The sequence below is a fragment of the Salmo salar genome, chromosome ssa04, assembly GCF_905237065.1.
Source record: "Salmo salar chromosome ssa04, Ssal_v3.1, whole genome shotgun sequence".
Classification (NCBI taxonomy): Eukaryota; Metazoa; Chordata; class Actinopteri; order Salmoniformes; family Salmonidae; genus Salmo; species Salmo salar.
This window is the reverse complement of record NC_059445.1, coordinates 84,100,898-84,245,076: the sequence shown is the minus strand read 5'-3', so window position 1 is coordinate 84,245,076 and position 144,179 is coordinate 84,100,898. Positions and strand designations below refer to the sequence as shown.

General features: G+C 43.9%; 1 protein-coding gene, 1 non-coding gene and 1 pseudogene across 2 annotated transcripts; 1 reads left to right on the top strand and 2 right to left on the bottom strand.

Annotated features, from left to right (window-relative positions):
• Positions 1-12,741: 12,741 nt before the first annotated feature.
• Positions 12,742-46,704, bottom strand: LOC106594115 (von Willebrand factor A domain-containing protein 7). The gene is made up of 17 exons (XM_045716273.1): positions 46,563-46,704; positions 32,068-32,207; positions 28,597-28,737; positions 28,046-28,318; positions 27,777-27,873; positions 24,713-24,847; positions 23,977-24,163; positions 20,132-20,307; positions 19,200-19,312; positions 18,902-19,018; positions 18,508-18,720; positions 18,018-18,150; positions 17,151-17,297; positions 16,773-16,865; positions 15,886-16,157; positions 14,522-14,815; positions 12,742-14,180 (listed from the first exon to the last, which is right to left on the bottom strand). The coding sequence occupies exons 1-17, from the start codon at positions 46,702-46,704 to the stop codon at positions 13,701-13,703; spliced, it is 3,153 nt and encodes a 1,050-aa protein (XP_045572229.1). The 3' UTR covers positions 12,742-13,700.
• Positions 46,705-70,886: 24,182 nt separating this feature from the next.
• On the bottom strand, positions 70,887-132,926 carry LOC123742367 (protein phosphatase Slingshot homolog 2-like; annotated as a pseudogene).
• On the top strand, positions 131,433-131,506 carry trnat-ugu (transfer RNA threonine (anticodon UGU)). The gene has a single exon. It is a non-coding gene; the product is annotated as a tRNA-Thr (tRNA).
• Positions 132,927-144,179: the final 11,253 nt, after the last annotated feature.

Here is a 144,179-nt window from a genome sequence, read left to right as displayed (position 1 = left end):
GCGCGACCCTTCTTTACCATTCGGATAGTGTCTGGGACGCACAAACAAAACGCCGCTATTCGGATATAACGATGGATTATTTTGGACCAAACCAACATTTGTTATTGAAGTAGCAGTCCTGGGAGTGCATTCTGACGAATACAACAAAAGGTAATCAAACTTTTATAATAGTAAATCTGATATTAAAAAAAAAAAAAAAAAATGTATGAAATGTATGCATTCACTACTGTAAGTCGCTCTGGATAAGAGCGTCTGCTAAATGACTAAAATGTATATTAATGAGTGCTAAACTTGCCGGGTGTCTAAATAGCTAGCCCGTGATGGCTGGGCTATGTACTTAGAATATTGCAAAATGTGCTTTCACCAAAAAGCTATTTTAAAATCGGACATATCGAGTGCATAGAGGAGTTCTGTATCTATAATTCTTAAAAGAATTGTTATGCTTTTTGTGAACGTTTATCGTGAGTAATTTAGTAAATTGTTAGCAAATTCCCCGGAAGTTTGCTAGTTCTGAACGTCACATGCTAATGTAAATAGCTGTTTTTTGATATAAATATGAACTTGATTGAACAAAACATGCATGTATTGTATAACATAATGTCCTAGGTGTGTCATCTGATAAAGATCATCAAAGGTTAGTGCTGCATTTAGCTGTCTTCTGGGTTTTTGTGACATTATATGCTAGCTTGAAAAATGGGTGTCTGATTATTTCTGGCTTGGTACTCTGCTGACATAATCTAATGTTTTGCTTTCGCTGTAAAGCCTTTTTGAAATCGGACAGTGTGGTTAGATAAAGGAGAGTCTTGTCTTTAAAATGCTGTGAAATAGTCATATGTTTGAAAAATTTTAGTTTTTGTATTTTTGAGGAATTTGTAATTCGCGCCACGTCTATCATTGGATATTGGAGCAGGTGTTCCGCTAGCGGAACGTCTAGATGTAAGAGGATAACAAATACTATGTGCTGCACATGTGAGAAATACATCTGCAAAGTCCATGCACACACACTTGCATACTGTCCTACATGTGCTAATTAGAGTTGATTGATTTATGTTCTTCACATTTTTGTTTTGTATCTATTATCTTATTCTTATTTATTGTTGTTGTTTATACACCTTGGGGTGGGGGCAATGGTTAAAAAAATGGGAGAAGACTAGTATTTTGCATTTGAATTTCTCATTGTACAGTATATAAGAATATATCACTATGCTGCCAAAAAAGTTCAAGACTGTTATTGTTTCCCTTCAATAAAATGCATTCAAAACTACTTTCTGCACATTTCTGCTACTTTCTTAGTGCTATCTCTTGCTACAAAAATGTATGTTTACACCTATGCAGTACCTTTAGCAATAGGGTTCCTCAGTCGAGCAGTGAGTTTCAAACACAGATTCAACCTAACTCAGTGACTAAAAATCTCAATATAATCAATTTTAAATGCAGGCTGTAACACAATAACATTTCTAAAAAGTCAAGAGGTTTGAATACTTTCTGAAAGCACTAATTCATCTGGTCCTAATGTTGACAGTGAACATGCTGACTCCAGTAACCTGTCTGGTCTATTTTCACGGCCGGTGGCCGGTGGCCGGTGGCCGATTCACGGCTGGTGGCCGGTGGCCGATTGGTTGCTGGTTCGGGTCCTTGTTTTGACTTGGTGGGAGATCTGTTGTTGTACCTTTGGGCAGGGCATTGACCCTGGCTGCTTCTGTGGGTCGCTCTGGATGAGAGTCTGTTTGATGACTGAATGTAATGTAATGGAAATGTTGAGCGGTTCACTGCAGGTAGATTGTTTTAATATTCAAGATATATATATTTTTTTATTATGCATGCAGCTTTTAAAAATAAATATTCAGGTGGACAAGGACTGCCATTCCCTTGCGGACCTGATGGTTTGTGACCGATAGAGCAGGAGATGCATGGTGCAGAGAAGTGATAAATGCCCTGGTGTAACGGAGGTCAGACGACACTTAGCACAACAGATTGAACACTTTGAAGAACCTTACGAAAAAATGGAAGAGACTGAAAATGAGATTGACATTGAAGAATTAGTAACATGTACATTGCCCATGTGTGGTTTTCTTACATTGTAGTTGGAGAAGTTGGAGTCCCTCACTGCCCATTCCTACATTGTTTCCTCACCATCTTAAATAAGAATGCCCATTTAAAAAAATGTAGAACTAAGAACAGATATAGCCCTTGGTTTACTCAACCCCTGACTGCCCTCGACCAGCACAAAAATATACTGTGGCGGACTGCACTTGCATCGAATAGTCCCTGCGATATGCAACTTTTCAGGGAAGTCAGGAACCAATATAAGCAGTCAGTTACGAAAGTAAAGGCTCACTTTTCCAAACAGAAATTTGCACCCTGCAGCTCTAACTCCAAAAAGTTTTGGGACACTGTAAAGTCCATGGAGAATAAGAGCACCTCCTCCCAGCTGCCCACTGCACTGAGGCTAGGAAACATTGTCACCACCGATAAATCCACGATAATCGAGAATTTCAATAAGCATTTCTCTACGGCTGGCCATGCTTTCCTCCTGGCTACCCCAACCCTGGCCAACAGCTCCGCAACTCCACAGCTGCTTGCCCAAGCCTCCCAACTTCTCCTTGACCCAAATCACGATAGCAGATGTTCTGAAAGAGCTGCAAATCCTGGACCCATACAAATCAGCTGGGCTAGACAATCTTGACCGTCTCTTTCTAAAATTACCCGCCGCCATTGTTGCAACCCCTATTACCAGTCTGTTCAACATCTCTTTCATATCGTCTGAGATCCCCAAAGATTGGAAAGCTGCCGCGGTCCTCCCCCTCTTCAAAGGGGGGGACACTCTAGACCCAAACTGTTATAGACCTATATCCTTCCTGCCGTGCCTTTCTAAAGTCTTCGAAAGCAAAGTTAACAAACAGTTCACTGACCATTTCGAATCCCACCGTACCTTCTCCGTTGTGCAATCCGGGTTCCGAGCTGGTCACGGGTGCACCTCAGCCACGCTCAAGGTCCTAAACGATATCATAACCGCCATCAATAAAAGACAGCACTGTGCAGCCGTCTTCGTCGACCTGGCCAAGGCTTTCGACTCTGTCAATAACGGTATTCTTATCGGCAGACTCAACAGTCTTGGTTTCTCAAATGACTGCCTCGTCTGGATCAGCAACTACTTCTCAGATAGAGTTCAGTGTGTTAAATCAAAGGGCCTATTGTCTGGACCTCTGGCAGTCTCTATGGGGGTACCACAGGGTTCAATTCTCAGGCCGATTCTTTTCTCTGTATATTTCAACAATGTTGCTCTTGCTGCGGGTGATTCCCTGATCCACCTCTACGCAGATGACACCATTCTGTATATATCTGGCCCTTCTTTGGACACTGTTTTAACAAACCTCCAAACGAGCTTCAATGCCATACAACACTCCTTCTGTGGCCTCCAACTGCTCTTAAACACAAGTAAAACTAAAATGCTAAACTAAACTAAACTAAACAAAAACTAAACTAAAACTAAATGCATGCTTTTCAACCGATCACTGCCCGCACCTGCCCGCCTGACTAGCATCACAACTCTGGACTGTTCTGACTTAGAATATGTGGACAACTACAAATACCTAGGGTTAGGGTTAGACTGTAAACTCTCCTTCCAGACTCACATTAAGCATCTCCAATTCAAAATTAAGTCTAGAATCAGCTTCCTATTTCGCAACAAATCCTCCTTCACGATCGCTGCCAAACATACTCTCGTAAAACTGACTATCCTACAGATCCTCAACTTCGGCGATGCCATTTGCAAAATTGCCTCCAAATATACCACCAAATCAAATCAAATGTATTTATATAGCCCTTCTACATCAGCTGATATCTCAAAGTGCTGTACAGAAACCCAGCCTAAAACCCCAAACAGCAAGCAATGCAGGTGTAGAAGCACGGTGGCTAGGAAAAACTCCCTAGAAGGGCCAAAACATAGGAAGAAACCTAGAGAGGAAGCAGGCTATGATGGATGGCCAGTCCTCTTCTGGCTTTGCCGGGTGGAGATTATAACAGAACATGGCCAAGATGTTTAAATGTTCATAAATTACCAGCATGGTCAAATAATAATAATCACAGCAGTTGTTGAGGGTACAACAAGTCAGCACCTCAAGAATAAATGTCAGTTGGCTTTTCATAGCCGATCATTGAGAGTATCTCTACCGCTCCTGCTGTCTCAAGAGAGTTGAAAACAGCAGGTCTGGGGCAGGTAGCACGTCCGTTGAACAGGTCAGGGTTCCATAGCCGCAGGCAGAACAGTTGAAACTGGAGCAGCAGTACGGCCAGATAGACTGGGGACAGCAAGGAGTCATCAGGCCAGGTAGTCCTGAGGCATGGTCCTAGGGCTCAGGTCCTCCGAGAGAGAGAAAGAAAGAAAGAGAGAAAGAAAGAGAGAATAAGAGAGAGCATACTTAAATTCACACAGGACACCGGATAAGACAGGAGAAATACTCCAGATATAACAGAATGACCCGAGCCCCGACACATAAACTACTGCAGCATGAATAATGGAGGCTGAGACTGGAGGGGTCAGGGGACACTGTGGCCCCATCCGATGATACCCCCGGACAGGGCCAAACAGGCAGGATATAACCCCACCCACTTTGCCAAAGCACAGCCCCCACACCACTAGAGGGATATCTTCATCCACCAACTTACCATCCTGAGACCAGGCCGAGTATAGCCCACAAAGATCTCCGCCACGGCACATCCCAAGGGGGTCGCCAACCCAGACAGGAAGACCACGTCAGTGACTCAACCCACTCAAGTGACGCACCCCTCCTAGGGACGGCATGGAAGAGCAGCAGTAAGCCAGTGACTCAGCCCCTGTAATAGGGTTAGAGGCAGAGAATCCCAGTGGAGAGAGGGGAACCGGCCAGGCGGAGACCGCAAGGGTGGTTCATTGCTCCAGAGCCTTTCCGTTCACCTTCACACTCCTGGGCCAGACTACACTCAATCATATGACCCACTGAAGAGATGAGTCTTCAGTAAAGACTTAAAGGTTGAGACCGAGTCTGCGTCTCTCACATGGGTAGGCAGACCATTCCATAAAAATGGAGCTCTATAGGAGAAAGCCCTGCCTCAAGCTGTTTGCTTAGAAATTCTAGGGACAATTAGGAGGCCTGCGTCTTGTAACCGTAGCGTATGTGTAGGTATGTACGGCAGGACCAAATCAGAAAGATAAGTAGGAGCAAGCCCATGTAATGCTTTGTAGGTTAGCAATAAAACCTTGAAATCAGCCCTTGCCTTAACAGGAATCCAGTCTAGGGAGGCTTGCACTGGAGTAATATGATCACATTTTTTGGTTCTAGTCAGGATTCTAGCAGCCGTATTTAGCACTAACTGAAGATTATTTAGTGCTTTATCCGGGTAGCCGGAAAGTAGAGCATTGCAGTAGTCTAACCTAGAAGTAACAAAAGCATGGATACATTTTTCTGCATCATTTTTGGACAGAAAGTTTCTGATTTTTATAATGTTACGTAGATGGAAAAAAGCTGTCCTTGAAACAGTCTTGATATGTTCGTCAAAAGAGAGATCAGGGTCCAGAGTAACGCCGAGGTCCTTCACAGTTTTATTTGAGACGACTGTACAACCACCTAGAACAAGCGTCTCTGTTTTGTCCGAGTTTAAAAGTAGAAAGTTTGCAGCCATCCTTATGTCTGAAACACAGGCTTCTAGCGAGGGCAATTTTGGGGCTTCACCACGTTTCATTGAAATGTACAGCTGTGTGTCATCCGCATAGCAGTGAAATTTAACATTATGTTTTCGAATGACATCCCCAAGAGGTAACATATATAGTGAAAACAATAGTGGTCCTAAAACGGAACCTTGAGGAACACACACAATTTACAGTTGATTTGTCTGAAGACAAACCATTTACAGAGACAAACTGATATCTTTCTGACAGATAAGATCTAAACCAGGCCAGAACTTGTCCGTGTAGACCAATTTGGGTTTCCAATCTCTCCAAAAGAATGTGGTGATCGATGGTATCAAAAGCAGCACTAAGGTCTAGGAGCACGAGGACAGATGCAGAGCCTCGATCTTATGCCATTAAAAGGTCACTTACCACCTTCACAAGTGCAGTCTCAGTGCGATGATGGGGTCTAAAACCAGACTGAAGCATTTTGTATACATTGTTTGTCTTCAGGAAGGCAATCAGTTGCTGCGCCATAGCTTTTTCAATTTTTTTTGAGAGGAATGGAAGATTCGATATAGGCCGATATTTTTTAAATATTTTCTGGGTCAAGATTTGGCTTTTTCAAGAGAGGCTTTATTACTGCCACTTTTAGTGAGTTTGGTACACATCCGGTGGATAGAGAGCCATTTATTATGTTCAACATAGGAGGGCCAAGCACAGGAAGCAGCTCTTTCAGTAGTTTAGTTAGAATAGGGTCCAGTATGCAGCTTGAAGGTTTAGAGGCCATGATTATTTTCATCATTGTGTCAAGAGATATAGTACTAAAACACTTGAGTGTCTCCCTTGATCCTAGGTCCTAGCAGAGTTGTGCAGACTCAGGACAACTGGGCTTTGGAGGAATACGCAGATTTAAAGAGGAGTCCGTAATTTGCTTTCTAATGATCATGATCTTTTCCTCAAAGAAGTTCATGAATTTTTTACTGCTGAAGTGAAAGCCACCACTGTGACCTGTATGCTCTCGTCGGCTGGCCCTCGCTACATATTCGTCGCCAGACCCACTGGCTCCTGGTCATCTGTAAGTCTTTGCTAGGTAAAGCTCCGCTTTATCTCAGCTCACTGGTCACCATAACAACACCCACCCGTAGCACGCACTCCAGCAGGTATATCTCACTGGTTATCCCCAAAGCCAACACCTGCTTTGGCTGCCTTTCCGTCCAGTTCTCTGCTGCCAATGACTGAAACGAATTGCAAAAATCACTGAAGTTGGAGACTTATATCTCCCTCACTAACTTTAAGCATCAGCTATCTGAGCAGATTACCGATTGTTGCAGCTGTACACTGCCCATCTGTAAATTACCCACCCAATATACCTACCTCATCCCCATAATGTTTTTATTTACGTTTTGCTTTTTTGCACACCAGTATTTCTACTTGCACATCATCATCTGCACATCTATCACTCCAGTGTTAATTTGTTAAATTGTAATTACTTCGCTACTATGGCATATTTATTACCTTACCTCCTCACAACATTTGCACACACTGTATATATACTTTGTCTATTGTGTTATTGACTGCATGTTTGTTTATTCCATGTGTAACTCTGTGTTGTTGTTTTTTGTCACAGTGCTTTGCTTTATCTTGGCCAGGACGCACTTGTAAATGAGAACTTGTTCTCAACTGGCCTACCTGGTTAAATAAAGGTAAAATAAAAATAAATAAATAATTGAATATAGTATGAATCCTATAAATTTAAATGGCCAGTTTGAGTGCAATCAGTTAGTTTAGTTTCTCTGAGTTCAAATTGTCTTTCAACTTAATGCGTCAGGAATGCTTATCTTATCTGTTCCTGACTACAGAAACCATTTAGAACAATCAGATGTGGGTGTCATGGCTTGCTGAAATGGAACGACCCAGATGGCTTCACCTCTGGTGTTCTTCTGAACCACCTGACATAGTCTGTTGTTAAGGCATATTTCATGGACATTGAGGGGGTTGAAGTCTCCAAGAATTGCAAGTCCAAAGTCTGGATCATCTACTGCGTCTTGCCTTTGTCGTTCGGCCATCACTCATTCATATATTTTTGTACATATTCATATTCATTCCTTTACACTTGTGTGTATTAGGTAGTTGTTGTGGAATTGTTAGGTTAGATTACTTGTTAGATATTACTGCATGGTGTCACGTCCTGACCAGTAAAAACGGTAATTTGCCATAGTAGTATGGTCAGGGCGTGGCAGGGGGGTTGTTTTGTGTGTTTTGTTTTTTTTTGGTTCAAGGGGAATTTGTTGTAGTTTTCATTTTTTATGCTTCGTTTTCCACGTTTGGCCGAGTATTGTTTCCAATCAGAGGCAGGTGTCTTTCGTTGTCTCTGATTGGAAGCCATACTTAGGCAGCCTGTTTTCCTTTGGGTTTTGTGGGTGGTTATTTTTCGTTTAGTTATTGTACCTGACGGAACTGTTTTGTCGTTTGGTTATTTTGTTTAAGTGTTCTCTAAAATAAATGAAGGTGAGCACTATACACGCTGCGCCTTGGTCTGTTCGCTACGACGCCTGTGACACACGGTCGGAACTAGAAGCACAAGCATTTCGCTACACTCGCATTAACATCTGCTAACCATGTGTATGTGACCAATAAAATGTGATTTGATTTTGATTTGAAGAGATCATCCTGCAAACAATTTAAATACAACATGTTTGATGCTCATTGGCAGGTTGGCAAGTTCTGTTCAAATCAGATTCAGGTTTATTTAACACCATTATTTAGCTAAAATAACATAAAATGTAGGATGTCATCTTACATTTGATGATGATTATATGACAACAACAATGAAGATGATGATCATAAATAGTTGCTCTCACTCAGTTTTCCCTATAAATTAGATGTTACCTTATAGATAACAGTTTATGGTTGAGGACCAGCAAATGTTGAAACATTCGTATAATTGAAGGTTAAATAGTACCAATTATTAATAAAAACATTGCACCAGAAATACAATTTGACACATCATACAAAAGCACAAGAATGGGAGGACCCTCTCCACACTGCATGTAATGGTGTAACGCCCTGGCCATAGAGAGGGGTTTTGTTCTTTATTTTGGTTAGGCCAGGGTGTTACATTGGGTGGGCGTTCTATGTTCATTTTTCTATGTTTTTGTATTTCTTTGTTTTGGGCCGTGTGTGGTTCCCAATCAGGCACAGCTGTAGTTCGTTGTTGCTGATTGGGAGTCACACATAAGTAGTCTGTTTTTCCTTTGGGTTTTTGTGGGTGATTGTTTTCTGTGTTGAGAGTTTTTCCTGACAGGACTGTTTTGCTGTCTTTGGTTTATTTTTGTATAGTGTTCTCCTTTTTTCATTAAATATCAAGATGAACACACATCCTCCGCTGCACCTTGGTTTTATTACGACGACAGCCCTTACAAATGGGAAGGTATCAGAGATATGAAATGTGAAATATATGAAATATAAAATCACATACATTTTAATTATGCACCACCTATCTACATTGAGTGAGACTTTTTCCAGAGTCAGAGCACTGGAAAATGGAAAGGTGTTAAGGCTCAGTCACACTGTGATGACTAACAGCTTAAAGCAGCAGGTGGCTGTCCTATCGCTTGTTGTCACCTAGCGACCACCTGCTGGGTGGCTGTTTGGGTCGATTCAACATGAAGAATCGTCAGGATATAAACGTAAAATTACGGCCAATATTCTGGTCAGAAGCAGTCAGTCTGTCCACCAATTTCTCTCTTAGCCAGTGTGCATGCTGCGCTGATGTTGCTTCAGGTTCCTTGACCTTGCGAAACATCTTCTTTCACACTTTCCAGTGTGAATCCGCATGTGTTTTATCATATCCAGTGAAGTGATGCCTCTCTTCCAACGTTGAAGGAATTTGTATGGTTTCTCTCCAGTGTGAATTCTCTGGTGAATCATGAAGTCTCTTGACAAAGAGAAGCTTTTCCCTCAGTCTGAGCAGTAGTGTGGTTTCTCCCCAGTGTGTATGTCACGGGCTTCGTAAGGATTGGACCAAGGTGCAGCGGGAATATGTATACTCATCTTCTTTTCATGAGGTAGAAAGAAGGAAAACAAAAACAAAAACACACGTATACAAAAAACAACGACGACGAACAGTCCTGTAAGGCTTACAGCTATACAAAGAACAACTACCCACAAATCCCATGGAAAAAACACCCCTCTTAAATAAGACCTTCAATTAGAAGCAACGAGGAGCAGCTGCTTCCAATTGAAGGTCAACCCCATGAACTAAACATAGAAATAGAAAGACTAGAACTAACATAGAAATAAACTAACAGGAACATAGCCCAACAAACCCCGAAACACTCTAAACAAACACCCCTCTTACATAGGAACATAGCCCAACAAACCCCAAACCACATAAAACAAACACCCCCTGCCACGTCCTGCCCAAACTGCAATAACAAATAACCCCTTATACTGGTCAGGACGTGACAGTGTACCCACTGGTGTTTCTTCATGCAACTTAAATGTGAGAAATTCTTCCCACAGTCAAAACAGTAATTAGGCTTCTCTCCTGTATGTAGTTTTACATGTAGTTTTAGGTTTTCAGATTGAGATAAGCTCTTCCACATTGTGTGCAAGGATAGGATTTCTCTCCTGTATGTACAGTATTCTTTGGTGCGTTTCCAATTTTCCAGATGACGTAAAGTGTTTGCCACAGTCAAAGCAGGTTTTTCTCCAGTATGTATCCGCTGGTTTTGTTTCATGCTGCCAAACTGTGAGAAACTCTTACCACAGTCAGGGCATTATAAGGTTTCTCTCCTGTATGAATGCTTTCATGTAGTTTCAGGCTTCAAAATTGAGAGAAGGCCTTTCTGCATTTTGTGCAACGATAGAGTTTCTCTCCTGTATTAATTCTTAGTTGTGTTTTCAAGACTCCAGGTGTGGTAAAGTCTCTGCCGCAGTCAGAACAATGGTAGAGTTTCTCTCCTGTATGAATTCTCTCATGAGATTTCAGGGATGTTGCACATGATTAACTCTTCCCACACTGTACACAGGCATGAGTCCTTTCTCCAGAATGATTTCTAAGATGTATTTTCAAGTTTGACAGTTCAGGAAAATCCTTTTCCACACTGAGAGCAGTTGTATGGTTTCTCTGGTTTGGCCGCCTGATGGTCTGGCTCCCAAGATGCAGAATTGATTCTAACAAATACACAGGTCCAAATTAAATACATTGTCACACAATTTAAAGCAGGTATAAAAGGTACAGTGAAATGCTTGTGTGCTGGTTCCCTTAACAACTTCAGTAAAATAAACAATATCATTAGAGCCAAATCAAGTCACAAAAGGTAATAGAAAAGGTACTATGATAGTAATAGAAAAGGTACTATGATAGTAATAGAAAAGGTACTATGATAGTAATAGAAGAGGTACTATCATAGTAATAGAAGAGGTACTATCATAGAAATAGAAAAGGTACTATCATAGAAATAGAAAAGGTACTATCATAGAAATAGAAGAGGTACTATCATAGTAATAGAAGAGGTACTATCATAGAAATAGAAAAGGTACCATGATAGTAATAGAAGAGGTACTATCATAGTAATAGAAGAGGTACTATCATAGTAATAGAAGAGGTAATATCATAGTAATAGAAGAGGTACTATCATAGTAATAGAAGAGGTACTATCATAGTAATAGAAGAGGTACTATCATAGAAATAGAAAAGGTACTATCATAGAAATAGAAAAGGTACTATCATAGAAATAGAAGAGGTACTATCATAGTAATAGAAGAGGTACTATCATAGAAATAGAAAAGGTACCATGATAGTAATAGAAGAGGTACTATCATAGTAATAGAAGAGGTACTATCACAGTAACAGAAGAGGTACTATCATAGTAATAGAAGAGGTACTATCATAGTAATAGAAGAGGTACTATCATAGTAATAGAAGAGGTACTATCATAGAAATAGAAGAGGTACTATCATAGAAATAGAAAAGGTACCATGATAGTAATAGAAGAGGTACTAGCATAGTAATAGAAGAGGTACTATCATAGTAATAGAAGAGGTACTATCATAGTAATAGAAGAGGTACTATCATAGTAATAGAAGAGGTACTATCATAGTAATAGAAGAGGTACTATCACAGTAATAGAAGAGGTACTATCATAGTAATAGAAGAGGTACTAGCATAGTAATAGAAGAGGTACTATCATAGTAATAGAAGAGTGCACAGTCACAATCTAAGACTTTCCCAGCATTACTATGCACACACTGGCAATGCTGTAAAAGCTGTCCATTCAACTGCATCGACGATTATTAACGATATTAAAACACTGCTGCTTTGCGGCAAATTCACTGAGGCAACTCACCCAATCAGCTCGGTATTTGATGGGGATCGCCGTTGTCGTTTGCCCTCCGAATTCAAATTAGTTTGCCCTCCATTGGTAGTTTTCTGTTCTCAGTAACGCTCCCTGCTTTTTGGAGTGTTTTCTCTGGTTCTCTGTGGTCCAGTTTTGTACAGTCGGTTCCGGACTTAGCGGACTGGGAGCGAGGTACAACTACGACGCTCCTCAGCGGAGAGAGAAGGTCAGGTGGTCACGGGCCAGGCTTTTCTACTCAAGCACCTGAAGTGGGAGAGTTGGATAGTGGCTCACATTAAAAACGTAGATAACCTGCCGTGATTGTGAACTATATTCTACTATAAACCGTCAGATATGCCTAAATACTTTTTTTCCCTTTTTCAAACGGATAGCCCCATATGGACCAACACAATTGGCTTTCCTACAAGACTGCGGTCACAATTTGGTAGCCATTTCCTAAACTATCCTGGTTAAGGGTAACAGGCCGACAAAATCCATCTGCTACTCGGTCAGTCTATGGCACAACGGAAACTGCCACTCCGTCACAACCTATCTGTCGTCCTTCGGCTCGACGGCTGGGTGCTTCTCCAGACCAGTGTTGTGCTGAGATGTACTGCATGCACCTACACGTAGTGCCGGTAGAGGGCGACAAAACGCAACACTTGCCACTTGCTGCAATTACACTGAAGGGATAGTTCACACAAATTAGAAGGTCTATAAAGTTTAAGGTCCAATTAAAACGATTTGTTTACTTCTTCAGTTCACTTTATTGGCCTTTGGAGGAATATGTCTCACATTATCGAGGACTGACGTTACAAAAGACAATCAATATTTACAGACAACAGGTCATACAAGTGACATGAATAACTAAGCAGAGAACATCAGGAAGTAGAGTGTCTTATTGATACCTAATAATGCCAGCCTTTATTGCTATAGACCAATAAGAAATTACAGTGATATCAACATACATTATGATTATTTATGATTACTTATCAATACCATATGCATTTCGCTGCAGCTAGCGACTGGAACGAGCTGCAACTAACACTCAAACTGGACAGTTTTATCTCAATCTCTTCATTCAAAGACTTAATCATGGACACTCTTACTGACAGTTGTGGCTGCTTTGCCTGATGTATTGTTCTGTCTACCTTCTTGCCCTTTGTGCTGCTACCATGTTTTGCGGTTGCCATGTTGTGTTGCTACCATGTTGTGTTGTCATGTGTTGCTGCCTTGCTATGTTGTTGTCTTAGGTCTCTCTTATGTAGTGTTGTCTGTCTTGTCGTGATGTGTGTTTTGTCCTATATATATATATTGTCCTATATATATATATATATATATATATAAGCCCCCGTCCCTGCAGGATGCCTTTTAGAGACTGCCTTGGCACTTTGTTTTGGTACACTTCAGCACAGATGACATGAGGTCCATCGAAAAGACACTAAGCCGCATGGCCTTAGACCTCTGTAGCTCAGTTGGTAGAGCATGGCGCTTGCAATGCCAGGATAGTGGGTTCAATTCCCAGGGCCACCTTTACATAAAATGTATGCACGCATTAATGTCAGTCACTTTGGTTAAACACATCAGCTAAATGGCATGTATTATTGGACTTGACATAATAATGGGAACTTAACAGACAGTATTATAACAGAGAAACTATTGAATTTGATTAAACATCTTTCAAGACCAGAAGTGAAATGAGCTACCTAGCGGCTCAGAACGAGTGTGACAGAGACCAACATGATGGAACAGAGATACGAGGAGAGGGATAGAGGATGGCCCCTGCTCGCGGCGGTGGTGGTGGTAACTATAGGTGGAGTCACGGTGATGCTGTTCTCAGTGATGACATTGGTGACTGGTGGCTGGACAGTGGTATCCACTGTCACTCTGATGGACCTGAAACAGGTCCCCACGTTCCCTGCGCCATCCACCGCCACCAGCTCTACCTCCGGGGAACAGCAGGAGGCGCTGTAGGCTGCCAGAGTCACGGTCATATTCCCCGCACCCTCCACCGTGGTGGTGGTGTTGAGGGTTCCGTTGCCCTGGCGCAGGGTGACGCGCTCGATGCCCGTCCCATTGCCGTCCGTCAGGTTGGCAGAGAGCTCCCACATGGACAGGCTGCAGTCGTCAGAACAATTGGCTGTTACGCTGACCACATCGCACACCGGACGGCTGAAATCTGTCACCTGCAGGGGAGGGGAAAGAATTACATTTTTATTAGGATCCCCATTAGCTGACGCCATGACGTTAGCTAGTCTACCTGGGGTCTGATACATTTAAAAAGACACTAACCTTGGAGGAAAGACATGAGTTTTCCTTTTAATCCCTTATGTCATTCTAGCCTGGGTACCAGTCTGTTTGTGCCATCATTCCACTCCCTGCTACTGCATGTCATGACAAGGAATGGAATGTTGGCACAAAAAGATCTGGGACCAGGCTACTGTAATTCTACCTGTTCACCCAGAACAGAGAAAAAAGAAAAGCAGGCCAACACAGAAACTAAACACCCTGTGTTCCTCAGAGTTACCGGTGAAACAACGGAGAGGCGCAGGACGGCGTAGTTGGTGTCGGTGGCCCCGGGAGACTCAGCCTCGATGGTCAGGGTGACGTCCGTGCCCGACACGGTGTTGGCGGGGGCCGTGAGGGTCACTGTACCGTTGGCACTGACCCCGGTCACAAGCGTCAGGGTTGTAGGGGAAGAGGAGGGGAAGCCCCGGTCATTTGTGGCCCGGATGGTGAAGGATCCGCCTGTCCCGTTGGTTGTCACAGTGAACAGGACTGAAAAGGGTGTTCCAGGCTCCAGGTCACTTTCTGCCTTAGCCTGAAACCAGACAGAACACAACAGAACGTTCAGCCTCAGCCTGAAACCAGACAGAACACAACAGAACGTTCAGCCTCAGCCTGAAACCAGACAGAACACAACAGAACGTTCAGCCTCAGCCTGAAACCAGACAGAACACAACAGAAAGTTCAGCCTCAGCCTGAAACCAGACAGAACACAACAGAACGTTCAGCCTCAGCCTGAAACCAGACAGAACACAACAGAACGTTCAGCCTCAGCCTGAAACCAGACAGAACACAACAGAACGTTCAGCCTCAGCCTGAAACCAGACAGAACACAACAGAACGTTCTTCCTCAGCCTGAAGCCAGGCAGAACACAACAGAACGTTCAGCCTCAGCCTGAAAGCAGACAGGGAAAGGGGGATACCTAGTCAATTGTACAACTGAATGCATTCAACTGAAATGTGTCTTCCACATTTAAGCCAACCCCTCTGAACCAGAGAGGTGCGGGGGGGCTGCCATAATCGACATCCACGTCTTCGGCGCCCAGGGAACAGCGGGTTAACTGCCTTGCTCAGGGGGGAAAATGATTGATTTTTACCTTGGGGATTTAATCCACCAACCTTCCGGTTACTGGCCCAACACTCTAACCACTAGGCTACCTTCCTCCCACAGAACTTTCTGCCTTAGAACACAACAGAAAAGTCTGCCTTAGCCTGAAAACCAGACAGAACACAGCAAAACAGTCTGCCTCAGCTTGAAACTAGACAGAACCCAACAGAACGTTCAGCCTCAGCCTGAAACCAGACAGAAGACAACAGAATGTTCTGCCTCAGCCTGAAATCAGACATAACACAGCAGAACATTCTGCCTCAGCCTGAAACCAGACAGAAGACAACAGAATGTTCTGCCTCAGCCTGAAATCAGACATAACACAGCTAATAACATAGATTTTTGTGTACTCACTACCCAGTATTGGTAGGCTACAAGTTTCCCCAGGATACCTCCCAACACTAACCATCACAGGGTAAAATGAAAAAATTACCAGACCCAGTGTCAAGGAGCAACTTCAACAACTCTGATTCTTGACATTTGACCTTGGCACTCACCGTCACCATAACAGTGGAGGCTCTGAGGCGGGTGGAGGACTGTCTCTGGAAGCTGTCTGGTAATGCCCTGGTGGTGGCGCTGTTCTCTCCTCTCAGACGCACAACAAACTCCCCATCCGGGATTCTGTCCATGGTAACCAGGAAGTCTCCGCTGCCGACTGATTCCAAGGTTCCACTGACCTCCCCTGACCCCGAGGCCTCAACCAGGGCCACCTCCGTCAGACTCACAGATTCACTCCCCGTCACTGACACCAGCAGGGTGGCATTACCGCCTAGGGGCGGAGAAATGTGGAGTTTAGGAGGTAGCTAATGTATAAGTAGCAAATCACATTATACTTAAAGGCTGCGATAGAAACTTGTAAGTAAAGAACCAAAAAGTTAGGAGTGTTAAATCAACGTCAATGTTAGGAACCACGATGGAGGAACTGATCTACATAGACAGCATTTTGGTGCCCCTGTAAATATCCACCCTGCGTCACTGTGCTCTAACTGGTAACAAACTGTTTGTTTAAATCCTGACTCACTGTCACGCCCTGGCCATAGAGAGGGTTTTGTTCTCTATTTTGGTTAGGCCAGGGTGTGACTAGGGTGGGCGTTCTATGTTCCTTTTTCTATGTTTTTGTATTTCTTTGTTTTGGGCCGAGTATGGTTCCTAATCAGAGACAGCTGTCTATCGTTGTCTCTGATTAGGAATCATACTTAGGCAGCCTTTTCCCCCACCTGTGCTTTGTGGGATCTTGTGTTTGTGTAGCTGCCTGTGAGCAGCCCAGAAAGTCACGCTTCGTTTTCTTCTGTATTGTTTTGGTGAGTTTTCATATTTATTAAACATGTGGAACTCTAAGTACGCTGCGCCTTGGTCTACTCCTTTAGACGAACGTGACACTCACCAGCTTGAGGACGGGACTCTAAAACAGCAAAGGCTGGATGAGGTCCCTGGGACACCTCCACAAAGTCAAACAGGAAGTCGATGGCGCTCTGACCTGGAAAGAGAAAGTCAAAGAGCTCTTTGACCTCTGAACATGGAATAAAAGCATACGCTCAACAGTTGTTAATAAAGAATTATAGAGTTTATTTGAAAAATCTCTGAAATTGTGCAAGGCGCAAACAGTTGTAGGTACTCCGTAACAATGTGTTACCCACACACTTCACCTGCCAACCTAAATACAATGTTAACACACTGTTCAGCACACTATTACAAATGGTTGCTCACTTGCCTAATTTCTATGTAATATGCCCTCCAGAAAAGCCAACGTTGTCGCACTCACCTACGACCTTCAGTGAGTAGGGCACAGTTGACGACACACTGATTTCCCATAATCCCGCTTGGCTGTCCAGCCCCAGTGTGAGGAAGTTCCCCACGGTTTTAATCGTTGCCAGAGACCCATTTACCTCCCCGCTACTCTGGGACACACCTGTGGGATGACATCACCATAACCATAGCAACAGAGGTGGGAATTTGCCCCAAGCTACAACAGAAATAAATGTCTAATGATTTGAACAGAGTGCATGTTCGTGATTTCTTAATACCAGGAGGGTAGCTCTCCAGGAACAGGGTTGGAGTTAAAACCTACAGAAGGGTATCTCTCCAGGAACAGGGTTGGAGTTAAAACCTACTGGAGGGTAGCTCTCCAGGAACAGGGTTGGAGTTAAAACCTACAGAAGGGTATCTCTCCAGGAACAGGGTTGGAGTTAAAACCTACAGGAGGGTATCTCTCCAGGAACAGGGTTGGAGTTAAAACCGACAGGAGGGTATCTCTCCAGGAACAGGGTTGGAGTTAAAACCTACAGGAGGGTAGCTCTCCAGGAACAGGGTTGGAGTTAAAACCTACTGGAGGGTATCTCTCCAGGAACAGGGTTGGAGTTAAAACCTACTGGAGGGTATCTCAACAGGAACAGGGTTGGAGTTAAAACCTACTGGAGGGTAGCTCTCCAGGAAAAGGGTTGGATTTAAAACCTACAATAGGATGTCTCTCCAGGAAAAGGGTTGGAGAGACCCGGTTTACATATATCCAGGAAGTCCTATTGAAATCCGAAGACCAATTTTACAACAGAGACTTTGTGATGAGAGATTTTAATGTCAATGAGACTCCCCTGGTTAAATAAAAATGATAAATGATAAATCTGTGGAATACCTGAGGGGCTGGTGAGAGTGAAGGAGAGGGAGCTTCCTGTAACATAAGCAGTCAGGTTTCTCACAGACTCATCTACAGTGAAGGAGAAATTATCAGCCCTTCCTGGACTCCGGACAGCCTGTAGAATGGTCACCTGAAAGATAGAAGGAGAGGAATAGAGAGAGAGAGAGAGATGGTGGGTGAAAAATGGCAGATGCATCTTTCAGAAGCAACTCTCCCAGGGTGACATGTTGTTGCACTACAGAAGCCTCGTCTTGGAACATGGCCATTGGGGCTAGGCTCGGTCCAACATCACAAGGTTGGGACAACGTCTTAATAAACGAGTGAAAACTTTTGAAAATAAATAAAATCATTGGACCAGTGCTGATACCTTGTTTAGAATTGTTCCACATTTATGCAAAGAGTTATGGAATATTAGAACTCTCTTGTCCCAACCTTCACATTGTGGACCTAGCGTTACCCTAATGTTTACTATTGGTGTCAAGGTTACCAATGAAGAGCTGGAGGATTCCACAATGATGCTGGTGGCCTTGGGCAATTCTGTCTTGGTGACCTGTATGGCCTGGCCACCTGAGGCCTGGGACAGCTCCATGTAGAGCTGGGAGTCTGACTCTACCATCCGACTGTGCTGGACCTGTCCTTGGCCCTGGTCACTAGCCCTCCTACGACGGAGCCCCAAAGAGCCAGTTAGGAAGAAGGACACCTGGGGGGCGGGGCGGGGGAAGAGAGAGAGGATATATAGTGAAAAGTAAAGGAATTTGATGATCTCTCTACGATTGTGAAGGTCAATAAGTCCAAAGGCAATGGAAAAGACAGAGGAAAATGTAAATATTGCCGGTTAATGTTGCTTGTGACATAAAGTATAACAAGGCCCAGCTACTCACCACTGACTTAGTGCGTTCTATGAGAGCGATCACCGTGCCCATTAGGTTCAAGTCTTTTGCGGGGGCATCGGTGAAAAGGAAGATCTCTGAAGAGGGGGGTGCACCAGTTAAAGCCACCTGTAGAAAGCACAGGGGACACAGTCACACTAGCACACCACTAGAATGTATTGGGAATGCATTCTGTGTTGAACTGGCAGCTGGAAGGCAAATTCAAAAATACAAATTCATAACAGTTATATACAGTCTTATTTGGGTTGTACATGCCTGTCCAACACTACAGGTTTGTCAGTCACTGTACCTGAAGTCCTGATAGACTCATCTCTGGGAAATCCCCTCCTCCAGCAGCACTCAGTGCATTGATCTCTGCCTTAAAGACGTCTGGGTCCGTGGTCCGCATCAGGGGCCCAAAGTCTTGTGGCACAAAAATAATAGGATAGGACAAGGTCCATGTCATATGTGTTATCCATGTCATGCGCGTATAAGCCTTTTCAAACTATTTAACCTTATGTATTAGCAAACATATCATGACGTTAGCGATAGTCAAAATCTGTTACATTTGTGACCGTCTAAATCATTATTTGGCCCATTTAAGCAGCATGCGTCCCTCCTACAGACAAGGGGAGAAGGGCTAGGTAAAGGGCTCCATTTTGTTGTTCTGAACATATGCAATGTGTCTGCCTCTGATGTAAAACAAATGTTTGACTTCCACACAAAATTACTTCCTTACCTGTTTTAGGTTTAAGGAAGTGTGTAGGTCGCATTTTTTTATCATAGAGCTATGAGAGTTTAGATCCGCCTGCTTGAGACAAAAATCAGCGATTGCATTGTCATGTCCGTGCGATGAAGCAGTCCAGCTGGATAAATGTTTTTCGAAGGACCGCCCCTTTGACGTAACGTTGCAGTGAAGTGATATAAATGGATGTAATGATGCAGCCGAACCACCAGAGGGAGGCAAATACACATGAATTCAACAGAGGACATTTACACGGTCCTAGGAAGGTCTAGATGGCTGTCTTCTGATTTATAAAACAGTAGAAAATCAATAAAATAAGTCATGTAAACATTACCATATTTTTTTCTTATTCGAGTGTCCGATTCCAGGGACTGTCAGTCAGCCAGAATGCATCATGGCTGCACCGCAAATCACACCCTGCTCTCCACATTGTGCACTACTTTGGACCAGGGCCCATAGGGTACATGATACCATTCGGGACGCATCCCATCTCTCACCTGGGTCATTGAAGGGGACCAAGATGTAGGCTGAGGGTTCGTCTGGCGTTCCTCTCTTGCTGTCGATGATGAGCGACGTCGTCTCCCTTACCGCTGCGATGTCGTCCGACATGCTGCCGGTGGTGTCGATCACAAAACACAGAACTCTAGATCCATTCTTAGAGATCCCCATCATCCTGAGAGAGTGAGAGAAAGAAGGAGAGCGAGAAAGAAGGAATCTCTTTATGTTTTGTGCAGTGCAAAAGTTGTTGCAGATGTGCAGCAGGGGCAGAGGCAGATAAATGTGCTTGAAGAAAAGGACTAGGGCTAGGATGGACTGTAAGTTAGGTTCAGGACTTTTTGTTCGATGAGCCCTGGCTGTCCCATGGAAAATCAAGGGTGGAGGTTCCAGCGGAGGGCGGCATTCTCCAAAAGTCAGAGAAGGAGGAAGGCGAAGGGTTTGGGTTTGTCTTGCCGACCAGAAGGCATGGGGTTGGAATGCTGGCCACCAGGCGGCATCTTGGAGGTTGCACACTTGCCACAGGAGAGGTACCCGAAGGGCATGGCATGCTGGTCACACAAGAGGAAAGGCACGGGTGTGGTGCGCTGACCACTTGAGAGAGAAAGCCCGGAAGTTGCACACTGACCACTAGTGATGGAAGCCTATGGGGTGGAACGCTGACCACTGGAGGAGAAAGACCCTGGTGTGGCACAGTGGCCACTTTAGAGGGTAGACCTGGAGTTGGTGGCCCGCTTGCCACAGGAGAAGGGCCTGGAGGTTGTGGAATAACCAAAGGCTGATGCTGAACGTGATGGGAGCTTGATGGAGGTGATGTCTGCTGTACCAGCTGCTCCAGGAGGTCGCCACGGGATGGGAGCTTATGTTGTTTGTCTGTATTGTCTGGTTGGTTGTTGATGTCTTTTAACATCTCTAGGAGGAGCTGGTATTGAAAGGGGCTGAAGAGTTCTGCCTGTGTTCTGTGTGTGTTTTGAAGGCATTTGTGGATGACCCCTGCACCTTCTTCTGGTAGGTTGTCTGGTTTCATGGCAGCAGTCTTATCCGGCTCGAAGGGCCATGAAGAAAATAACTAGCCTAGGGTGGACTGTAAAGTTCGGTTTCGGGACTGTTAATACCGCTATGGTACATCGGTCAGGATGTTAGAGGAATGAGCAGGAATCAAATGCTTGATTTTATTGCACACACAGATAAATAGAGCACATTTGGTTGTTTGGAGGTTATGGAATCGCTGTGTACTATTTTACCTTTAACTTGTTATATCTCTTTTTATATCCATGTCCTCAGTTTGATAATAATGTCCCTTAGTTGTGTTTATCCTGGCAGTGACCTTAGTTTATACATGTTATATGTTAAGTCTATTCCCCATTGTCACCTGGCACTGCTTTGTCATGTCTGCACTTTTATGTGTTTCTAAAGTTTCCTTATTAAATCTCCAGACCACCACATCCTGAAGCACACACTTGTTATCCACATCAATCCTACACTACATGGCAAATGCATGTGGACACCCCTTCAAATGAGTGGATTCGACTATTTCAGCCTGTATAAAATCGATTACACAGCCACGCAATCTTCATAGACAAACATTGGCAATAGAATGGCTCGTACTGAAGAGCTCAGTGACTTTCAACATGGCACTGTCATAGGATGCCACCTTTCCAACAAGTCAATTAGTCACATTTCTGCCCTTCTAGAGCTGCCCTGGTCAACTGTAAGTGCTGTTATTGTGAAGTGGAAACATCTAGAAGCAACACTCACTACTGAGTTCCAAACGGCCTCTGGAAGCAACGTCAGCACAAGAACTGTTCGTCGGGAGCTTCATGAAATGGGTTTACATGGTCGAGCAGCCGCACAAAAGCCTAAGATAACCATGTGCAATGCCAAGCGTCGGCTGGAGTGGTGTAAAGCTCGCCGCCAATGGACTCTGAAGCAGTGTAAACGCATTCTCTGGAGTTATGAATCACGTTTCACCATCTGGCAGTCCGACAGACAAATCTGGATTTGGCGGATGTCAGGAAAACGCTACTTGCTCCAATGCATAATGCCAACTGTAAAGTTTTTCATGGTTCGGATTAAGCCCATTAGTTCCAGTGAAGGGAAATCGTAATGCTACAGCATACAATGACATTCAGAAATGGTTTGTCAAGATCGGTGTGGAAGAAATTGACTGGCCTGCAAAGAGCTCTGACCTCAACCCCATCGACCACCTTTGGGATTAATTGGAATGCCGACTGCAAGCCAGACTTAATGCCCAACATCAGTGCCCGACCTCACTAATGCTCTTGTGGCTGAATGGAAACAAGTCCCGCAGGCAATGTTACAAAATCTAGTGGAAAAGTAAAAGAGGAGTGGAGGCTAAAGAAGCAAAGGGGGGGACTAAGTCCATATTAATGTCCATGATTTTGGAATGAGATGTTTGACGATCAAGTGTCCACATAGTTTTGGCCATGTAGTGTATTTCCAAGGTCTTACAAGCAACAACTCAACACATCCATCCTAACTACCTACAGTGCACTTGGAAGTATTCAGACCCCTTCCAATTTTCCACATTTTGTAATGTTACAGCCGTATGCTAAAATTGATTAAATACATGTTTTCCCTCATCAATCTACATACAATACCCCATAATTACTGTGAAAACAGGTTTTTTACTCTTTTTTGCAAACGTATTCAAAATAAAAATCAGAAAACCTGATTTACATAAATATTCAGACCCTTTGCTATGTGACTCGAAATTGATCTCAGGTGCATCCGGTTTCCATTGATCATCCATGAGATGTTTCTACAACTTGATTGGAGTCCACCTGTGGTAAATTCAATTGATTGGACATGATTTGGAAAGGCACAAACCTGTCTATATAAGGTCCCACAGCTGACAATGCATGTCAGAGCAAAAACCAAGTCATGAGGTTAAGGAATTGTCCGTAGAGCTCCAAGACAGGATTGTATCGAGGCACAGATATGGGGGAAGGGTACCAAAAAATGTCTGCAGCACTCTAGGTCCCCAACAACACAATGGCCACCATCATTCAAAAGTAAGAAGTTTGAAATCACCAAGACTCTTCCTCGATCTGGCCGGCCGGCCAAACTGAGACATCGGGGGAGAAGAGCCTTGGTCAGGGAGGTGACCAAGAACCCAATGGTCACACCGACAGAGCTCAAGAGTTACTCTGTGGAGACGGGAGAAACTTCCAGAAGGACAACTATCCCTGCACCAGTCCACCAATCAGGCCTTTATGGTAGATTGGCCAGACGGAAGCCACTCCTCAGCAAAAGGCACATGACATCCTGCTTGAAGTTTGCCAAAAGGCACCTAAAGAACTCTGAGACCATGAGAAACAAGATGCTCTGGTCTGAGGAAACCAAAATTGAACTCTTTAGCCTGAATGTCATAAGTCACGTCTGGAGGAAACCTGCCACCATCCCTACGGTGAAGCATGGTGGTGGCAACATCATGCTGTGGGGAAGTTTTTCAGCAGCAGGGACTGGGAGACTAGTCAGGATCGAGGGAAAGATGAACAGAGCAAAGTAAAGAGAGATCCTTGATGAAAACCTGCTCAGGACCTCAGACTGGAGCGAAGGTTCACCTTCCAACAGTTCAACGACCCTAAGCACACAGCCAAGACAACGCAGGAGTGGCTTCGGGACAGGTCTCTGAATTTTAGAATAAAGCTGTAATGTAAGAAAATGTGGAAAAAGTAAATGGGTCTGAATACTTTCTGAATGCACTGTAAAGATCTTACACGCCACACCTTCTTCCAACCCTAGACCTTTTGTTCATGGTCCTTTGAGCCGGATGCCATGACCCTCCACAACAGTGCTTATATGATCAAGTACAATTCCCAACCGTAGGAAGTCTGTGTCCCCGGCAGCCCCTCTGATGTCCTCCAGCAGCTGGCTGGTTGCAGCCACGGCCACCTCTGCAGCTGCAGTGTGCCAGTTGCCATGGCTGGACTCAAGTGAGTCCTTGTTGATCCCACCTGTAGGCTCCTGCCTGCTTGTCTGGTCCGATAAGCCCCCATGGCTGCACTTCCCTGCCAACCGATAGAGATTATCAGGACAATACGATGGTGACTTACAACCGCCGTCAGGATCTTGTATGTTATTACATTGATGTTTCTTCTCTGCCAGTCAGTCAGTATGCTACTAGCCTGGTCCTACAGATGCCGAATCTTAATTTGATCATCTTGTTGTTGCAGGAATTTTCCATGCAAACTTGTAGAGATTTCAAGATTTAAAAAAGCTTCTAAAGTTTGTAATTTCCAGTTTAGACTTGATTTACCCCATCGTAACCACTTCAAAATAATTATATTCATTATAATCCACATAATAATTCACATTTCCTGTTTCTGCAGGATTATTTTCCTGCTGTGAGAAACCGGGTCAAATTAAGATAAGGCATCTTTAGGTCTATTCTGTATGTGTTTTAGCTAACTTCTCATTTTGCTGTTGAGGAGCTGTATAAAGCACATTTGACCAAAGCACATAGAGACATAAAACTAGGTTGGTATGCTATTGCTATGCTACCTCCGGTCAATTCACAGTGTAAATCTTATTAAATTCAGATTAGTGACTGACTCTACCTTTTGGTTTGATGGAAAAAAAAGGTTCAAGGCTAAAATATCCCGAGGTCAGCTTCTTGTCTCTGATGATGTCTTCTAGGATGTTGTTCTGGCAGTCTTTACCGACACAGCTCCGACATGTGGGTGTGTTCTTATCTGGTGGATAGAGGTTTCACAATATAAACTACATCCTGGTACTTTGCTACGCAACACTACTTGATCTAAAACAACTTTTGATGTAAAACACCACTACATCACCTTTATTAGGGCAATATGTTGTGACTGCATAAGGCATCATTACATCACCTTTACTAAGGCAATATGTTGTGACTGCATAAGGCATCATTACATCACCTTTACTAAGGCAGTATGTTGTGACTGCATAAGGCATCATTACATCACCTTTACTAAGGCAGTATGTTGTGACTGCATAAGGCATCATTACATCACCTTTACTAAGGCAGTATGTTGTGACTGCATAAGGCATCATTACATCACCTTTACTAAGGCAATATGTTGTGACTGCATAAGGCACCATTACATCACCTTTACTAAGGCAATATTGTCACGTTGGTATAAAGGGATCGGGAGACAGGCGCAGGAATGCGTAATAGGGGTTTTTAATTTCCCAAATTACACCGTGCCGTGTAAAGGCACGGGGACGAAGACCAAAAACACGTAACAAAAACACAGGGTTGAAACCCAATACAAAAAAGTGAGGAGTACCTCGAATAAATACCTCAATCACACAATGATCATCACACGGGACGAGACCCGTAATCATCTGTGCAGTACATGGGACACGAAAGCCAAAACAACGCAGCACAGGTACTCACACGCACCAACGGACATTGTAACAATAATCGACAGGACAATGGTGAACAAAGGGCACACTTGTACAATTAATAATCAAATGGGAATAGGGACCAGGTGTACGTAGTGACAGTTCCGGAGGGATCCGTGACAAATATGTTGTGACAACATACAGTGGGGGAAAAAAGTATTTGATCCCCTGCTGATTTTGTACGTTTGCCCACTGACAAAGAAATGATCAGTCTATAATTGTAATGGTAGGTTTATTTGAACAGTGAGAGACAGAATAACAAAAAAATCCAGAAAAACGCATGTCAAAAATGTTATAAAATGATTTGCATTTTAATGAGGGAAATAAGTATTTGACCTCTCTGCAAAACATAGTACTTGCTGGCAAACCCCTTGTTGGCAATCACAGAGGTCAGACGTTTCTTGTAGTGGGCCACAAGGTTTGCACACATCTCAGGAGGGATTTTGTCCCACTCCTCTTTGCAGATCTTCTCCAAGTCATTAAGGTTTCGAGGCTGACGTTTGGCAACTCGAACCTTCAGCTCCCTCCACAGATTTTCTATGGGATTAAGGTCTGGAGACTGGCTAGGCCACTCCAGGACCTCAATGTGCTTCTTCTTGAGCCACTCCTTTGTTGCCTTGGCCGTGTGTTTTGGGTCATTGTCATGCTGGAATACCCATCCATGACCCATTTTCAATGCCTTGGCTGAGGGAAGGAGGTTCTCACCCAAGATTTGACGGTACATGGCTCCGTCCATCGTCCCTTTGATGCGGTGAAGTTGTCCTGTCCCCTTAGCAAAAATCACCCCCAAAGCATAATGTTTCCACCTCCATGTTTGACGGTGGGGATGGTGTTCTTGGGGTCATAGGCAGCATTCCTCCTCCTCCAAACACGGCGAGTTGGGTTGATGCTAAAGAGCTCCATTTTGGTCTCATCTGACCACAACACTTTCACCCAGTTGTCCTCTGAATCATTCAGATGTTCACTGGCAAACTTTAGACGGGCATGTATATGTGCTTTCTTGAGCAGGGGGACCTTACGGGCGCTGCAGGATTTCAGTCCTTCACGGCGTAGTGTGTTACCAATTATTTTCTTGGTGACTATGGTCTCAGCTGCCTTGAGATCATTGACAAGATCCTTCCGTGTAGTTCTGGGCTGATTCCTCACCGTTCTCATGATCATTGCAACTCCATGAGGTGAGATCTTGCATGGAGCCCCAGGCCGAGAGGAGATTGAAAGTTCTTTTGTGTTTCTTCCATTTGCGAATAATCGCACCAGCTGTTGTCACCTTCTCACCAAGCTGCTTGGCGATGGTCTTGTAGCCCATTCCAGCCTTGTGTAGGTCTACAATCTGTCCCTGACATCCTTGGAGAGCTCTTTGGTCTTGGCCATGGTGGAGAGTTTGGAGTCTGATTGATTGATTGCTTCTATCGACAGGTGTCTTTTATACAGGTAACAAACTGAGATTAGGAGCACTCCCTTTAAGAGTGTGCTCCTAATCTCAGCTCGTTACCTGTATAAAAGACACCTGGGAGCCAGAAATCTTTCTGATTGAGAGGGGGTCAAATACTTATTTCCCTCATTAAAATGCAAATCAATTTATAACATTTTTTCCATGCGTTTTTCAGGATTTTTGTTGTTGTTATTATGTTCAAGTAAACCTACCATTAAATTATAGACTGATCCTTTCTTTGTCAGTGGGCAAATGTACAAAATCAGCAGGGGATCAAATACTTTTTTCCCTCACTGTATGGCATCATTACATCGCCTTTACTAAGGCAATATGTTGTGACTGCATAAGGCATCATTACATCACCTTTACTAAGGCAATATGTTGTGACTGCATAAGGCATCATTACATCACATTTACTAAGGCAATATGTTGTGACTGCATAAGGCAATATTTGACCCACATCCTGTTGTTTCTGTATAATGAGCAACAGACATAACATAACATGACCTCTGTTTTGTCAACCACCAATTCAGGACAAAGACACTATAACAATTGGCATGTGGCTGTTCTTTCAGCAGTATAGTGCAATGGACTGTATCAGATTGTTGTCCTGAGTTAATTAAACACTTTCTGCATGTATCTTGGCATCTTCTGATTGTTGGCGAACCTGAATGTTACACCTCTGGTTTCTTCAGAGGAACATCAACCTGCATGTTTCAGTTGGCAATTAGTCATCTTCAAACTCATTCAGCCATTTTCAAACTACTCCCCGTCTTTAACACACACCCAGACGCACACCCTCGTAATACCTGCAACAGGGCCGATGTCCGACACGTCTGATCTGATGAGATTGGAATGGGGAAATCTGTTGCCCAGTTCTATCCAGTTACTGTGACTGTAGAAGTCCTGAAAATATATGAATGACAAGTTGTTTAAAATAGTGTTATGACAAATGCCATGTTATTTGTTTATTAATGAGAAAACTGTTTTTAAATGCTTTTAAAAAACTAAATATTTCAGCAAAAGCAATGTCTCTTGTCTTGTGGAGTAAGGAGATAATGAAAACCATTTAAATCACCTGTAAGGTGTGTAAAATGTCTCCCAGCTTCTCTCTTGCTGCCTCAAAGTTCTCTTGCTTGATGCTGGCTTTGACAGAGCTCATTCCATCTGTGATGAGTTTCCGCCCCTCCACGAACCTCTCCCCATCAAAGTGGTACTCTACATCGGACGTGTGACGGAAGTCAACTCCAGCATTTCTCCAGCTGACGTCTGATATGGCACTCAGGAAACTCTTAGCAGACCCCGATGAGGAGCAGGCTAGAGCCAGAGACTCTACAGTCAGTGGTCCAGGCTACACACACACACACACACACACACACACACACACACACACACACACACACACACACACACACACACACACACACACACACACACACACACACACACACACACACACTCTTTAATACACATTGGTGTAAAAACAATTTATTTCACTATACTATATACTGTACTACATTAGAAAACATAACACCAATACTTTCTTTACTAAGACAAAGTATAAATATAAAACAGTGACTGTACATGAGTCTGATCTAGTCTTTAGTTTTGTGGCTTTAGTTTACTTACCGGCAGAGTGAAGTCTCTTCCCTCAGCAGAGGCTAGTTGCATGCACACCTTTGCCGTGGTCTGTAAGATGGCTTCCCTAGTGATCTCCAGGTGGTCCATGGAGCTGCCTGAGAGGAGTACCAGGAACCCCTGGACCCCTGTCTGTAGGAGGAGGAGAGAGACTACTGCCAGGACTGATGACATCATCAACCAGTCTTTGGGAGGGAGAGGACAATCAACATGATTTATCATAATATTATAGTTTAATCATACAGTTCCTTCAGAAAGTTTTCACAACCCATGACCACATTTTGTTTTCTTACAGCCTGAATATAAATGGAGAAAAATAGATGTTTTGCCACTGGCCTTCACAGACAATTCTCCATAATGTCAAAGTCGATTTTTTGAAACATATAATTATTCAAACCCTTTTTTATGGTCAAGCCTAAATAAGTTCAAGAATAAGAATGTGCTTAACAAGTCACATAAGTTGCAATAATAGTGTTTAACATGATTTATGAATGACTACCTCATCTCTGTACCCCACACATATAGATAATGGTAAGGTCCCACAGTCGAGCAGTGAGATTCAAACACAGATTCAAGCACAAAGGACCAGGGAGGTTTTCAAATGCTTCGCAAAGAAGGGCATCTATTGGTAGACGGGTATACATAAAAAAAAGTAGACTTTGAATATCCCTTTTAAGCATGGTGAAGTTATTAATTACACTTTGGATGGTGTATCAATACACCCAGTCACTACAAAGATACAGACATCCGTCCTAACTCAGTCGCCGGAGCGGAAGGAAACTGCTCAAGGATTTCACCATGAGACCAATTGTGACTTAAAAACAGTTACAGAGTTTAATGGCTGTGATAGGAGAAAATGGAGGATGGATCAACAACATTGTAGTTACTACACAATACTAACCTAATTGACAGAGTGAAAAGAAGGAAGCCTGTACAAAATAAAAATACTCCAAAACATGCATCCTGTTTGTAAAAAGGCACTAAAGTAATACTGCACAAAATGTGAGAAAGCAATTAACTTTTTGTTCTGAATACAGTGTTTGGTTTGGGGCAAATCCAATACAACACATGACTGAGTAATGCTTAGTGTGCTTGGGCACAGGGACTATGGTGGTCTGCTAGAAACATTACGGTACCATTCTCCATATTTTCAATTATAGTGGTGGCTGCATCATGTTATGGGTATGCTTGTAATCGTTAAGGATTGTGGAGGTTTTCTGGATGAAAAAGAAACAGAATGGAGCTACGCACAGACAAAATCCGAAAAGAAAACCTGGTTGAGTCTGCTTTCAACCAAACACTGATGAATTCAACTTCAACAGTACAATAACCTAAAACACAAGGCCAAATCTACATTGGAGTTGGTTACCAAGAAGACCGTGAATGTTCCTGAGTCACCGAGGTACAGTTTTGATTTAAATCTACTTGAAAATCTATGGCAAGACCTGAAAATGGTTGTCTAGCAATGATCAACAACCGATTTGACTGAGCTTTAAGAATTTTGAAAACAATAAATGGACAAATATTGCATAATCCAGGCATGGAAAGCTTTTAGAGATTTACCTAGAAAGACTCACAGCTGCTTTCACTGCCAAAGTTGTTCGTAACATGTAAATAGCAACATATACTTTCACAACAAATAACTGTCTGACAAATTCTAATTATTTTCTACATGGGATACAACAAATTCAATTATCCTCAATAGAATTTGAAATTGCACACATCATTAGAACATGAGCCCATTTAAACTCTAAATACATGTTAGAGGACTTATGTAATCAATATATATGTATTTTATTTACCATTATTTTAAAACAAATACTAGAATTTCTCTTCCACTTTGATACGGCAGAGTATTTTGTGTAGATCGTTGACAAAAATTGATGAATCCATTTTAATCCCACTTTGTCCCACTTTTGACTGCAAAGATTAACAAACAGACCAGTTCCTACCTTGTTATGCCAAGTGTGTCTCCTATGAAGTGATCTGATTCACACAGATGATGGGTCTCTTTATACAACACAACAAGGAAGTGCCGTGCCATCATGATCTACATGAAACCTTTCACTGTTGTCACCTGTTGCATTGACATGATATCTGTTTATGATCAATGGAAACAGGATGCACCTGAGCTCAATTTCGAGTCTCGTAACAAAGGTTCTGAAAACGTATTTAAATAAGGTATTTCTGTTTTTATTTTTAATACATTTGCAAAAAAAAAAAAAAAAAATGTTTTTGTTTTGTCATTATGGGGTGTTGTTGTGTAGATTGATGGGGGGGGGAATTTACTTAATCAATTTTAAATAAGGCTGTAATGTAACACAGTTGAAAAAAGTCAAGGGGTCTGAATATTTTCCGAATGCACTGTATTTTATTTTATTACCCTAACCCTACATCCCTCCCCTAATTGGAATAAACTAATGGAAAACTAGCCCATCAGTGTGAAGAAGAGTGACGTACAACTGCCATCAGGATCTTGTATATTATTACATTGATGTTTCTTCTCTGCCAGTCAGTATACTACTAGCCTGGTCCTACAGATGCTCGATCTTAATTTAATCATCCAGTTGTTGCAGGAATTTTTCTAAACAGTAGGAAATACGAAATGGTAGTGTATTCAAGGCTTCTAAAGTTTGTAATTTTAAATCTCAGACTTGATTTGCCCTTATGAAATATGTATCAACCCCTACAAACAAATGTAATTAATTATAATCCACATTTCCTGTTGCTGCAGGATTATTTTCATGCTGTGAGAAATTGGTTCAAATTAAGATACAATATCTTTAGGTCAGTTCTGACATAACATTACTTGTAATTTTCCTTACAGCATAACATGACTCTGTTTTGTCAACTGCCAATTCAGGACAAAGAAACTCTAACAATTGGCATGTGGCTGTTCTTTCAGCAGTATAGTGCACTGGTCTGTATCAGTTTGTTGTCCTGAGTTAATTAAACACTTTCTGCATCTATCTTTGCATCCTCTGCACCCTAGTCCCTTTGGTAATCTCCTATTGACAAAACGGTTGAATGTTTAAGGAATGTTGGCGAACCTGAATGTTACACCCCTGGTTTCTTCAGAGGAACATCAACCTGCATGTTTCAGTTGGCAATTAGTCATCTTCAAACTCATTCAGCCATTTTCAAACTACTCCCGTCTTTAACACACACCCAGACGCACACCCTCGTAATACCTGCAACAGGGCCGATGTCCGACACGTCTGATCTGATGAGATTGGAATTGGGAAATCTGTTGCCCAGTTCTATCCAATTACTGTCACTGTAGAAGTCCTGAAAATATAACAATGACAAGTTGTTTAAAATAGTGTTATGACAAATGCCATGTTATTAATTTATTAATGAGAATAAACAATTTTGAAATGCTTTTAGCAAAACTAATATTTCAACAAAAGCAATATCTCTTGTCTTGTGGAGTAAGGAGATAATGAAAATCATTTAAATCACCTGTAAGGTGTGTAAAATGTCTCCCAGCTTCTGTCTTGCTTCCTCAAAGTTCTCTTGCTTGATGCTGGCTTTGACAGAGCTCACACCATCTGTGATGAGTTTCCGCCCCTCCACGAACCTCTCCCCATCAAAGTGGTACTCTACATCGGACGTGTGACGGAAGTCAACTCTGGCATTTCTCCAGGAGACGTCTGACACACACACACACACACACACACACACACACACACACACACACACACACACACACACACACACACACACACACACACACACACACACACACACACACACACACACACATTAATAACTAATTCATTATTCTACTATATAGTGTACTACATTAGAAAACATAACACCAATACTTTCTTTACTATGACAAAGTATAAATATAAAACAGCGACTGTATATCAGTCTGATGTACTTCGTTTCGTGGCTTTAGTTTACTTACCGTCAGAGTGAAGTCTCTTCCCTGGATTGTGCAACATTTGCCCATTGTTCTTTTCTAAATTCTTCAGGCTCTGTCAAATCGGTTGTTGATCAATGCTAGACAACCATTTTCAGGTCCTGCCATACATTTTCAAGCAGATTTAACCCTTGTGTTGTCTTAAGGGCCAAAAATTACCCGCCACTAGGTTTAACAGCAGAGAAAACCCCCAAAATGATATTTTTTCAACTTGAAATTTGATGACTTTTCCTAGAGTGACCCCAACATTAGAAAAAGTGAAACATCGCCTTTGTTCATATTTCAATGAAAGCTGTACACCACCAGGGTACAAAGATGACACATTTGGAGGGTTTCCGTAAATATGGAGACAACTGGAAAAGGATGGATGAGATTGACCTGCGTGCCTACATAGGGCTGCTAATCTTAGTGGGTGTGTATAGGTCCCGAGGCGAGGCTACATGTAGTCTCTGGGATGCAGAGATTGAAGGGTGATTTTCCGTGCCACGATGCCACTGAACGTATTTCACACTTTCTCAAGAATGCTACGATTTGATAACCGCGAGTCAAGACCTGCAAGACGTGTGAGAGACAAACTGGTGGCCATAAAAGAGGTCTGGGAGAAGTGGGTGGAGCGTCTGCCACACCTCTACAACCCTGGGCCTGAAGTAACAGTGGATGAGCAACTGGTTCCATTCTGAGGTACATTTTGTTTTCTTCATATCTGCAATGTAAGTGATTTTCACTGTTAATTGTATTATGTATTGCTGTAATATTATTGATTTATGTGATACTAATTACTGATAGGAATCTCTTTTGTCAAAAGTTCGCTGTCCTTTCTGGCAGTATATGCCCAGCAAGCCAGCAAACTATGGAATCAAGATATTGGTGGCCTGTGACGCACAATCCAGCTATGCTTGGAAGATGCAAGTCTACACAGGGAAGCCGACCAGTGGAGGCCCGGAGAAGAACCAGGGGATGCGGGTTGTGCTTGATGTGACAGATGGACTGAGGGGGCACAATGTCACGTGTGACAATTTCTTCACCTCTTATGACCTCAGCCAGCAGCACCTGAAGAGGAAGATCACCATGGTTGGCACAGTTAGAAAGAACAAGCCTGAGCTCCCCCCTGTACTCCTTACAACAAGGGGGAGCGAGGCCTTCTCATCAAAGTTTGCTTTCACCCCACCACCACTCTAGCTTCTTACCTCCCAAAGAGGAACAATAATGTGGTCCTCCTGAGCACACTGCACAAAACGGCTGAGATCAGTGACCTTGAGGACAGGAAGCCAGCCATCATCCTGGACTACAACCACAGCAAAGGAGGCGTGGACAACCTGGGCAAGGTCATTGGAACTTACAGTTGCAGGTGGACGACTGCCCGCTGGCCCCTGGTCATCTTCCATAACATCATTGATGTGTGCTCTTACAATGCCTTCTTGATATGAACAAGATCAACTCTATCTGGATGCCTGATAAGCCGAACAAGAGGAGGGTGTTCCTGGAGCAGCTGGGAAAGGCACTTGTAACCCCATACATTCAAAGAAGGGAGCACCCCCCCCCACAGAAGCCTCTGCAGCGCTTGTGAAAGCTGTTAATGGGGCTGAATCTTGTCCTGATCCACCTGAGGCTGCAGCTGGGGCAGGCAAGAGGAGGAAGAGATGCCAAGTCTGCCCCCCAAAGAAGGACTGTATAACAAATACTATGTGCTGCACATGTGAGAAATACATCTCCAAAGTCCATGCACACACACTTGCATACTGCCATACATGTGCTAATTAGAGTTGATTGATTTATGTTCTTCACGTTATTGTTTTGTATCTATTATCTTATTCTTATTTATTGTTTTTGTTTATACACCTTGTGGGTGGGGGCAATGGTTAAAAAAATGGGAGAAGACTAGTATTTTGTATTTGAATTCCTCATTGTACAGTATATAAGAATATATCACTATGCTGCCAAAAAAGTTCAAGACTGTTATTGTTTCCCTTCAATAAAATGCATTCAAAACTACTTTCAACACATTTCTGCTACTTTCTTAGTGCTATCTCTTGCTACAAAAATGTATGTTTACACCTATGCAGTACCTTTAGCAATAGGGTTCCTCAGGCGAGCAGTGAGTTTCAAACACAGATTCAACCTAACTCAGTGACTAAAAATCTCAATATAATCAATTTTAAATACAGGCTGTAACACAATAACATTTTTAAAAAGTCAAGAGGTTTGAATACTTTCTGAAAGCACTAATTCATCTGGTCCTAATGTTTACAGTGAACATGCTGACTCCAGTAACCTGTCTGGTCTATTTTCACGGCCGGTGGCCGGTGGCCGATTCACGGCTGGTGGCCGGTGGCCGATTGGTTGCTGGTTCGGGTCCTTGTTTTGACTTGGTGGGAGATCTGTTGTTGTACCTTTGGGCAGGGCATTGACCCTGGCTGCTTCTGTGGGTCGCTCTGGATGAGAGTCTGTTTGATGACTGAATGTAATGTAATGGAAATGTTGAGTGGTTCACTGCAGGTAGATTGTTTTAATATTCAAGATATATATATTTTTTTATTATGCATGCAGCTTTTAAAAATAAATATTCAGAACATCAAATAGGCTTTTCCAAATTCTGCAGTCTACCTGCGAAGAAATGTGTCCACTCATCTGGGACACAGTGTGTAAGTACAATACAACAACATTCCACTCTAATGCTGAATTCAGTAAAGGTGGACAAGGACTGCCATTCCCTTGCGGACCTGATGGTTTGTGACCGATAGAGCAGGAGATGCATGGTGCAGAGAAGTGATAAATGCCCTGATGTAACGGAGGTCAGACGACACTTAGAACAACAGATTGAACACTTTGAAGAACCTTACGAAAAAATGGAAGAGACTGAAAATGAGATTGACATTGAAGAATTAGTAACATGTACATTGCCCATGTGTGGTTTTCTTACATTGTAGTTGGAGAAGTTGGAGTCCCTCACTGCCCATTCCTGCATTGTTTCCTCACCATCTTAAACGTCCATTTCAAAAAATGTAGAACTAAGAACAGATATAGCCCTTGGTTCACTCCAGACCTGACTGCATTCAACCAGCACAAAAATATCCTGTGGTGGACTGCACTAGCATCGAATAGCCCCCACGATATACAACTATTCAGGGAAGTCAGGAACCAATACACGCAGTCATTTAGGAAAGTAAAGGCTAGCTTTTCCAAACAGAAATTTGCATCCTGTAGCTCTAACTCCAAAAAGTTTTGGGACACTGTAAAGTCCATGGAGAATAAGAGTACCTCTTCCCAGCTGCCCACTGCACTGAGGCTAGGAAACACTGTCACCACCAATAAATCCATGATAATCGAGAATTTCAATAAACATTACTCTACGGCTGGCCATGCTTTCCTCCTGGCTACCCCAACCCCGGCCAACAACTCCGCACCTCCACAGCTACTTGCCCAAGCCTCCCAGCTTCTCCTTCAACCAAATCACGATAGCAGATGTTCTGAAAGAGCTGCAAATCCTGGACCCGTACAAATCAGCTGGGCTAGACAATCTGGACCGTCTCTTTCTAAAATTACCCGCCGCCATTGTTGCAACACCTATTACCAGTCTGTTCAACCTCTCTTTCGTATCGTCTGAGATCCCTAAAGATTGAAAAGCTGCCGCGGTCCTCCCCCTCTTCAAAGGGGGGGACACTCTAGACCCAAACTGTTATAGACCTATATCCATCCTGCCCTGCCTTTCTAATGTCTTCGAAAGCCAAGTTAACAAACAGTTCACTGACCATTTCGAATCCCACCGTACCTTCTCCGCTGTGCAATCCGGTTTCCGAGCTGGTCACAGGTGCTCCTCAGCCATGCTCAAGGTCCTAAACGATATCATAACCGCCATCAATAAAAGACAGTACTGTGCAGCCGTCTTCATCGACCTGGCCAAGGCTTTCAACTCTGTCAATCACCGTATTCTTATTGACAGACTCAACAGCCTTGGTTTCTCAAATGACTGCCTAGCCTGGTTCACCAACTACTTCTCAGATAGAGTTCAGTGTGTCAAATCAAAGGGCCTGTTTTCCGGACCTCTGGCAGTCTCTATGGGGGTACCACAGAGTTCAATTCTCTGGCCGACTCTTTTCTCTGTATATATAAACGATGTTGCTCTTGCTGCGGGTGATTCCCTGATCCACCTCTACGCAGATGACACCATTCTGTATATATCTGGCCCTTCTTTGGACACTGTTTTAACAAACCTCCAAACGAGCTTCAATGCCATACAACACTCCTTCTGTGGCCTCCAACTGCTCTTAAACACAAGTAAAACTAAAATGCTAAACTAAACTAAACTAAACAAAAACTAAACTAAAACTAAATGCATGCTTTTCAACCGATCACTGCCCGCACCTGCCCGCCCGACTAGCATCACTACTCTGGACGCTTCTGACTTAGAATATGTGGACAACTGCAAATACCTAGGTGTCTAGCTAGACTGTAAACTCTCCTTCCGGACTCATATTAAACATCTCCAATCCAAAATTACATCTAGAATCGGCTTCTTATTTCGCAACAAAGCCTCCTTCACTCACGCTGCTAAACATACCCTCGTAAAATTGACTATCCTACAGATCCCCAACTTCGGCGATGCCATTTACAAAATTCAAATCAAATCAAATGTATTTATATAGCCCTTCTTACATCAGCTGATATCTCAAAGTGCTGTACAGAAACCCAGCCTAAAACCCCAAACAGCAAGCAATGCAGGTGTAGAAGCACGGTGACTAGGAAAAACTCCCTAGAAAGGCCAAAACCTAGGAAGAAACCTAGAGAGGAACCAGGCTATGAGGGGTGGCCAGTCCTCTTCTGGCTGTGAAGGGTGGAGATTATAACAGCACATGGCCAAGATGTTTAAATGTTCATAAATGACCAGCATGGTCAAATAATAATATTCACAGTTGTCGAGGGTGTAACAAGTCAGCACCTCAAGAGTAAATGTCATTTGGCTTTTCATAGCCGATCATTGAGAGTATCTCTACCGCTCCTGCTGTCTCTAGAGAGTTGAAAACAGCAGGTCTGGGACAGGTTGCACGTCCGGTGAACAGGTCAGGGTTCCATAGCCGCAGGCAGAACAGTTGAAACTGGAGCAGCAGCGTGGCCAGGTGGACTGGAGACAGCAAGGAGTCATCATGTCAGGTAGTCCTGAGGCATGGTCCTAGGGCGCAGGTCCTCCGAGAGAGAGAAAGAGAGAAAGAGAGAAAGAGAGAATTAGAGAGAGCATACTTAAATTCACACAGGACACCGGATAAGACAGGAGAAATACTCCAGATATAACAGACTGACCCTAGCCCCCCGACACATAAACTACTGCAGCATAAATACTGGAGGCTGAGACAGGAGGGGTCAGGAGACACTGTGGCCCCATCCGACGATACCCTCAGACAGGGCCAAACAGGAAGGATATAACCCCACCCACTTTGCCAGAGCACAGCCCCCACACCACTAGAGGGATATCTTCAACCACCAACTTACCATCCTGAGACAAGGCCGAATATAGCCCACAAAGATCTCCCCCACGGCACGAACCCATGGTTGTGGCCAACCCAGTCTGGGTTGGCCACAACCATGGTGGCCAACCCAGACAGGAAGATCACATCAGTGACTCAACCCACTCAAGTGACGCACCCCTCCTAGGGACGGCATGGAAGAACAACAATAAGCCAGTGACTCAGCCCCTGTAATAGGGTTAGAGGCAGAGAATCCCAGTGGAGAGAGGGGAACTGGCCAGGCAGAGACAGCAAGGGCGGTTCGTTGCTCCAGTTCCTTTCCGTTCACCTTCACACTCCTGGGCCAGACTACACTCAATCATAGGACCCACTGAAGAGATGAGTCTTCAGTAAAGACTTAAAGGTTGAGACCGAGTCTGCATCTCTCACATGGATAGGCAGACTATTCCATAAAAATGGAGCTCTATAGGAGAAAGCCCTGCCTCCAGCTGTTTGCTTAGAAATTCTAGGGACAATTAGGAGGCCTGCGTCTTGTGACCGTAGCGTACGTGTAGGTATGTACGGCAGGACCAAATTGGAAAGATAGGTAGGAGCAAGCCCATGTAATGCTTTGTAGGTTAGCAGTAAAACCTTGAAATCAGCCCTTGCCTTAACAGGAAGCCACTGTAGGGAGGCTAACACTGGAGTAATATGATCAATTTTTTGGGTTCTAGTCAGGATTCTAGCAGCCGTATTTAGCACTAACTCAAGTTTATTTAGTGCTTTATCCGGGTAGCCGGAAAGTAGAGCATTGCAGTAGTCCAACCTAGAAGTAACAAAAGCATGGATTTATTTTTCTGCATCGTTTGTGGACAGAAAGTTTCTGATTTTTGCAATGTTACGTAGATGGAAAAAAGCTGCCCTTGAAACAGTCTTGATATGTTCTTCAAAAGAGAGATCAGGGTCCAGAGTAAAGCCGAGGTCCTTCACAGTTTTATTTGAGACGACTCTACAACCATCAAGATTAATTGTCAGATTTAACAGAAGATCTCTTTGTTTTTTGGGACCTAGAACAAGCATCTCTGTTTTGTCCAAGTTTAAAAGTAGAATTTGCAGCCATCCACTTCCTTATGTCTGAAACACAGGCTTCTAGCGAGGGCAATTTTGGAGCTTCACCATTGAAATGTACAGCTGTGTGTCATCCGCATAGCAGTGAAATTTAACATTATGTTTTTGAATGACATCACCAAGAGGTAAAATATATAGTGAAAACAATAGTGGTCCTAAAACGGAACCTTGAGGAACACCGAAATTTACAGTTGATTTGTCAGAGGACAAACCATTCACAGAGACAAACTGATATCTTCCCGACAGATAAGATCTAACCAGGCCAGAACTTGTCCGTGTAGACCAATTTGGGTTTCCAATCTCTCCAAAAGAATGTGGTGATCAATGGTATCAAAAGCAGCACTAAGATCTAGGAGCATGAGGACAGATGCAGAACCTCGGTCTCTAGAGAGTTGAAAACAGCAGGTCTGGGACAGGCAGGTCTGGGACAGGTAGGAAATGAGGTGAGATAAGGGAGGTAAAGGCAATAAATAGGCCATGGTGGCGAAGTAAATACAACATAGCAGCTTCTCAGGTTCCCAATTAAATGATTAACCAAGAAAATTAGTTAGAGATCCTTAATTAATCAAGTCTATTTCATAAACCCAGAGTAAAATGACATGCACTTGTATGACTATTTGATGACACAGGGTTTCAGAACAATTAATCAGATTTATTCAAAATTCCAGAAACAGGCATAAAAAAAACCCCAGATCAATCACAAATCAATATCACCAATCAATGAAAGGCAAACAACAACCGTGAATTTAATTGATAGACGCCTTCAGCACCCTTAACTAAACCCTTATTGGGGTGTCCAATACAATATTTTTGGTCTATTACAATTATGAGAAGCACAATATTAAATAACAAGAAAAATGGTTTCTTGTCTTATACAACTCTGTAAACAGTTTTTTTGGCACCAACCTCAGGATGACCAGTCCCTCAGATGGCGTCTAAAAACACTGAACTACTTTAACACACTTCTATCAATGGGGTAACCTTAAAGGGTTCCTTCTAGAATTGTACTTTAAGTGAGTATAATAAAAAATACATTTTAAAGCTAAAAAGCTACAGCAAAAATCTTCTTCCAGTAGTCGACATGGCTCTTTTATAATCTCCATTTTTCCTTTCTGCTAACTCATTGTGGTGAACACCTACCCCAATGACACATCCAGTGGTTAACACCTAATGTTAACAACCCTTGTTCAAAAAGGTGATTTTTCAGCCCCTTAACTTCCACTCCCCCCTCACCTAAGCAGGACGTCCGTCCATCCGCCCCCCCAATCATCTCTGACCTGGGGCTTTCCAGATCAAGCTAGCATCATTAAATGTACTTTATTAAACTTTAATGTTTAAAAATGTATGTTTTAAAAGTTATCTTACTCCAACTCAACTTATTACATCTTAAACATCCACAAACTTAACCATTTCATCATTACAAAGTTTCATTATCAACCTGCTAAGGCCTTGTTCCATTAAGCTTAACAAAAACTTTATGCATTGTACCTTAAAGCAAACACAACATTGTTAACCCTTTTACTGCATGACTCTAAATCACCCTTTAATAATATCTTCCACTGTATATTTCCCCGTTTCCAACCTTTAACATTCAACATACAGTACCAGTCAAGAGTTTGGACACACCTACTCATTCATGTTCTTTATTTTCTTACATTGCAGAATAACAGTGAGACATCAAAACTATGAAAGAAATTCCACAAATTAACTTTTAAGAAGGCACACCTGTTAATTGAAATGCATTCCAGGTGAAGCTGGTTGAGAGAATGCCAAGAGTGTGCAAAGCTGTCATCACGGCAAAGGGTGGCTACTTTGAAGAATATCAAATATAAAATATATTTGACACTCTTTTGGTTACTACATGATTCCATATGTGTTATTTTGATGTCTTCACTATTATTCTACAATGTAGAAAATAGTAAAAATAAAGAAAAACCCTGGAATGAGTAGGTGTGTTCAAACTTTTGACTGGTTGTGTATTTAACCATAAATGAATTGGAGATAATGATTTATTTTTCATTAAATCAATCCCCTCTCAATGTTCATTACTCTTTGTGCTCCGTGTGAAAGTGAAACTTCTTCATAAGTGTGTGCGTGGGCATTTGCACGCGTGTCTCTAAAATGTCACAGAACTGGGCCTTAACCTACAACTCTAGTCAGTGTGTTATAGTAGGAAACGGTCATCAAAGTTTTTAAAAGGTTTCTCACACTCATATTTCTGGTGTGTTCTGTCTTAGCCAGTGTGCATGCTGCGCAGATGTTGCTTTAGGGTGCTTGACTGTGCGAAACCAGGCCATACAAACGCTCCACACCGCGTGGCCGCTGCCACTCTAACCTGGTGGTCCCAGCGCGCACGACCCACGTGGAGTTCCAGGTCTCCGGCAGCCTCTGGAACTGCCGGTCTGCGGCCAACAAGGCTGAGTTCATCTCAGCCTATGCTACCCTCCAGTCCCTAGACTTCCTGGCGCTGACGGAAACATGGATTACCACAGATAACACTGCTACTCCTACTGCTCTCTCCTCGTCTGACTACGTGTTCTCGCATACCCCTAGAGCATCGAGCCAGCGGGGTGGTGGCACTGGAATCCTCATCTCTCCCAAGTGGACATTCTCTCTTTCTCCCCTGACCCATCTGTCTATCTCCTCATTTGAATTCCATGCTGTCACAGTTACCAGCCCTTTCAAGCTTAACATCCTTATCATTTATCGCCCTCCAGGTTCCCTTGGAGAGTTCATCAATGAGCTTGACGCCTTGATAAGTTCCTTTCCTGAGGATGGCTCACCTCTCACAGTTCTGGGTGACTTTAACCTCCCCACGTCTACCTTTGACTCATTCCTCTCTGCCTCCTTCTTTCCACTCCTCTCCTCTTTCGACCTCACCCTCTCACCTTCCCCCCTACTCACAAGGCAGGCAATACGCTTGACCTCATCTTTACTAGATGCTGTTCTTCCACTAATCTCATTGCAACTCCCCTCCAAGTCTCCGACCACTACCTTGTATCCTTTTCCCTCTCGCTCTCATCCAACACTTCTCACTCTGCCCCTACTCGGATGGTATAGCGCCGTTCCAACCTTCGCTCTCTCTCTCCCGCTACTCTCTCCTCTTCCATCCTATCATCTCTTCCCTCTGCTCAAACCTTCTCCAACCTATCTCCTGATTCTGCCTCCTCAACCCTCCTCTCCTCCCTCTCTGCATCCTTTGACTTCCTCTGTCCCCTATCCTCCAGGCTGGCTCGGTCCTCCCCTCCTGCTCCGTGGCTCGACGACTCACTGCGAGCTCACAGAACAGGGCTCCCGGGCAGCCGAGCGGAAATGGAGGAAAACTCGCCTCCCCTGCGGACCTGGCATCCTTTCACTCCCTCCTCTCTACATTTTCCTCTTCTGTCTCTGCTGCTAAAGCCACTTTCTACCACTCTAAACTCCAAGCATCTGCCTCTAACCCTAGGGAAGCTCTTTGCTACCTTCTCCTCCCTCCTGAATCCTCCTCCCCCTCCCCCCCTCCTCCCTCTCTGCGGATGACTTCGTCAACCATTTTGAAAAGAAGGTTGACGACATCCGAACCTCGTTTGCTAAGTCAAACGACACTGCTGGTCCTGCTCACACTGCCCTACCCTGTGCTTTGACCTCTTTCTCCCCTTTCTCTCCAGATGAAATCTTGCGTCTTGTGACGGCCGGCCGCCCAACAACCTGCCCACTTGACCCTATCCCCTCCTCTCTTCTCCAGACCATTTCCGGAGACCTTCTCCCCTACCTCACCTCGCTCATCAACTCATCCTTGACCGCTGGCTACGTCCCTTCCGTCTTCAAGAGAGCGAGAGTTGCACCCCTTCTGAAAAAACCTACACTCGATCCCTCCGATGTCAACAACTACAGACCAGTATCCCTTCTTTCATTTCTCTCCAAAACTCTTGAACGTGCCGTCCTTGGCCAGCTCTCTTGCTATCTCTCTCAGAATGACCTTCTTGATCCTAATCAGTCAGGTTTCAAGACTGGGCATTCAACTGAGACTGCTCTTCTCTGTGTCACGGAGGCTCTCCGCACTGCTAAAGCTAACTCTCTCTCCTCTGCTCTCATCCTTCTAGACCTATCTGCTGCCTTTGATACCGTGAACCATCAGATCCTCCTCTCCACCCTCTCCGAGCTGGGCATCTCCGGCGCGGCCCACGCTTGGATTGCGTCCTACCTGACAGGTCGCTTCCTACCAGGTGGCGTGGCGAGAATCTGTCTCCGCACCACATGCTCTCACCACTGGTGTCCCCCAGGGCTCTGTTCTAGGCCCACTCCTATTCTCGCTATACACCAAGTCACTTGGCTCTGTCATATCCTCACATGGTCTCTCATATCATTGCTATGCAGATGACACACAATTAATCTTCTCCTTTCCCCCTTCTGACAACCAGGTGGCGAATCGCATCTCTGCATGTCTGGCAGACATATCAGTGTGGATGACGGATCACCACCTCAAGCTGAACCTCGGCAAGACGGACCTGCTCTTCCTCCCGGGGAAGGACTGCCCGTTCCATGATCTCGCCATCACGGTTGACAACTCCCTTTTGTCCTCCTCCCAGAGTGCTAAGAGCCTCGGCGTGACCCTGGACAACACCCTGTCGTTCTCCACTAACATCAAGGCAGTGACCCGATCCTGTAGGTTCATGCTCTACAACATTCGCAGAGTACGACCCTGCCTCACACAGGAAGCGGCGCAGGTCCTAATCCAGGCACTTGTCATCTCCCGTCTGGATTACTGCAACTCGTTGTTGGCTGGGCTCCCTGCCTGTGCCATTAAACCCCTACAACTCATCCAGAACGCCGCAGCCCGTCTGGTGTTCAACCTTCCCAAGTTCTCTCACGTCACCCCGCTCCTCCGCTCTCTCCACTGGCTTCCAGTCGAAGCTCGCATCCGCTACAAGACCATGGTGCTTGCCTACGGAGCTGTGAGGGGAACGGCACCTCCGTACCTTCAGGCTCTGATCAGGCCCTACACCCAAACAAGGGCACTGCGTTCATCCACCTCTGGCCTGCTCGCCTCCCTACCTCTGAGGAAGCACAGTTCCCGCTCAGCCCAGTCAAAACTGTTCGCTGCTCTGGCACCCCAATGGTGGAACAAGCTCCCTCACGACGCCAGGACAGCGGAGTCAATCACCACCTTCCGGAGACACCGTAAACCCCACCTCTTTAAAGAACACTTGCAATAGGATTAAATTAATCCCTCTCTTCCTCCCTTATAAGATTTAGATGTACCATAATTAAAGTGGTTGTTCCACTGGATATTATAAAGTGAATGCCCCAATTTGTAAGTCGCTCTGGATAAGAGCGTCTGCTAAATGACTTAAATGTAAATGTAAACCACTCCCACACTTGGCGCAGTGGTAAGGCTTCTCTCCAGTGTGAACCCGTATGTGTTTTTTCATATCCGATGAAGTGGCACATCTCTTCCCACACTGAGGGCATTCGTAAAGTTTCTCTCCAATGTGACTCAGTCTCTGATGCCTTGCTAAACATTTATCTCTAAAGAAGGCCTTGCTACATTGGGAACAGCAGTGGCGCTTCACTGAGCTGTGTATAAACCATCTGCTCTTTTAAAGGCTCTTCCACACATAGAGCAAACATGGGGTTTCTGTTCACTGTGAGTTAACTGATGGGTTTTCATGTGGTTGGCATGATTGAAACGCTTCCCGCAGCCGGAGCAGTGGTACGGTTTGTCTCCAGTGTGCACCCGCTGGTGTTGCTTCATATGACTTACATGTGAGAAACTTTTCCCACAGTCAGGGCAGTTATAGGGCTTCTCTCCTGTATGTATCCTTTCATGTTGTTTCAGGTTTCCAGATTGAGAGAAGCGCTTTCCACATTAGGTGCAACAATAGGGTTTCTCTCCTGTATGTATTCTATGGTGAATTTCCAAGCTTGCAGGTGTGGTTAAGTGTTTACCACAGTCAGAACAATGGTAGGATTTTTCTCCTGTATGAATTCTCACAAGTACTTTCAGGGATGTTGCTTGGGAGAAACTCTTCTCACACTGAGCACAGGCATGATGTTTCTTTTCTGTATGAATTCTAAAATGTTTTTTTTAGGTTTGACTGTAGAGAAAATTGTTTTCCACACTGGGAGCAGTCCTATGGTTTCTCTGGTTTGGTCTGGTCCACATCTGGCTCTAATGTTGCAGAACAACTCTTCCCGCTTTTAGAGGAATAGGTTGGGTTCTCTCCTGCTAATGACAAACAGGTTATTTAGTTAACAAAAGACAGTTAAAAGCTGCATAAGGTTTAGTCCAACAAAATTCCAAGACCATAACTTGCTTGAAATGTTTGGATTGTAGAAATGTGTGCAATATGAACCAAGTCCGTTAGTTACCAGTAATATGCATACTACACCTGAAATGGTTGTGTCTTATTTTCATTTTGTACAGTAGTTATAATAATAATAATATGTGTAGGGCCTACACTCTACCTAGAACCTGTAAAGGGAAAATGTAAAGGGAAAATGTTATAGTCTGAAGAGATAGCCTTGAATTGTAAACAGTATGCGTCTTCTCTCACTCTAATCTTGGTCAATGCAGACACTGTGACCTCCTCAGACCAATTGGCAGAACGCCCAGAATATTTTCTGGAAGTTAAGATAAGAGACATTGCTCAGCCAGTCACCTGCAGGAACCAACCCATTGAACCATGCCTATGTAGCAGTATAAGAGAACTGAAGGGACCACCCTGGTGGAGCTTGTGGCAGAATTGTACTTTGTATGTGTGTTTGTTGTAACCTCTCCAGTTTGCTGATAATAAAGAGTGATTCATTTAATATTGACTTCAGGTGTCCCTGGTGGCGAATTTTCACCACAATCTTGGCGTCACGAAAAGGATCAGTGATTCCACCTCCGGAGCATCTCAGTGAAGATCTGCGAGGGAACACCGGTGGAGCATTCCGTGTGAAGGCGTGAGGGAAATTCCCGTCTGACCAAAGACGACGTGGACTTGCCCAGACCAGACTTTTACTGTGAGCTGCCCGGGGGAATACACCTAAACCGCGAACCTCTGAATTTCAGTAAGTCAATATAAATTAGTTTGCATTGAAAAAAACATTAATAAAAATAAAAATGAACAACAGGTACCATAGTCTTAGAAGAAGGGCAGTTGTCTACGTGGTCTGATGTGTTATGTGTATAGGAAGTAGCGGCAAGATGAAGATACATAAGGAGTAATAAGGGAGGTTACTGAGTGTGTTTGGGAATAGTACTAAGTGAATGTGATTATTGTGTGATTGACTGAACAGGGGTTTAGCCCCGGTGGGAGAGTTGTGTTAGTGTGAGATGACATGTTAACAGTGTTCTTAAGACTCTCCCCCTCTGGATGATGGTGTCTCTTCCGAACGTGGTAGATGGAGCTGAGCACTGTTTGAACCGAGGTGATTTTGTGGTTGTCAAAGACTTCAGGAGAAAGAGTTGGAAGGACCCCCGTTGGAGAGCGCTGTACCAAGTTTCTGACCACCCCCACTGCGGTGAAGGTTGCTGAGAGAGATACCTGGATCCACGTGTCGCACTGCAGATGAGTTCTTGATCCAGGAGAAGGTGGGGCATCGCCAGTTCCAGTGGTGCAGTGTGGCCCTCCTCTGCATTAGCACAGGAGTGCTAATAAAAACAGTAGGTTGTCCTCTTGTTGGAAACCTGACAGAGGGTGAGACAAGTGCTGAGCCAAAGGGACCAATGTAGGCCCAGAGTAGTGGCCCAGAAGTAGATGGTCATCAGAGAACGAGAACCCTGCTGGGCCCTCATAACCATGAGGACAATCTGTTCCTCTCTAGAGCAGAAATGGTTGCTAACCTTACATCTGGACAAAAATAGTGTTGGGTGTGTGGGTTGGGGTCAGTTATGGTAGGAGCAGGTTTACCACTTGCGGGAGTTCCCGTAGGGGTAAATTTGACAATGCAAATGGACTTACCATTCATAGCAGAGATAACCCTGACCCCATGACGCTCTTTGCATTATACAACCACACAGGCCTACCTACCGTCTTTTGCTAGGCAAGATAATACTTTACTCCAACCCATTTCAGTAGCAGGAGCGATGACAGCCCCTTGGTGTAACAGAGGAGGTGGTAATCATTTGGGTGAACTAGAATGTAAATGTACAATGAATTACAATGGACACAATACCTGTAAGTTAACCATTAACAATGCAGACACTGGGGAACCTAGTAATGTTATTTATGGTAATTCAGTCTATAATGTTATTATCTCATTGAGAGGAGCCCCAAATGTCACCTATTGGTTGTGTGGTAAGATGGCTTACTATAGCCTTCCCCTGAATTGGGAAGGTACTTGTACCTTTGGGTTTGTGGTGACAGTGTGGGTGTTTTCTGCTAAAGGGAGTAAACAAACTAAACAACGTCATTATATGTCATCCTGGGATTTAGTGTAACCAACTGTATAGTTTTATAATCATCTGTACCTATTATATTTTGGGACAGGCATAAAGGCACGCCACCAATATGATCCACACCTAGGAAATATATGAGACTGCATAGGGCGGGGAAACAAACCAGTAATGGGAGTGGAAACTGACAGATAGTGGCGAAATGCGAAAAAGGTGTTGGTCATTTGCATAAAGAGAAGTACTTTGTGTGACAAGTCTGAATGAAACTGTATAAAAAGACGATGCCGAGGCTGAGAGTCAAGCAGTTGTTCCGCGGACCAGCTCGGCTTTGTTACTTTGTAATAAAGTCTATTGAGATCACAAGCTCCTGAGAGGATACTTTGTTTAGTTAGCTGTTGTTGTAGAATTCTTGCTATGAGAACTGTTCCAAAACAATGATAAGAGTCTGAAGACGCTATTTAGAGACTACAAACCTTCTGCAATGAGGAGACATAAGAGGCAGCAGCCTCCAGGTTCTTTTGGTGTATTTTTCCCTGGGTATGAAGTTGCATGTGCCCTAGACAAAATTTGAGATATCTCTAAACACGTAGAGAAAATTAGCAATGCTACTCTAAATGCCCTGGAACAATTGAATGGGGAAATAAAATAATAGCATAATTTTGCTCTGCAAAACAGAGGCTCTTGACTATCTTTTGGCAGGTCAAGGGGGGCATTTGTGCAATAATTGGAAATGAGTGTTGCACCTTTGTCCCAGATCAGTACTCTAAATGTTACTGATCTTTCAGAATACATTGCCACTGTGGCTAAGAACAATTCCCCAAAGCCAGAGTGGACACTTGCAACTTGGTTGAAATCCCTGTTTGGAAGTTGGGGATCCCAAATTGCCCAATGGGCTGCAGTGTTTGTTGTTGTTGTTGTTGCTTAGTCTGCCTAATTGTATTACTAACATGCTGTAAGGCTATCTGTAGCTCCCTGGCTGATAAGGTCTCAGCAGCCATCATGTTTAATGCTCCTCCATAGGATTGTGAGACTGATGAGCTGCCGACGCTGGATGATAGTCCCTTCCCCCTGTAGATGAGTAATAATTGTATTCTACTGTATCTTAGCCTGTCGCTCTGACATTACTCGTCCATATATTTACAGTTGAAGTCGGAAGATTACATACACTTTAGCCAGATACATTTAAACTCAGCTTTTCACAATTTCTGACATTTAATCCTAATAACAATTCCCTGTTTTAGGTCAGTTAGGATCACCACTTTATTTTAAGAATGTGAAATGTCAGAATAATCGCAGAAAGAATGGTTTATTTCAGCTTTTATTTCTTTCATCACATTCCCAGTGGGTCAGAAGTTTACATACACTCAATTAGTATTTGGTAGCATTGCCTTTATATTGTTTAACTTGGGTCAAACGTTTTGGGTAGCCTTCCACAAGCTTCCCACAATAGGTTGGGTACATTTTGGCCCATTCCTCCTGACAGAGCTGGTGTAACTGAGTCAGGTTTGTAGGCCTCCTTGCTCGCACACGCTTTTTCAGTTCTGCCCACACATTTTCTATAGGATTGAGGTCAGGGCTTTGTGATGGCCACTCCAATACCTTGACTTTTTGTCCTTAAGCCATTTTTCCACAAATTTGGAAGTATGCTTGGGGTTATGGTCATTATGGCCAAACAGTCCTATTTTTGTTTCATCAGACCAGAGGACATTTCTCCAAAAAGTACAACCTTGTCCCCATGTGCAGTTGCAAACCGGCTTTTTTGATGGCGGTTTTGGAGCAGTGGCTTCTTCCTTGCTGAGCGGCCTTTCAGGTTATGTTGATATAGGACTCGTTTTACTGTGGATATAGGTAGCTTCGTACCCTTTTCCTCCAGGCGCTTCACAGGGTCCTTTGCTGTTGTTCTGGGATTGATTTGCACTTTTAGCACCAAAGTACGTTCATCTTTAGGAGGCAGAACGCGTCTCCTTCCTGAGCAGTATGATGGCTGCGTGGTCCCATGGTGTTTATACTTGCGTACTATTGTTTGTACAGATGAACGTGGTACATTCAGGTGTTTGGAAATTGCTCCCAAGGATGAACCAGACTTGTGGAGGTCTACAGTTTTTTTCTGAGGTCTTGGCTGATTTCTTTTGATTTTCCCATGATGTCAAGCAAAGATGCACTGAGTTTGAAGGTAGGCCTTGAAATACGTCCACAGGTACACCTCCTATTGACTGAAATTATGTCAATTAGCCTATCAGAAGCTTTAAAGCCATGACATAATTTTCTGGAATTTTCCAAGCTGCTTAAAGGCACAGTCAACTTAGTGTATGTAAACGTCTGACCCACTGGAATTGTGATACAGTGAATTATAAGTGAAATAATCTGTCTGTAAACAATTGTTGGAAAAATGACTTGTGTCATGCAAAGTAGATGTCCTAACCGACTTGCCAAAACTATAGTTTGTTAACAAGAAATGTGTGTAATGGTTGAAAAACAAGTTTTAATGACTCCAACCTAAGTGTATGCAAACTTCTGACTTCAACTGTATATATTCATAATTACATTCCTTTACTTAGATGTGTGTGTGTGTATTGTTAGATATTACTGCACTGTTGGAGCTAGAAACACCAGCATTTCACTACACCCGCAATAACATCTGCTAAACACATTGTTTTTGTTTTACAAGTTTAGAAGGTAACCCTCTAAGTCAGCACCAGTATTTTCACGGCCGGATGAAAAACGTACCCAATTTAAACAGGTTACTACTCTGGCCCAGAAAATGTAATATGCATATTATTAGTATTTGAATTTTCTAAACCTGTTTGAATGGTGTCTGTGAGTATAACAGAACTCATATGGCAGGCAAAAAAAACGGAGAAAAATTTAATCAGGAAGTGGGAGAATTTAGAAATGTAGTTTTTGTTAGGAATCCCTTGGAAAACTACAGTGACATAGGATTTACGTTACACCTCCTAACTCTTCCATTGGCTGTCAACAATCTTTATGAACAGGTTTCAATCGTCATCTGTTACCGGGCAGATCATTTTGGCTCAGTCAATCACAGGCCAGTCTGAGGAGAGGTGTCTTATGATGCGCGTGACGTCATCGTCTTTTATATTTTTCCTCTGGGATGAATAGCTATTGCCCGGTTGTAAAATTATCGCAATTTTACGTTAAAAAATAGCCTAAAGGATTGATTGTAAACATCGTTTGACGTGTTTCTACAAATGGTAATGGAACTTTGAACATTTCGTCTATGGATTTGCGTCCACGCCACATGGCATTGTAAGGTGTTCTGGATGGGTCAACAAAACGGACGTATTTGGACATAAATGATGGACTTTGCAGAACAAATTAACATTTCTTGTGGAAGTGGGTGCCCATCCGAGTGCATCCCGCCGAAGATCAGCAAAGGTAAGTAAATATTTCGAACATATTGTTAGAGATTTGTCGACGCCGTGGTTGTAGGCTAACTGTATAGCTTAGCATTGAAGGCTAACTGTATAGCTTAGCATTGAAGGCTAACTGTATAGCTTAGCATTGAAGGCTAACTGTATAGCTTAGCATTGTAGGCTAACTGTATAGCTTAGCATTGAAGGCTAAGTTCTGTACTCAGAATATTGAACAATGTTGCTTTTTCCGTAACGTTATTTTTTTAAATCTGACAAAGTGGTTGCATAAAGGAGTAGACTATCTCTAATTCTTTAAATAATTGTTGTAACATTTTTTCAACGTTTATGAGTTCTTCCGTAAATTAAATGTGCCTATTCACCGGGTGTTATGGGGGAGAAAACATTTTCTGAATGCCACGCGCCAATGTAAAAATTGGGTTTTTGGATATAAATAAAAACTTGATCGAAGAAAAAATGCATGTATTGTCTAACATGATGTTCTAGGAGTGTCATCTGATGAAGATTGTCAAAGGTTAGTGCTTAATTTTAGCTGTATATCTGGTTTTGTGATGGCTATCGTGCTTGGAAAATTGCTTTTTTTTTTTCTTTGCTGAGGTGCTATGCTAAAACAATCTCATGTTTTTCTTTTACCGTAAAGCCTTTTTGAAATAAGACAATGTGATTGGATTAACGAGTTGAGTATCTTTAAAATGCCGTATAATACTTGAATTTTAATTTTGAGATTATTTTGTTTTGAATATCCGTGCTATCTCACTGGTTGTTGTCCAACCAATCCCATTAGCGGGATTGTAGCCTCAAGACGTTTAAACAACAGGTTTTATATTTTGACTAGTTGATGTCCCAGGGACAGTTAGCCTCTATGGGCTAGGTGGGACGCTTGCGTCCCACCTACGTAACAGCCACTTGCAGCCTGTGGCGCGATTTTCAAAACCTTAAAAATCCTATTACTTCAATTTCTCAAACATATGACTATTTTACAGCTATTTAACCTGTCTGGGCTAGGTGGGACGATTTCGTCCCACTTGGCTAACATCCGGTGAAAATGCATAGCTTCACAATTCTAAATCCACTATCGTTATATTAAACATTTATGTAAATACATGTAGGTTACAGTTTTTAAAAGCTTAACATCTTGTTAATCCAGCCAGTATGTCAGATATCAAAAATGTTTTGCGGCGAAAGCATACATTATAATAATCCGAGGACAGCTCCCGCACACACAAGCATTACTGGCATTTTCCAACCAAGCATTAGTGTCACTAAAGTCAGAAATGGCAATAAAATAATCAATTACCTTTGAAGATCTTCTTCTGGTGGCAATGCCAAGTGTCCTAACTACTTAGTGAATGTCAATTATGTTTGATCAAATCCATTTTTATAGCCTAACACGAAACATTTGTAAACCGCTTGCGTCGTGATTTCCGTCTCCTTCAACTTTGGACGTGACATTCGTGGTAATTACACTCACAAAACAAACGTGTATCTAGTCAAGGTTGGCTTCAATGCAATCCTCTGATTGTTAGTGACACATCAACCTTGATGGTTTTTTTCCTGGGACGTATTGACCGAAAGAAGCCGATTTGAAGACAGCGATCAATGACAGCTTTACGCACCAGTGGAAGGAGCGGTCTATCGTTGATTGACTGTATTTTTGGCCCAATGACCACTGATCATCTTGAAATCTAGCTTGGAAGATAGCCAATGAGCTAAGGTAAATGACGGTGTATAATGGTTATAGGTTTGAAGACCAGCCTTCGTCGTAAACTCTGGCGTAAAAGAGGTTCTCCAGTCATTGCGAATTCTACTTGACGGAGCCACGAGTGTTACGCATAGCGGTACATAATCAATAGCGTTTTCAGCAAGTTTATTTTGTGAAATTATGGCGAATAAATCAGGAAAGTCTAAAACAAAGTCTAGGTATACAGATTTGACCGAGATTTTAGACGAAATTGATAGAGAAAGCGAGACAGAATTTCTAGAGGAAGATGATTCTTTCAGTGAAGATAGCTTTGACTCCAGGACTGAAGATATGTTTCTACATGGCGAAGACGCCGTGCTGGATAAGTAAGTGGTCATGTTATTGTTTGAAATGAATAATATGAAATATATATATTTTTTTATTGAGATTTTTTTATTTTATTTGCAATATATAAAAATTCCATCAGTAACGCAATGTCTTCCCTGTGGCTCAGTCGGTAGCGCATGGTGTGTATAATGCCATGGCTATGGGTTCAATTCTCACGGGGGACCAATACAAAAAAAAATAATAATGCGTGAAATGTATACATTCACTACTGTACGTCGCTCTGGATAAGCGCATCTGCTAAATGACTAAAATGTAAATGTATAAAGTACACCTTGGCTGTACTGTGTGTTTATATATATATATTTTTTTAATTGAATTTACATAAACGTGGAATGGAACAGCAATTCACCATAATGTTCCCTGTACTCTATATAATACACATATGTTTATTTTACATGTTGATACAGGGCTCATATGTGAAAGTATTCTTACTGAGTTTTGCCTTTCATTCACAGTGGGAGTGATTCTGATTATGAGCCACCAGTGGCTAGGTGCCCATCCCCTCTGAAGCTGGTTCATCCAGACGGACCCCTGCTGTCTCTGGCTCCACACCTACCCGGCCATCTAGAGGTGTGAAGTCAGTAACAAAGAAACGGAGGTGGGGCAGAGAGAACCCTTCAAACAAAGGGACTCTGTGTCAGAAGAAGATGTGGAACCAATTCCACCAGTTTTCAGACCCAAAAGGCAGCCAGGCCCTCAACTTGACATGACTGCAAAGTACAGCCCCCTTCAACTTTTCCAACTGTTTTTCACCTCGTCAGTTGTAGATTCCCTGGTGTCAAACACCAATAAGTATGGGGCTAAGAAGCAGTCAGGAAAGAAAGAGGCATGGAAGCCCATTTCCATTTCAGACCTTTTCTGCTTTCTTTCACTGGTCATTTACATGGGGCTGGTGAAGTTGAAAACTCTGAAGGACTACTGGAAGACGTCAGCCCTCTACCAACTGCCTTTCCCCTCGACTGTGATGTCTTGCAAACGGTTTCTGTCTATCTCACGGGCACTTCACATCAGTGACCCAGAAGTTGATGGGGAGAATGACAAGCAGAGAGGCACACCAAGGTTTGATAGACTATGTAAGATCAAACCTCTCTACCCCAACATCGTTGAGGCCTGCAAGACCTATTTTCAGCCTGCCCAGAACCTGTCCATTGATGAGAGGATGGTAGCCTCAAAGGCCAGAATCAGCCTAAAACAATACATGCGTAACAAACCGACCAAGTGGGGATACAAACTGTTTGTTTTGGCTGATTCTGTGTGTGCCTACACCTGTAATTTTTTTGTTTATGAGGGGAAGAGCAGTTTTGCAACCGGTAATGGACTGAGTTATGATTCCGTTATGGAATTACTGGATTTTCAACTGCTGGGGAAGGGCTACAAACTATTTGTAGACAACTTCTACACAAGCCCTACCCTGTTCAGAGACCTGAGGCAGCGTGATGTGTGGGCTTGTGGGACCATTCGGACCAACAGGGTGGGCTTTCCGAAAACCAAGGAAAACGACATGCCTAAGCGGGCTGAGCGGGGTAGCATGCGATGGATCCGTGAAGATGGCCTGCTGTTTGTGAAGTGGATGGATACCAGGGAGGTGGTCATGTGCTCCACTATCCACAAGTCCTTCAGTGGAGATCAGGTCATCAGGCGTGTCAAGGACGGTAGCGGGGCATGGAACACCAAAAATGTCCCCATTCCAGTAGCTGTCAAAGACTACAACAAGAGCATGGGGGGTGTGGACCTGTCAGATGCACTGATAGGGTACTACAATGTGCTACACAAGACCATGAAATGGTACAAAACATTTTTTTATCATTTTATTGATATTGGTGTGGTTAATTCTTTCATTCTACAGAAGGAAATGGCCAAGAGCTGTGGACAGCCCCCCATCTCTCAGCTTGCATTCAGAGAGGTGCTCATCCAGGAGCTTGCTGCCTATAGCAAGTCCACTGAAGCACCTTCTGTCCCCTCTACCTCTGTCTCTTCTGCTCCAAACTGTGGTGTTCACCTGCCCAGATACATCTCTGCAGGCATGGATGTGCCTCCGGGCAAAAAGGCCACAGTGGGGAGACGTCGCTGTGCCCTTTGTCACAGAAAATGTGCCATCACCTGCACCACCTGCGCAGTAAGCCTCTGCTTTACTGCAGAAAGAAACTGCTATGTGCCATGGCACCATCAGCACAATATTGTGGACTGAGGGTCTTCACAGTATTGTAAATATAAAGTGTAAATAGTTCCCAATGTTAATTTTTTACTTTTTTTGGGGGGGAGTGTTAGAATGACATTTGTATTTTGTATATAGTTGTTTCTTTCAATATGTATCACTGTACCAATTTGGCCACTTGGGTACATTTGGGTACATTGGTGTGGGACACCTCATGATCAATGGCATGTGGCTCGCTCATTTTTGGAGTTAATTTTCCAAAACTTTGCTCAGCTATTGTTGCCATCTTATTTTCTGCAATCAAACCATCCCCAGCATCCCATCTGTATGTTTGTCTGTTCTTCTTTATTTGAAAGATGATACAGCAACAATAAAAAACAGAAAACATATGTTTGTTTCCTTGTATTTTCTTCTACCAGATCTATTGTGTTATATTCTCCTACATTCAATTCACATTTCCACAAACTTCAGAGTCTTTCCTTTCAAATGAAACCAAGAACATGCATATCCTTGCTACTGGGCCTGAGCTACAGACAGTTAGATTTGGGTATGTCTTTAGGCGGAAATTAAGAGAAGTGGGGGGGTAGCCCTAACAGGCTAACCTGTTAGGGCTAGGGGGCAGTATTGACACGGCTGGATAAAAAACATACCCGATTTAATCTGGTTACCACTCCTACCCAGTAACTAGAATATGCATATACTTATTACATATGAATAGAAAACACCCTAAAGTTTCTAAAACTGTTTGAATGGTGTCTGTGAGTATAACAGAACTCAAATGGCAGGTCAAAACCTGAGAGATTCCTTTACAGGAAGTGGCCTGTCTGACCATTTCTTGAACTTCTTTTCCATCTCTATCTTTTACTAAGGATCTCTGCTCTAACGTGACACTTCCTACGTCTTCCATAGGCTCTCAGAGCCCGGGAAAAAACAGAATGTCGTCATTCCAGCCCCAGGCTGAAACACATTATCGCCTTTCTCAAGTGGCCGATCAAGGGACTCTGGGCTTATGCGCGTGACCCGACCGCCCCCGCCTTTGTGATTTTTTCCTCTGTTTGCCGAAAAGGAGATTCCCTGTCAGAATATTATCGCTTTTCTACGCGAAAAATGGCGTTAAAAATTGATTTTAAACAGCGGTTGACATGCTTCGAAGTACGGTAATGGAATATTTAGAATTTTATTGTCACGAATTGCGCCATGCGCGCGACACTTCTTTACCATTTCGGATAGTGTCTGGAACGCACGAACAAAACGCCGCTATTCGGATATAACGATGGATTATTTTGGACCAAACCAACATTTGTTATTGAAGTAGCAGTCCTGGGAGTGCATTCTGACGAAGACAACAAAAGGTAATCAAACTTTTATAATAGTAAATATGATTATGGTGAGTGCTAAACTTGCCGGGTGTCTAAATAAGCGAGCCCGTGATGCCTGGGCTATGTACTTAGAATATTGCAAAATGTGCTTTCACCAAAAAGCTATTTTAAAATCGGACATATCGAGTGCATAGAGGAGGTCTGTATCTATAATTCTTAAAATAATTGTTATGCTTTTTGTGAACGTTTATCGTGAGTAATTTAGTAAAATGTTAGCGAATTCCCGGAAGTATGCTAGTTCTGAACGTCACATGCTAATGTAAAAAGCTGTTTTTTGATATAAATATGAACTTGATTGAACAAAACATGCATGTATTGTATAACATAATGTCCTAGGGTTGTCATCTGATGAAGATCATCAAAGGTGAGTGCTGCATTTAGCTGTCTTCTGGGTTTTGGTGACATTATATGCTGGCTTGAAAAATGGGTGTCTGATTATTTCTGGCTTGGTACTCTGCTGACATAATCTAATGTTTTGCTTTCGTTGTAAAGCCTTTTTGAAATCGGACAGTGTGGTTAGATTAACGAGAGTCTTGTCTTTAGTACAGAACATGTCAATGCAACCCGATTATAGTAAGAGCTATGGAAACAATGATTAAACATTGAGAGATTTATTTACCTCTGAGTCTACAGATCCTTTGTGTGTGTATTTGTTTGATAGATTCACTCCGGTTGACAGAAGTATTACCTTGCCTGTAGATTTTAGCTATATTATGATGATAGTATTTCCATAAATTAAATTGTGTAATGAAGCATGTGTGCAAATGTATGAAGCTAAGGTTTTAAGTACACTTGTAAAACCGTTGCAGTAGAATGGTTAAGGGCTATGAAATAAGGATCCGTAACTAGTCAGATTGAACAACCCAGAACAAAGGGTTTGAAAGTGTGTGGTTTTATGAGTTGATTTCACCTACTTTTAATATAAGCATTTTGATAGAACCTCCTTCGATAGTTTAAGCCATAATCTAATGATTATCTTAACCTCTCTAGGGTCGGCGGGATGAAATCGTCCCACCTACGTAACAGCCAGTGGAATCCTGTGGCGCGTTATTCAAATACCTTAGAAATGCTATTACTTCAATTTCTCAAACATATGACTATTTTACACCATTTTAAAGACAAGACTCTCGTTAATCTAACCACACTGTCCGATTTCAAAAAGGCTTTACAACGAAAGCAAAACATTAGATTATGTCAGCAGAGTACCCAGCCAGAAATAATCAGACACCCATTTTTCAAGCTAGCATATAATGTCACATAAACCCAAACCACAGCTAAATGCAGCACTAACCTTTGATGATCTTCATCAGATGACACACCTAGGACATTATGTTATACAATACATGCATGTTTTGTTCATATTTATATCAAAAAACCAGCTTTTACATTAGCATGTGACGTTCAGAACTAGCATACCCCGCAAACTTCTGGTGAATTTACTAAACATTTACTAAATTACTCACGATAAACGTTCACAAAAAGCATAACAATTATTTTAAGAATTATAGATACAGAACTCCTCTATGCACTCGATATGTCCGATTTTAAAATAGCTTTTCGTGAAAGCACATTTTGCAATATTCTGAGTAGATAGCCCGGCATCACAGGGCTAGCTATTTAGACACCCAGCAAGTTTAGCACTCACCAAAGTCAGATTTACTATAAGAAAAATGTTATTACCTTTGCTGTTCTTCGTCAGAATGCACTCCCAGGACTTCTACTTCAATAACAAATGTTGGTTTGGTCCCAAATAATCCATAGTTATATCCAAATAGCGAGCGTTTTTGTTTGTGCTGTTCAAGACACTATCCGAAAGGGTAAATAAGGGTTACGCGACGCATTTCGTGACAAAAAATTCTAAATATTCCATTACAGTACTTCGAAGCATGTCAACCGCTGTTTAAAATCAATTTTTAGCCATTTTTCTCGTAAAAAAAGCGATAATATTCTGACCGGGAATCTGTGTTTAGGTTCAGAGACGATAGAAAATAAAAAAACATGGGGTCGACTCGGCACCCGCCTAAGCCCATTATCCTCTGATAGAGCACTTGCCAAAAAGCGCTAATGTGTTTCAGCCTGGGGCTGGAATTACATCATTCAGCTTTTTCCCCGCCTTCTGAGAGCCTATGGGAGCCGTAGGAAGTGTCACGTTACAGCAAAGATCCTCAGTCTTCAATAAACAGAGTCAAGAAGCTCAAGGAATGGTCAGACAGGCCACTTCCTGTAAGGAATCTTCTCAGGTTTTTGCCTGCCATATGAGTTCTGTTATACTCACAGACACCATTCAAACAGTTTTAGAAACTTTAGGGTGTTTTCTATCCAAAGCCAATAATTATATGCATATTCTAGTTACTGGGCAGGAGTAGTAACCAGATTAAATCGGGTACGTTTTTTATCCGGCCGTGCAAATACTGCCCCCCTATCCCCAACAGGTTAAATTGAAATCAGGTGTCCCTGGTGTTGAATTTCTACCACACCTCCACCTCCACTCCAAATAATATACTTTGAATTATGGTTGAAAATGAGTCACATCAACAAAACGTATTAGACATCATTTGTTGCAAAATCTAGTTTTAGAAACAGAGGACTGTATCAAAATGGCATCTCCCATTGCATGCCAACGACTTCCACATAGGATACATTACATATGGTTTCCTCTACAATTAATAATGCCTGTTAGTTCATGACCATATTTGTTCAAACAAGTCCTCAATTCAGACACATTTCTATTAGAAATATCCAAAACATAAAAATCCATAACATTCTAAATGATCATAGAGAACTTACCAGGCTGAGGTGACTCATACACTTCCTCTTTCAGAACTCCGAGACAGTCAACACAGAAGACCAATAAAAGAACATGAAAACCTGTGGCTTCCATGAAACAAACACAATGCACTTATACCCAGGGGGGCGGTTCTTTGGGGGGGGGCCCTGTGTCAACAATTTTGGACCCCCTTGTGGCCCCCCTAAATGTGGAGTATGAAATCATTTTTAGATAACACATTTTGCTATCATTCTTTTACATCCGTTATTAGACAGTGGCAACACGGAACACTAATGACACTATGAACACGGTCTTTTGCCTGCAATGCAGTGAAGAAAACGATATGACAACAATAACGTCTAATGTAACTGGCCCCTCTAACAGTACAACTGGCCCCAGCTTGGCCCCCCGGTTGAAATGGTACAGAACTGCCAAAAATGGGGTTTGGGGGTCCGGAAGTGCTGTGACATCTTTTGGCGCGATCAGCTCCTACAGTCAAAGATGAACCACAGATAGAACAATGAGACAGATATTCCACTGGATGTATAAAATGTGAAGCATCCGCTTGGCGTTTCCACTCACTACCAAATAAATACCAAATATCTCATCAATGAAACATTTGATCTTAATACAGTTTTCTGTACCCAAAACTAGAATCTGTGCTGAACAGAGTGGAAGAAGTTTTGTAGACTTTACCATTTGCCAAAGTAAAAATGTTAAGTATACACACGCAATTTACAGAGTAGGCTTTCTCCTAGGGAAATATGCAACATCTCACTAGATCACGCCAATCGAAACATGCAGGCTAGTTTGTGCTTGGCTCTGCCCACTTACTTGCTTGTTCTGCCCGCTCTTTGTTCCCATTGGAAATTAATACCTAGAATAAATGCTGTGCCGATTTTATCTTGAACCCCCGAAGGAACGGGGGAAACCAGACTAGCCTCTCTAGCTCGACCGAAGATATCGCAGCCTATATATTTCGGGGGTAAGTACTACTTTATATATTTTGCAGGGTACGTACTACTTCCTACCTAATCGTTTCTTTGACTAGCTAGCTAACGTTACCTAGCATGCAACAACAATGAGAAACTGGGGTGTAATCATTAGTCCGAAACAGTTGCGTTTTGCAATGAAAACGAAGTTTCTATTGGACAAATTCAGGTAGGTCCCTCTCCGTTTCGTTCCGTTTGCGAAACGTTTTGCAACAGAATCAGCGTAATGAATACGCCCCTGCTATGCGGTAAATGTGTGCTAATCGAGGTGATCAGGTTTGGAGATTATTCTCTATACCAAGCGGATGTATATTATACCAAAACGGATATCATCCCTTCCAAAAGAATCAAAGACAATTGTGGCTGCAAGATATTAAGAAAGAGTGGACTGGGGGCACCGATGGTCTGAATGGTTATTATAGTTTATGTGGAGTAGAGCACATTTAATCTCGGTAAATTTACTTGGGCTAGCTAACTAGATATTGTAATGACCTTTAACACCTATAGCGACCTCGTCAAGGGGTTCGGACCTCTTGGCATAACCACTAAAGGAAAGGCTCAGCCATTTTGAATGTTATATTGTTTTTGTGCATCTGAGTGATGTTCTATCGATTCCCTGGGTAATTTCATGTTTTCACCTTTAGAACAAAGTTCTACAGCATTAGTAAAAATATAATCAATACACGTGAATAATAAAGTTTTATTGTTTGTACACTTTTTTGGTAGGTTGACTGATAACATGAACCAGATTACAGGCACTGGTTACAGTGAGCAGGTTCATATTGAGTGGTGAAAACTTGATGAAAACCAGTGTATATTCAGGTCACCCAGATATCTCTCTTAACGTCACACACTATCAAGCCATTTAACACATATTATCCAGATACTGACTGCTAGCACTCGGTAGATAGCAGTACCCCAAAATAATAGGCTTTAGATGTGGCAGGTGAACCTGCAACCACAACACTTCAACAACCTTTTTGGCACGAGATCCTCTCTCAGCTTCACAGGAATTTGTCTGGGAAACATGTTCAGCAACACCTCCCCCCTATTTTTATGGGTGTTGAACAGTCAAACTAAATCTCTGAAAACAACCTCTAACCCTTTACACAGTCAGCACATCTGGGCCTACAACCACAAAGCATCTCAGAGTAGGAGTACTGATCTAGGATCTGTCCATATAATATTATTCATTATGATCTAAAATAAGGCAAAACTGATCCTAGATCTTACTCAGACGGTAACGGACTGACCACACCGGAGAATTCCCTGTGGGCTGGTCAACCTCTGGGCCGGTGGGCGCCTGCGTGTACATTAGAGGACACCAGTATCGATCACGGTCATTTCTTTTGGATGATAATACTACTGGGAATGTATGACGTCTGGTTGAAAGAACATCTCACCGAATGCATTGAGAAAAGCAAGAACCTACATCAGTCCTGGGGCAAGAGGCAGAGGTTCTCTAATCACACTCCTCTCAAAAATACTGTCAACACCGTCATTCACACAATTCAGAGCATTATCCAAGAGAACATGTCAAGTGAAATTGAACAAGCTGGAATGTTCTCTGTCCAGATCGACACAACTCAGGACATAACTTCTCAAGACCAGTGCTCTGTCATTATGAGATATGTGACAGACGTCGTACAAGAGAGGCTCGTGGCTGTTGTGAAGTGTCAGGGATCTACTGGACAGTACTTTGTCCAGCTGTTGACAGATATTGTGGATAAACACAAATTAGACAAGTGCATTGGCAAAGCTACGGATGGAGCATCCAAAATGCAGGGCAAATATAAGGGCTTCTCTACTCTGTTATCCTCAAAGTCCCCCAATCAAGTGCATGTATGGCGCTATGCACGTGTCCTTAATCTGGTTTGGTCTGACAACAACTGAAATTGTCTTAGCGAGTGGGTCACTGTTTGCTCTCCTTAACGACATTGCTGTGTTACTCCGTGAATCCGACCAAAGGATGGATGTGTGGGAGAAGAAGAGCCAGGACACTTGACACAGACCCCTATCTCCAATCGGAGAAACACGCTGGTGGGCTTAAGGATAGAGCTTTGAAGAAGGTCTTTGGATCCTTTGAAAAACCAGACCAGGGTCTCTATGTTGAAGTACTCCTCATACTGTCAGCCATACAAGGACAGGCCAACACGAAGACAACTGTTTGGGTGAAGGCAAGAGGATTTACTGAGGTTCTTCTCCGGTATGAGACGATACTGACCGCTCAAATATTTCTTTGGATATTTGAGAACACGTCACCACTGTCCAAATACCTGCAGACAAGTGGGATGGACATCCTGTCTGCCCATCGAATGGTTGTGGCTACACAGGAAACCCTGAAAGGCATGGCAAGAGACCTTGACCCCATTAAGGCAGCTACAGACACATTTGTTCAGTTTACAAATAAGAAGATCAAAGAACAGGATGAGGACACAGAGCTGGAGGAGGTGGAAGCCACTCTGCCACAGAAAAAGGCAAGAAAGAAGAAAATCATGTCTGGAGAGACGGCTCAAGATGAAGCTTTGACAGAGGCAGAGAGTGCCTCTAAAGTTCCAAGTCCACAATCAAATTATGGATACAGTCACAGATAGTATCCACAGGTGATTTCTGTCTCGTGGCTCGCTCTATATGCTGACCTAGACCTTCTGGATCCTAGAAACTTCTCCCAGATAACATCCAATGGTCTTCCACAGACAACCCTTCAAAAGCTCAGCAAAATGTTTGCTTCAATTTGATAGCCGAGCAACTGTTGACAATTTGCAGTGTGAGCTGAGGAGCCTCGCTGTAACAGTGGGAAAATACTGAAAAGTTCAGGATTGGAGGAATACATGACCAGGACAGTGGAGGACGGCCCTGATGGAAATGAAGAATACATGACCAGGACAGTGGAGGAGCGGCCCTGATGGAAATGAAGAATACATGACCAGGACAGTGGAGGACGGCCCTGATGGAAATGAAGAATACATGACCAGGACAGTGGAGGACGGCCCTGATGGAAATGAAGAATACATGACCAGGACAGTGGAGGACGGCCCTGATGGAAATGAAGAATACATGACCAGGACAGTGGAGGACTGCCCTGATGGAAATGAAGAATACATGACCAGGACAGTGGAGGACGGCCCTGATGGAAATGAAGAATACATGACCAGGACAGTGGAGGACTGCCCTGATGGAAATGAAGAATACATGACCAGGACAGTGGAGGACGGCCCTGATGGAAATGAAGAATGCATGACCAGGACAGTGGAGGATGGCCCTGATGGAAATGAAGAATACATGACCAGGACAGTGGAGGACGGCCCTGACGGAAATGGAAGATGTGGTGGAAATGAAGAATAAATGCTGCTCCATCCTACAAAGAATGTCCACTGTGTTGTTACCAGATGCTGAGACGGTACAACCTGCTGACTGATGCATACCATATCATCAGCCTTGGATACAAGTTCCTACTCACCCTCTCAGTTACCCAGGTAGATCCTACTCACCCTCTCAGTTACCCAGGTAGTTCCTACTCACCCTCAGTTACCCAGGTAGATCCTACTCACCCTCTCAGTTACCCAGGTAGATCCTACTCAGCCTCTCAGTTACCCAGGTAGATCCTACTCACCCTCTCTGTTACCCAGGTAGATCCTACTCACCCTCTCAGTTACCCAGGTAGATCCTACTCACCCTCTCAGTTACCCAGGTAGTTCCTACTCACCTTCTGTTACCCAGGTAGATCCTACTCACCCTCAGTTACCCAGGTAGTTCCTACTCACCCTCAGTTACCCAGGTAGTTCCTACTCACCTCAGTTACCCAGGTAGATCCTACTCACCCTCTCTCCTGTTACCCAGGTAGTTCCTACTCACCCTCTCAGTTACCCAGGTAGATCCTACTCACCCTCTCAGTTACCCAGGTAGATCCTGCTCACCCTCTGTTACCCAGGTAGTTCCTACTCACCCTCTCAGTTACCCAGCTAGATCCTACTCACCCTCTGTTACCCAAGTAGTTCCTACTCACCCTCTCAGTTACCCAGGTAGTTCCCACTCACCCTCTCAGTTACCCAGGTAGATCCCTACTCACCCTCTCAGTTACCCAGGTAGCTTGTGAATGAAGTTTCTACCTTAAAGTATATCAAGAGCAGGGGCTGGTAGTGATGTAGCTAGGTGGTTGTATTAGGGGTAGTGATGTAGCTAAGGTGGTTATATTAGGGGTTGTGGTGTAGCTAGGTGGTTTTATTAGGGGTGTATGATGTAGCTAGGTGGTTGTATTAGGGGTTGTGGTGTAGCTATGTGGTTGTATTAGGGGTTGTGATGTAGCTAGGTGGTTATATTAGGGGTTGTGGGTGTAGCTAGGTGGTTATATTAGGGGTTGTGGTGTAGATAGGTGGTTATATTAGGGGTTGTGATGTAGCTAGGTGGTTGTATTAGGGGCTGTGGTGTAGCTAGGTGGTTGTATTAGGGGCTGGTTGTGATGTAGCTAGGTGGTTGTATTAGGGGTTGTGATGTAGCTAGGTGGTTATCATTAGGGGTTGTGATGTAGCTAGGTGGTTGTATTAGGGGTTGTGGTGTAGCTAGGTGGTTGTATTAGGGGTTGTGATGTAGCTAGGTGGTTGTATTAGGGGTTGTGATGTAGCTAGGTGGTTGTATTAGGGGTTGTGGTGTAGCTAGGTGGTTGTATTAGGGGTTGTGGTGTAGCTAGGTGGTTGTATTAGGGGTTGTGATGTAGCTAGGTGGTTATATTAGGGGTTTGTGATGTAGCTAGGTGGTTGTATTAGGGGTTGTGGTGTAGCTAGGTGGTTGTATTAGGGTTGTTGATGTAGCTAGCTGGTTGTATTAGGGGTTGTGATGTAGCTAGGTGGTTGTATTAGGGGTTGTGATGTAGCTAGGTGGTTGTATTAGGGGTTGTGATGTAGCTAGGTGGTTGTATTAGGGGTTGTGATGTAGCTAGGTGGTTGTATTAGGGTAGTGATGTAGCTAGGTGGTTGTATTAGGGGGTAGTGATGTAGCTAGGTGGTTGTATTAGGGGGTAGTGATGTAGCTAGGTGGTTGTATTAGGGGTTGTGATGTAGCTAGGTGGTTGTATTAGGGGTTGTGATGTAGCTAGGTGGTTGTATTAGGGGTTGTGATGTAGCTAGGTGGTTGTATTAGGGGTTGTGATGTAGCTAGGTGGTTGTATTAGGGTGGTAGGGTAGCTAGGTGGTTGTATTAGGGGTTGTGTGATGTAGCTAGGTGGTTGTATTAGGGGTTGTGATGTAGCTAGGTGGTTGTATTAGGGGTTTGTGATGTAGCTAGGTGGTTGTATTAGGGGTGTGGTGTAGCTAGGTGGTTGTATTAGGGGCTGTGATGTAGCTAGGTGGTTGTATTAGGGGCTGTGATGTAGCTAGGTGGTTGTATTAGGGGTTGTGATGTAGCTTAGGTGGTTGTATTAGGGGTTGTGATGTAGCTAGGTGGTTGTATTAGGGGTAGTGATGTAGCTAGGTGGTTGTATTAGGGTAGTGATGTAGCTAGGTGGTTGTATTAGGGGTTTGTGATGTAGCTAGGTGGTTGTATTAGGGGCTGTGTGATGTAGCTAGGTGGTTGTATTAGGGGTTGTAGTGATGTAGCTAGGTGGTTGTATTAGGGGTTGTGATGTAGCTAGGTGGTTGTATTAGGGGTTGTGATGTAGCTAGGTGGTTGTATTAGGGGTTGGTAGGTGATGTAGCTAGGTGGTTGTATTAGGGGTTGTGGTGATGTAGCTAGGTGGTTGTATTAGGGGTTGTGATGTAGCTAGGTGGTTGTATTAGGGTGTGGTGATGTAGCTAGGTGGTTGTATTAGGGGTTGTGATGTAGCTAGGTGGTTGTATTAGGGGTTGTGATGTAGCTAGGTGGTTGTATTAGGGTTGTAATGTTAGCTATGTGGTTGTATTAGGGGTTGTGGTGGTCAGCTAGGTGGTTGTATTAGGGGTTGTGGTGTAGCTAGGTGGTTGTATTAGGGGTTGTGGTGTAGCTAGGTGGTTGTATTAAGGGTTGTGGTGTAGCTAGGTGGTTGTATTAGGGTAGTGATGTAGCTAGGTGGTTGTATTAGGGGCTGGTAGTGATGTAGCTAGGTGGTTGTATTAGGGTTGTGGTGTAGCTAGGTGGTTGTATTAGGGGTTGTGATGTAGCTAGGTGGTTGTATTAGGGTTGTGATGTAGCTAGGTGGTTGTATTAGGGTTGTGATGTAGCTAGGTGGTTACATTAGGGTTTATGATGTAGCTAGGTGGTTGTATTAGGGGTTGTGATGTAGCTAGGCTGTTGTATTAGGGGTTGTGGTGTAGCTAGGTGGTTGTATTAGGGGTTGTGATGTAGCTAGGTGGTTGTATTAGGGGTTGTGGTGTAGCTAGGTGGTTGTATTAAGGGTTGTGGTGTAGCTACGGTGGTTGTATTAGGTGGTTGTGATGTAGCTAGGTGGTTATATTAGGGGTTGTGATGTAGCAGGTGGTTGTATTAGGGGTTGTGGTGTAGCTAGGTGGTTGTATTAGGGGTTGTGGTGTAGCTAGGTGGTTGTATTAGGGTTGGTAGTGATGTAGCTAGGTGGTTGTATTAGGGGTTGTGATGTAGCTAGGTGGTTGTATTAGGGGTTGTGGTGTAGCTAGGTGGTTGTATTAGGGCTTGTGATGTAGCTAGGTGGTTGTATTAGGGGTTGTGATGTAGCTAGGGGGGTTGTATTAGGGGCTGTGATGTAGCTAGGTGGTTGTATTAGGTTGTGATGAGCTAGGTGGTTGTATTAGGGGTTGTGGTGCTTAGCTAGGTGGTTGTATTAGGGGTTGTGATGTAGCTAGGTGGTTGTATTAGGGGTTGTGATGTAGCTAGGGGGTTGTATTAGGGGTTTTGATGTAGCTAGGTGGTTGTATTAGGGTTGTGATGTAGCTTTAGGTGGTTGTATTAGGGGTTGTGATGTAGCTTTAGGTGGTTGTATTAGGGTGTGGTGTAGCTAGGTGGTTATATTAGGGGCAGGTGTGTTACATGCGAGCATTATCAGTCCGCCGTGGTGGAGGATACGGGGCGGTTCTGGTGGGCCGGTCTGGATCAAAGTCCAGGGCCATTCCGCCCCTGCTCTGAGACACTTTGTGGATACGGGCCCTGAAGAGATAAGCTTTGTGTTAGCATTAAGCACAATAGTGATGGATCCACCTATTCATCCTATGTTCTTAGGGAAGGCAGCCATATTGTAGACCTATCAGAGTTTTGAATTAAAAGGCAAGCAAAGGAGGTAGAGGCTCAGGAAAGTGGCTGGGCTTGTTTTCACATAGATCCAGATAGAAATACAGTAGAAATTAAAGTTATGGCATACACACTTCATCACTTTCTGTGTCTCACGCTCACACACACACAAAGAACAGTGTGAGGGTCACATAGTGTGGTAGAGGGTGCTGACAGTCCATTTTTTCAGCCTACGTGGGGGGGGGTGTCCTTCCATACTGCTGTCGTGTTGCCACGGACATCAGGTAGGGCATTGGCGAGGGCGTGACACGTCAGGAACTTTCCCCCTCTGCCAGCCCTGATTAGACGGAGGAGAATGCAAGTGTTCTGAGGTGTGTCCACACTACAAGGCCCTCCACTCCGGTCCTGAGGGACTCGGCCCTGCTGGTTGAGAGCAGAAGTAGTCAGACAGGGGGCATTGTGGGATAGCACCCTCCGTTTCTTGGAGGACTCGTCAGCTGCTACCAAAGGAGGGGTTCCACGGTGGGCACGCGGAGCGGTAGGGCTAAGATCCCAGCCACTCAGGTCATTGGCCGACAACTCTAGAACAGCCCAGCTTAGCCAATGAGGCAGAGCGTTTCATCAGGGAGGGCAGGGTCAGTCCAGCCTGGCGAATCCGGGCCTCACCTCTTTGGCTCTCTGCCGGTCGCTGCCCTTCTGCCTCGCCTCCACACCTTCCCCCACAGATGGCCCACACACTTGGGCACCATGGTCGCTCTACTGGCGAAGGAACACCCCCATCTCCCGCGTCTCCTTCATGATGTCACCGCGTCCTCGTCCCCGGGAGGCTACCCCAGTCTGTGCCCGACTCGAACTCAGTCATCCCCTCCAGACAAAGGAAGTCCATGGAGGACAGGGGGCAAGCAGAGGGAAGTGTGGTGAGGGGTGATAGGGGTAGGGTGGTGGGAGGGGGTGAGTGGGTGAGTGGGAGGGACAGGGGAGTTGGGGAGGGGGAGTTGCTCCTGCCTCATTCGCTGCTCCAGGTGTCTGGTTACGTGGCGCACAGAGCCTATTGCCCAATCACCAGAGAGAGGGACGGAGGAGAGTGGGAGACAGCTTTCCTCTTTGCTTTGTCCTTCACTTCCTATTTGACAGCCTTCACTTCCTGCTGTGACTTTGCAACTTTCTCCTCTACTTCCTGGTTTGACTGACGCATGTCCTGGTCCTGGGAGAGGCTTGTAGACTCTGGTTGGCTGGAAGGACCCGGGAAGCGGCCACAGTGTGCCTCAAGGACTCCAGTTCTGTGACTATGAGGTGAACAGAGACAATGCTCTCCTGAGAAAAGAGAAGAAAAACAAAATAAGAATAAAATATAGAAGTAGTCTTCACATTGCAAAGTTGGTAACTAAAGTTAATTTACAAAGATCATTTTATTTTCAAAGTTCGCAAGTTCATTTTCTTAAGCTGCAATATGTATCTTTTTTGGGGCGACCTGACCAAATTCACATAGAAATGTGTGTTATAGATCTGTCACCATTGAAAGCAAGTCTAAGTGGTAGATCTGTTCTGTGCTCAATTTCTATGCTTCCGTTCTTAAGGTTAGTTTTTGCATCTTTTACTTTCAGTTTTGTACACTAGCTTCAAACAGCTGAAAATACAATATTTTACAACAGTTTAGATGGTACAATGACTCTAACACTCCTGCTTGTTTTGTCAAATATAATGCGAATTATTAGAATTTTATCAACCAGGAAATGGCAGAGCGAATTCTGCATTTTTGCAACTTTAAAAAGGTCCAATGCAGCCACTTTTACTCTCAATATCAAATCATTTATGGTAACAATTAGACATCCTCTGGTACTTTGGCGACCTAAGAAAGTATTTTTTCAAACTCACACTTTGGGCTGATGTGTAGGTCTGCTGCATAATCTATGAGCAGAATTACTGTTTTACCTCAATTAGCCAACGAAATCCCTAGTTTGAAAGCGTACCGTTTTCTTGAAGCTGTGCTGCGCCATTTTTCCTACATTTTCTCCCCACGTAGGGCCACCCCCTAGCAATTAAAGTTCTAGCCAATGAGCTCCAGACCCTCCTTTTTTGATTGACAGCTTGCAAGAGGCCTGCTAGCGTTATCCAATGAGGTTGCAGGGTGGTTTCGGCTCCGTGTACACCACAGCGAGAGAGCGCGATGGATGACATGGTGCACATACTGTATGTGACGTAGTATGCAATTGTCGGGGACCACTTTTGGCTCGTGAGCGCTACTTTCAGAACAACTGGCTAAAAAGTATACAAAAGTACCGGAAAAACCTTACTGTGATCATTTTCAATTAAATTATTAAAAATAAACAATTTGTTTCTTATCAAAGGGAAATGATCAGACTGTCTGGGGAGTGGAGGGGGAAACCCTGAAAATGTGCTGTTATTGGTCTATTAACTGATGGACTGCCTGGTGATGTCAGAATGAAACCACTGCAAGATGACTGGGAATATGGCTACAGTGTAGCTATTCCTCCGTAAGGCAATCAAACAGGCAAAACGTCCAGTACAGAGACAAAGTGGAGTCGCAATTCAACGGCTCAGACACGAGACGTATGTGCCTCTTGGGTAATTCAGACAGCTGATTGAGGACCTTATTACTGATGAATATGTCATTTTTTTATGACCGTGTTTTTCTTTCTGCTTGACTTTTGGATTTATATTTTGATGTTTGTATTTTCTGTAATTTCTGTAATTCAGGGCTGATCTGTAAAAAAAAGAGACCTTGGTTTCAGTATGACTCCATGATAAAATAAAGGTTACATGAAATTAAAATAATTCCCGTAAAGAACTGGGTAGCGTTGCCCAGTTCCCCTCCGCTTTCAACAAACTATAAAAGGACATGGAATTGCAGGAGCTTGTCTCCTTGAATGAGTTCAAAGCTAAAGTCTAAACTATGGTGGACAAAGTGGGGTGCTGTTTTCACCCCAGAATGCATCACACCTCCCCAAATAATTATTGCCTGTTCAATGTGTAAATGGATGTTTTTAAACTGCTTTGATTTTAATGTTGTCTGAAACTTGGTGTGCTGCTATTTTGGCCAGGTCTCTCTTGGAAAATAGATTGTTAATCTCTTTGAGACTAACCTTGTAAAAGAAATACAAATAGTGTCACCCTCTTCCTCTTCTCGACCTCCTCCTCCGTCGCCTCAGCAGAGGGGTCCTCCTCCTCCTGTCCTGGAGCCCTGGGAATGGGCTGAGGAGTCTGCTGCAGTGCCTGATCAGAAAAGCAGAGGGTCCTCCCATCCTGAGTCAGGCCCTGGAACTTCTCTCTGGCGCTGAAGAAGTTGATGTGGTCTGTGCAGAGCCAGGGACCCCTCTGCGACAGAGTCCTGAGGGGGGGCACTGGGCTGGCTGATGAGCACCTCACTACTGGAGGGTTGTTGGGGTCCTGAACTGTCCACGGTCTAGTTTCTCATAAGGCACTGGTGCGTACTGCTCTTGGGATCCTGCTGTTTGTGTGCTTATACCGGGGTCCTCAACAACAACTCAGGCACCTGTGACTGGCGGGACTTTGGCATCAGGCAAGTTGGAGGACGGCCCTTGGCTTTTGGAGTCTCATCTGCGCTGGAGGGGTAGGGGAGAGGGGGAGGTGGTGAGGGGGGCAGGTCAGGGCGCCCGACGCCCGTCTCTGCCACGGTGGAAACACCAGGCACACAGCCAGGGTAGAGACTGGGTCGAGGGGTCCTCAGAGTCACACAGGCCGTTGGACAGAGGGGGGGACGGAAGACACACAGACCCAGCCAGGGGAGCACTGTCTGGGGGATCCAACCTCGGGACTCCCCTGAGAACCAGTGGAGGGACTAGTACTAGCTGTTGCTGAAGGCTTCTGGTCAACAGTATGGGGAGGACTGGACCCCACTGCCTACTGACTGGACCCTACTGACTGGACCCCACTGACTGGACCCTACTGACTGGACCCTACTGACTGGACCCTACTGACTGAGCCCACTGACTGGACCCCACTGCCTACTGACTGACCCCACTGACTGGACCCTACTGACTGGACCCCACTGCCTAGACCCTACTGCCTCAGACCCACTGACTGGACCCCACTGCTTACTGACTGACCCTACTGACTGGACCCCACTGCCTACTGACTGGACCCTACTGACTGACCCTACTGACTGACCCCACTGCCTACTGACTGGACCCTACTGACTGGACCCCACTGCCCACTGACTGACCCTACTGACTGGACCCTACTGACTGGACCCTACCGACTGACCCCACTGCCTACCGACTGGACCCTACTGACTGGACCCCACTGCCTACTGACTGGACCCTACTGACTGGACCCCACTGACTGGACCCCACTGACTGGACCCTACCGACTGGACCCCACTGCTTACTGACTGGACCCTACTGACTGACCCCACGACTGGACCCTACCGACTGGACCCCACTGCCTACGACTGACCCCTACCGACTGGACCCACCGACTGGACCCCACTGCCTACTGACTGGACCCTACTGACTGGACCCCACTGCCTACTGACGACCCTACTGACTGGACCCCACTGACTGACCCCACTGACTGGACCCCACTGCCTACTGACTGGACCCTACTGACTGGACCCCACTGACGGACCCTACTGACTGGACCCTACTGACTGGACCCCACTGACTGACCCCACTGACTGACCCTACTGCCTACTGACTGACCCTACTGACTGGACCCCTACTGACTGGACCCCACTGACTGGACCCCACTGCCTACTGACTGGACCCTACTGACTGGACCCTACTGCCTATGACTGGACCCTACTGACTGGACCCCACTGCCTACCGACTGGACCCCACTGCCTACCGACTGGACCCTACTGACTGGACCCTACTGACTGGACCCTACCGACTGGACCCTACTGACTGGACCCCACTGCCTACTGACTGGACCCTACTGACTGACCCCACTGCCTACTGACTGGACCCTACTGCCTACTGACTGGACCCTACTGACTGGACCCTACTGCCTACTGACTGGACCCCACTGACTGGACCCTACTGACTGGACCCACTGCCTACTGACTGGACCCCACTGACCCTACCGACTGGACCCTACTGACTGGACCCTACTGACTGGACCCTACTGCCCTACTGACTGGACCCCACTGCCTACTGACTGGACCCACTGACTGACCCTACTGACTGACCCTACTGCCTACTGACTGACCCCACTGACTGGACCCCACCGCCTACTGACTGACCCCACTGACTGGACCCCACTGACTGGACCCCACTGCGTACTGACTAGACCCCACTGCCTACTGACTGGACCCTACTGACTGAACCCTCCACTGACTGGACCCTACTGACTGGTCCCCAGTAGCAGCTGACTGGTCCCTAGTTGTGGAGGTCAACTGAGCTTCAGTCCTAGTCTCCTGGTTAGTGTTCAGTTTATTTTCCTGGTTAACTGTGGTATTGGGCTGGCTACTGGACCATACCACCTTCCCTGCACTAGAGGGGTTCCCACACTCAGAGACGGACCGCACCACCTGCTCTGTGTCGGAGGGAGTTTCCAGCGGCTGCAACAGCTCCCTGCAGGGTAGGTACGGCGGGACTGTTGCCCTGGTTACAGGGGTCGGCGCGCCCACGGTGTGGGGTTGGCGGGCGGGCTTACACAGCGGCTCGTGGTGCTCTGATAGGTCGCTGTCCGAGTGGGAACGCCACAGCTTGTTGTGCCTCTGCTTACTGTGGGTGAAAGAAAAAGGTAGAAGTGGCAGAACAAGAGGAAGAAGAGAGATATGTTAGTCAATGCTAGTAGGTTCCTCTATCCAGCTACATAGCAGACTACATAGTAGGCTACATAGCAGGCTACATAGCAGGCTACATAGCAGGCTACATAGCAGACATTCCTGAGGACAGGGAGACTGGCTGCTCATTGGCTAGGAGATGTAGTGTGCTACCTATATCGCCCCCACTAGAATCCCCATACTTTAATAAAGACAGCTTCAAATCAATCATTTCTACGCCCAGGGACATGTACTAGTCTGTGGCGATCTAAATGCCAGAACCGGTCAAGAACCTGACAGCCTCAGCACACAGGGGGGACAAACACCTACCTGGAGGTGACAGCATTCCCTCCCCCATGTGCCCCCCTAGGCACAACTATGACAACATAAGCAACAAAAACGGGTCACAACTTCCTGCAGCTCTGTCACACGCTGGGTATGTACATAATCAATGGTAGGCTTCGAGGGGAACTCCTATGGTAGGTACATCTATTGCTCATCTCTTGGCAGTAGTACTGTAGACTACTTTATCACTGACCTCAACCCAGAGTTTCTCAGAGCGTTCACAGTCAGACCACTGACATCCCTATCAGACCACAGCAAAATCACAGTCTACTTGAACAGAGCAATACTCAGTCATGAGGCATCAAAGCCAAAGGAACTGAGTAATATTAAGAAATGCTATAGATGGAAGGAATGTAGTGTGGAAAACGTCCCAAAAAACAATTAGGCAACAACAAATTCAATCCCTTTTAGACAACTTCCTGGACAAAACGTTCCACTGTAATAGTGAAGGTGTAAACTTGGCAGTAGAAAATCTAAACAGTATATTTGACCTCTCAGCTTCCCTATCAAATCTAAAAATCGAAAATCAACAAACAAATGGTTTGATGAAGAATGCAAAAACCTTAAGGAAATTGAGAAATCTGTCCAACCAAAAACATCGAGACCCCAAAAACCTGAGTCTACACCTTCACTATGGTGAATCACTAAAACAATACAGAAATACAGTACGGAAAAAGAAGGAACAGCACGTCAGAAATCAGCTCAATGTAACTGAAGAATCCATAGAATCTAACCACTTCTGGGAACATTGGAAAACTCTAAACAAACATGAAGAGTTATCTATCCAAAATGGAGATGTCTGGATAAACCACTTCTCCAATCTTTTTGACTCTATAACAAAGAACAAACAGCAAAAACATATACATGATCAAATACAAATCTTAGAATCAACTATTAAAGTCTACCAGAACCCACTGGATTCTCCAATTACCTTGAATGAACTACAGGACAAAATACAAACCCTCCAACCCAAAAAAGGCCTGTGGTGTTGATGGTATCCTCAATGAAATTATAAAATATACAGACAACAAATTCCAATTGGCTATACTTAAACTCTAACATCCTTAACTCTGGCATCTTCCCCAATATTTGGAACCAAACACTGATCACCGCAATCCACAATCCGCGAAAACAAATTTGACCCCAATAACTACCGTGGGATATGTGTTGGTTGTTGTTAGATGAGTGTGTCCTGTGTTGGTTTTTGTGAAGTATTTTTGTAGCCGCTGATCTGAGGTATGCGTGTGTGCCCTTACAACGCAGTGTGTCTGATTATTGATATTGTGTACTTACGTTTCTATTCTGTTTTGTTCCCAGGGGGAAGGGGAAGGCACCTTGGGAACGCTTAGGCAAGAGGCCTGCGGGCATACATATACCCGTAGTATATACTCTGTCTATGTACACTAGGTAAGACCTGGGCATACATATACCCGTAGTATATACTCTGTCTATGTACACTAGGTAAGACCTGGGCATACATATACCCGTAGTATAACTCTGTCTATGTACACTAGGTAAGACCTGGGCATACATATACCCGTAGTATATACTCTGTCTATGTACACTAGGTAAGACCTGGGCATACATATACCCGTAGTATATACTCTGTCTATGTACACTAGGTAAGACCTGGGCATACATATACCCGTAGTATATACTCTGTCTATGTACACTAGGTAAGACCTGGGCATACATATACCCGTAGTATATACTCTGTCTATGTACACTAGGTAAGACCTGGGCATACATATACCCGTAGTATATACTCTGTCTATGTACACTAGGTAAGACCTGGGCATACATATACCCGTAGTATACTCTGTCTATGTACACTAGGTAAGACCTGGGCATACATATACCCGTAGTATATACTCTGTCTATGCACACTAGGTAAGACCTGGGCATACATATACCCGTAGTATATACTCTGTCTATGCACACTAGGTAAGACCTGGGCATACATATACCCGTAGTATATACTCTGTCTATGCACACTAGGTAAGACCTGGGCATACATATACCCGTAGTATATACTCTGTCTATGTACACTAGGTAAGACCTGGGCATACATATACCCGTAGTATATACTCTGTCTATGTACACTAGGTAAGACCTGGGCATACATATACCCGTAGTATATACTCTGTCTATGTACACTAGGTAAGACCTGGGCATACATATACCCGTAGTATATACTCTGTCTATGTACACTAGGTAAGACCTGGGCATACATATACCCGTAGTATATACTCTGTCTATGTACACTAGGTAAGACCTGGGCATACATATACCCGTAGTATATACTCTGTCTATGCACACTAGGTAAGACCTGGGCATACATATACCCGTAGTATATACTCTGTCTATGTACACTAGGTAAGACCTGGGCATACATATACCCGTAGTATATACTCTGTCTATGTACACTAGGTAAGACCTGGGCATACATATACCCGTAGTATATACTCTGTCTATGTACACTAGGTAAGACCTGGGCATACATATACCCGTAGTATATACTCTGTCTATGCACACTAGGTAAGACCTGGGCATACATATACCCGTAGTATATACTCTGTCTATGTACACTAGGTAAGACCTGGGCATACATATACCCGTAGTATATACTCTGTCTATGTACACTAGGTAAGACCTGGGCATACATATACCCGTAGTATATACTCTGTCTATGTACACTAGGTAAGACCTGGGCATACATATACCCGTAGTATAACTCTGTCTATGTACACTAGGTAAGACCTGGGCATACATATACCCGTAGTATATACTCTGTCTATGTACACTAGGTAAGACCTGGGCATACATATACCCGTAGTATATACTCTGTCTATGCACACTAGGTAAGACCTGGGCGGACCATCCCCTCTATTTTGGTTAGTGCACCAGGTGGTGCTAGTTAGGTAAGTAGTGGGTAGGCAGGTAAGGTAGGAGAAGGGGCTTTGACATTTACTTTCTTTGCTTTGGTTCCGTTCAGCCCCTTTTCCCCAAAAATACCGTGTGATGGAATAAATTCCTTGTAAACGGTACCACTCTCTGCCTTTGTCATCCTTACTCGCACCTACAGTCCCATACCTCTTTCACACCACGGGGAGTTGAGTTGTAGCAGGGTGTTGCATTCCCTCTTCCTAGACCAAAATAATGGTGTTCCAAAAAAGGTCCAGTCGCCAGGACCCCAAATACAAATTCCATCCAGACACCGATGCCCTAGAGCACACAAACTATACATACCTCGGCCTAAACATCAGCGCCACAGGTAACTTCCACAAAGCTGTGAACGATCTGAGAGACAAAGCAAGAAGGGCCTTCTACGCCATCAAAAGGAACATAAAATTCAACATACCAATTAGGATCTGGCTAAAAATACTTGAATCAGTTATAGAACCCATTGCCCTTTATAGTTGTGAGGTCTGGGGTCCGCTCACCAACCAAGAATTCACAAAATGGGACAAACAACAAATTGAGACTCTGCATGCAGAATTCTGAAAAAATATCCCCAGTGTACAACGTAAAACACCAAATACTCCATGCAGAGTAGAATTAGGCCGATACCCGCTAATTATCAAAATCCAGAAAAGAGCCGTTAAATTCTACAACCACCTAAAAGGAAGCGATTCCCAAACCTTCCATAACAAAGACATCACCTACAGAGAGATGAACCTGGAGAAGAGCCCCCTAAGCAAGTTGGTTCTGGGGCTCTGTTCACAAACACAAACAGACCCCACATAGCCCCAGGACAGCAACACAATTAGACCCAACCAAATAATGAGAAAACAAAAAGATAATTATTTGACAAATTGGACAGAATTCCCAAAAAACCAGAGCAAACTAGAATGCTATTTGGCCCTAAACAGAGAGTACACAGCGGCAGAATACCTGACCACTGTGACTGACCCAAAATTAAGGAAAGCTTTGACTATGTACAGACTCAGTGAGCATAGCCTTGCTATTGAGAAAGGCCGCCGTAGGCAGACATGGCTCTCAAGAGAAGACAGGCTATGTGCACACTGCCCACAAAATGAGGTGGAAACTGAGCTGCACTTCCTAACCTCCTGCCAAATGTATGACCATATTAGAGACACATATTTCCCTCAGATTACACAGATCCACAAAGAATTCGAAAATAAACCCAATTTTGATAAACTCCCATATCTACTGGGTGAAATACCACAGTGTGCAATCACAGCAGCAATATTTGTGACCTGTTGCCACGAGAAAAGGGCAAACCAGTGAAGAACAAACACCATTGTAAATACAACCCATATTTATGTTTATTTATTTTCCCTTTTGTACTTTAAACAGTTACAACACTGTATATATAGATAATATGACATTTCAAATGGTCTTTATTCTTTTGGAATGTCATGTTTATGGTTCATTTTTATTCTTTATTTCACTTGTGTTTATTATCTACTTCACTTGCTTTGGCAATGTTAACATATGTTTCCCATGCCAGTAAAGCCCTTAAATTGAATTGACTCCACTAATTCCCACCAGAGTTTGTGTGTGTGTGTGTTTGCGTGTGTGTGTGTGGCACAAACACAAATCTATTTCTCACGGCACGACTAACGTATCGACATAGAATGTCTTTACTGTGGTGTAGGTTATTGTGTTGTAACTGTGAGAGCAGTCTAATGAAGAGTGTGTGTGTGTGTGTGTGTATGTATGTACCTGGCCAGCAGTATGCCCTGGTACTCCTCTAGCTGTCTCATGAAGGAGGGGTTAGGTTTGGTGACGGCACGTTGCTCCTTAACATGGTCAAATGCCCTCTCCAGGTCCCAGCCATACTCCTTCATAGCGTAGGCTATCACTGTGGACGAGAGCGACTCACACCCATCTTACAGTGCACCAGACACTTAGCTCCCGCTTTCCTACAGAGGCACAGACGGATGTTCTTTAACACACCCTACAACTGGTTAAGGGACTGACGTGGGAGAACAGAGACCGAGAGAGAGTAGCGAGAGAGGGAGAGAGTAGAGGGAGAGGAGTGTAGAGCGAGAGAGGAGCGTAGAGCGAGAGACAGAGAGGAATGTAGAGCGAGCGAGAGAGAGGAGTGTAGAGCGACAGAGTAGCGAGAGCGACAGACAGAGGGAAGGCATATTGCGCGCGAAGCGAGATGTTGACCAGACAGACAGAATTACGAAAGAGCGACAGGAGTACTACGAGCACACAGTGTCGAGTCACAGAGTACGAGATACGCGAGACCAGAGAGATGTACGAGCGAGAGAGGAGTGAGCGAGAGAGAGTGTAGGCGAGCGAGAGAGGAGTGTAGAGCGAGCGAGAGAGAGGAGTGTAGAGCGAGAGGGAAAGGAGTGTAGAGCGAGAGGGAAAGGAGTGTAGAGCGAGAGGGAAAGGAGTGTAGAGAGAGAGAACGTTAGAGAGAGAGAAAGTGTAGAGAGTCCACACAGACCAGAGTCAGTCGGCCAGTCCGGTAGTGACTCACTTGGCTCTGGAGATGAACTTGTAGGTGTCGTTCCAGTAGGCTAGCAGGTCTGTAGCCTCCTCATCATACACACGGATGTTATGGTATTCAAACACACCTGGGAAGAAGTTGTCGATCTCCCTTGTCACGTTCAGAATATACATCACACTGGGGGAGGAGGGGGGGTGGAGAGAAAGGTGGACAGGTTGTCAGTATAGATGTGTAGGCAAAGTAGAGCTAAATAGAATTTATGTTGAGCAGTGCAGTATGGGAGTAGTAGTTCTCCAGAGCATGCCTTACCCACTGTCCTGCAACTCCTCCAGATTGGATGCGTTCCACTCAGAGCCCTGGAGGGAAACCAAAAATATATGAGAGCCAGACAGACAGACGAGCCAGAGAGCCAGAGAGACGAGCCAGAGAGCCAGACAGACGAGCCAGACAGACGAGCCAGAGAGCCAGACAGACGAGCCAGAGAGACGGCCAGAGAGCCAGACAGACAGAAGAGAGCCAGACAGACGAGACAGAGAGCCAGACAGACAGCCAGAGAGCCAGACAGACGAGCCAGACAGACTGAGCCAGAGAGCCAGACAGACGAGCCAGAGAGCCAGACAGACGAGCCAGACAGGAGCCAGAGAGCCAGACAGACGAGCCAGACAGACGAGCCAGAGAGCCAGAGAGACGAGCCAGACAGACGAGCCAGAGAGCCAGACAGACGGACAGAGACCAGACAGACGAGCCAGACAGACGAGCCAGACAGACGACCAGACAGACAGCCAGAGAGCCAGACAGACGAGCCAGACAGACGAGCCAGAGAGCCAGACAGACGCGCCAGAGAGCCAACAGACGAGCCAGAGAGACGTGCCAGAGAGCCAGACAGACGACAGAGAGCCAGACAGACGAGCCAGAGAGCCAGACGACGAGCCAGACAGACGAGCCAGAGAGCCAGACAGACGGACAGAGAGCCAGACAGACGAGCCAGAGAGCCAGACAGACGAGCCAGACAGACGAGACAGAGAGCCAGACAGACGAGCCAGAGAGCCAGACAGACGGACCTACCAGGTAAACATGGTTGAATATCTCAGTGGGACTGTCCATCTGACCCAGGATCAGGATCATCTCATTGTCTATGTACTCCTTAAACTCACACAGGTTACACACCATGTGCACCTCCAGCTCTGTGCGGATCTAGAACAGAACACACAGGTTAAAACACACACACACACACACACACACACACACACACACACACACACACACACACACACACACACACACACACACACACACACACGACAGAACACACAGGTTAAACACACACACAGACAGACAGACAGACAGACAGACAGACAGACAGACAGACAGACAGACAGACAGACAGACAGACAGACAGACAGACAGACAGACAGACAGACAGACAGACAGACACACACACACGACAGAGCACACAGGTTAAACACACACACACACGACAGAGCACACAGGTTAAACACACACACACAAGACATGCATTTCCAACACGCTACTACCAGAATACGACAACTAAGAGAGTATGTTATGCACACACACACACACACACACACACACACCTCTTTGCAGGTGACATTCTCCAGGTCTTTCTGCATCATAATCTCTCTCAGACGAGTGTTGATCAGACGCCCATCCTCTCTCTTTCAGTCGGCCTGGAAACACGCGGCGCCAGTCAAAGTTTTTTCTTTCTCAAGGTTTTACTGCTAACCTACAAAGCATTAAATGGGCTTGCTCCTACCTATCTCTCCGATTAGGTCCTGCCGTACATACCTACACGTACGCTACGGTCACAAAACGCAGTCCTCCTTACTGTCGCTAGAAAATCAACCTAAAAACAGCTGGAGGCAGGGCTTTCTCCTATAGAGATCTATTTTTATGGAATGGTCTGCCTATCCATGTGAGAGACGCAGACTCGGTCTCAACCTTTAAGTCTATATTGAAGACTCATCTCTTCAGTAGGTGCTATGATGTAATGTAGTCTGGCCCAGGAGTGTGAAGCTGAACGGCAAGGCACTGGAGCAACGAACCGCCCTTGCTGTCTCTTCCTAGCCGGTTCCCCTCTCTCCACTGGGATTCTCTGCCTCTGAACTTATTATGGGGGCTGAGTCACTGGCTTACTGGTGCTCTTCAATGCAGTGCCTAGGAGGGCTGAGTCACTGGCTTACTGGTGCTCTTCAATGCAGTGCCTAGGAGGGGTCCACCCATCGTGCCAGGCTTTTTTCACGATACTTGACTTGAGTGGGTTGAGTCACTGACGTGATTTTCCGGTCCGTTTTTGCGTCCCGTCGGGCTCGTGCGGTGGACGAGATATTCGTGGGCTATACTCAGCCTTGTCTCAAGGTAGTAAGTTGGTGGTCTGTTGATATCCCTCTAGTGGTGTGGGGGCTGTGCTTTGGCAAAGTGAGTGAAGTTATATCCTGCCTGGTTGGCCCTGTCCGGGGGTATTGTCGGACAGGGCCACAGTGTCCCCCGACCCTCCTGTCTCAGCCTCCAGTATCTATGCTGTAATAGTCTATGTGCCAGGGGGCTAGGGTCAGTATGTCCTATCTGAACTTAAGTATTCTCTCTCCCTCTCTCCCCTAGGACCATACCTACCTGGCCTGATGACTCCTGGCTTTCCCCAGTCCACCTTGTCGTGCTGCTGATCCAGTTTCTGCTGTTTTGCCTGTGGCTATGGAACCCTGACCTCTTACCTTGTCCCGGATCCTCTCCTGACATTTACTCCTGAGTTGCTGACCTGTTGCACCCTCTACAAACATTGTGATTATTATTTGACCCTGCTGGTCATCTATGAACATCTTGAAGAACAACCTGGCCTTAAATGTCCATGTACTGTTATCTTCACCCGGCACAGCCAGAAGAGGACTGGCCACCCCTCAGTGCCTGGTTCCTCTAGGTTTCTTCCTAGGTTCCTGCCTTTCTAGGGAGTTTTTCCTAGCCACTGTGCTTCTACATCTTTATTGCTTGCTGTCTGGGGTTTTAGGCTGGGTTTCTGTTCAGCATTTTGTGACATCTGATGTAAAAAGGGCTTCATAAATACATTTGATAAGTGTTTGTGTGAGATCACCCTCCTCCTTGACTTCAAAACAAGACGCTGACCCTTTCATTCCTCCTTCCATCCATCCATCTTTCATAACCCCTCCCCCTCCCCCTCTACCCCTTCCTCCAGTTCTACCTGTTCTCCAATTTCCAGCACCACTATGTGAGATTTTAACTATAACAAATATTGTCTATTATATTGACAAGATAGTCGAGTGACTGGCTCTAACAATGGAAATATATGTCCACAAAGATGGAAGGCAGGAGGAAGGAGGCAAGATCAGGTGGGACCATTCTAGCCAATGAGAGGGCAGATAGGCGTGTGAACAACAGGCCATAGAGATAGATAGAGGACTCATCTTTGTATGTGTGCCATTATAGTGTTTGTGGCAGCATTGAGGCCATCTCCATTTTAAAGTAGTACATTTCCTTCTTCATTGGCTGATTACTCCCAACTCATAGGAATCCCCCAGCCAGTTGTCTACTTTTAAATGGTAGAAGCCCTTAATGGCAATGGCCAAGTTAAAACGGGTTATATCCATGATGAGTCCTCCATCTATCTCTCTGACTATTTCTAGAAGGTTCTCTTTTGGTCCATAGAAACAGAACTGATGATGTTAAAACACTCCCTCTAATCTTGATTCATTCAAATGAGACTATAATCACAAGCCCAGCAGACTGGGCTCATGACAGAGTTAGTCCTTAGGTCCCAAGCTTAAAGATGAGCTCTGTGCAAAGCATTCTGGGAAGACTCCTGGTGCTGTGAAGCTCAATAAACATGTAAACATACATGTCACTACACACTGGGTGTTTCTCAAAACGCATACTACCGTGCTCCGAGCACGTAAATTGGAGAACGGGAGGGTCGGAGTATGAGTCCAAATGAAAGTATGCGAAACGGAGCACGGAGTGGACTTCTCGGATGCCTACTCCGTTTGTACATATTTTGAAGCATGCATCAATGCAAGCTTCAACGGAATGCACAGAAATATGACCAAAACATGCCCATTCACATCTCATGTTTTCTGACTACAATATGTTATCGTGATACACTAATAAATAAATACATTCTGTGTTAATTTTGGCATGTTTGCATAGATCGCAAGCCCATAGTAAGTCAATAGGGCTAACTGGCTAGCTAAAACTGTTAGCTAGCTAGCTACAACTGTTAGCTAGCTAGCTACAACTGTTAGCTAGCTAGCTACTACTGTTAGCTAGCTAGCTACCCACAAAGAATTTACATCTACCTTGCGTAACATTATTTTTAGGTCATTTTTGTCTGTTTAACTAGCTGACTAGCTACATTAATATGAGTCACATATTGCTAGCGGATTATTATGAAGTAAAACATTTGCTTTGAGTATATCTTGTTTCATCTCTATTGTTGCCATTGTCCTGGCTGGAAGATGCTTCTCAAATGTTTTCTGCATTTTCAACACTCTCGTCCTCCCAAGAGTGTCCAGTAATTAAGAGAACGTCCTGGGAGAATGCACTCTGGGCACGGTAATCTGCATATTGAGAAACACCCACTCTTTATTTTACTGGGCATCTGTTTTTAATGCTATAATCAAGTGATTCAGATATCCAATTTATTAATAACACATGTTGGAAAATAAACTTGAACCAGTCCAACACGTTATGGGAGGCTGTCTGTGACACTCACACGTCAGAGAAGAGCACGGGACCGTCGGCATGATGTGATTGAACGTCCTGCATGGCGTTCCACTCGTTGATGCGTGATTGGTCAGAGGAGACCCGACTCTGGTAGTAGCTGACCCAGGTCAGGAACAGGCTGCCGGGGAAGTAGTTATGACAACGAGCCACCTCACACGCCTTGTGGAGCGACTGCAGAGCAGACCTGGTAGGGGAGAGAGAGTGGGTGGAGGAGAGAATATAAAGAGAGAGGGGTGGTGGGAGAAGAGAGGGAGAAAGAAAGAAAGAGAGAGGGGTGGAGGGAAGAGAGAGGGGGTGGAGGGAAGAGAGAGGGGGGGTGGAGGGAAGAGAGAGAGAGCGAGAGAGAGGGGTGGAGGGAGGAGAGAGAGGGGTGGAGGGAGGAGAGAGAGAAGAGAGCGAAGGGTGGAGGGAAAAGAGAGAGGGGTGGAGGGAGGAGAGAGGGGGGGCGGAGGGAGGAGAGAGGAGGGAGGAGAGAGAGGGGTGGAGGGAGGAGAGCGAGGAGTGGAGGGAGGAGAGAGAAGGGTGGAGGGAGGAGAGAGGGGGGCGGAGGGAGGAGAGAGGGGGTGGAGGGAGGAGAGAGGGGGTGGAGGGAGGAGAAGAGAGAAGAGAGCGAGGGGTGGAGGGAAAAGAGAGAGGGGTGGAGACATTGGTGGGACATTTAGATGGTAAATGGTAAACTAATCAAGATATATCAGAAAACACTAGCTAACACGGTGCAAACATACCAATAAACAGCATATTGAAAGGTGAAGACCTAAAACGGTGTACTCACCACATGGCCTGCACTGATACAGGCTTGAATACATGGACCCTGTTATCAGTGGACACACTGAAACCCCTGACAGAGAGGAAAGGAGGGAGAAACAGAGGGACAGAGGAAAGGAGAGGGACAGAGGAAAGGAGAGGGACAGAGGAAAGGAGAGGGACAGAGGAAAGGAGAGGGACAGAGGAAAGGAGGGAGAGAGAAAATGAGGGAGAGAGAAACAGAGGGAGAGAGAAACAGTAGAACAGAGGAAAGGAGGGAGAGAGAAAATGAGGGAGAGAGAAATGGAGGGGGAGAGAAACAGAGGGAGAGAGGAAAGGAGGAAGAGAGGAACAGTAGAACAGAGGAAAGGAGGGAGAGAGAAACGGAGGGACAGAGGAAAGGAGGGAGAGAGAAAAGGAGGGACAGAGGAAAGGAGGGAGAGAGAAAATGAGGGAGAGAGAAACAGAGGGAGAGAGAAACAGTAGAACAGAGGAAAGGAGGGAGAGAGAAAATGAGGGAGAGAGAAATGGAGGGAGAGAGAAACAGAGGGAGAGAGGAAAGGAGGAAGAGAGGAACAGTAGAACAGAGGAAAGGAGGGAGAGAGAAACGGAGGGACAGAGGAAAGGAGGGAGAGAGAAAAGGAGGGACAGAGGAAAGGAGGGAGAGAGAAAAGGAGGGACAGAGGATCAAACAAGCAGTCAAACTCCTCTGAACCATACGTCAGTATAGTGTGTTGGTCTGTCCTGTCAGTATAGTGTGTTGGTCTGTCCTGTCAGTATAGTGAGTTGGTCTGTCAGTATAGTGTGTTGGTCTGTCAGTATAGTGTGTTGGTCTGTCAGTATAGTGTGTTGGTCTGTCCTGTCAGTATAGTGTGTTGGTCTGTCAGTATAGTGTGTTGGTCTGTCAGTATAGTGTGTTGGTCTGTCAGTATAGTGTGTTGGTCTGTCCTGTCAGTATAGTGTGTTGGTCTGTCCTGTCAGTATAGTGTGTTGGTCTGTCAGTATAGTGTGTTGGTCTGTCAGTATAGTGTGTTGGTCTGTCCTGTCAGTATAGTGTGTTGGTCTGTCAGTATAGTGTGTTGGTCTGTCAGTATAGTGTGTTGGTCTGTCAGTATAGTGTGTTGGTCTGTCAGTATAGTGTGTTGGTCTGTCCTGTCAGTATAGTGTGTTGGTCTGTCCTGTCAGTATAGTGTGTTGGTCTGTCAGTATAGTGTGTTGGTCTGTCAGTATAGTGTGTTGGTCTGTCAGTATAGTGTGTTGGTCTGTCCTGTCAGTATAGTGTGTTGGTCTGTCAGTATAGTGTGTTGGTCTGTCAGTATAGTGTGTTGGTCTGTCAGTATAGTGTGTTGGTCTGTCCTGTCAGTATAGTGTGTTGGTCTGTCAGTATAGTGTGTTGGTCTGTCAGTATAGTGTGTTGGTCTGTCAGTATAGTGTGTTGGTCTGTCCTGTCAGTATAGTGTGTTGGTCTGTCAGTATAGTGTGTTGGTCTGTCCTGTCAGTATAGTGTGTTGGTATGTCAGTATAGTGTGTTGGTCTGTCAGTATAGTGTGTTGGTCTGTCAGTATAGTGTGTTGGTCTGTCAGTATAGTGTGTTGGTCTGTCAGTATAGTGTGTTGGTCTGTCAGTATAGTGTGTTGGTCTGTCCTGTCAGTATAGTGTGTTGGTCTGTCAGTATAGTGTGTTGGTCTGTCAGTATAGTGTGTTGGTCTGTCCTGTCAGTATAGTGTGTTGGTCTGTCAGTATAGTGTGTTGGTCTGTCCTGTCAGTATAGTGTGTTGGTCTGTCAGTATAGTGTGTTGGTCTGTCAGTATAGTGTGTTGGTCTGTCCTGTCAGTATAGTGTGTTGGTCTGTCAGTATAGTGTGTTGGTCTGTCAGTATAGTGTGTTGGTCTGTCCTGTCAGTATAGTGTGTTGGTCTGTCAGTATAGTGTGTTGGTCTGTCAGTATAGTGTGTTGGTCTGTCAGTATAGTGTGTTGGTCTGTCCTGTCAGTATAGTGTGTTGGTCTGTCAGTATAGTGTGTTGGTCTGTCCTGTCAGTATAGTGTGTTGGTATGTCAGTATAGTGTGTTGGTCTGTCAGTATAGTGTGTTGGTCTGTCAGTATAGTGTGTTGGTCTGTCAGTATAGTGTGTTGGTCTGTCAGTATAGTGTGTTGGTCTGTCAGTATAGTGTGTTGGTCTGTCCTGTCAGTATAGTGTGTTGGTCTGTCCTGTCAGTATAGTGTGTTGGTCTGTCAGTATAGTGTGTTGGTCTGTCAGTATAGTGTGTTGGTCTGTCCTGTCAGTATAGTGTGTTGGTCTGTCAGTATAGTGTGTTGGTCTGTCCTGTCAGTATAGTGTGTTGGTCTGTCAGTATAGTGTGTTGGTCTGTCAGTATAGTGTGTTGGTCTGTCCTGTCAGTATAGTGTGTTGGTCTGTCAGTATAGTGTTGGTCTGTCCTGTCAGTATAGTGTGTTGGTCTGTCAGTATAGTGTGTTGGTCTGTCCTGTCAGTATAGGGTGTTGGTCTGTCAGTATAGTGTGTTGATCTGTCCTGTCAGTATAGTGTGTTGGTCTGTCAGTATAGTGTGTTGGTCTGTCAGTATAGTGTGTTGTCCTGTCAGTATAGTGTGTTGGTCTGTCAGTATAGTGTGTTGGTCTGTCAGTATAGTGTGTTGGTCTGTCCTGTCAGTATATTGTGTTGGTCTGTCAGTATAGTGTGTTGGTCTGTCCTGTCAGTGTAGTGTGTTGGTCTGTCCTGTCAGTATAGTGTGTTGGTCTGTCCTGTCAGTATAGTGTGTTGGTCTGTCAGTATAGTGTGTTGGTCTGTCAGTATAGTGTGTTGGTCTGTCCTGTCAGTATAGTGTGTTGGTCTGTCAGTATAGTGTGTTGTCCTGTCAGTATAGTGTGTTGGCCTGTCAGTATAGTGTGTTGGTCTGTCAGTATAGTGTGTTGGTCTGTCCTGTCAGTATATTGTGTTGGTCTGTCAGTATAGTGTGTTGGTCTGTCCTGTCAGTGTAGTGTGTTGGTCTGTCCTGTCAGTATAGTGTGTTGGTCTGTCCTGTCAGTATAGTGTGTTGGTCTGTCCTGTCAGTATAGTGTGTTGGTCTGTCAGTATAGTGTGTTGGTCTGTCAGTATAGTGTGTTGGTCTGTCAGTATAGTGTGTTGGTCTGTCCTGTCAGTATAGTGTGTTGGTCTGTCAGTATAGTGTGTTGGTCTGTCAGTATAGTGTGTTGGTCTGTCAGTATAGTGTGTTGGTCTGTCCTGTCAGTATAGTGTGTTGGTCTGTCCTGTCAGTATAGTGTGTTGGTCTGTCAGTATAGTGTGTTGGTCTGTCAGTATAGTGTGTTGGTCTGTCCTGTCAGTATAGTGTGTTGGTCTGTCAGTATAGTGTGTTGGTCTGTCAGTATAGTGTGTTGGTCTGTCAGTATAGTGTGTTGGTCTGTCCTGTCAGTATAGTGTGTTGGTCTGTCCTGTCAGTATAGTGTGTTGGTCTGTCAGTATAGTGTGTTGGTCTGTCAGTATAGTGTGTTGGTCTGTCAGTATAGTGTGTTGGTCTGTCCTGTCAGTATAGTGTGTTGGTCTGTCAGTATAGTGTGTTGGTCTGTCAGTATAGTGTGTTGGTCTGTCAGTATAGTGTGTTGGTCTGTCCTGTCAGTATAGTGTGTTGGTCTGTCCTGTCAGTATAGTGTGTTGGTCTGTCAGTATAGTGTGTTGGTCTGTCAGTATAGTGTGTTGGTCTGTCCTGTCAGTATAGTGTGTTGGTCTGTCAGTATAGTGTGTTGGTCTGTCAGTATAGTGTGTTGGTCTGTCAGTATAGTGTGTTGGTCTGTCAGTATAGTGTGTTGGTCTGTCCTGTCAGTATAGTGTGTTGGTCTGTCCTGTCAGTATAGTGTGTTGGTCTGTCAGTATAGTGTGTTGGTCTGTCAGTATAGTGTGTTGGTCTGTCCTGTCAGTATAGTGTGTTGGTCTGTCAGTATAGTGTGTTGGTCTGTCCTGTCAGTATAGTGTGTTGGTCTGTCAGTATAGTGTGTTGGTCTGTCAGTATAGTGTGTTGGTCTGTCCTGTCAGTATAGTGTGTTGGTCTGTCAGTATAGTGTTGGTCTGTCCTGTCAGTATAGTGTGTTGGTCTGTCAGTATAGTGTGTTGGTCTGTCCTGTCAGTATAGGGTGTTGGTCTGTCAGTATAGTGTGTTGATCTGTCCTGTCAGTATAGTGTGTTGGTCTGTCAGTATAGTGTGTTGGTCTGTCAGTATAGTGTGTTGGTCTGTCAGTAGAGTGTGTTGTCCTGTCAGTATAGTGTGTTGGTCTGTCAGTATAGTGTGTTGGTCTGTCAGTATAGTGTGTTGGTCTGTCCTGTCAGTATATTGTGTTGGTCTGTCAGTATAGTGTGTTGGTCTGTCCTGTCAGTGTAGTGTGTTGGTCTGTCCTGTCAGTATAGTGTGTTGGTCTGTCCTGTCAGTATAGTGTGTTGGTCTGTCAGTATAGTGTGTTGGTCTGTCAGTATAGTGTGTTGGTCTGTCCTGTCAGTATAGTGTGTTGGACTGTCAGTATAGTGTGTTGTCCTGTCAGTATAGTGTGTTGGTCTGTCAGTATAGTGTGTTGGTCTGTCAGTATAGTGTGTTGGTCTGTCCTGTCAGTATATTGTGTTGGTCTGTCAGTATAGTGTGTTGGTCTGTCCTGTCAGTGTAGTGTGTTGGTCTGTCCTGTCAGTATAGTGTGTTGGTCTGTCCTGTCAGTATAGTGTGTTGGTCTGTCCTGTCAGTATAGTGTGTTGGTCTGTCAGTATAGTGTGTTGGTCTGTCAGTATAGTGTGTTGGTCTGTCAGTATAGTGTGTTGGTCTGTCCTGTCAGTATAGTGTGTTGGTCTGTCAGTATAGTGTGTTGGTCTGTCAGTATAGTGTGTTGGTCTGTCAGTATAGTGTGTTGGTCTGTCCTGTCAGTATAGTGTGTTGGTCTGTCCTGTCAGTATAGTGTGTTGGTCTGTCAGTATAGTGTGTTGGTCTGTCAGTATAGTGTGTTGGTCTGTCCTGTCAGTATAGTGTGTTGGTCTGTCAGTATAGTGTGTTGGTCTGTCAGTATAGTGTGTTGGTCTGTCAGTATAGTGTGTTGGTCTGTCCTGTCAGTATAGTGTGTTGGTCTGTCAGTATAGTGTGTTGGTCTGTCAGTATAGTGTGTTGGTCTGTCAGTATAGTGTGTTGGTCTGTCCTGTCAGTATAGTGTGTTGGTCTGTCAGTATAGTGTGTTGGTCTGTCAGTATAGTGTGTTGGTCTGTCCTGTCAGTATAGTGTGTTGGTCTGTCAGTATAGTGTGTTGGTCTGTCCTGTCAGTATAGTGTGTTGGTATGTCAGTATAGTGTGTTGGTCTGTCAGTATAGTGTGTTGGTCTGTCAGTATAGTGTGTTGGTCTGTCAGTATAGTGTGTTGGTCTGTCAGTATAGTGTGTTGGTCTGTCAGTATAGTGTGTTGGTCTGTCCTGTCAGTATAGTGTGTTGGTCTGTCCTGTCAGTATAGTGTGTTGGTATGTCAGTATAGTGTGTTGGTCTGTCAGTATAGTGTGTTGGTCTGTCCTGTCAGTATAGTGTGTTGGTCTGTCAGTATAGTGTGTTGGTCTGTCCTGTCAGTATAGTGTGTTGGTCTGTCAGTATAGTGTGTTGGTCTGTCAGTATAGTGTGTTGGTCTGTCCTGTCAGTATAGTGTGTTGGTCTGTCAGTATAGTGTTGGTCTGTCCTGTCAGTATAGTGTGTTGGTCTGTCAGTATAGTGTGTTGGTCTGTCCTGTCAGTATAGGGTGTTGGTCTGTCAGTATAGTGTGTTGATCTGTCCTGTCAGTATAGTGTGTTGGTCTGTCAGTATAGTGTGTTGGTCTGTCAGTATAGTGTGTTGGTCTGTCAGTATAGTGTGTTGTCCTGTCAGTATAGTGTGTTGGTCTGTCAGTATAGTGTGTTGGTCTGTCAGTATAGTGTGTTGGTCTGTCCTGTCAGTATATTGTGTTGGTCTGTCAGTATAGTGTGTTGGTCTGTCCTGTCAGTGTAGTGTGTTGGTCTGTCCTGTCAGTATAGTGTGTTGGTCTGTCCTGTCAGTATAGTGTGTTGGTCTGTCAGTATAGTGTGTTGGTCTGTCAGTATAGTGTGTTGGTCTGTCCTGTCAGTATAGTGTGTTGGTCTGTCAGTATAGTGTGTTGTCCTGTCAGTATAGTGTGTTGGCCTGTCAGTATAGTGTGTTGGTCTGTCAGTATAGTGTGTTGGTCTGTCCTGTCAGTATATTGTGTTGGTCTGTCAGTATAGTGTGTTGGTCTGTCCTGTCAGTGTAGTGTGTTGGTCTGTCCTGTCAGTATAGTGTGTTGGTCTGTCCTGTCAGTATAGTGTGTTGGTCTGTCCTGTCAGTATAGTGTGTTGGTCTGTCAGTATAGTGTGTTGGTCTGTCAGTATAGTGTGTTGGTCTGTCAGTATAGTGTGTTGGTCTGTCCTGTCAGTATAGTGTGTTGGTCTGTCAGTATAGTGTGTTGGTCTGTCAGTATAGTGTGTTGGTCTGTCAGTATAGTGTGTTGGTCTGTCCTGTCAGTATAGTGTGTTGGTCTGTCCTGTCAGTATAGTGTGTTGGTCTGTCAGTATAGTGTGTTGGTCTGTCAGTATAGTGTGTTGGTCTGTCCTGTCAGTATAGTGTGTTGGTCTGTCAGTATAGTGTGTTGGTCTGTCAGTATAGTGTGTTGGTCTGTCCTGTCAGTATAGTGTGTTGGTCTGTCCTGTCAGTATAGTGTGTTGGTCTGTCAGTATAGTGTGTTGGTCTGTCAGTATAGTGTGTTGGTCTGTCCTGTCAGTATAGTGTGTTGGTCTGTCAGTATAGTGTGTTGGTCTGTCAGTATAGTGTGTTGGTCTGTCAGTATAGTGTGTTGGTCTGTCCTGTCAGTATAGTGTGTTGGTCTGTCAGTATAGTGTGTTGGTCTGTCAGTATAGTGTGTTGGTCTGTCAGTATAGTGTGTTGGTCTGTCCTGTCAGTATAGTGTGTTGGTCTGTCAGTATAGTGTGTTGGTCTGTCCTGTCAGTATAGTGTGTTGGTATGTCAGTATAGTGTGTTGGTATGTCAGTATAGTGTGTTGGTCTGTCAGTATAGTGTGTTGGTCTGTCAGTATAGTGTGTTGGTCTGTCAGTATAGTGTGTTGGTCTGTCAGTATAGTGTGTTGGTCTGTCCTGTCAGTATAGTGTGTTGGTCTGTCCTGTCAGTATAGTGTGTTGGTCTGTCAGTATAGTGTGTTGGTCTGTCAGTATAGTGTGTTGGTCTGTCCTGTCAGTATAGTGTGTTGGTCTGTCAGTATAGTGTGTTGGTCTGTCCTGTCAGTATAGTGTGTTGGTCTGTCAGTATAGTGTGTTGGTCTGTCAGTATAGTGTGTTGGTCTGTCCTGTCAGTATAGTGTGTTGGTCTGTCAGTATAGTGTTGGTCTGTCCTGTCAGTATAGTGTGTTGGTCTGTCAGTATAGTGTGTTGGTCTGTCCTGTCAGTATAGGGTGTTGGTCTGTCAGTATAGTGTGTTGATCTGTCCTGTCAGTATAGTGTGTTGGTCTGTCAGTATAGTGTGTTGGTCTGTCAGTATAGTGTGTTGGTCTGTCAGTATAGTGTGTTGTCCTGTCAGTATAGTGTGTTGGTCTGTCAGTATAGTGTGTTGGTCTGTCAGTATAGTGTGTTGGTCTGTCCTGTCAGTATATTGTGTTGGTCTGTCAGTATAGTGTGTTGGTCTGTCCTGTCAGTGTAGTGTGTTGGTCTGTCCTGTCAGTATAGTGTGTTGGTCTGTCCTGTCAGTATAGTGTGTTGGTCTGTCAGTATAGTGTGTTGGTCTGTCAGTATAGTGTGTTGGTCTGTCCTGTCAGTATAGTGTGTTGGTCTGTCAGTATAGTGTGTTGTCCTGTCAGTATAGTGTGTTGGCCTGTCAGTATAGTGTGTTGGTCTGTCAGTATAGTGTGTTGGTCTGTCCTGTCAGTATATTGTGTTGGTCTGTCAGTATAGTGTGTTGGTCTGTCCTGTCAGTGTAGTGTGTTGGTCTGTCCTGTCAGTATAGTGTGTTGGTCTGTCCTGTCAGTATAGTGTGTTGGTCTGTCAGTATAGTGTGTTGGTCTGTCAGTATAGTGTGTTGGTCTGTCCTGTCAGTATAGTGTGTTTGTCTGTCCTGTCAGTATAGTGTGTTGGTCTGTCCTGTCAGTATAGTGTGTTGGTCTGTCAGTATAGTGTGTTGGTCTGTCAGTATAGTGTGTTGGTCTGTCCTGTCAGTATAGTGTGTTGGTCTGTCAGTATAGTGTGTTGGTCTGTCCTGTCAGTATAGTGTGTTGGTCTGTCCTGTCAGTATAGTGTGTTGGTCTGTCAATATAGTGTGTTGTCCTGTCAGTATAGTGTGTTGGTCTGTCAGTATAGTGTGTTGGTCTGTCAGTATAGTGTGTTGGTCTGTCCTGTCAGTATATTGTGTTGGTCTGTCAGTATAGTGTGTTGGTCTGTCCTGTCAGTGTAGTGTGTTGGTCTGTCCTGTCAGTATAGTGTGTTGGTCTGTCCTGTCAGTATAGTGTGTTGGTCTGTCAGTATAGTGTGTTGGTCTGTCAGTATAGTGTGTTGGTCTGTCCTGTCAGTATAGTGTGTTGGACTGTCAGTATAGTGTGTTGTCCTGTCAGTATAGTGTGTTGGTCTGTCAGTATAGTGTGTTGGTCTGTCAGTATAGTGTGTTGGTCTGTCCTGTCAGTATATTGTGTTGGTCTGTCAGTATAGTGTGTTGGTCTGTCCTGTCAGTGTAGTGTGTTGGTCTGTCCTGTCAGTATAGTGTGTTGGTCTGTCCTGTCAGTATAGTGTGTTGGTCTGTCCTGTCAGTATAGTGTGTTGGTCTGTCAGTATAGTGTGTTGGTCTGTCAGTATAGTGTGTTGGTCTGTCAGTATAGTGTGTTGGTCTGTCCTGTCAGTATAGTGTGTTGGTCTGTCAGTATAGTGTGTTGGTCTGTCAGTATAGTGTGTTGGTCTGTCAGTATAGTGTGTTGGTCTGTCCTGTCAGTATAGTGTGTTGGTCTGTCCTGTCAGTATAGTGTGTTGGTCTGTCAGTATAGTGTGTTGGTCTGTCAGTATAGTGTGTTGGTCTGTCCTGTCAGTATAGTGTGTTGGTCTGTCAGTATAGTGTGTTGGTCTGTCAGTATAGTGTGTTGGTCTGTCAGTATAGTGTGTTGGTCTGTCCTGTCAGTATAGTGTGTTGGTCTGTCAGTATAGTGTGTTGGTCTGTCAGTATAGTGTGTTGGTCTGTCAGTATAGTGTGTTGGTCTGTCCTGTCAGTATAGTGTGTTGGTCTGTCAGTATAGTGTGTTGGTCTGTCAGTATAGTGTGTTGGTCTGTCCTGTCAGTATAGTGTGTTGGTCTGTCAGTATAGTGTGTTGGTCTGTCCTGTCAGTATAGTGTGTTGGTCTGTCAGTATAGTGTGTTGGTCTGTCAGTATAGTGTGTTGGTCTGTCAGTATAGTGTGTTGGTCTGTCAGTATAGTGTGTTGGTCTGTCAGTATAGTGTGTTGGTCTGTCAGTATAGTGTGTTGGTCTGTCCTGTCAGTATAGTGTGTTGGTCTGTCCTGTCAGTATAGTGTGTTGGTCTGTCAGTATAGTGTGTTGGTCTGTCAGTATAGTGTGTTGGTCTGTCCTGTCAGTATAGTGTGTTGGTCTGTCAGTATAGTGTGTTGGTCTGTCCTGTCAGTATAGTGTGTTGGTCTGTCAGTATAGTGTGTTGGTCTGTCAGTATAGTGTGTTGGTCTGTCCTGTCAGTATAGTGTGTTGGTCTGTCAGTATAGTGTTGGTCTGTCCTGTCAGTATAGTGTGTTGGTCTGTCAGTATAGTGTGTTGGTCTGTCCTGTCAGTATAGGGTGTTGGTCTGTCAGTATAGTGTGTTGATCTGTCCTGTCAGTATAGTGTGTTGGTCTGTCAGTATAGTGTGTTGGTCTGTCAGTATAGTGTGTTGGTCTGTCAGTATAGTGTGTTGTCCTGTCGGTATAGTGTGTTGGTCTGTCAGTATAGTGTGTTGGTCTGTCAGTATAGTGTGTTGGTCTGTCCTGTCAGTATATTGTGTTGGTCTGTCAGTATAGTGTGTTGGTCTGTCCTGTCAGTGTAGTGTGTTGGTCTGTCCTGTCAGTATAGTGTGTTGGTCTGTCCTGTCAGTATAGTGTGTTGGTCTGTCCTGTCAGTATAGTGTGTTGGTCTGTCAGTATAGTGTGTTGGTCTGTCAGTATAGTGTGTTGGTCTGTCCTGTCAGTATAGTGTGTTGGTCTGTCAGTATAGTGTGTTGTCCTGTCAGTATAGTGTGTTGGCCTGTCAGTATAGTGTGTTGGTCTGTCAGTATAGTGTGTTGGTCTGTCCTGTCAGTATATTGTGTTGGTCTGTCAGTATAGTGTGTTGGTCTGTCCTGTCAGTGTAGTGTGTTGGTCTGTCCTGTCAGTATAGTGTGTTGGTCTGTCCTGTCAGTATAGTGTGTTGGTTCCTGTCAGTATAGTGTGTTGGTCTGTCAGTATAGTGTGTTGGTCTGTCCTGTCAGTATAGTGTGTTGGTCTGTCCGCAGTATAGTGTGTTGGTCTGTCCTGTCAGTATAGTGTGTTGGTCTGTCAGTATAGTGTGTTGGTCTGTCTGTCAGTATAGTGTGTTGGTCTGTCCTGTCAGTATAGTGTGTTGGTCTGTCAGTATAGTGTGTTGGTCTGTCAGTATAGTGTGTTGGTCTGTCCTGTCAGTATAGTGTGTTGGTCTGTCAGTATAGTGTGTTGCTTCCTGTCAGTATAGTGTGTTGGTCTGTCAGTATAGTGTGTTGGTCTGTCAGTATAGTGTGTTGGTCTGTCCTGTCAGTATAGTGTGTTGGTCTGTTCTGTCAGTATAGTGTGTTGGTCTGTCAGTATAGTGTGTTGGTCTGTCAGTATAGTGTGTTGGTCTGTCAGTATAGTGTGTTGGTCTGTCCTGTCAGTATAGTGTGTTGGTCTGTCAGTATAGTGTGTTGGTCTGTCCTGTCAGTATAGTGTGTTGGTCTGTCTGTCAGTATAGTGTGTTGGTCTGTCAGTATAGTGTGTTGGTCTGTCAGTATAGTGTGTTGGTCTGTCTGTCAGTATAGTGTGTTGGTCTGTCTCAGTATAGTGTGTTGGTCTGTCAGTATAGTGTGTTGGTCTGTCCTAGTATAGTGTGTTGGTCTGTCCAGTATAGTGTGTTGGTCTGTCAGTATAGTGTGTTGGTCTGTCGTCAGTATAGTGTGTTGGTCTGTCAGTATAGTGTGTTGGTCTGTCAGTATAGTGTGTTGGTCTGTCAGTATAGTGTGTTGGTCTGTCCTGTCAGTATAGTGTGTTGGTCTGTCCTGTCAGTATAGTGTGTTGGTTCTGTCAGTATAGTGTGTTGGTCTGTCAGTATAGTGTGTTGGTCTGTCCTTAGTATAGTGTGTTGGTCTGTCAGTATAGTGTGTTGGTCTGTCAGTATAGTGTGTTGGTCTGTCGTCAGTATAGTGTGTTGGTCTGTCCTGTCAGTATAGTGTGTTGGTCTGTCAGTATAGTGTGTTGGTCTGTCAGTATAGTGTGTTGGTCTGTCCTGTCAGTATAGTGTGTTGGTCCTGTCAGTATAGTGTGTTGGTCTGTCCTGTCAGTATAGTGTGTTGGTCTGTCAGTATAGTGTGTTGGTCTGCCTGTCAGTATAGTGTGTTGGTCTGTCAGTATAGTGTGTTGATCTGTCCTGTCAGTATAGTGTGTTGGTCTGTCAGTATAGTGTGTTGGTCTGTCCTGTCAGTATAGTGTGTTGGTCTGTCAGTATAGTGTGTTGCGTCCTGTCAGTATAGTGTGTTGGTCTGTCAGTATAGTGTGTTGGTCTGTCAGTATAGTGTGTTGGTCTGTCCTGTCAGTATATTGTGTTGGTCTGTCAGTATAGTGTGTTGGTCTGTCCTGTCAGTGTAGTGTGTTGGTCTGTCCTGTCAGTATAGTGTGTTGGTCTGTCCTGTCAGTATAGTGTGTTGGTCTGTCAGTATAGTGTGTTGGTCTGTCAGTATAGTGTGTTGGTCTGTCCTGTCAGTATAGTGTGTTGGTCCTGTCAGTATAGTGTGTTGTCTGTCCTGTCAGTATAGTGTGTTGGTCTGTCAGTATAGTGTGTTGGTCTGTCAGTATAGTGTGTTGGTCTGTCCTGTCAGTATATTGTGTTGGTCTGTCAGTATAGTGTGTTGGTCTGTCCTGTCAGTATAGTGTGTTGGTCTGTCCTGTCAGTATAGTGTGTTGGTCTGTCCTGTCAGTATAGTGTGTTGGTCTGTCAGTATAGTGTGTTGGTCTGTCAGTATAGTGTGTTGGTCTCCTGTCAGTATAGTGTGTTGGTCTGTCCTGTCAGTATAGTGTGTTGGTCTGTCCTTAGTATAGTGTGTTGGTCTGTCCTGTCAGTATAGTGTGTTGGTCTGTCAGTATAGTGTGTTGGTCTGTCCTGTCAGTATAGTGTGTTGGTCTGTCCTGTCAGTATAGTGTGTTGGTCTGTCCTGTCAGTATAGTGTGTTGGTCTGTCAGTATAGTGTGTTGGTCTGTCATTATAGTGTGTTGGTCTGTCCTGTCAGTATAGTGTGTTGGTCTGTCCTGTCAGTATAGTGTGTTGGTCTGTCCTGTCAGTATAGTGTGTTGGTCTGTCAGTATAGTGTGTTGTCCTGTCAGTATAGTGTGTTGGTCTGTCCTCAGTATAGTGTGTTGGTCTGTCCTGTCAGTATAGTGTGTTGGTCTGTCCTGTCAGTGTAGTGTGTTGGTCTGTCAGTATAGTGTGTTGGTCTGTCCTGTCAGTATAGTGTGTTGGTCTGTCCTGTCAGTATAGTGTGTTGGTCTGTCCTGTCAGTATAGTGTGTTGGTCTGTCCTGTCAGTATAGTGTGTTGGTCTGTCAGTATAGTGTGTTGGTCTGTCAGTATAGTGTGTTGGTCTGTCAGTATAGTGTGTTGGTCTGTCCTGTCAGTATAGTGTGTTGGTCTGTCCAGTATAGTGTGTTGGTCTGTCAGTATAGTGTGTTGGTCTGTCCTGTCAGTATAGTGTGTTGGTCTGTCCTGTCAGTATAGTGTGTTGGTCTGTTCTGTCAGTATAGTGTGTTGGTCTGTCCAGTATAGTGTGTTGGTCGTCCTGTCAGTATAGTGTGTTGGTCTGTCAGTATAGTGTGTTGGTCTGTCCTGTCAGTATAGTGTGTTGGTCTGTCCTGTCAGTATAGTGTGTTGGTCTGTCCTGTCAGTATAGTGTGTTGGTCTGTCAGTATAGTGTGTTGGTCTGTCCTGTCAATATAGTGTGTTGGTCTGTCAGTATAGTGTGTTGGTCTGTCCTGTCAGTATAGTGTGTTGGTCTGTCAGTATAGTGTGTTGGTCTGTCCTGTCAGTATAGTGTGTTGGTCTGTCAGTATAGTGTGTTGGTCTGTCAGTATAGTGTGTTGGTCTGTCAGTATAGTGTGTTGTCCTGTCAGTATAGTGTGTTGGTCTGTCAGTATAGTGTGTTGGTCTGTCCTGTCAGTATATTGTGTTGGTCTGTCAGTATAGTGTGTTGGTCTGTCCTGTCAGTGTAGTGTGTTGGTCTGTCCTGTCAGTATAGTGTGTTGGTCTGTCCTGTCAGTATAGTGTGTTGGTCTGTCAGTATAGTGTGTTGGTCTGTCAGTATAGTGTGTTGGTCTGTCCTGTCAGTATAGTGTGTTGGTCTGTCCTGTCAGTATAGTGTGTTGGTCTGTCCTGTCAGTATAGTGTGTTGGTCTGTCAGTATAGTGTGTTGTCCTGTCGTATAGTGTGTTGGTCTGTCAGTATAGTGTGTTGGTCTGTCCTGTCAGTATAGTGTGTTGGTCTGTCAGTATAGTGTGTTGGTCTGTCAGTATAGTGTGTTGGTCTGTCCTGTCAGTATAGTGTGTTGGTCTGTCCTGTCAGTATAGTGTGTTGGTGGTCCTGTCAGTATAGTGTGTTGGTCTGTCAGTATAGTGTGTTGGTCTGTCCTGTCAGTATAGTGTGTTGGTCTGTCAGTATAGTGTGTTGGTCTGTCAGTATAGTGTGTTGGTCTGTCAGTATAGTGTGTTGGTCTGTCAGTATAGTGTGTTGGTCTGTCAGTATAGTGTGTTGGTCTGTCCTGTCAGTATAGTGTGTTGGTCTGGTCTGTCAGTATAGTGTGTTGGTCTGTCAGTATAGTGTGTTGGTCCTGTCAGTATAGTGTGTTGGTCTGTCAGTATAGTGTGTTGGTCTGTCCTGTCAGTATAGTGTGTTGGTCTGTCCTGTCAGTATAGTGTGTTGGTCTGTCAGTATAGTGTGTTGGTCTGTCCTGTCAGTATACTGTGTTGGTCTGTCCTGTCAGTATAGTGTGTTGGTCTGTCCTGTCAGTATAGTGTGTTGGTCTGTCAGTATAGTGTGTTGGTCTGTCCTGTCAGTATAGTGTGTTGGTCTGTCAGTATAGTGTGTTGGTCTGTCCTGTCAGTATAGTGTGTTGGTCTGTCCTGTCAGTATAGTGTGTTGGTCTGTCAGTATAGTGTGTTGGTCTGTCAGTATAGTGTGTTGGTCTGTCCTGTCAGTATAGTGTGCTGGTCTGTCCTGTCAGTATAGTGTGTTGGTCTGTCAGTATAGTGTGTTGGTCTGTCAGTATAGTGTGTTGGTCTGTCAGTATAGTGTGTTGGTCTGTCCTGTCAGTATAGTGTGTTGGTCTGTCCTGTCAGTATAGTGTGTTGGTCTGTCCTGTCAGTGTAGTGTGTTGGTCTGTCAGTATAGTGTGTTGGTCTGTCAGTATAGTGTGTTGGTCTGTCAGTATAGTGTGTTGGTCTGTCAGTATAGTGTGTTGGTCTGTCCTGTCAGTATAGTGTGTTGGTCTGTCCTGTCAGTATAGTGTGTTGGTCTGTCCTGTCAGTATAGTGTGTTGGTCTGTCAGTATAGTGTGTTGGTCTGTCTGTCAGTATAGTGTGTTGGTCTGTCTTCAGTATAGTGTGTTGGTCTGTCCTGTCAGTATAGTGTGTTGGTCTGTCAGTATAGTGTGTTGGTCTGTCAGTATAGTGTGTTGGTCTGTCAGTATAGTGTGTTGGTCTGTCCTGTCAGTATAGTGTGTTGGTCTGTCAGTATAGTGTGTTGGTCTGTCCTGTCAGTATAGTGTGTTGGTCTGTCAGTATAGTGTGTTGGTCTGTCCTGTCAGTATAGTGTGTTGGTCTGTCCAGTATAGTGTGTTGGTCTGTCAGTATAGTGTGTTGGTCTGTCCTGTCAGTATATTGTGTTGGTCTGTCCGTCAGTATAGTGTGTTGGTCTGTCAGTATAGTGTGTTGGTCTGTCCTGTCAGTATAGTGTGTTGGTCTGTCAGTATAGTGTGTTGGTCTGTCAGTATAGTGTGTTGGTCTGTCAGTATAGTGTGTTGGTCTGTCAGTATAGTGTGTTGTCCTGTCAGTATAGTGTGTTGGTCTGTCCTGTCAGTATATTGTGTTGGTCTGTCAGTATAGTGTGTTGGTCTGTCCTGTCAGTGTAGTGTGTTGGTCTGTCCTGTCAGTATAGTGTGTTGGTCTGTCCTGTCAGTATAGTGTGTTGGTCTGTCAGTATAGTGTGTTGGTCTGTCAGTATAGTGTGTTGGTCTGTCCTGTCAGTATAGTGTGTTAGTCTGTCCTGTCAGTATAGTGTGTTGGTCTGTCCTGTCAGTATAGTGTGTTGGTCTGTCAGTATAGTGTGTTGTCCTGTCAGTATAGTGTGTTGGTCTGTCAGTATAGTGTGTTGGTCTGTCCTGTCAGTATAGTGTGTTGGTCTGTCAGTATAGTGTGTTGGTCTGTCAGTATAGTGTGTTGGTCTGTCCTGTCAGTATAGTGTGTTGGTCTGTCCTGTCAGTATAGTGTGTTGGTCTGTCCTGTCAGTATAGTGTGTTGGTCTGTCAGTATAGTGTGTTGCTGTCCTGTCAGTATAGTGTGTTGGTCTGTCAGTATAGTGTGTTGGTCTGTCCTGTCAGTATAGTGTGTTGTCTGTCCTGTCAGTATAGTGTGTTGGTCTGTCCTGTCAGTATAGTGTGTTGGTCTGTCAGTATAGTGTGTTGGTCTGTCCTGTCAGTATAGTGTGTTGGTCTGTCAGTATAGTGTGTTGGTCTGTCCTGTCAGTATAGTGTGTTGGTCTGTCAGTATAGTGTGTTGGTCTGTCCTGTCAGTATAGTGTGTTGGTCTGTCAGTATAGTGTGTTGGTCTGTCAGTATAGTGTGTTGGTCTGTCAGTATAGTGTGTTGTCCTGTCAGTATAGTGTGTTGGTCTGTCCAGTATAGTGTGTTGGTCTGTCCTGTCAGTATAGTGTGTTGGTCTGTCAGTATAGTGTGTTGGTCTGTCCTGTCCGTATAGTGTGTTGGTCTGTCCTGTCAGTATAGTGTGTTGGTCTGTCAGTATAGTGTGTTGGTCTGTCAGTATAGTGTGTTGGTCTGTCCTGTCAGTATAGTGTGTTGTTCTGTCCTGTCAGTATAGTGTGTTGGTCTGTCCTGTCAGTATAGTGTGTTGGTCTGTCAGTATAGTGTGTTGTCCTGTCAGTATAGTGTGTTGGTCTGTCAGTATAGTGTGTTGGTCTGTCCTGTCAGTATAGTGTGTTGGTCTGTCAGTATAGTGTGTTGGTCTGTCAGTATAGTGTGTTGGTCTGTCCTGTCAGTATAGTGTGTTGGTCTGTCCTGTCAGTATAGTGTGTTGGTCTGGTCTGTCAGTATAGTGTGTTGGTCTGTCAGTATAGTGTGTTGTCCTGTCAGTATAGTGTGTTGGTCTGTCAGTATAGTGTGTTGGTCTGTCAGTATAGTGTGTTGGTCTGTCCTGTCAGTATAGTGTGTTGGTCTGTCCTGTCAGTATAGTGTGTTGGTCTGTCCTGTCAGTATAGTGTGTCGGTCTGCCAATATAGTGTGTTGTTGTCCTGTCAGTATAGTGTGTTGGTCTGTCAGTATAGTGTGTTGGTCTGTCCTGTCAGTATAGTGTGTTGGTCTGTCAGTATAGTGTGTTGGTCCTGTCAGTATAGTGTGTTGGTCTGTCAGTATAGTGTGTTGGTCTGTCCTGTCAGTATAGTGTGTTGGTCTGTCAGTATAGTGTGTTGGTCTGTCCTTCAGTATAGTGTGTTGGTCTGTCCTGTCAGTATAGTGTGTTGGTCTGTCCTGTCAGTATAGTGTGTTGGTCTGGCCTGTCAGTATAGTGTGTTGGTCTGTCAGTATAGTGTGTTGTCCTGTCAGTATAGTGTGTTGGTCTGTCAGTATAGTGTGTTGGTCTGTCCTGTCAGTATAGTGTGTTGGTCTGTCCTGTCAGTATAGTGTGTTGGTCTGTCCTGTCAGTATAGTGTGTTGGTCTGTCCTCAGTATAGTGTGTTGGTCTGTCCTGTCAATATAGTGTGTTGGTCTGTCAGTATAGTGTGTTGGTCTGTCCTGTCAGTATAGTGTGTTGGTCTGTCAGTATAGTGTGTTGGTCTGTCCTGTCAGTATAGTGTGTTGGTCTGTCAGTATAGTGTGTTGGTCTGTCAGTATAGTGTGTTGGTCTGTCAGTATAGTGTGTTGTCCTGTCAGTATAGTGTGTTGGTCTGTCAGTATAGTGTGTTGGTCTGTCCTGTCAGTATATTGTGTTGGTCTGTCAGTATAGTGTGTTGGTCTGTCCTGTCAGTGTAGTGTGTTGGTCTGTCCTGTCAGTATAGTGTGTTGGTCTGTCAGTATAGTGTGTTGGTCTGTCAGTATAGTGTGTTGGTCTGTCCTGTCAGTATAGTGTGTTGGTCTGTCCTGTCAGTATAGTGTGTTGGTCTGTCCTGTCAGTATAGTGTGTTGGTCTGTCAGTATAGTGTGTTGTCCTGTCAGTATAGTGTGTTGGTCTGTCAGTATAGTGTGTTGGTCTGTCCTGTCAGTATAGTGTGTTGGTCTGTCAGTATAGTGTGTTGGTCTGTCAGTATAGTGTGTTGGTCTGTCCTGTCAGTATAGTGTGTTGGTCTGTCCTGTCAGTATAGTGTGTTGGTCTGGTCTGTCAGTATAGTGTGTTGGTCTGTAGTATCCTGTCAGTATAGTGTGTTGGTCTGTCAGTATAGTGTGTTGGTCTGTCAGTATAGTGTGTTGGTCTGTCCTGTCTGTATAGTGTGTTAGTCTGTCCTGTCAGTATAGTGTGTTGGTATGTCCTGTCAGTATAGTGTGTCGGTCTGCCAATATAGTGTGTTGTCCTGTCAGTATAGTGTGTTGGTCTGTCAGTATAGTGTGTTGGTCTGTCCTGTCAGTATAGTGTGTTGGTCTGTCAGTATAGTGTGTTGGTCTGTCAGTATAGTGTGTTGGTCTGTCCTGTCAGTATAGTGTGTTGGTCTGTCCTGTCAGTATAGTGTGTTGGTCTGGTCTGTCAGTATAGTGTGTTGGTCTGTCAGTATAGTGTGTTGTCCTGTCAGTATAGTGTGTTGCTGTCACTATAGTGTGTTGGTCTGTCCTGTCAGTATAGTGTGTTGGTCTGTCCTGTCAGTATAGTGTGTTGGTCTGTCCTGTCAGTATAGTGTGTTGGTCTGTCAGTATAGTGTGTTGGTCTGTCCTGTCAATATAGTGTGTTGGTCTGTCAGTATAGTGTGTTGGTCTGTCCTGTCAGTATAGTGTGTTGGTCTGTCAGTATAGTGTGTTGGTCTGTCCTGTCAGTATAGGGTGTTGGTCTGTCAGTATAGTGTGTTGGTCTGTCAGTATAGTGTGTTGGTCTGTCAGTATAGTGTGTTGTCCTGTCAGTATAGTGTGTTGGTCTGTCAGTATAGTGTGTTGGTCTGTCCTGTCAGTATATTGTGTTGGTCTGTCCTGTCAGTATAGTGTGTTGGTCTGTCCTGTCAGTGTAGTGTGTTGGTCTGTCCTGTCAGTATAGTGTGTTGGTCTGTCCAGTATAGTGTGTTGGTCTGTCAGTATAGTGTGTTGGTCTGTCCTGTCAGTATAGTGTGTTGGTCTGTCCTGTCAGTATAGTGTGTTGGTCTGTCCTGTCAGTATAGTGTGTTGGTCTGTCAATTAGTGTGTTGTCCTGTCAGTATAGTGTGTTGGTCTGTCAGTATAGTGTGTTGGTCTGTCCTGTCAGTATAGTGTGTTGGTCTGTCAGTATAGTGTGTTGGTCTGTCAGTATAGTGTGTTGGTCTGTCCTGTCAGTATAGAGTGTTGGTCTGTCCTGTCAGTATAGTGTGTTGGTCTGGTCTGTCAGTATAGTGTGTTGGTCTGTCAGTATAGTGTGTTGGTCCTGTCAGTATAGTGTGTTGGTCTGTCAGTATAGTGTGTTGGTCTGTCAGTATAGTGTGTTGGTCTGTCAGTATAGTGTGTTGGTCTGTCCTGTCAGTATAGTGTGTTGGTCTGTCAGTATAGTGTGTTGGTCTGTCCTGTCAGTATAGTGTGTTGGTCTGGTCTGTCAGTATAGTGTGTTGGTCTGTCAGTTGTGTGTTGGCTGTCAGTATAGTGTGTTGGTCTGTCAGTATAGTGTGTTGGTCTGTCTGAGTATAGTGTGTTGGTCTGTCCTGTCAGTATATTGTGTTGGTCTGTCAGTATAGTGTGTTGGTCTGTCCTGTCAGTGTAGTGTGTTGGTCTGTCCTGTCAGTATAGTGTGTTGGTCTGTCCTGTCAGTATAGTGTGTTGGTCTGTCAGTATAGTGTGTTGGTCTGTCCTGTCAGTATAGTGTGTTGGTCTGTCAGTATAGTGTGTTGGTCTGTCCTGTCAGTATAGTGTGTTGGTCTGTCCTGTCAGTATAGTGTGTTGGTCTGTCATGTGTTGGTCTGTCAGTATAGTGTGTTGGTCTGTCCTGTCAGTATAGTGTGCTGGTCTCCGTCAGTATAGTGTGTTGGTCTGTCAGTATAGTGTGTTGGTCTGTCAGTATAGTGTGTTGGTCTGTCCTGTCAGTATAGTGTGTTGGTCTGTCCTGTCAGTATAGTGTGTTGGTCTGTCCTGTCAGTATAGTGTGTTGGTCTGTCAGTATAGTGTGTTGGTCTGTCAGTATAGTGTGTTGGTCTGTCAGTATAGTGTGTTGGTCTGTCCTGTCAGTATAGTGTGTTGGTCTGTCAGTATAGTGTGTTGGTCTGTCCTGTCAGTATAGTGTGTTGGTCTGTCCTGTCAGTGTAGTGTGTTGGTCTGTCCTGTCAGTATAGTGTGTTGGTCTGTCCTGTCAGTATAGGGTGTTGGTCTGTCAGTATAGTGTGTTGGTCTGTCCTGTCAGTATAGTGTGTTGGTCTGTCAGTATAGTGTGTTGGTCTGTCAGTATAGTGTGTTGGTCTGTCAGTATAGTGTGTTGTCCTGTCAGTATAGTGTGTTGGTCTGTCAGTATAGTGTGTTGGTCTGTCCTGTCAGTATATTGTGTTGGTCTGTCAGTATAGTGTGTTGGTCTGTCCTGTCAGTGTAGTGTGTTGGTCTGTCCTGTCAGTATAGTGTGTTGGTCTGTCCTGTCAGTATAGTGTGTTGGTCTGTCAGTATAGTGTGTTGGTCTGTCCTGTCAGTATAGTGTGTTGGTCTGTCCTGTCAGTATAGTGTGTTGGTCTGTCCTGTCAGTATAGTGTGTTGGTCTGTCCTGTCAGTATAGTGTGTTGTCCTGTCAGTATAGTGTGTTGGTCTGTCAGTATAGTGTGTTGGTCTGTCCTGTCAGTATAGTGTGTTGGTCTGTCAGTATAGTGTGTTGGTCTGTCAGTATAGTGTGTTGGTCTGTCCTGTCAGTATACTGTGTTGGTCTGTCCTATCAGTATAGTGTGTTGGTCTGGTCTGTCAGTATAGTGTGTTGGTCTGTCAGTATAGTGTGTTGGTTGTCCTGTCAGTATAGTGTGTTGGTCTGTCAGTATAGTGTGTTGGTCTGTCAGTATAGTGTGTTGGTCTGTCCTGTAGTATAGTGTGTTGGTCTGTCAGTATAGTGTGTTGGTCTGTCCTAGTATAGTGTGTTGGTCTGTCCTGTCAGTATAGTGTGTTGGTCTGGTCTGTCAGTATAGTGTGTTGGTCTGTCAGTATAGTGTGTTGGTCTGTCCTGTAGTATAGTGTGTTGGTCTGTCCTCAGTATAGTGTGTTGGTCTGTCCTGTCAGTATAGTGTGTTGGTCTGTCCTGTCAGTATAGTGTGTTGGTCTGTCAGTATAGTGTGTTGGTCTGTCCTGTCAGTGTAGTGTGTTGGTCTGTCCTGTCAGTATAGTGTGTTGGTCTGTCCTGTCAGTATAGTGTGTTGGTCTGTCAGTATAGTGTGTTGGTCTGTCCTGTCAGTATAGTGTGTTGGTCTGTCAGTATAGTGTGTTGGTCTGTCCTGTCAGTATAGTGTGTTGGTCTGTCCTGTCAGTATAGTGTGTTGGTCTGTCAGTATAGTGTGTTGGTCTGTCAGTATAGTGTGTTGGTCTGTCCTGTCAGTATAGTGTGCTGGTCTTTCCTGTCAGTATAGTGTGTTGGTCTGTCAGTATAGTGTGTTGGTCTGTCAGTATAGTGTGTTGGTCTGTCAGTATTGTGTGTTGGTCTGTCCTGTCAGTATAGTGTGTTGGTCTGTCCTGTCAGTATAGTGTGTTGGTCTGTCAGTATAGTGTGTTGGTCTGTCAGTATAGTGTGTTGGTCTGTCCTAGTATAGTGTGTTGGTCTGTCCTGTCAGTATAGTGTGTCGGTCTGTCAGTATAGTGTGTTGGTCTGTCAGTATAGTGTGTTGGTCTGTCCTGTCAGTATAGTGTGTTGGTCTGTCCTGTCAGTATAGTGTGTTGGTCTGTCCTCTCAGTATAGTGTGTTGGTCTGTCCTGTCAGTATAGTGTGTTGGTCTGTCCTGTCAGTATAGTGTGTTGGTCTGTCAGTATAGTGTGTTGGTCTGTCAGTATAGTGTGTTGGTCTGTCCTGTCAGTATAGTGTGCTGGTCTTTCCTGTCAGTATAGTGTGTTGGTCTGTCAGTATAGTGTGTTGGTCTGTCCTGTCAGTATAGTGTGTTGGTCTGTCAGTATAGTGTGTTGGTCTGTCCTGTAAGTATAGTGTGTTGGTCTGTCCTGTCAGTATAGTGTGTTGGTCTGTCAGTATAGTGTGTTGGTCTGTCAGTATAGTGTGTTGGTCTGTCCAGTATAGTGTGCTGGTCTTTCCTGTCAGTATAGTGTGTTGGTCTGTCAGTATAGTGTGTTGGTCTGTCAGTATAGTGTGTTGGTCTGTCCTGCAGTATAGTGTGTTGGTCTGTCCTGTCAGTATAGTGTGTTGGTCTGTCCTGTCAGTATAGTGTGTTGGTCTGTCAGTATAGTGTGTTGGTCTGTCCTGTCAGTATAGTGTGTTGGTCTGTCCTCTCAGTATAGTGTGTACGTACGTGTGAGAGACATTCTTACCCGTCTCCATCCAGGTGTATCACTGAGTCGCTCCATAGGGGGTAGAACCAGCCCCACCAAGCACGAGCTGGAACACACACACACACACACACACACACACACACACACACACACACACACACACACACACACACACACACACACACACACACACACACACACACACACACACACACACACACACACACACACACACACACACAATAAGTATGTGTTACTACACAACATCTAAACAGCACCATCTAAACACACACACCTGTCTGCAGGGCTACAGTCCATGCCCAGCACCATCTAAACACACACACCTGTCTGCAGGGCTACAGTCCATGCCCAGCACCATCTAAACACACACACCTGTCTGCAGGGCTACAGTCCATGCCCAGCACCAGGCTCTCCTCTGTGTCCTGACGGCCATTAGTGGAGATCACCACCATATAGTGAGTCCCCTGGTACGAGGTACTCTCCAACCTGACTGCCTAGAGGGAGGAGAGAGAGAGGAGGGAGAGAGGGAGGGAGGTAGAGAGAGAGAGAAAAGGGAGAGAGAAGAGGGAGAGAGAAGAGGGAGAGAGAGGAGGGAGAGAGGTAAAGGGAGAGGGAGGTAAAGGGAGGGAAAGGAGGGAAAGGAGAGGGAGGGAGGGAGGGAAAGGGAGGGAGGGAGGGAGGGAGGGAGGGAGGGAGGGAGGAGAGGGAGGGAGGGAGGGAGGGAGGGAGGGTGGAGGGAGGATGGAGGGAGAGAGAGAGAGAGAGAGAGAGGGAGGGAGGAGAAAGGAGTTAGAGAGGGAGAGGGGGAGAGGGGGAGGGATGAAGACCAGATATTGACTATTGAAGAGAACTAGGTATTTCTATTGATTGTGTGTGTGTGTGTGTATGTGCGTGACCTAACCAGTTTAATGTTGTCCTCTGGTCGGAGGAGAGTGAACATGGTCTGCAGGTGCTGCTGGATGTCACCTGGACACACACACACACACACACACACACACACACACACACACACACACACACACACACACACACACACACACACACACACACACACACACACACACACACACACACACACACACACACACACACACACACACACACACACACAAATAGTTAACATTGCTGTGTGTACTCATAACAATAAGGATCCCCTGTTAGCATCCTTATGGCATTTAAAGTATAATTAGCATATCTGCTCAATAGTAAATGCTAATTTCCTCACGCTAATGTGTCATCACTGGCATGTTCCCATCTCCCCTTCAGCAGTTCTATCTCATTAAAAGCTGAACTAAGGAGATTCTCCAGTTCTATCTCATTAAAAGCTGAACTAGGGAGATTCTCCAGTTCTATCTCATTAAAAGCTGAACTAGGGAGATTCTCCAGTTCTAACTCATTAATAGCAGAACTAGGGAGATTCTCCAGTTCTATCTCATTAATAGCTGAACTAGGGAGATTCTCCAGTTCTATCTCATTAATAGCTGAACTAGGGAGATTCTACAGTTCTATCTCATTAATAGCTGAACTAGGGAGAGATTCTCCAGTTCTATCTCATTAAAAGCTGAACTAGGGAGATTCTCCAGTTCTAACTCATTAATAGCTGAACTAGGGAGATTCTACAGTTCTAACTCATTAATAGATGAACTAGGGAGATTCTCCAGTTCTATCTCATTAATAGCTGAACTAGGGAGATTCTCCAGTTCTAACTCATTAATAGCTGAACTAGGGAGATTCTCCAGTTCTATCTCATTAATAGAAGAACTAGGGAGATTCTCCAGTTCTATCTCATTAAAAGCTGAACTAGGGAGATTCTCCAGTTCTAACTCATTAATAGCTGAACTAGGGAGATTCTCCAGTTCTATCTCATTAATAGAAGAACTAGGGAGATTCTCCAGTTCTATCTCATTAATAGCTGAACTAGGGAGATTCTCCAGTTCTAACTCATTAAAAGCTGAACTAGGGAGATTCTCCAGTTCTAACTCATTAATAGCTGAACTAGGGAGAGATTATCCAGTTGTATCTCATTAATAGCTGAACTAGTGAGTTTCTCCTGGCCACTTTGCTTGCTCTTTGGGGTCTAGGGCAAGTAACTATACAATAGGACCGGGACGATGTCAGTATCGTGATACTCGTCAGTATCTCAGTATCGTGGCAAGGAAACAAGGATTTAACTTCATCAGGAAAACATCCCTAATGTTGAAAACAAACATCATTATGTTGTCATCAAGAGTCACATGTATTTATTTTCAAAGCTATAGCACACAATATGTTACACACAGCAAAGGAGTGATACTGGTATCGTCCCGGGCCTACAGTACAACACCTTGTGATAACTGCTAATGGCTAAAAGGGATATATAAAATACATTTCATTGATTGAACATAAAGCTTCTGTGCTCCGTTTCCCATAATGCCCTATGATGCCTGTACTCTGTACTGTACCTGCATGTTTGCTGCGGAGGTGAGAGAAGCGGGAGGTAGAGCTAGGGGAGGAGCCATTTCCCCGGGGCAGGAAGAGGGCGGCGCCTTTTACTGTCAGGAAGCTCTCACTGATACTGGAGAGAGGAAGGGAGAGGGGGAGAGAGAGAGGACAGGGTTTTGGTTAGCGGGCAATTGCCGGCTTTTGGAATAATAAAAAAAAAAAACTCATCATGCTTATTTAACCAACAGAACTATCACACACGCACTGCATTCAGAGCCTATTTTGAGCGGGATTTCTTCTGCAGCTCCTCAGCCCCTTGCTGCTGGAGTAAAACGTGACTTTTTATAAAGCCCGTTCATTGCCCAACAATTCTAAATGCGCAATCGGGTGTTAGAAATAGTTTAGGTGCACAGTTAAAAAATAGATACTATTTTTTATTTCTCCCATTCGCCATTTAAGTTATCAGAGCACATCACCCACCACTTTACAATATGAGCTGGAGGCAGTATGCATTTTGAAAACATACTTCATTGTTTGAAACCTGAAATGTTTTATTTCATATGTGGCTTACCTTGCTTCACAGTAGCCTGCAAGCAAAATCCCACCATGGAAACATGAAGGCAATTCTTTCTAATTACATAATATATAAATAATTATTAAATATATAATGATTTATGTCAAAAACACAGAACAACTTTGTCAATATGACTTGATCATGATCAATGTCACTCCTAGTTCAACTTGTTCAATGGTCACACCTTGTACAGTGCCTTCAGAAAGTATTCACACAGCTTGATTTATTCCACATTTTGTTGTGTTACACCCTGAATTCAAAATGGATTAAATAGATTTTATTTCTCTCACCCACCTCTCTCTCACACATACACAACCCCATAATGACAAAGTAAAAACATGTTTTTAGAAACTATTTAAAGAATATATATTTCTGGGTGTCTCTAAGAACATTCCACACCTGGATTGTGAAACATTTACCCATGATTCTTTTCAAAATTCTTCAAGCTCTGTGAAGTTGGTTGTTGATCTTTGTGAGGAACCACCATTTTCAGCTCTTGCCATAAATTTACGTCAAATCTGTAACTCGGCCACTCAGGAACATTCACTGTCTTCTTGGTAAACAACTCCAGTGTAGATTTGGCCTTGTGTTTTAGGTTATTGTCCTGCTGAAAGGTGAATTCCCAGTCTTCCCTGAGGCTCAGTTGGTAGAGCATGGTGTTTGCAACGCCAGCATGGTGTGTGCAACGCCAGGGTTGTGGGTTAGATTCCCACGGGGGCCAGTACAAAAATAAATACATGTATGAAATGTATGCATTCACTACTGTAAGTCGCTCTAGATAAGAGCGTCTGCTAAATGACTAAAATGTCAAATGTAATTCATCTCAGTGTATGGTGGAAAGCAGACTGAACCAGGTTTTCCTCTAGGATTTTGTCTGTGCTTAGCTTCTTTACGTTTCTTTTTATCCTGAAAAACATCACAGTCCTTAACAATTACAAGCATACCCATAACATGATGCAGCCCCTACTATGCTTGAAAATATGGAGAATGGTACCCAGTAATGTGTTTTATTGGATTTGCCCAAACATAACACTTTGTTTTCAGGACAAAAAGTGAATTGCTTTGCCTCATTCTTTGCAATATTACTTTAATGCCATGTTGCAAAGAGGATGCATGTTTTGGAATATTTTTATTCCTTACAGGCTTCCTTCTTTTCACTCTGTCAAATATGTTAGTATTGTGGAGTAACTACAATGTTCTTGATCCATCCTCAGTTCACATATCACAGCAATTAAACTCATTGGCCTCATGGTGAAATCCCTGAGCGGTTTCCTTCCTCTCCAGCAACTGAGTTAGGAAGGACACCTGTATCTTTGTAGTGACTGGGTGTATTGATCCACCATCTAAAGTGTAATTAATAACTTCACTATGCTCAAAGGGATATTCAATGTCTGCTTTTTTTTTACCCATCTACCAATAGGAGGCATTGGAAAACCTCCCTGGTCTTTGTGGTTGAATCTGTAGTTGAAATGCACTGATCGACTGAGGGACCTTAGAGATAATTGTGTGTTTGGGGTACAGAGATGAGGAAGTCATTCAAAAATCATGTTAAACACTATTATTACACAGAGGGAGTCCCCATCTAAGTTATTATGTGACTTGTTAAGCCCATTTTTACTCCTGGACTTTAGATTTACCATATCAAAAGGAGTTGAACACTTTTTGACTCAAGACATCTCAGCTAATTATTGATTTTTAAAAATCTCAAAAAACATCATTCCGCTTTCACATTTTGGGTTATTGTGTGTAGGCCAGTGACAACAAATGTTCATTTAAATTTAGGCTGTAACAACAAAATTGTGGAAAAAGTCAAGGGGTGTGAATACTTTCTGAAGGCAGTGTATTTAAGACCCATGTATTGTTAATTACCCATTCTGACACTGACTGTAACTCCTTGCTAAGAGTCTCAGTGAGCTCACTGGCTGTAGGTGCTGATGTGTAGAGTGTGGAATCATCAGAATACATTTTAGCTTCTTGTAAGTCAAGTGGCAAATCATTAGTAAAAATAGAGAAGAGCAATGGCCCAAGGCAACTGCCCTGAGGGACACCACACTGTACATACAGTTGAAGTTGGAAGTTTACATACACTTTAGCCAAATACATTTAAACTCAGTTTTTCACAATTCCTGACATTTAATCCTAGTAAAAATGATCTTTCTTACGTCAGTTAGGATCACCACATTATTTTAAGAATGTGAAATGTAAGAATAATAGTAGAGAGAATGATTTATTTCAGCTTTCATTTATTTCATCACATTCCCAGTGGGTCAGAAATTTACATACACTCAATTAGTATTTGGTAGCATTGCCTTTAAATTGTTTAACGTTTTCGGGTAGCCTTTCACAAGCTTCCCACAATAAGTTGCGTGAATTTTGGCCCATTCCTCCTGACAGAGCTGGTGTAACTGAGTCAGGTTTGTAGGCCTCCTTGCTCACACACGCTTTACCAGTTCTGCCCACAAATTTTCTATAGGATTGAGGTCAGGGCTTTGTGATGGCCATTCTAATACCTTGACTTTGTTGTCCTTAAATCATAACTTTGGAAGTATGCTTGGGGTCATTGTCCATTTGGAAGACCCATTTGCGACCAAGACCCATTTTGCGACCGGTGAAATCGCAGAGCGCGAAATTCAAACTACAGTATTATAAATATTTTACTTTCATAAAATCACAAGTGTAATGCATCAAAATAAACCTTAACTTCTTATTAATCCAGCCGCTGTGTCAGATTTCAAAGGCTTTACGGCAAAACGAAACCATGCGATTATCTGAGGACAGTGCCCCGCATACAAACACATGAAAAACATATTTCAACCAGGCAGGTGCGACACAAAAGTCAGAAATAGCGATATAAAAAATGCCTTACCTTTGATGATCTTCTTCTGTTGGCACTCCAAAAGGTCCCAGTTACATCACAAATGGTCTTTTTGTTCGATAATGTCCTTCTTTATATCCATAAAAACTCAGTTTAGTTGGCGCGCTTCAGTCAATAATCCACCCAGTTTCCCTTCATCAAAATGCATACAAAATGAATCCCAAACGTTACTAATAAACTTTTCCAAACAAGTCAAACAACGTTTATAATCAAACCTTAGGTACCCTCACACATAAATAAACGATAAAATTTAAGACGGAGAATCGGTATTGTCTTTACCGAAGAAAAATACCAAAGAACGCGCTCTCTTCCACGTGCTTGGAAACACTACTTGCCAAAATGGGAGCCACCTAGAAAAACTACAATTTCTGGCTCATTTTTCCAAAAACCAGCCTGAAACTCTTTCTAAAGACTGTTGACATCTAGTGGAAGCTCTAGGAACTGCAATCTGGGAGGACTTGGCCTTATAATAAAAGTGATAGCCATTGCAAATAGTGGTAGGCTGAATTCTTTTTTTGGGTGATGGTTTGTCCTTGGGGTTTCGCCTGCCACATCAGTTCTACTATACTCACAGACATAATTTTAACAGTTTTAGAAACTTTAGAGTGCTTTCTATCCAAATCTACCAACTATATGCATATCCTAGCTTCTGGGCCTGAGTAACAGGCCAGAGCCAGAACAACCTTGTCGACTGCTGTTGAATAATTAAAATCAGATACATTCCCACCTTTTTTTTTTAAAATAACGATTTATTTATTTACAAGCAATCTGCCTTGTAAAAAGAAAAGTCCACACATCAAACGATTTCTTTACTCTAGTGCCATAGCGCTCTCCACCGTGTGCAGATAACTGCTGGAGCATAAAAAGGACAGTTGGAAAGAGGAGGAGATGCAGAACGTTTAATAGAAAGACTAAGTTAACAAAACAATTACATATAATCATTAGTGAACACTCCCATAGCTAGCGCTGAAAATTACTGTCACAGCCCTGTATACAACCTTATGTTATACTAGGGACATGTTGTTTCCATAGCTAGGGCTGACAATTACTGTCACAGCCCTGTATACAACCTTATGTTATACTAGGGACATGTTGTTTCCATAGCTAGGGCTGACAATTACTGTCACAGCCCTGTATACAACCTTATGTTATACTAGGGACATGTTGTTTCCATAGCTAGGGCTGACAATTACTGTCACAGCCCTGTATACAACCTTATGTTATACTAGGGACATGGTGTTTCCATAGCTAGGGCTGACAATGAGGATTTGTGAAGAGCAGACTCAACAACCTCTGCATCATCAAAACAGTTGCTTTGTGAGGTGTCAAAATAAACACACAAATGTTGTGTGTTTTTGCTACTATAAGTAGCATTAGCTAGTGCTAGTCGGCTGTGCTTGCTACTATAAGTAGCATTAGCTAGTGCTAGTCGGCTGTGCTTGCTACTATAAGTAGCATTAGCTAGTGCTAGTCGGCTGTGCTGGCGCCAACACGTCTTTTCATCCTATAGCTTGTTCCCCATCTTCTCCTTAAATAATGAGCCAATATGTTTTCAGCACTTTTATTTCCATTACTGATCAAAAATAATTGATCATGCTCTCTCTTGTTTCTCTGCAGCAGACATATAGTGAGCAATAGGTTTGGAACGTCAAATCGCAAAATCGAATCGCAATACATATAGAATTATGAGAACTTCAATACAGATCGTATCAGCACCTAAGTATCGTGATACTATCGTATGGTAAGGAAATTCCAAGCCCTACACACACACACACACACACACACACACACACACACACACACACACACACACACACACACGCAGTGTTATGTGAGAGCTGTTCAGTTGGGAGTCTGTGGTGAACAGAGACAGGACAAACCTGATCTACAACAACTCCACAGCTCAGACACTCACTGCCCTCGGCAACAAAAAGAAGAATACTGCATTGAGACGCCACAATCGCACTGGACAGAACTCTCACACAGGAGTTCATTACGACGTCTCACTGCCGATGGAGTTCTTTATGTCACAATGCGGGTTGCAAAATAACCAAAACTTTAAATAAATTCACTGGATTTCCAGAAATCCTGGTTACAGGTTTCCGTATTTCCTGCTTATTACCTCTTGATTCCGGGAATCCTCCAAATGGGATTTTGTGAAAACCCTAGTCACAGGTGCTGTTCGTGTTGTCACTGCGACACAGGACATTTCTCTGATGCCACAATAGCACAGGTGAGAAAATCACAGACTGAGAAATCAGTCAGAGTGACATTTGCAGTGTTACAAACAAAGGTGATGATGTCACACGGGGCGTGTCTGTCTTACCTCCTAGGCTGAGAGCGCCGGTCCTCCTCCCCACTGCCGGACTCCTGAGGAGAGAAACACGCAGCCAGTTAAGCCAACACGCAGCCAGTTAAGCCAACACGCAGCCTGTTGAACACGCAGCCTGTTAAGCCAACACGCAGCCTGTTAAGCCAACACATAGTATCAGTGTCGTCAGCTAGTCTAGCGAATGACCAACTCTCTCACACCCTGAAACACACACTAAACAGAGAATGACTACAACAGGCTGCACTCTAACTACCCCTATTAGAGCAGAGAGACAGGCTGCAGTCTAACTACCCCTATTAGAGCAGAGAGACAGGATGCAGTCTAACTACCCCAATTAGAGCAGAGAGACAGGCTGCTGTCTAACTACCCCTATTAGAGCAGAGAGACAGGCTGCAGTCTAACTACCCCAATTAGAGCAGAGAGACAGGCTGCTGTCTAACTACCCCTATTAGAGCAGAGAGACAGGCTGCAGTCTAACTACCCCTATTAGAGCAGAGAGAGAGGCTGCAGTCTAACTACCCCTATTAGAGCAGAGAGACAGGCTGCAGTCTAACTACCCCTATTAGAGCAGAGAGACAGGCTGCAGTCTAACTACCCCTATTAGAGCAGAGAGACAGGCTGCAGTCTAACTACCCCTATTAGAGCAGAGAGACAGGCTGCAGTCTAACTACCCCTATTAGAGCAGAGAGACAGGCTGCAGTCTAACTACCCCTATTAGAGCAGAGACAGGCTGCAGTCTAACTACCCCTTTTAGAGCAGAGACAGACTACAGCCTAACTACTCCTATTAGAGAAGAGATCGAGAGACAAGCCGTTCAGACTGGATTTAATTTCTCTCTCTAGGAAAATGGCCTCAGTCTGTTTATAAAGGCGCGGTCCGAGAGAGATGACAACCAAAACACACAGAGACACACCCACCACTACTTCCTTCAGTGGGTTTCTGACAAGACAATAAGATCCTCTGGGTCCAATTTTAGTGTTCTTCCTGACTGTCACTGACCTGGTACACATCTAAGCTGATCTCCATAGTACCAACACAGCTATAAACAAGTTAAATCTACCGGCATAAAAAAATACATTAAATAAATAGCACATAAAAAAAAAGAGAACCATTCATGTTTAGACTGACTGAAAGAAATTATGACCAGAGCCTTCAAAACAGAACTTCATGAAGAGTAGGGAGAAGTTGTGTTGTCAGGGTTACTATTGTGTTCACAGACAGCCAATTCAAATGCAGTGTGTGTTGGCCAGTGTGGTCAGATACCTAGGAAGTGGCCAGGCTGTTGTGTTTGTCTGGACAGGAAGTGAGAGGAGCAGCATAGATTCCCTGCTCGGGACATTTACATATATGCAAAACACTGAGGGTTTGTTTTACAGCGTGTGTGTGTGTGTGTGTGTCAGTCATAATGTGTGTATGTATGTTGTAAGGCATCTGTAGGATAGGACAGGTAGGAAAACAGAGCATGCAGCAGAGAGATGAGGTGAATCCCCCTCAGCCAGAGAGATGAGGTGAATCCCCACCACCAGAGAGATGAGGTAAATCCCCCACCACCCCTCAGCCAGAGAGATGAGGTGAATCCCCCTCATCCAGAGAGATGAGGTGAATCCCCCACCACCCTCAACCAGAGAGATGAGGTGAATCCCCCACCACCCTCAACCAGAGAGATGAGGTGAATCCCCCACCACCCTCAACCAGAGAGATGAGGTGAATCCCCACCACCAGAGAGATGAAGTGAATCCCCCACCGCCCTCAACCAGAGAGATGAGGTGAATCCCCACCACCAGAGAGATGAGGTGAATCCCCCACCACCATCAGCCAGAGAGATGAGGTGAATCCCCCACCACCCTCAGCCAGAGAGATGAAGAGAATCCCCCCCACCCTCAGCCAGAGAGATGAGGTGAATCCCCCACCACCCTGAGCCAGAGAGATGAGGTGAATCCCCACCACCCTCAGCCAGAGAGATGAGGTGAATCCCCCACCACCCTCAACCAGAGAGATGAGGTGAATCCCCCACCACCCTCAACCAGAGAGATGAGGTGAATCCCCACCACCAGAGAGATGAGGTGAATCCCCCACCACCCTCAACCAGAGAGATGAGGTGAATCCCCCACCACCCTCAACCAGAGAGATGAGGTGAATCCCCCACCACCAGAGAGATGAGGTGAATCCCCACCACCCTCAGCCAGAGAGATGAAGTGAATCCCCCTCAACCAGAGAGATGAGGTGAATCCCCCACCACCAGAGAGATGAGGTGAATCCCCCACCACCAGAGAGATGAGGTGAATCCCCCACCACCCTCAGCCAGAGAGATGAGGTGAATCCCCCTCAGCCAGAGAGATGAGGTGAATCCCCCCACCACCAGAGAGATGAGGTGAATCCCCCACCACCAGAGAGATGAGGTGAATCCCCCACCACCCTTAACCAGAGAGATGAGGTGAATCCCCCTCAGCCAGAGAGATGAGGTGAATCCCCACCACCAGAGAGATGAGGTGAATCCCCCACCACCCTCAGCCAGAGAGATGAGGTGAATCCCCCACCACCAGAGAGATGAGGTGAATCCCCCACCACCAGAGAGATGAGGTGAATCCCCCACCACCCTCAGCCAGAGAGATGAGGTGAATCCCCCACCACCAGAGAGATGAGGTGAATCCCCCACCACCATCAACCAGAGAGATGAGGTGAATCCCCCACCACCAGAGAGATGAGGTGAATCCCCCACCACCATCAACCAGAGAGATGAGGTGAATCCCCCACCACCAGAGAGATGAGGTGAATCCCCCACCACCATCAACCAGAGAGATGAGGTGAATCCCCCACCACCCTCAGCCAGAGAGATGAGGTGAATCCCCCACCACCCTCAGCCAGAGAGATGAGGTGAATCCCCCCTCAGCCAGAGAGATGAGGTGAATCCCCCACCGCCAGAGAGATGGACCACTTAGCCCATCAGTCAGAGAAGAAAGGCTGTAGTGATCTACTGAGTGCTGGATTCCCTTGACTCCATGGACTCTTACAGCAGCAGTGTGTGGCTCTCAAAGGCCCTCGTTGTTATGGCAACACAGCAGTGGAGCTGGCCAGGTTCACCACAGGCTTCCAGAGAGAGAGAGAGAGAGAGAGAGAGAGAGAGAGAGAGAACACCCAGCGGGCATCTTTATAGACATCTCACAGTCAGAATGTCACAAACACACACACATCGAGTCATGGGACACAGTGTGTGTGTGGGGGGGGGTGCAAGATCCACACATTCTGGCGAGGAAAGTTCTCCCCCCTGACCTCTAACTCAGCACTGTCGTTGACTCCAAACTGGCTCAACTGGTCACGAGACAGTTCAAGGATAAGCACTGACAACAACGAGAAACATGGTGGTGGTTATTAGGTTGAGGGGGTGAGGGTAGCAGTGTGTATGAGTGGGTGAGGGTAGATGTGTGTATGAGTGGGTGAGTGTAAACTCAGCAACAAAAATAAACGTTACTCTAAGTTAATATTTCTAAAGACACTTTTTACATTTTATACTTTTAAAACCTTTTAAGTGTTTTGTTTTTTGGGGACCACGTTGTCGGTGCTGCTTTTAACATGCCGTGTTCGGCTGGATTTTTTTTGCCGGACCCCGGACCCATTAGCATGCTAGCTCCGATTAGCTAGGTTAGCTGGCTGTAACCGGCAAAGCTTGTCTCACGTCGCGGTTGGCTCTTGTAGCCGGGACCTCCATTTCTGACCTGGGCATGTCAGACTCATCTGGGGTAAGTGTGTGTGTCAGAGCTGTGTGTAAGTTGACTATGCAAATAATTTGGAATTTTTAATGCATTAATGTTTCTTATAAAAAGAAGAAGCGATGCAGTCAGTCTCGACCTCAACTCAACTCTGCCAAGAGAGACTGGCATGCATAGTATGTATATTAGCCCTTTGATTACAATGAAGAGCAGCTTAACTAGGTCTTTCCTTGCAGCACTTTCGACCACACGACTGGACAATAATCAAAATAAGACAAGACTAGAGGCTGCAGGACTTGCTTTTTGGAGTGCGGTGTCATAAAAGCAGAGCATCTCTGTTTTACGGACAGACCTCTCCCGATCTGTACAACCATTGAATCTATATGTTTTGCTCATGACAGTTTACAATCTAAGGTAACGCCAAGTAATTTAGTCTCCTCAGCTTGTTCAACAGCCACACCATTCCTTACCAGATTCAGCTGAGGTCTAGAACTTAGGGAATGATTTATACCAAATGCAATGCTCTTAGTTTTAGAGATGTTCAGGACCAGTTTATTACTCGCTACCCATTCCAAAACAGAAAAGAGTAGAGGGCCTAGAGAGCTGCCGAGCGGTACACCACACTTTACATGTTTGACATTAGAGAAGCTTCCATTAAAGAAAACCCTCAGTTTTATTAGATAGATAGCTATGAATCCACGATATGGCAGAGGTTGAAAAGCCATAACACAGAAGTTCTCTCAACAACAGGTTATGGTAAATAATGTCAAAGTCTGCACTGAAATCGAACAGTACAGCTCCCACAGTCTTCTTATCAATTTCTTTCAACCAATCATCAGAAATGTTTGTCAGTACAGTACATGTTGAGTGCCATTCTCTATAAAGCATGCTGGAAAGTCTGTTGTTAATTTGTTTACAGAGAAGCATTGTATTTGGTCAAACAGATGATTGGTCTGCTGTTAGAATCAGGAAAAGGTCGCTATACCACTCTTTTGGTAGCGGAATGACTTTGGCTTCCGTCCAGGCCTGAGGACAAAGACTTTCCTCTAGACTTAGATTAAAGATATGACAGATAGGAGTGGGTATAGAGTCAGCTACCATCCTCAGTAGCTTTCCATCTAAGTTATCAATGCCAGGACGTTTGTCATTATTGATCAATAACAAAAAATAAATAATCCACATCTCCTACACTAACTTTACAAAATATAAACTTGCAATGCTTTTCTTTCATTATTTTATATACGAGTACGACGGCTCACTATTCGTTGTTGGCATTTCCTGCCTAAGTTTGCCCACTTTTCCAATGAAGTAATCATTAAAATAATTGGCAACATCAAATGGTTGTGATGAATAAGCAATCTGATTTAATGGAAAATGGATTTGAATTTGTCTTTCTGCCCATAATTTAATTTAAAGTACTGCAACTTTTTTTTTTCCATTATTCTTTATATCATTGATCTTGGCTTCATAATACAGTTTATTCTTCTTTTTGTTGAGTTTAGTCACATACATTCTTAAATTTGCAGTAAGCCAGATGTGCAGCCACTCCTTTTGTCCCATCTCTTTTAACCATACCATTTTCAATTCCTCCTCAATCCATGAAGCCTTAACAGTTCCAACAGTCAGTTTATCAATAATAGGAAAAAACTATTTCATAAATTCATCAAGTGCAGCGTCTGGATGCACCTTATTAATCACATCAGACCAACAAATATTTATAACATCATCCACATAAGTCACAAAAAAAATATTTTTTATGAGCTCTTATACACTATTTTGGGCCCAGCTTTCAGAACTTTGTCTTTCCTGGATTTAGCCACTATATTGTGATCACTGGGTACAGATACAGCTTTAGAACAAAGTACAAATGTGATCAATACAAGTGTCTGAAGTTGTTCCTGTAGTGTTTGTAAACACCACGGTAGGTTGATTAATAACCTGAACCAGATTACAGGCACTGGTTACAGTGAGAAGCTTCCTCTTGAGCAGACAGCTTGATGAAAACCAGTTAATATTCAGGTCCCCAAGAAAGCAGACCTCTCTGTTAACATCATACATTTCACACATGTTATTTAGATACTGACTATTAGCACTTGGTGGCCTATAGCAACACTCCAAAAGAAAAGGCTTTAGATGTGCCAAGTGAACCTGCAACCACAACACTTCAATAACACTTTAATACCACTTGACATAAGATCTTCTCTAAGCATTACAGGGATATGGCTCTGAATATATACAGCAACTTCTCCCCCATAAGCATTTCTGTCTCTTCTATAAATGTTATATCCTTGTATTGCTACTGATGTATCATCAAATGAATTATCTAAGTAAGTGGCTAATATATGAATGTTATCTGACGTTAGCAAGTAATTGATTTCATGAACCTTATTTCTAAGGCTACATATATTAATATGGGCTATTTTCATCCCTTTCCTGGGTAGCTTATCAGATATAGACATACTACTGAAAAGAGCAGACAAAGCAAGAGAAAAAAATATACATTCAGCAGTCCATTAATCAGTTAGTGTGTGTGTGTGTGTGTGTGTGTGTGTGTGTGTGTGTGTGTGTGTGTGTGTGTGTGTGTGTGTGTGTGTGTGTGTGTGTGTGTGTGTGTGTGTGTGTGTGTGTGTGTGTGTGTGTGTGTGTGTTGTTTTGTGCTGAGGGGTTGAAGCTATGAACCCAAAGGCTTGGCTCTCTCATCCCTTCCAGGCTTCTGGGAGGGAGGGTGAACAATGAGCCTGTCATAGCAGATGTAAGCGATGTCGCCACGTGCTCTGGCAGCTTTCATGGCTGGGATCAGTTCTTTCCTCTTCTGGCGCACAGCTTCCGGATAGTCCTCGTTGAGGCAGATATACAGAGCATTCAGAAAGTATTCAGACCCCTTGACCTTTTCCACAATTTGTTGCATTACAGCATTATTCTAAAATGGATTATACTTTTTTTCCCCCTCATCAATTTACATACAATACCCCATAATGACAAAGCAAAAACAGGTTTTTAGGATTTTTTTTAGGAATTTTGTAATTATTTTATAACTAAACTGAAATATCACATTTACATAAGAAGTCAGACCCTTTACTCAGTACTTTGTTGAAGCACCTTAAGCAGCGATTACAGCCTTGAGTCTTCTTGGGTATGACGACACAAACTTGGCACACCTGTATTTGGGGAGTTTCTCCCATTCTTCTCTGCAGATCCTCTCAAGCTCTGTCAGGTTGGATGGGGAGTGTTGCTGCGTAGCTATTTTCAGGTCTCTTCAGAGATGTTTGATCGGTTTCAAGCCCGGGCTCTGGCTGGGCCCGTCAAGGACATTCAGAGACTTTTCCCAAAGTGTTGTCTTGGCTGTGTGCTTAGGGTTGTTGTCCTGTTGGAAGGTGAACGTCGCCGAAGTCTAAGGTCCTGAGCGCTCTGGAGCAGGTTTTCATCATGGATCTCTCTGTACTTTGCTTTGTTAATCTTTCCCTTGATCCTGACTAGTGTCCCAGTCCCTGCCGCTGAAAAACATCCCCACAGCATGATGCTGCCACCACCATACTTCACCGTTGGGATGGTGTGAGGTTTCCTCGAGACGTGACGCTTGGCATTCAGGCCAAAGAGTTCACTCTTGGTTTCATCAGACCAGAGACTCTCGTTTCTCATGGTGTGAGAGTCCTTTAGGTGCCTTTTGGCAAACTCCAACCTGTCATGTTCCTTTTACTGAGGAGTGGCTTCCATCTGGCCACTCTACCATAAAGGCCTGATTGGTGGAGTGCTGCAGAGATGGGAAAACCATCCAGAAGGACAACCATCTCCACAGAGGATCTTTGGAGCCCTATCAATGACCATTGGGTTCTTGGTCACCTCCCTGACCAAGGCCCTTCTCCCCCGATTGCTCAGTTCGGCCGGGCGGCCAGCTCTAGGAAGATTCTTGGTGGTTCCAAACTTCTTCCATTTAAGAATGATGGAGGCCACTGTGTTCTTGAGGAACTTCAATGCTGCAGACATTTTTTGGTACCCTTCCCCAGATCTGTGCCTTAAGCTCTACAGACAATTCCATCGACCTCATGGCTTGGCTTTTACTCTGACATGCACTGTCAACTGTGTTACCTTATATAGACAGGTGCGTGCCTTTCCAAATCATGTCCAATCAATTGAATTTACCACAGGTGGACTCCAATCAAGTTGTAGAAACATCTCAAGGATGATCAACGGAAACAGGATGCACCTGAGCTCAATTTGGAGTCTCATAGCAAAGGGTCTGAATACTTATGTAAATAAGGTATTTCTGTTTTTTTTTTTTTGTAATGCATTTGCTAAAATCCTGGTTTTCGCTTTGTCATTATGGGGTATTGTGATGTCATAATGGGGTATTGTGTATAGATTAATGAGGAAAAAAATAGTATTTAAATCGATTTTAGAATATGGCTGTAACGTAACAAAATGTGGAAAAAGTCAAGGGGTCTGAATATTTTCACTGTATATGCCATTGACCCAACTGTTGACAAGGCTGTTAGAACTGCAATGTGACTTTGTTTGCCTTACAGAAAGCCCTGGTAGGTTTAAAACTTGTTGTTTTGTTGTTCTCGAATTCTCGCCAAAAGAAAAATGTTTCAGATGAACTACATATTTATTTATTCATTGGATGGTTCTCCCATCGATTGGGTTCCAGCCTCGGTATTTGGATTGACAAAAACTTGATGTTTAAAAAAATAAATGAGGTTGAGCTAGTTAAAAAGCCTAGATTTAAATGGGGCTTATTTTTTTATATAGATCTTTCCTCTCCCTAAATAGCAGGAAGCAGATTGTACAGTCAACTTTTCTGCGAGTTCTTGACTATGGTGACACCGTTTACCAGATTGCTGCAGCAACTACTTTTAAACCTTTAGATGCCATCTACTATAGCACCCTTCGTTTTATCACAGGTGACAGTTTTAATACTCACAACTGCATCCTGTATCAAATGGTTGGTTGGTCCTCATTAAAACTGCCACACACCTCTCCAAAGTGTCCACCATTCCTAAGTAATTTAAATGAACTTTTACTTTTTACTAATATGTGACTCACCACCTCGAGTCGGTCATATTAGCAAAATTTGAAATAGTTTTTTTTTATATTGGATAAAAGTAGAGACTCAGAGCTAAAAAATGGAATATCATACGTGGCATTTTTGAGGAACAATGGGAAAGTATTTCTACCGTAGATCACCTCATTATTACCTTTTTGTTTTACAAAGTCCTACTCCACAAGCTTCCAACTTACCTGACTTCGTTGCTGAAGTATAAAAACATGAAAGACCAAACCTGCTCGAGGCCCTTCAGGTATAGACCAAATAAGGTAAATACTCCTTTAGTTTCAGTGCTATTGTTCCAGACGAGGGGAGAAGTCCACCACTACTATTGTTCCAGACGAGGGGAGAAGTGAAACCACTACTATTGTTCCAGACGAGGGGAGAAGTCCACCACTACTATTGTTCCAGACGAGGGGAGAAGTGAAACCACTACTATTGTTCCAGACGAGGGGAGAAGTCCACCACTACTATTGTTCCAGACGAGGGGAGAAGTCCACCACTACTATTGTTCCAGACGAGGGGAGAAGTCCACCACTACTATTGTTCCAGACGAGGGGAGAAGTCCACCACTACTATTGTTCCAGACGAGGGGAGAAGTCCACCACTACTATTGTTCCAGACGAGGGGAGAAGTCCACCACTACTATTGTTCCAGAAGAGGGGAGAAGTCCACCACTACTATTGTTCCAGAAGTGTAACGTCCGTCGTTAGGAATGGACCAAGGCGCAGCGGGATTGTGGACACTCATGTTTATTTAAATAAAAAACACGTAAAGCATCCACTTGAAAAAACAATAAACAGAACTTACGACAGCAACAGTCTTGCAGGCTCCTACAACGCAGTGCAAGGACAACTACCCACGAAAACCAAACAAACACACACCTACTTATAGGACTCCCAATCAGAGGCAACTAGAAACACCTGCCTCCAATTGAGAGTCCAGCACCCAAAAACTACACATAGAAAAACAAACCTAGAACCTATACCAAACTAACACACCCCACTACACCACACACAAAACCCCATAATACAAAACAAATATACCTCTGCCCGTCCTGACCAAATATAATAGAAATAATACCTAAATATTGGTCAGGACGTGACATTACCCCCCCTAAAGGTGCAGACCCCGGAATGCACCTTAAAAGAAAACACAAAAAATCCCCATTACCCCAACAAAACCAAAAAGCAATACCCCCTAAACAATAAGGGAGGGAAGGGAGGGTGGCTGCCGTCAACGACGGCATTGTGCTACACCCTCCCTCCCCAACCCACCTATCCTGGAGGTGGCTCAGGTGCAGGACGTGGACCTCGCTCCACCTTTGGCGTCGCCCACTTTGGTGGCGCCGCTAGCTGCGCCGGGCAGACGGGCCACTCGGGCTGACCCTGGCAGACGGACCACTCGGGCTGGGCCGGAGGACAGGAGGACCACTCGGGCTGGGCCGGAGGACAGGAGGGCCACTCGGGCTGGGCCGGAGGACCGGAGGGCCACTCGGGCTGGGCCGGAGGACCAGAGGGCCACTCTGGCTGGGCCGGAGGACAGGAGGGGCCACTCGGACTGGGCCGGAGGACCGGAGGGCCACTCCGGGCTGGGCCGGAGAACAGGAGGGCCACTTGGGCTGGGCCGGAGGACTGGAGGGCCACTCGGGCTGGGCCGGAGGACCGGAGGGCCACTCGGGCTGGGCCGGAGAACAGGAGGGCCACTCGGGCTGGGCCGGAGGACAGGAGGGGCCACTCGGGCTGGGCCGGAGGACAGGAGGGCCACTCGGGCTGGGCCGGAGGACAGGAGGGCCACTCGGGCTGGGCCGGAGGACAGGAGGGCCACTCGGGCTGGGCCGGAGGACAGGAGGGCCACTCGGGCTGGGCCGGAGGACCGGAGGGCCACTCGGGCTGGGCCGGAGAACAGGAGGGCCACTCGGGCTTATCCAGACAGGCAGGGCACTCTGGCAGCCCCGAACAGGCAGGCCACTCTGGCGGCTCCGGGCAGTCGGGCCACTTTGGCGGCTCCGGGCAGTCGGGCCACTCTGGCGGCTCCGGGCAGTCGGGCCACTCCTGGCGGCTCCGGGCAGTCGGGCCACTCTGGCGGCTCCGGGCAGTCGGGCCACTCTGGCATCTCCGGTTAGACGGGCAACTCTGGCATCTCCTGACTAGCGGGCGGCTCTGGCGGCTCCTGACTAGCGGGCGGCTCTGGCGGCTCCTGACTGGCAGGCAGCTCTGGTGACTTACGACTGGCGGGCAGCTCTGGAGACTTACGACTGGCGGGCAGCCCTGGTGACTCTTGACTGGCGAGACTGGACTGACACACTAGACGCCTGATGCGTGGGGCTGGTACTGGACGTGCCAGCCTGGAGACACGCACCTCCATGCTAGTGCGTCTAGCGGGAAACACCGGACCGAAAGGGCGCACTGGCGGTCTTGAGTGCAGGGTTGGCATCACCCCTTCCGGCTCGATGCTCACCTTGCCCTGGCACCTGCGGGGCGCTGGTACCGGGCGGACTGGGCTGTGCGTCCGTATAGGCGAGATGGTGCGTACCTCAGCGTAACATGGCGCCCTCCACCTCATACGCACCTCCCTGTAGTCACGGGTAGCTGGCTTACGGCTCTTCCTTGGCCTGGCCAAACTACCCGGTGCTCCCCCCAAAAAATGTATTGGGGTGCCTCTCCGGCTTCCTCGCCAGCCGTGTTCCAGCATAACGTTCGCGTTGGTTCCTCTGTCCAGCTGCCTCCACTCTCCTGAGTGCCTCCACCTGTTCCCATTGGAGGCAATCCCTTCCGGCCAGGATCTCTTCCCAGGTGTAGGCTCCCTTGCCGTCTAGGACGTCCTCCCATGTCCATTCCTCCATTTTGTTCTCCTGTGGCTTCCTCCTCTTCCGCTGCTTGGTCCTTTGGTGGTGGGTAGTTCTGTAACGTCCGTCGTTAGGAATGGACCAAGGCGCAGTGGGATTGTGGACACTCATGTTTATTTAAATAAAAAACACGTAAAGCATCCACTTGAAAAAACAATAAACAGAACTTACGACAGCAACAGTCTTGCAGGCTCCTACAATGCAGTGCAAGGACAACTACCCACGAAAACCAAACAAACACACACCTACTTATAGGACTCCCAATCAGAGGCAACTAGAAACACCTGCCCCAATTGAGAGTCCAGCACCCAAAACTACACATAGAAAAACAAACCTAGAACCTATACCAAACTAACACACCCCACTACACCACACACAAAACCCCATAATACAAAACAAATATACCTCTGCCACGTCCTGACCAAATATAATAGAAATAATACCTAAACATTGGTCAGACGGACAAGAAGAGGGGAGAAGTCCACCACTACTATTGTTCCACTTTTCAAATTCAAGAGCTGAAGAGAAAAACATTTTAGGAATTGGATTGACAGATATATAACTGCTAGCACACAGTGATGTAGTTATTTTTTTTACTTTGTTTTTATTATTAGAAATATAATAAATTATTATTAATAATATTACTTGGCCCTAAACAATCTTACATCAGCCTGGGAGGATGAAACCCCTTCTCTCAAAACTCTCCCTGTCGATCTTCTGCTCTAAAATCTCACACTCAAAATATTTCTCTGCTGCAACTACCTCATCTATCTTCTGTGATTTTCTCTGCGCCAGCTTCCTCTGGGAGGCGGATACACACAAAAAATCTAAACAATTCCACTTCTCGAAACTCACAGATCTAACCATTCCCAGTTTGTCATTTACCCAGCCGGACACAATGTATGGGTCGGACAAAAAGCAGGAATCCACACTTTCCAAAAATCTCACTCCTCCCGGTCCAGAATCATCTCTGTTAGGATTCTCAGGGAAAACTTTGGAAGTTTCCACTACACCTGTCGTCGCAGGTAGGCACACTTCATCCTGGACTGGCTCAACAAGGTTCTCAAGAGAGCGTGAAGACATACAAGTCATATTACTTGCTTTGTAATCAGGAGCATCCCTTTGCTTCTCATTTGTACATAGCAGGCGGGAGGGGGGGGGGTTGACACAATGACCAGCTGGCTAAGCTAGCACACAGCGTCATTCGCTCCCGCCTGCCGAACACCTGCCCTCGCTGTCGTTAACAGAACTGCAGGAAAACAGTGCCCAAAAGACGGGGGCGAAGGATACTCTGTGTACTAGCTATAGCTAGCTACCATTGTTTTCCCCGCCTCTTCTTCTTCTGTGGGGTTTATCAGTGATAAGGTAGAGTTCAGTACAGTAGCGTTCAGTACAGTACAATATACTGTACTGGACTTGTCTGTAGTGTACTGTGCTGTATTATACTGTACTACTGTATTGTACTGTAGTCTACTGTGCTCTACTCACTGTACTGTAGTGTATTGTACTGTACAAACTCAGTACTGTAGTTTACTGTACTCTACTCACTGTACTGTAGTGTATTGTACTGTACTGTATTGTACTCAGTACTGTAGTTTACTGTACTCTACTCACTATACAGTACTGTATTTTACTATCCAAACTTGAGAAACATACGTCTATCATAGGTTCAGTCCGGTCCGTCTGTGGACGTTAACATCAAGGCCAGGGTGGACTGTCAAATTTAAACTAGTTTTCAACGTCCATGGAGGTCCGGTGTCAGTCGGTGCTCAGTGGGTGAGGATACTGTTTACAGTAAATGGAAAGAGCAGGGGATCATGGGTAGGTGTCAGTAAGAGCTAGGAGAGGTTACATTAACTGGGGGGAGAAAGAGAGAGAGAGAGAGAGAGAGAGAGAGAGCGAGAGGTTGTCCAGACTCAGACTGTTTTAACACCAGATAACAGAAAGACATAGAAAACAGTTATGAGCTGAACATGACAGTATGCCAGTGGAAGCGAGGACAGTAGCAGATGACTATTATGATTTCCCATTGAAGCCAAACCAGTTGCAGTAATTCCATTACGGATTTTTGGTAATTCTGTTTACCAATTTGGTAACAGAATTCCGAGTTTTAAATGACTTAATAATTCCTAAACAAAAATTGTAATCAGTACAATGACTATTGTAGGTCTACCATTACTTGTTATTTCTGTGAAGTTTCATTATCCTGTTGGGGCTAGGGGGCAGTATTTGCACGGCTGGATAAAAAAAATATACCCGATTTAATCTGGTTACTAATCCTACCCAGTAACTAGAATATGCATATACTTATTATATATGGATAGAAAACACTCTAAAGTTTCTAAAACTGTTTGAATGGTGTCTGTGAGTATAACCGAACTCATTTGGCAGGCAAAACCCTGAGACATTTTCTGACAGGAAGTGGATACCTGATGTGTTGTATTACCTTTAAACCTATGCCATTGAAAAACACAGGGGCTGAGGAATATTTTGGCACTTCCTATTGCTTCCACTAGATGTCACCAGCCTTTACAAAGTGTTTTGAGTCTTCTGGAGGGAGATCTGACCGAACAAGAGCCATGGAACGATGATGGCCCATTAGACACCTGGCGCGCGAGTTCATGTTGGGTACCCTCGTTCCAATACGTTATAAAAGAGTATGCATTCGTCCACCTTGAATATTATTCATGTTCTGGTTAAAAAAGGCCCTAATGATTTATGCTATACAACGTTTGACATGTTTGAACGAACGTAAATATATTTTTCCCCTCGTTCATGAAGTGAAGTCCGGCGGGCTTAGATCATGTGCTAACAAGACGGAGATTTTTGGACATAAATGATGAGCTTTTTTTGAACAAAACTACATTTGTTATGGACCTGTGATACCTGGAAGTGACATCTGATGAAGAGAATCAAAGGTAATGGATTATTTACATAGTATTTTCGATTTTAGATCTCCCCAACATGACGACTAGTCTGTATCGCAACGCGTATTTTTCTGGGCGCAGTGCTCAGATTATTGCAAAGTGTGATTTCCCAGTAAGGTTATTTTTAAATCTGGCAAGTTGATTGCGTTCAAGAGATGTAAATCTATAATTCTTTAAATGACAATATAATATTTTACCAATGTTTTCTAATTTTAATTATTTAATTTGTGATGCTGACTTGACTGCCGGTTATTGGAGGGAAACGATTTCAACAACATCAATGCCATAGTAAAACGCTGTTTTTGGATATAAATATGAACTTGATAGAACTAAAAATGCATGCATTGTCTAACATAATGTCCTAGGAGTGTCATCTGATGGAGATTGTAAAAGGTTAGTGCATCATTTTAGCTGGTTTTATGGTTTTGGTGACCCTGTCTTTGAATTGACAAAACATTACACACAACTCTTGTAAATGTACTGTCCTAACATACTCTAAATTTATGCTTTCGCGTAAAACCTTTTTGAAATCGTAAAACGTGGTTAGATTAAGGAGATGTTTATCTTTCAAAGGGTGTAAAATAGTTGTATGTTTGAAAAATTTGAATTTTGACATTTATTTGGATTCAAATTTGCCGCTCTTGAAATGCACCTGCTGTTGATGGAGTGCACCACGGTGGGACGCCTCGTCCCACCTAGCCCATAGAGGTTAACCTCCTCCTCATGAGGAGAGACATTCAAAAAGTATTTTTAAACTTACAGAAGGTAAACAATTTCTCCAAAACGAAATATAAAAGTGTTGATATAAGTTGGCAGGGGTCTTTACGTCACCCTGAGGAAGGCACAGTGATGCCGAAACGTTGGTATAATACCCATTAAACTGCCGGGGAGTTTTATAAATGGAGTGTGCAATCTTCTTTATTTTGATAGTTTAGCGGTCTTTACGTCAACATTGTGTTTTGATGTATTTCTGATACCTTTTAAGACTTTTTCTGGTCGATGTTTTCTAAAGACCCCTTTTCCCCTCAGTTTATCCAGAAATCAAAGCCATTACCTGTGCCTACTTTTTAGAGATGGAAAATGGTTGAAAAATGTACACTATATATACACACACAAAAGTATGTGGACACCCCTTCAAGTGAGTGGATTCGGGCTATTTCAGCCACACCCGTTGCTGACAGGTGTATAAAATCGAGTACACAGCAATGTACTGTCCATAGACAAATATCGGCAGTAGAATGGCCTTACTAAAGAGCTCAGTGACTTTCAACGTGGCACCGTCACAGATGCCACCTTTCCAACAAGTCAGTTCTTCAAATTTCTGCCCGCTAGAGCTGTCCCAGTAAGTGCTGTTGTTGTGAAGTGGAAATGCCTAGGAGCAACAATGGCTCAGCCACGAGTGGTAGGCTACACAAGCTCACAGAACAGGAACGCCAAGCCCTGAAGCGTGAAAAATCGCCTGTCCTCGGTTGCAACACCGAAGTTCGAAACTGCCTCTGGAAGCAACGCTCAGCACAAGAACTGTTCGGTCGGGAGCTATATGAAATGAGTTTCCATGGCTGAGCAGCCGCACACAAGCCTAAGATAACCATGCACAATGCCAGCTGGAGTGGCGAAGCACGCCGCCAATGGACTCTTGAGCTGTGGAAATGCATTGTCTGGAGTGATGATTCACGCTTCACCATCTGGCAGTTCGACAGACGAATCTGGGTTTGGCGGATGCCGGGTGAAAGCTACTTGCTCCAATGCATAGTGCCAACTGTAAAGTTTGGTGGAGGAGGAATAATGGTCTAGGGCTGTTTTGAAGGGAAATTTAAACACTACAGCATACAATTAGATTCTAGACAATTCTATGCTTCCAACTTTGTGGCAACAGTTTGAGAAAGGCCCTTTCCTGTTTAACATGACAATGCCCCCATGCACAAAGTGAGGTCCATACAGAAATGGTTTGTCGAGATCAGTGTAGAAGAACTTGACTGGTCTGCACAGAGCCCTGACCTCAACCCCATCGAACACCTTTGGGATGAATTGGAACGCCGATTGCAAGCCAGGCCTAATCGCCCAACATCAGTGCCCGACCTCACTAATGCTCTTGTGGCTGAATGCAAGAAAGTCCCTGCAGCAATGTCCCGTGTGGCTCAGTTGGTAGAGCATGGTGTTTGTAATGCCAGGGTTGTGGGTTCGATTCCCACGGGAGACCAGTACAGAACAAAAAATGCATGAAATGTAGGCATTCACTACTGTAAGTCGCTCTGGATAAGAGCGTCTGCTAAATGACTAAAATGTAAATGTTCCAACATCTAGTGGAAAGCCTTCCCAGAAGAGTGGAGGCTGTTATAGCAGCAAAGGGGGGACCAGCTCCATATTAATACCCATGATGTTTGAAGAGCAGGTGTCCACATACTTTTGGTCATGTAGTGTATCTATGCCTTGGGGGCTAAATCGATCCACCAATACAAGACCATTAAAAGGTGCACTGGACTATTAAAAGGCACAGTACAATACTTCTGTGAGAAAATCAAAACTTAAAAAAAAATATTTTTTCATTCTGATTTTTAAGCACCCTCAGCACCCCTATGTCCCGCGGCTATGTTTACATGTTCTGTTTAGACAGAGACTAGAGGTGAATTGACTCTGGCAGCCAAAACAATCTATACATGAATCGATTCTCATTCATAGCACATCAAAAATAATTTCCCAAATGCTAAATATACACTTACTGTAGCCTACTTTTTTTTTTTTTAAACACAGTTGCAGCAAACAGTATTTTCCAGTGACAAGTTTGTGGTGTCCGTCTTCCGTTTACACACAGGGTGTACAGAGATGCTGTTAGCGAACGTTAATTCGCATTGGTATAACTCAGTCTTTCTACTATTTTCCTTAAACAAGCGCTGTAACATGGAAATACGACCGTGTGGGAACCAAGCATTATAAAAGGTGCAAAGTAATTTCACCTTTATTATTAGTAGTAGTATTTTTCGCTGATATGAAAGATATAATACGTAACTTATGATTCCAAAACCGTACCCCACAGAGGAGTTGAAGTAGTTAGCTAGTATGAAGCGGCATATTAGATGACTTGGGGAGGCCAGTGATTTTGGAGAAAATATGCCTATTTTACAGTAGACTACAGTCACTGGCTGATGTTTAGTCCGGCGTGTAGACTACAGACTAAACTAGCCTACACATAGGAAACACACCTGACAACATGTAGCCTATATTTTCTCCTCCTGAAACTATACTATGATACAATGTAACACTCTAGAATAAACACACGTTTCATTGCCTGTGCTTGGTAACCTAGTCGCAACAGTGACAGCTACAATGTATACATTTTGCGCTCCATAGATTCTACTGTATTCCAAAATTAATATAGTTTTTTACGCATGCGCACAAATATAAAAAAGCTAGACACTTAAGAACAGTCGGCAAAAACAGAGGAAATCAACCCAAAGTTTCCAGCTAGGGATTCGGTGGTTGGGGGATCGAAACAACGATGGCTTACCGAAACACAGGGGCTGGTGCTGGGGTCGGGTGAGCGCTGCACGGTTACCAGTGCCATTCAGCGACCGGGAAACAGATGCCTGAGAGAAAGCGACAACGGCGATACGGTCATAATTGTTTCCGGGAGAAATCCGCTATACCCGGGTTATTCGCTCGTTTACAGACAACCAGCTACTCCCCGGCTGTTTCCTCTGGACGGATGGTCAGCGCATGTGCATTAAGCTCCATCTATTGACTCTGATGTAACCTGTTACGTGCTGAAACAGACAGTGCAGGACAAAAGTTTAACAAGTGGCCCCACAAGTTTTCTGAGCAAGTGATTTTAATTTTGTAAATCTTGTTCCCAAGTATTCCCACGCATAATAGAGACACTTGATCATATATAAATGTAAGCATGGTTTGAATTTATTATGTTTTAGTCAAATATTACATCTGTTTGCATCTTCTTGCTGTCAATTTGCAGTCTAGAAATGATTAGTCATTATGTTCCAGGCCCTGCTCAAGAAACAAATTGTCCCGCAGCTGAATCTAGTTGGATGATCTCTGGTTTAGGCTATGAAGTGAATCCCCACCCTCTCAAAGAATAATAAACAAGTCTATCTGCTGTGACTTGTTTTCTGCTGATAATTCAGTCACACACTGTAATAGAGAGTTTTCTGTATTATTACGATGGAAATGTTGTGAAATGAATTGTGTGGGGTGTTGTATTGTGGTGAAATAGTTTGTTTGACCTCTGGACTGTAGTTATGGGCCCCATAGCCTACTCCAGGCAAGCTATACAGTCACTTTCACCTCTCACCATGACAGTAGATTAACTCTAAAAATAAAAGGTTCATGGAGTATCATTTAGGGGTTCTTCAAATTGAAAATGTCGGAAAAACTCCTATAAATTCTTCAAAGAACCCCTTTTAATGGATCCTCGAAGAACCTTTTGGTGTAATTTTTTTTTTTACTATTATTACCCACTATTATTATCATTATTCATAATAATACTCATAACAATAACAACAATAACACAATATTTTAGTTGTCAGTGTTTATTAGGATTTTAGAGGCAAAGCAGAATAAAACAATCCAATTATGAGGTGAACTCCTAGCAGAGCCCCCAGGTCTAATGGATATATCCTCTGGTGTGTTGATGTTAATGTGTTGATGTTAACTCCGTATCCATAGCCAGAATGATTTTGCAGTGCATGGTGATCGAACAGGTTATATTCATCAGGTGTAGGGAGGGTGAAGTCTGTGAATTCATTTTTTATTATACAGATGATTAACAAAACATGCACATGACAGTATTCATACCTTGGTTTTTGTGGTAAATGTGAATTAATTTTTTTGGGGGGATAATGTTTTTAATACACATACCTTGTCCATAATGTAGAGGCCTTTTGGATATTCATTGAAGAGGTGGAGGAGGATGGTACATGTGATCTGCATAACATACCAATACCTATTGACATACCTTTGCATGCCTCCTTGTCTGTATACCTGCAGACACAGACACAAAAGTGAGCAGTTCAGTCATCTGCACCCAATACAGCTAGCCTTCAACATATTCCTATAGCCTACATATTCTCACCTCTTTGTTGATTGATATCCACTGAAGTGTCCATTTTCTATTTTCAAAAGATCGGCACTAATATGAAAAAGGTGCTAGATGCTATCATCATAAAGCAATATCAATTTAGGTCATACAAGGGACAAAACCTTAAATAGAGGAGATATTTAAAATGTTCTAGTTAAGTTCCTGCACCTGCTGTCAAATCCAAATGTTTCAGTTGGGCAGTTAGGTTCCTGCAAGAACCCACATCAACTAGGAGGTTCCTCGATGAACCCCACCTTCTATGGGGTTCTTGGAAGAACCTTTTGGGGGCAATTTTCAGTTCCAAGAATCCTAAGGTTCTTCTAAGAACTTTGAGGATCTTAGAAGAACCCTTGTTGTACCCCTCATTTTTAGAGTATGGGTAACATTTGAAGAGGTTATTTCAATCAAATTCTACATGACCCTGGTAGGGCAGGCAGATTACCACATCATTCAGAGTTCACACACACACACACACACACACACACACACACACACACACACACACACACACACACACACACACACACACACACACACACACACACACACACATGCCCAGTTAAATAAAGGTTACATTATTTAAAAAAATGTTTTATTAAATGTTTCAGTAGCACTGGCCACACCTACTTCAGTTCAGAGAGCGCTATGGGGTTTATTCATCACTAGGAACCAAACTGAAGCACATGGAACGAAACGGGGAGGGAATCTATCCAGTAAGAAACACTTGTTTTCATTTTCTGTTGCAAAATGTTTTGCTGCGGTGTGTGCTAATTAATATACCCCTGCTCTAGCTATCCATCTATCATCCATCCATTCATCTTGACTGGCAGTCTCTCCATCACTGCAAGGGGATTAGCAACAGTGGCAGCAGAGAGTAGGAGAGAGATTAGATTGGGATTACAGCATATAAAAGGGTTTTTGAGGTTTAGAGTCACTCAGGAAAGACAACAGAAGAATCAGGAAGGAACCGATCTCACCAGAGATAATGACACTCAGCGAGAGTGAGAGGAAGACAGCCTGGGTATTAGTGGTATGGTATCATTAAAGAGAACTGGCATGGTGGGAAGAGAGCCATCAACCAATGAAATTGTTATGGTTTCAAGGTAATTCAATTACTAGCCTCTCAGTGCTGTCCTCATCTCATTGTGAGCATATCAGAATTTTCAGCTTGGCCTGAACTGTACAATGTCGCCATCTAGAGGCGGCATACTGTCGCTATCAACTTCAACCATCTTTGTTGATTCTCTCTAGACCTGCTGGAGTTGACTACATTTAACTACAGGCCTTTGCTGCTAGAGTTTTATTAGAGATTTTCATGTTAAAATAAACGGAGCTGACTTAAAACGTAACCCTTGAAATTTCCATCTGAACGACTATTCTCCAATCCTCTGCAATTTTGAGTGCCTGATCTTAACCTGATTATTGGCATGAGGCACTTTTATATTTATTATGGATCCCCATTATACTATTCCTGGGGTTTATTATGGATCCTCATCAGCTGCTGCCAAGGCAGCTACTCTTCCCTGGGGTCCAGCAAAAGTAAGGCAGTTTATATCATTTTAAAAACATTACAATACATTCACAGATTTCACAACACACTGTGTGCCCTCAGGCCCCTATTCCACCGCTACCGCATATCTACTGTACAGTACAAAATCTGTGTGTACAGTGTGTATGTTATCGTGTGTGTGTATGCGTGTGTCTGTGCCCATGTTTGTGTTGCTTCACAGTCCCCGCTGTTCCATAAGGTGTTTTTAATCTGTTTTTTTAAATCAAATTTTACTGCTTGCATGAGTTACTTGATGTGGTATAGAGTTCCATGTAGTCATGGCTCTATGTAGACCTGTGCGCCTCCCATAGTCGGTTCTGTCTCTTCTCTTGTGGCATGTGTTGTGGGCTATGCATGGGTGACCGAGCTGTGCGCCAGTAGATCAAACAGACAGCTTGGTGCATTCAACATGTCAATACCTCTCATAAATAAAAAGTAGTGATGAATTCAATCTCTCACTTTGAGCCAGGAGAGATTGACATGCATATTACTAATATTAGCTCTCTGTGTACATCCAAGGGCCAGCCGTGCTGCCCTGTTCTGAACCAAATGGAGTTTTCCTTTCCTAAGTCCTTCTTTGTAAGCACCTGACCCCACGACTGAACAGTAGTCCAGGTGTGACAAAACTTGGGCCTGTAGGACCTGCCTTGTTGATAGTGCTGTTAAGAAGGCACAGCAGCGCTTTATTATGGCCAGACTTCTCCCCATCTTAGCTACTGTTGTATCAACATGTTTTGACCATGACAGTTTACAATACAGGGTTACTCCAAGCTCTTTAGTCACATCAACTTCCTTTACACATTATTCATTACGAGGTTTAGTTGAAGTTTAGGGTTTAGTGAATGATTTGTTCCAAATACAATTATTTCGTTTTAGAAATATTTAGGACTACCTTATCCCTTGCCACCCACTCTGAAACTATCTGCAACTCTTTGTTAAGTGTTGCAGTCATTTCAGTCGCTGTAGTAGCTGACATGTATAGTGTTGAGTCATCCGATACATAGACACTGGCATTACTCAAAGCCAGTGGCAATTCATTAGTAAAGATTATTATTTCAATGGGCCTAGACAGCTGCCTTGGGGAATTCCTGATTTTACTGGATTATGTTGGAGAGGCTTCCATTAAAGAACACCCTCTGTGAATTTCTATTTTACCCGCGTGAGGTTTCCCATCAATCCATCTAGGCGATATATATCAAATTAATTTAATTAATTAGAATTTGTTTTTGCGCCGATACTCCAAATGCCTGTATTGCAAGGAATCAATTTTGTTTTGTTTTTCTCAGCGTTTGTCTGCTTGTTCTTATGTTGGTCTCTGTCTCATTCACTCCTTCTGTACACCTTCCCATATACACCAGAGATCTGTATATAATGACAAGATGCTCATGTCTCCACCCTAACAATGTTCGTTATCCGAAAGGTGGGAAGGCAGGTGACAAACTTAGGTCCCAAAATAAGCCCATAGAAACACTTTGGGCTTATTTTTGATAGATTTTGGCGAGAGTGAAGCCTCTCGCTTCACCTCTTCCTCTCTGTTTACACACACACCAAGCCCCTCCTTCTGCCACTTACACCAACAAAGTTGAGAGATCACTTCTTCCTCTCTGACAACTAGCAGTTTCAACTCCTTATTTGGATTTGGTCCAAAAGGAATCAGTCATATGGACACCCGAAACACATTGAGAAATGATTTTACTGTAACATAAGAAAAGTTAACCTTTAACGATAACCTTTGTATGTCTCAACTTCTCAAATTGCACGCAGAGCAAACACTACTAAAACAGGAGTATCAATGAACATTGATTCTGGATGTCACATTCTTCTTCGCCTGATAAAGAGAAATCGTTGTCGGACCAATACGCAGCGGGGAAATGTGCACTCATCTTCATTTTATTTAAACGGAAAAGAAGGTAAACCAAAAATAAACACGTACACAACAAAACACAACGACTGATAACAGGCCGGTAAGGCAACAAAGCTATACCAAGCACAATCTCCCACAAAACACTCAAACAAACACATACTATATATAGGACCCTCAATCAGAGGCAACTAGAAAACACCTGCCTCCAATTGAGAGTCCAATCCCCAATTAACTAAACATAGAAATACAAAGAACTACACTAAACAGAGAAATACATTAACATAGACCAGTGCCCAAAACCCGGAATAATAAATCAAATACACCACTAAACACACAACCACTCCAAACCACATAAAACAAATACCCTCTGCCATGTCCTGACCAACCTATAATAACAAAATAACTCCTATTACTGGTCAGGACGTGACACTGGAAAATTCATGCTCAGTTTGTTGTGCGCAGCATTGAGGTACCGCTAGCATCATTTTAGCCAAAGACCAATACTAGCTGTCTACGTAGTTATTTAAGGCGAATTGGCAACTCGTTCTCATTCTGAGAAAATAAGGTAGGCCACTTGATTTCAACATCTGATCAAAAGTGGACAGGCTAACCATGGCGTTCAAGCAGTTGGAGACGGACATGATGGTGTGTTCCTAACAACTGTTCTACTGTACCTTGTTAGTTAGAAAATATACCCAATTTGGCTGAACTTATTAGCTGGCTACTCACTAGGATGTGGGCTTGTGCTTGAGAGATTGTTTATGAGACCTGTGTTAATGTTCTGTAATGCCTGCTACAAGACTTATTAGTAAATGTGCATTATTCATGTTTCTGGTTTAAAAAAAAAGAAGGGCATTTTCATAGACAGACGAAAGCCAGATCAGTGATTATTGCAACAAAAAAAGGCAGGTTAAACAATTTTGATAAATAATTAAATTATTAGTGATTCTTTTATTTGTCTAATTTCACTTGATCTGAATTCATTTGATTATTGCTGACTCTTTTAAATGCATTTGACCTTTGATTATACAACAAAGTTAATTTAGCTGTATATTGTGAATCACCCCAAAAAAATCTAGATATGATTTTTAGGCCATATTGCCCAGCCCTACATCCATCAATCCATTCATTCCTCCACTCACCAGTTTCATCATCCTCCCCTTCAGAGCCTCCTTCTGAAAACTCTCCCCAACCGAGGTCTGGAAGACAGGTATATAAAATATATTCTGATAGAGCTTCAGTAATTTTTGCAGAGCTTGCAAGTCACCCACACTCATCCCCATCTCGCCTACTGTCCCAAAGGATGTCCAGAGTGGAAAAACTGTACCGACTTTAAGACAAACAAGAAGCCTTTAAATACATGCTCTGTAACCCAGCACGCTATGTAATCTGCTTAATACCGGTAGGCTATATGGTACTCACCTAGTTAGTTAACTAAAATAACTGATAACAGACCGCATGCTGTCTGGGGAAGAGTGACCATCAGGTGCTACAGACCCACCACAGATCTGACTTGCAGTGGTGGACTGATATTTTTTAGGTGATGTCATCATTTCCTCAATCAAAATTTGTACGGGCAGATGTAGCCCGTATTGAATAGCCTATCACTACAGGGCTCTCCAACCCTGTTCCTGGAGCACTACCGTCCTCTAGGGTTTCACTCCAACCCCAGTTGTAACTCACCCAATTCATCTTATAAACCAGCTAATTATTACAATCAGGTACGTTAGATTTGTGCGGCAGGGTAGCCTAGTGGTTAGAGTGTTGGACTAGTAAACCGAAAGGTTGCAAGATTGAATCCCCGAGCTGACAAGGTAAAAATCTGTCGTTCTGCCCCTGAACAAGGCAGTTAACCCACTATTCCTAGGCCGTCATTGAAAATAAGAGTTAAATAAAGGTGAAAATGCCTAGTTAAATAAAGGTGAAAAGGATTAGGACAGAGTTGGAATAAACCTACAGGATGGTGCTCTCCAGGAAGGTTGGAGAGCTCTGTTATAAAAATGTATCCTCCAATTGGAGAGCTCTGCTATGACCTATGACATATTGTCTCATATGTTCTATGTTTAATACCCTCAAATACCAAATTAGGAATACCTCTTTTCAAATCAGGCCATCAACAGTGCATCTGCATCTGCATGCCAATCATTTGATTGATCTCAATCAGTTTCATGCGAATAGCCTGTGCATGTTGATCTCCTTGAATGACTGTTTCCTGAGTGAATTGGAGCAGATGATGCTAACAAACTATTAGCCTTTCTTGTATTTTGTTTCAATCAAAGCATATATCCTGCCTAGTGGACTCTTGAGTTTTGATAGGCCTAATTTATTTTCTTTGCTTTTGGTCTTTAGCTAACCCTCCTTAAATGTCATTAGAAATGAGGAGGTATTTGTGGTGTAACAGTAACGTTATAGGCCTACTGTCCTATTATAGTCAGTTCTGTTATGGAAAATACCAATTAATCGCTATGTGATCTTGATTCAGCTTTGATCTAACTTACTAAACGAGCCCCATTGTGAGAAGTGATAATCTTCTATTAGTAATAATAATAATAATAATAATAATAATATTCATAATAATAATATTCATAATAATAGTAATAACAATAATATTCATAATAATAAGCATAATAATGTTAATGTTAATATTAATAATAATAATAATATTCTTAATAATATTCATCATAATAATAATAATAATAAAATATTCATAATAACAATAATATTAATATTAATATTCGTAATAATATTTATAATATTCATAATATTTATAAGAATAATCATAATAATATCCATGATCATATTCATAATTATAATATTCATAATAATATTCACAATATTCATAATATTAATAATCATAATCATGATCATAATCGTTATAATATTCATCATAATAATAATAACAATATTAATAATGATAACAATAATATTAACAATAATGATGAGCAGGGCTATTAGGCAACAGGTCTTGATGAGCGTTATTTTAAGTGAGCGTCCTTCATGGTTCTAAAAGGCCAGCCTAAATAAACTTTTGATTTGATTCGCTGAACACATGGTTACAATGTACCCCATTACAGAATAACACATGGTTACACTATACCCCATTACAGAATAACACATGGTTACAATGTACCCCATTACAGAATAAGACATGGTTACAATATACCCTATTACAATATACCCTATTACAGAATAACACATGGTTACAATATACCCTATTACAGAATAACACATGGTTACAATAACCCTATTACAATATACCCTATTACAATATACCCTATTACAGAATAACACATGGTTACAATGTACCACATTACAGAATAAATGAAAACAGAGGGGTGAACTATCAATTCATAGAATGTATTTGCATAGATTGAATCATCAAATCAATTGACCAAGTAGTAAACATAAATCATTACTATGTAGAATTGAGGGAAAACAGACATAAAATCATTATTTTGGTGTGGTGTATTCATGACAGAACGTTATATTCCTACTATGATATTGTTATAGTCAGTATATGTTGGTGTGGTGTGTTCATGCATCTCAATAAACTAGAACCTAAATTCATTATTACCTCCTACTTGGCCTCATTCACATTTCCAATTACCTGCCCCACATACCAAGCTAGAATGGGCCCTGCGTCTCAACCTAATAGCCAAATTAGGCTAAGTATCCCAAACAGGGCTACAGCAACTTCTATAGTAGGTCAGGCCCTTGGGTTTTGCGGGTGGCCACTCTGGTTTGGGTGTCTCGAGAACGGTGTTCCTGTAACCATAGTGGTCACATATCATTCTGGTTGTCAAACCTCCAACGGGCTTCCACATGTTATTTCATCAATAAAAACATTATTTCCTGGGGGGGAATTTTTTTGTCCCAAAAGTAGTGCACTAGGCCTTTACTAATCCTGTATCAGCATACCAATAAAGCCTTCTGTTGCACAGTCAAAACAAGATGCCTCCTGATTACCTGGATGGCGATCTGTGATTCTTCCTTAACCGTAGGACAGGGTTCCCCAACTGGCAGCCCGGGGTGGTTTTCTGAGTAATATATTTTTTCTTATTGTAGGACATAAAAGACTGTATAAACACTAGGAAATCAGCTCCACGTGATTTTAATGGAAGAAATTCCACACGTAATAGACAGACTTAAGTGAGAAAGGTTTGAAATGGTTGTTATGTTTTATGCAAACATTATACAGTATCTGTTCGGGCTTCTTACGTTTCATTTGCAGTCTACAAATTATTTGTAATCATGTTCCCCAACCATCCGCTCAAGAACAAATCGTGCCCGCCGGTTGAATCTAGTTGATGATCCCCTGCCGTAGGGGAGTCCCACTCAGTTGACTATTTAAAAATTATTATCCTTCCATATATATATATATACACACATATATATATACACACACACACATATATACATACACATATACACATATATACACATATACCTAGGATAGGATAAAGTAATCCTGGATATCATAAAGGTGAATGCACCAATTTGTAAGTCGCTCTGGATAAGAGCGTCTGCTAAATGACTTAAATGTAAATATATACATATATATGCACATATATGCATATATATACATATATATATACACACACATACATATATATATACACACACATACATATATATATACACACACATACATATATATATATCCCTCTCTGTTCTCTTCTCATTCTCAATGTTGACACTTGTTCATTGTGTTTATGTTTATTAAGCTACCAATATATTTTTTTTTACACTTTCTTCTAACAAGGGAGAGTTTACATCCATTATTAAATTACATACCAACATAGATCACTTAGATTTTGTACATTAGGAAATCTGTCGCGCTTACGTCAATCAAATGTATTCTGCCACCTCATGGTGAACCGGTGGTACTACACGTTATGGTAGTCAGGTGTTACACAAACGACTGAACATGTACTCGCCCCTGACATATTTATTTGGACAGTGAAGCTAAAACGTATCATTTGGGTCTATACGCAGCATTTTGGATTAGAGAATAAATGTTTTGCATGATATTTATGCATCTATAACTTTCTCAATCATGGCAGCGTGCACATTAATGTAGAAGTGTTCAGAAATATATTATATTCTTATTTGCAATAAAAAAGTGACTCCAAAATCACACAATACATTATTTACCATTAATTTCTATTGGGAACAAGATAATCCAAAAACACAACAAAAACAAACTGCAAATGCATCCAGTTTGTAGAGTCACAAGCTTGATGTATTCATTACGTGCTAGAAATATGGGACCACATTTTTTACTTTTGACAAAATGTAATACAACATAAGTGAATTTGTCCAAATACTTATTACACCTTCAAATGGCGGGACAAGATACGTAAAGTGCTTTCATTTCTAAACGATGAAACAGAAATGTATGAAAATACCCTCAAATAAAAGGTGACATTCTGAACTGTCGCCTCATATAACATCTCAAAATGCTGGGCGTAAAGAGCCAAATTAAAAGTATTAGCTTCACTGTCCAAATAAATATGTAGGGGACGTAATCCAAGCCTTCTTAGATAAACTACACTGCATGGCCAAATGTACGTAGACTATGGTTATACATCTTAACCAAACATGCAACTCCTGTAATGAAGCTGCCAAATAAAAAAAAACGCATTTTCAAAAACATTTCTTTAAATGCAATTCGTGAGAGAACACCATTCTAAACAGTGTGACCTGATGCTTGTGGTTCTATATATACACACTACATGACCAAAAGTATGTGGACACCTGCTTGTCGAACATCTCATTCCAAAATCATGGGCATTAATATGGAGTTGGTCCACCCTTTCCTGCTATAACAGCCTCCACTCTTCTGGGAAGGCTTTCCACTAGGTGTTGGAACATTGCTGCGGGGACTTGCTTCCATTCAGTCACAAGAGCATTAGTGAGGTCGGGCACTGATGTTGGGCGATGAGGCCTGGCTCGCAGTCAGTGTTCTAATTTATCCCAAAGGTGTTCAATGGGGTTGTGGTCAGGGCTCTGTGCAGGCCAGTCAAGTTCTTCCACACCAATCTTATTTCCTTATAGACCTTGCTTTGTGTACGGGGCATTGTCATGCTGAAACAGGAAAGGGCCTTCTCCAAACTGTTGCCACAAAGTATGCTGTAGGGTTAAGATTTCCCTTCACTGGAACTAAGGGGCCTAGCCTGAAACCATGAAAAACAGCCGCAGACCATTATTCCTCCTCCACCAAATTTTACAGTTGGCACTATGCATTTGGGCAGGTAGCGTTCTCCTGGCATCCGCCAAACACGGATTCGTCCGTGGGACTGCCAGATGGTGAAGCGTGATTCATCACTCCAGAGAACGTGTTTCCAATGCTCCAGAGTTCAATGGTGGGG

Coding starts and splice junctions, on each gene's coding strand:
- LOC106594115 (XM_045716273.1), bottom strand. CDS start 46,704: ATGCAGAGGAGGGCCACACTGCACCACTGGAACTGGCGATGCCCCACC. Junction 28,319..28,596: donor GAAGAGACTTCACTCTGCCG/GTAAGTAAACTA, acceptor GTGTGTGTGTAG/CCTGGACCACTGACTGTAGA. Junction 17,298..18,017: donor CACTCTCACCAGCCCCTCAG/GTATTCCACAGA, acceptor GTCATCCCACAG/GTGTGTCCCAGAGTAGCGGG.